Here is a 123,495-nt window from a genome sequence, read left to right as displayed (position 1 = left end):
TCAGCCTGAGGCTTCGGTATTGAGCAAGGAGTAAATAGGAACGTGCAGTCAGTCAACCCATTACTTTACTCCTGCCACAAAAGAGCTGTTCAGTTTCATTTTGAATCACCTCACTCATGCTGTGGCCTTGATAGTGACAGGATACTGCAGGGAGCAATATTTAAAAATTATCTGCATTACTCATCAAGGCTTCTTCTAAAAACTTTCTACAGCACTCACCAAGGCTTCATCCAAAATCCCACCACCCCTTCTAACTAGGTAGCTAAGGGTAGTGGATACGTTGACGAATTATCACATGCAAAATCCCTCCAACTCGCTCATTATCCTGACTTGGAAGTATATCATTGTTCCTTCACTAAAGTTTGGATACATATTCTGGAACTCTATCCAACTGCTTTGTGGGAGCACCTTTATTAAAATGAATTCTAACATATTAAGAATGGGCAGCACAATGAGCACCATTAATCCAGGTACAGTCCTGACGTTTGGTGCAGTTTGTGTGGAGTGCATATTGTTCTCCTTGTGATCAGTTTCGTCCCACTTTCCAAAGTCAAGCTGATTGTTAAGCAATTTGTCATGGTAAATAGTCCATCTTCTCTAGATGAGTGGGGTGGGGGTTGAAGGAAATCTGGGAAGAATATGTTCCAAGGAAAATTAGTTAGGGTTATGAAACTGCACTGCGAGCCAGCATAGACTGAAGTGGCCTCCTTCCATGTCATATAGAAATTTGGAAGGTAACAACTTACAACTTCTTAAGAACAGTTAGGAATAGGCAATCAAAGCTGGTTCTGTCAACGCTGCTCTCATCCTACAATTGAGGAATAATGAGGAAAAACGTTTTCAGTCAGAGAGTTGTAAATCTGTGGAATTCTCTGCCTCAGAAGGCAGTGGAGGCCAATTCTCTGAATGCATTCAAGAGAGAGCTAGATAGAGCTCGATAGAGCTCTTAAGGATAGCGGAGTCAGGGGGTGTGGGGAGAAGGCAGGAACGGGGTACTGATTGAGAATGATCAGCCATGATCACATTGAATGGTGGTGCTGCCTCGAAGGGCTGAATGGCCTACTCCTGCACCTATTGTTTATTGTCTATTGACAAACAAGTGATGCAATTTCTTTAAAATTCCAAGGATTGGATAACGAGTAGAGATTATACACACAAGTACATTTTCTGCAATTTATGAAGATAGGAGGTTGAGGATTGATTTGATGGATTTTTGAGGCTTGTTAAGACTTTGATGGGTTCTTTAGAGAGAAACATTGTGGGGAGGGGGGTTGGAGGGGCTACTCAGGTGGACACCATCTTTCAACCACTGTTTGGTTATTTAGCAAATACTTTTCCAGAGGATGGTAGACATGTAGAACATTCACCCACAAAAAGCAGAAGCAAGCTCCCAAATGATATTAAAATTGGGAGACCATCATTAACTGAGGGCATTAAATCAGAAGGAGCAGAAGTGAATTTGTGATCTTTCCCCAATAATTCATTGAAACTGGTCCACACTGGAGAGCATTAATACATTGCTCATTCTATACAGCGTTACTCTTGGTCACAGGGCATCACTCTGAGATCTCTTGGTTAGTTGGGGGAGGGGGGGGGGGGGGGGGTTAGAGAGGAATAAACGCACACCACCATATTCAGGGACAGTTTCTTCCCAGCTGTTATCAGGCAACTGAATCATCCTACCACAACCAGAGAGCAGTGCTGAACTACGATCTACCTCGTTGGTGACTCTCAGTCTATCCTTGATCGGACTTTGCTGGCTTTACCTTGCACTAAAAGTTATTCCCTTATCATGTATCTGTACACTGTAAATGGCTCGATTGTAATCATGTATTATCTTTCTGTTGACTGGTGAGCACGCAACAAAAGCTTTTCATTGTACCTCTACACGTGACAATAAACTAAACTAAAACTGAACAAAAAATCATCTAGGTTTCCAACCTTCCAATCCCCAACCTATGGCTGTTTGTTAACCGAGGGGATTAACCTTCCTCGCCAAGCGATCATTCTCTGATGCCCTAAGACTTTAACCATCCTCAGCCCCAACTACCTGCCCCAATATTCCAACAGGTGGCAATCCACTGACCCTCTCAGCCATATACATAATCACTAACCCCCATACTCAGAAATAGCGGTCTTGTGGAAGCTTGCAAAAACGTTGCCACCTAGGCCTTGAACATGACTGAGATTTGCTGCAGTGAAGAGCGTGACCGAAACGATCATGCCATGTGGCCCACTGCACTGACCAGATGTATGGCCATTAAAACTTGGTAAAGGTGCAGTTGGGTGGAGCATGAGAATTTTTAGCCCACTGTAATTGTCCACAGATCAACTGTTTGCTCACTTACTGCCCGCTTGAAATAATAAAAGCCCCACAAACAATATTATTAAAAACCAATAGTATTATTTCAAATATCTTGATTTTAAATACATTACACATACTTACAAAAAAGAAAAATGTCCCTTGTTTCACAAATTTTACAATCTATATACATATTGTTTAAACAAAAAATAAGCTCCATTGGAGATTGATGAAAAGCTCATCTTATGTTTATCTCTCGAGATGCTCTTAGTTATATTTACATGCAACCCGATATTACAAATGTCAGATATTTACAGGGATGTTTCAAAGTCAAATATAAATGTTGCACAAGGCTTTTTGAGGGGGGAAATTAACACTTGCTATATAATACACTAAGAAAAATACATTAATGAAAGAAGTGCTCATGTAACAACAGTGCAAACAAAAAAATACCTTGGGCGTAGAGACAATATATATATATGTATATATACACACCCATGTACAAGTCCCTTATCTAGAGACCATAACTTTACCAAATGCACAAAATGTGGTGCTTTCTGTGTAAAGTGGGGAACATCTACAAAAATAATCTTTGGAATGCAATAAAATTCACCCTTACACTATCAGCCATTTATTTTGATTCATGGAATAACTTTATGTTCTGAAGGCCAGTCATACTGGTGACAAGTCATTACACTGCAGGCCAATAAAACTGCTTGCAGTAAGTAGCCAGGCAGATGGTACTTAAAAAGTTCTCTGGAGATACGACAGTTCTGCGAGAGCCCATGAAATGGTCAGCTGATGAGGATGTGCCGCCTGGCTTCCCATTGTGCAATATTCTGAAGGAACGATCAGGCCAATTTAATTCAGCACTACTCCTGACACCACTGTAATAAGTGTTCCCTGAACAGCTGGAATGAAGTAAGGAAGTTCCATCGTGATTAATCTTCAAAATGGGGTAGTCAATACATAATGTTGCATTTTCCTGAACTTGTAGATCATTTACTTTTGCTTCAGAATTATATTGAGCATGGCATGCTGGCAAGACAGATTTTGAGCTCCTCAATATGTTAGCTCTTTAGCTTCAGGTCAGTAGCTTGCATTAAATCTTTACTTGTACTTTGACTAACCCGGCAATACTTCATCTTTTTTGATGACTCAGGTTGGTGGTCAAACTCTCAGTACCTGCCAACAGTTAAAAGAAATATATCCACATATAGATCCATTGCTTGAGAGTATCAAAATCTCTAACTTTTGGACTCACGTGGAGCGGGAGTGGAAAAGTACAGATTAGCGGAATACATTTGCTATCCTACAGTGCCATTCATTGGAGGATTCTGGTACAACTTCAACGAGATCAAGACCACGACTGGCATCTTCTCCCTCTTGCTCTTGGCTGCTTCCAGTGTCCTGACCACTGCCTAAAGGAGTAAAAGAACAAAAATCTTTCAAAGAATTGTTAGATATTAGCTAATTCAACAGACCCAAGATATGGAAGGGGTGTATGACCTGGGCACAATGAAGCAGGTAGACGGCATCAAGCAATTTAAGACACAAGTAGAATCAGTAAACTAAAAGGCATCTCAAACCTTCTCCACTGCTCACCGTTGCTATCCCTGTATCTCAAGTCTGGGACTATCCTTGGCTCCTCTCCCTAGTTCTCCCTCCCTCCAGCCCACCTCTGGGTATCCCAGCCACATCATTCACTTTAATACTCTGACAGAGTGTTTAGACCAAATTTGGAACTTAAAATCAGTCAACTTTCAAGAGCATCACTTCTGAGCAATTTAACTTATAATCCTTATACGGATATGCACGGGTATGCACTTTACTTTGGGTATTGGAGCAACATGGTTGAGTCATTAAGCTAGTATCCAATGACCTGGACCATTGCTCCACAGAAGCGCAGCGGTAGAGTTTCTGCCTTATAGTGCCTGAGACCTACGTGCGATCCTCACTATGGCTGCTGTCTGCACAGAGTTCATACATTCTTCCCTTGACCACATGGGTTTTCCCTGGGTTCTCTGGTTTCCTCCCACACTCTAAAGGCGTACAAGTTTCTAAGTTAATTGGCTTGGGGAAAGATTGTAAATTGTTCCTAGTGTGTAGGATAGTGCTAGTGTATAGAGATTGCTGATCGGCGCTGACTTGATAAGCCAAAGGGCCTGTTTCTGCACTGTATCTCTAAATTGAACTAAATCTCATCCCGGCTGCTGCAGATTTAAGAAACAAAAAATGAAATCAGAAATTGTGACAATGAAAAGGTTGGATTACTAGAAAAATTCAACTGGTTCACTACTGTATTACAGGGAAGGAAATCTGCCTCCCTACACTGTCTGTCCTCTACATTACACTAGACCCAACAATGTTGTTGGGTAGACTGATGGGACTGAAGGCTGATAAATCCCCAGGGCCTGATGGTCTGCATCGCAGGGTACTTAAGGAGGTGGCTCTAGAAATCATGGACGCATTGGTGATCATTTTCCAATGTTCTATAGACTCGGGATCAGTTCCTGTGGATGGGACGGTAGCTAATGTTATCCCACATTTTAAGAAAGGAGGGTGAGAGAAAACAGGAAATTATAGACCAGTTAGTCTGACATCAGTGGTGGGGAAGATGCTGGAGTCAATTATAAAAGATGAAATTGCGGAGCATTTGGATAGCAGTAACAGGATCGTTCCGAGTCAGCATGGGTTTACGAAGGGGAAATCATGCTTGACTAATCTTCTGGAATTTTTTGAGGATGTAACTAGGAAAATGGACAGGGGAGAACCGGTGGATGTATTGTACCTTGACTTTCAGAAAGCCTTCGACAAGGTCCCACATAGGAGATTAGTGGGCAAAATTAGGACACATGGTATTGGAGGTAGGATACTGACAATGGATAGAAAATTGGTTGGCAGACAGAAAGCAAAGAGTGGGGATAAATGGGTCCTTTCAGAATGGCAGGCAGTGACTAGTGGGGTACCGCAAGGCTCAGTGCTGGGACCGCAGCTATTTACAATATACATTAATGACTTGGATGAAGGGATTAAAAGTACCATTAGCAAGTTTGCAGATGACACGAAGCTGGGTGGCAGTGTGAACTGTGAGGAAGATGCTATGAGGTTGCAGGGTGACTTGGACAGGTTGTGTGAGTGGGCAGATGCATGGCAGATGCAGTTTAATGTGGATAAGTGTGAGGTTATCCACTTTAGTGGTAAGAATAGGAAGGCAGATTATTATCTGAATGGTGTCAAGTTAGGAAATGGGGACGTACGACGAGATCTGGGTGCCCTAGTGCACCAGTCACTGACAGGAAGCATGCAGGTACAGCAGGCAGTGAAGAAAGCCAATGGAATGTTGGCCTTCATAACAAGAGGAGTTGAGTATAGGAGCAAAGAGGTCCTTCTGCAGTTGTACAGGGCCCTAGTGAGACCGCACCTGGAGTACTGTGTGAAGTTTTGTTTTCCAAATTTGAGGAAGGATATTCTTGCTATTGAGGGCGTGCAGCGTAGGCTCACTAGGTTAATTCCCGGAATGGCGGGACTGTCATATGTTGAAAGACTGGAGCGACTAGGCTTGTATACACTGGAATTTAGAAGGATGAGAGGGGATTATTGAAACATAAGATTATTAAGGGGTTAGACACATTAGAGGCAGGAAGAAGGGTCTCGACCCGAAACGTCACCCATTCCTTCTCTCCCGAGATGCTGCCTGACCTGCTGAGTTACTCCAGCATTTTGTGAATAAAAACCTTCGATTTGTACCAGCATCTGCAGTTATCTTCTTATACTACTTAGAGGCAGGAAACATGTTCCCAATGTTGGGGGTGTCAGGAACCAGGGGCCACAGTTTAAGAATAACGGGTAGGCCATTTAGAACGGAGATGACGAAAAACTTTTTCCGTCAGAGAGTTGTAAATCTGTGGAATTCTCTTCCTCAGAAGGCAGTGGAGGCCAATTCTCTGAATGCTTTCAAGAGAGAGCTAGATAGAGCTCTTAAGGATAGCGGAGTCAGGGGGTTTGGGGAGAAGGCAAGAACGGGGTACTGATTGAGAATGATCAGCCATGACACATTGAATGGTGGTGCTGGCTCAAAAGGCTGAATGGCCTACTCCTGCACCTATTGTCTAATGTGGTTGTTACTCTGCAGTCAAGGATAACAAATACTGATTTGGATAGTGACACCCAGATCCTGTGAGGCAATAGGTAAAAGCAATCCAACTACTATATCTTCACCCCTCATAAGAGCAGCACATACACCTTTATACCTAATAATAATGCAATCATGATCACTAACCTGGAAAGCCGTGCGCCCTCTTCATATGTATCTTCATATTGCCTTTTTGAGTGAAGGAAATCCCGCAATATTCACATTTGTATGGTCTCTCACCAGTATGTTTCTTCATATGAACTTGTAGTGCATTTTTTTGGTTGAAAGCTTTCTCACAAAGGTTGCACTGAAATGGCCTCTCACCTACAAAACAGTGCAAATACTTTCAGTCATGATTAGCACTCAAATTTTAGCAAAACTTTTAGCTTCTGATTAATACAGAAATTGACCATTTTCCATGTTGAAATTAAATCTATGTTGATGGGAAACAAGGTCTTCCAACATTATCAATGGGGAACTTAACTCAACTTTGTCGTTGTTGATGTACCAGGTCTATTCACCATTAAAAGTTCTTCAAAGCGCGTAATTGGAGAAAGAATCCAAGGAGATGGTCTATAAAATAACAACTTCCCTACATTACTATTTTATCATGGGCAATTTCTTTTATTCAAGGGAACTAGAGAGAATACAGGGAATTACAGGTCAGTGAGCCTCTCATCAGTGATTGGGAAGATATTGGAGAGGATTCATCAATAGGATTTATTCCCATTTGGAATGGCTTAATTAGGAACAGTTAGAATCCTTTTCTACACGGCAGGTCGTGTTTTACTAAATATCTTGAGGTGGTGGTGAAGTTAATTGATAAGCATAGGGTGATGGATGTTGTCCACATAAATTTTGGAAAGGCATTTGATCATGTCCCCCATTGTAGGCTGATCCAGAAGATTAAGATGAATGGGATTAACAGAGACTTGATCGAATGGATTCAGATCTGACTTACTGCTAGAGGACAATGTTGTGGTAGATGGGGAATATTCAGGCTGGAGGCATATGGTATGCCTACCTTCATAGGTCAGGGCATTGTGTATAAGTGTCAGGATGTCATAATGCAGGTTAATAAGAATTTGGTACGGCCACATTTGGAGTATTACATGCATTTCTGGATGCTCCAGGATGGATGTGGAAAGTGTGCAGAGGTTTGTCAGAATGATGCCTGGATTAGGGGGGTATTTAGCTACAAGGAGCAGTTGAACAGTCTTGGATTGTTTTCTCTGGAGCGCAAGAGAGCTCGAGGAGACCTGATAGAAGTATATAAAATAATGAGAGGCATAGATATGATAAGACAGACAGAATCTTTTCCCAGGATGGATATTAGATAAATACTGGAGGGCATAACTTTAAGGTGAGTGGAGCAACATTTAAAGGAAGTAGACATACCTTGAGGAGTGTGTGGGGTGGGTTTTAAAACAGAGGGTATTACATGCCTGAAATGCACTGGTGATGGTTGAGACAGATATGTCAATGGCATTTAAGAGACTTTTGGATAAGCATATGGATGTACAGGGAATGGAGGGATATTCATTATGTGCAGTCAGGCAAGAGTTGATCTTGGCATCATGTTTGGCACAGACAATGTGGACCACAGGACCTGTTCTTGCGCTGTAATCATCTCTGTTCTAAATATTTGGTTAAAAACTGCAAACTTCCCACTGAAAGATGAATATTGCATTAAGCAAAAAAAATATTTAAAGGAAAAGCACTTTGTTACACTGATGGTTCTTCAAATAAAGGTAGATTCCATAGCGTTAAGAACTCACTGAACTAGGAACATTGTTTAAAATTGACATCTAGCAAATAAATGCAAAACTGTGGCCGATGTGAATCTTGATTGATATATGCAATAAAGTCTGCTGTAATTTAGGAATCAATGATATATTTTTAAATACTGTCAATTATAGAATACACAGAAATAATGTTGTATAGTTATAATTTGACAGGATTACAGGGGAAATGGTCCGGAAAATACAACTCATTTCATTGTGCTCCAGTTAATCTAAATGATTACTGCACTGAGCACAGGATATGATCGGAGAGATTAGATGATACGCTTTTAAAAAGACCAAAGCAACCAAAATAAAACTACAAATTATTCACACAGATGCATTTTCACCCTGCTTTACTAATTATGCGACATTACAATAGACTTTTTTTTAAACCAAAGAACCATTTTTTATTTTTTATTTTTACTGCTAACAATCTCAGTAGTTATACACAATGTCTAGACAGATGCAATTGTCCTTAATTCTACATCTAGTAAATATCAATTCAGATGAAGCAATTAAGATGTGCAAAGTTTACATTCACTTTCCCGTTGAAAGTTGTTACTCAAATCTGCTTCCAGTGCCACTGGCATCAGCATGAGTGGCGCTGTCAGTTATGGCAGCCTCGCCAACTGTCTGTCTGTCTGTCTTTTCGTCTTTCTTGGTATTTTTAGTGTTTTTTAAAAAGTATGTGTTAATGTTCTCTGGTTTGTTTTATGTGGGTGGTGGGAGTGGGGGTCAGGGTAAATTTATTTTTCCAATCTCTTACCTTGCTGGAGGTGCGATTGTTTTCCGGATCGTATCGCCAGTCACTCTGTGGCCTAACATCATGGAGCTGGCGGCCTTGCTCGAGACTGACTTTGAGCCCCACAGCGAAGCTGTGGACTTATTATCGGAGCCGATACCTTGCCTGGGATCGATGCTCCAACTGTGGCCTGCGGATTTCAACATTGAGGAGTATGCAGTCTCACTTAGAGACTGATGTCGGGAGCTCCAAGTCGCAGAAGGTTTGACCAGCCCCGACCCGGCGCAGGGGAGCTGAGATCCACCGGCTACGGGAGCCAAGATCGTCCTGACAATGGAAAGCTCTAGGCCCATGACCGCAGGAGGACTAAGAAGGGAAGAGATTGAACTTTTTTTTTGCCTTCCATCACAGTGAGGAATGTGGAAGAGTCACTGTGATGGATACATGTTAAAATGTATTTTGTGTGTTTTGTTGCTTTTTATTGGTATGATTGTATGGCAAATCAAATTCCTCATATGCTGCAAAACATACTTGGCTAATAAAGTATGATTATGATTATTATGATAATCTGCTAACTATTAAAACTGTCATTTCCATTTTCGCTCTTAAATCTGGTTATTGGCACTCCAGTCAGTGAGAACAGTTTTATCTCCTGCTTTCCATCAAAACCACTCATAATCAATATCACTAAATCTCCCTCAACAATTTTTTTAAATAAACTAAAATGTTCGATATTGTCTTAGAGATTTCCCATCTTAGCATTATGTACATTGTTCAAAGCCCCAGATGTTAATCCAAATACCTGTGTGGATCCGATTGTGCCTCTCCAGTTGACTTGGCTTGGCAAAGGCCTTGTCACATGATTCACATTTATATAACTTAGGCTTCTGACTGCTGGGAGAAGGTCCAGGCTGGTGCGTTTGAAGATGGTCCTATGATGAAAAGAAAACACATTTCTGTTTTTGTGTATCCAAATTTCACATAAATAAATACATTTCATGAATCTGTAATGTGTAATGCTAATATTTTATTTGCATACCAGAAAAATTTAATAGAAATCACTGGCAGCTTACCAAGGAAACAATTCTCTTCACCACCTTTCTGATTATTGTGTTAGTAATTTTAAATCCTGACTTTTGAATATTGACTCACTTGCCAATGGGGAAAGATTTTCTTCATGTACTGTTACGTAAACCTTTTATCTTCAAACTTTCTGCAAGGTTACATTTAATCTTCTGTCATAATCATAGAGTCATTCAGTCTACATGTGCAAGCTGACTACCAGGATCACATCTATACAAATCCTATTTACTAACATATGGACCAGAACCTTCTATGGCTTGATGATTCAAGTAGTTGCTTAGATACTTGTCAATTATTGTGTGAGTAGCCCTTCAAACACTCATGCAGGCTGTGCGTTGCAGATTTAAATTACCCTCCACGTTAAAAAATTCTTCCTCAGATCCCTTCCAAACCTCTTCCACCTTAATCGGAATTCTACATCCTCTCATTTTTGTCACCTCTGGTATTGGAGAAAGGTTTCCTACTTCATCCCAAATTAGTAAAGTCTTCTTCTAACTGACATTGCTCATCCTTGGTAACAGTCGTGTGAATCGCTTGTGTACCCTTTCTAAAGCTTTTTCTCATTTCCAGAAACTGTGGCCATAACTCTACGCAGATCTGGGGCCCGACCAGTTTTATAAAGTTAAGCGGATCAGACTCTCACATCAATAAAATGCATATACAAAATTCATCTCACTGGCAGGTTTGGCTTGGAAGGTTGTAGAAAATTCTATAATTATTCATTTCTGGCTAAGTGAAACATTGCCCTCAATGAAACAACACAAATTAAGAATACTGCCTGCACTTTTCCAAGATCCGCCAATTTTCCTAAATATCTCATGTTGGGTTTAATCTTCTACTTAACACCAGCTTATTGGAGAGATACAGAAAAATCAGGCAATTGTGCTGTTGATAAGGGGAGAAGACTCTATGTAAGCTCCAGACAAGGCTAATGTATTTATCAACCATTGAAGAGGAGCAGGGAAAAAGCAGAGTGCTAAACTTGTGCAAAAATGGAACAGAATTATATGGGCAAATGAAGATTGAACATTGATTTGATGCTTGCTGCCGCGGCAAGAATTGTACAGCCTCTTTCTAAAGAGGCAGTGTGTTGGTTACACGGTACTGGTGGGCTCGTGAGTTGGCACGATATCTGTCATGTTGGAATGACATTGAGTTAGTATTGAAAGTTGCACATTTAGGACGAATATCATTTATCAGGGCAGCAATCCAAGACTCCGCAACAGACTCTTATGTATACTCATTCAACCGAGTTCCCATCTGTTCTGTTTTAAAGATACAGCATGGAAATAAGCCCTTCGGCCCTCTGAGTCCATGCTGACCATTAATCACCTGTTCACAATAGTTCTGTAATCCCACTTTTACACGCACTCCCAAACACTAAGGGCAATTTGCAGCGGCCAATTAACCAAGAAACATGCATGTCTTCGGAACGTGGGAGAAAACTGGAGCACCTAGAGGAAACGCACGCGGAAGAATATGTAAAATCCACACAAACAACATCCGAGGTCAGAATGAGACCCAAGTGCAGCAGCGGCTCTCCCAGATATGTCACTGTGCAGTTTTTAAACTGAGATATTGCTGGTCCTGGAACAAAAATTTGGTCAATAACAGCAACTACAGGGTAATGGAGGGGGCATGCTCAACAGAGAAAGAAAAAACACAGATGATACAAAAAATAATTCGTTACATTAGTGACATGGACAAACTGGTGCTGATGCCTTGGGGAGAGGTGGAGGAGCAGAATTTCAGGGCTGACAGGATGATTTTCAGATTTTCAATGCAACATTGCACGGCACTTGTGACTGTACTTGGATAGACAGTGGGCCAGGAAGTCAGCTGCTGTATAATCCAGAAAAACACAATAATTGCTGGGCAGTTTGCTTCTCCAAACTTTGCCCATAACTTGGGCAACATTACTTTTTAACAACTCAAACCACCCATCTAAGACAGACTTTGCCCAGAGAATAAAATAGCACAGGACAGGAACAGGACGTTCAACTCATCATGGCAGTGCCGATCACAGAAGCTCAACAACAACCCCCAGAAGGGAACGAACACTGCACTCTAACGTTACAGCAGATCAGGTTGCTCACCAGCTGCTTCTGAACAGCAAACCACCACACAAGAATGGCACCAGGGTGATAAAGAGTCAACCTGGTACTTTTACAGCAAGGAACTCCACACAGCAATCGATTCCCTCAAGAATGGCAAGACAGCTGGCCTTGATGACATTCGCACAGAACAGATCAAACATTTTGGGCAGATTACACGAGAGTGGTTCCTCTTGCTGTTCAACAATTGTGTAACCCTCTCCCAGCTACGTAAAATATGGTGGAAAGCCCGTGTGATCGCTACCATTAAGACAGGGAAAGACCCTAAAGAAGCAAAAAGCTACAGACCGTTATCCCTACTATGCCATCGCTTCAAGCTCTTTGAGCGCCTCATCCTGAACAGACTAGGCCCAATCACCGAAACAACACCTTATACCAGAGCAAGCTGGCTTCCGGCCTGGGAGATCGTGTACGTGTATCAGCCAAGTGCTCAATCTAACTCAGCACATTGAGGACAGCTTTGAGAGGAATGAACCAACTGGCGTTGTCTTTGTTGATCTGACAGCTGCCCACGACACTGTGAACCACTTGCTGCTCATCAACAAGCTCCATGACATGACAGAGGACTTCCACTTGACCAAACTGATTCAACTGTTACTGGAAAACAGACGCTTCTATGTTGAGCTAAATGGTAAACGCAGCAGATAGAGGAAACAAAAGAATGGCCTACCTCAGGGCAGTTTCCTTGCTCCAGTGCTGTTCAATGTGTACACTAATAATCATCCAGTGTTCCCAGGGACAAGGAGCTTAATTTACACTGACGACCTTGGAATAGCAGCCCAGAGCACTCACACAGATGAGGTAGAAGCTACCCTCTCATCATCCTTAGACATCTTGACAACCTACTACCAGGACAATAAACTGAAGGCAAACCCTGCTAAGACCCAAGTTAGCCTGTTCCACCTTTGTAATCGCGAATCTGGGAAGAAGATGTCCTTAATATGGAATGCATCTATTGCATCTGCTGCTCTAGATGTCAACTTATTTACATCGGCGAACCCAAGCGCAGGCTCGCCGATCGCTTCGCTCAACACCTGCGCTCGGTCCGCATTGACCAAGCTGATCTCCCGGTGGCCGAGCACTTCAACTCCCCCTCCCATTCCCAGTCTGACCTTTCTGTCATGGACCTCCTCCAGTGCCATAGTGAAGCCCACCGGAAATTCGAGGAACAGCACCTCATATTTCGCCTGGGCAGCTTGCAGCCTAGTGGTATGAACATCGACTTCTCCAACTTTAGATAGTTCCTCTGTCCCTCTCTTCCCCTCCTCCTTCCCAAATCTCCCTCTATCTTCCTGTCTCCACCTATATCCTTCCTTTGTCCCGCCCCCCTGACATCAGTCTGAAGAAGGGTCTCGACCCGAAACGTCACCCATTCCTTCTCTCCCGAGATGCTGCCTGACCTGCTGAGTTACTCCAGCATTTTGTGAATAAATACCTTCGATTCGTACCAGCATCTGCATTTATTTTCTTATATTAACATGGAATGGTGTCCCTTTGAGACACTGTGACTACCCTGTTTATCTGGGGTCACTCTGGACCAAACCCTTTCCTTCAAGCAACACATCGAAAAGGTGATGGGCAAAGTGAGGACGAGGGACAGCCTCCTGTGCAAGCTGGCAAACCAGTCATGGGAACCAATGCATCCACACTGTGGTCAACTGCTCGCGCTGTGCTACTCTGCTGCAGAGGACTCTTGTCCTGTCTGGGAGATCATCGCATGTGAAGAAAGTTGATGCCGCCCTTAATGATAGCTGCAGATGCATTACTGGCTGCCTAAAACCAACGGATGTGGATAGCTTGCATGTCTTGGCCGGTATTGCTCCACTGGGAATCCGCAGATCAGTTGCCAGTAGAAGTGAACGTAATAGGCAAGTTGGGGACACCCGCCATTCCTGTCACTCCAACCACCCAGCCCCAAACTGCCTGAAATTAAGGAAGATCTTCCTTCACACAATCCAGCCACTGTCACAGTCTCCTCAAGCAACCAGACTAGCCTTGTGGGAAAAGAAAAGCAGTGAAAACCACCACCACAAAAAGCTGCCAATCCCAACCAGGGAACAGCTACTACCTGGTCACAGGTGTGACTGGAAGACCTGGAAGTCCTTCAATAGGTTTCATACAGGGATGGGCCGATGCAAGACCAATATGAGCAAATGGGGCTATGCAGATGCGGCAGACGCAGAATGTGTATGTGGAACATCTGAACAACCCTTGCCACACCTACTAAGATGCCCACTTCTTGGTGAACAATGCTGCCTAGAAGATCTAGCAGTGGCAAACGAGAAGGCTGTCCACTATGCACAAGCCTGGCCAAACATTTGAAACATAGATGATGGACATGAAAGAAGAAGTGCAGACCACAATGCCAAATTAAACTAATCTCATCTGTCAGAATGTGATTCATATCCCTTCATTCCCTGCATGTTTCATATGTCTGTTGAAATGCCTCTTAAACATCACATATTGCATCTGCTTCTACCATCACCCAGTAGCACTTTTTAGGCCCTGCCACCTTGTTAAAAAAACAACATGCATTGTAAATCACCTTAAAACTTTTCCACTCTCACCCATAAAGTTATGCCCTCTAGAACTTTACCTTTCCAACCTTGACAAAAAAGATTCCGACTATCTCCCCTAACTATGCCTCTCAATTTTATAGAAACATAGAAAATAGGTGCAGGAGGAGGCCATTCGCCCACAATCAATTTTCAACTTTTATGAACTTCTTTCAGGTCACCCTTCCAATGAGCCAGAGAAAATTATCTAAGTTTGCGGAAACCCACATATTTTGATTTCTGTGGTAAAACAATGAGAGGATGCCTTGAAATATCAGAGGGCAGAGTGGTGCAGCAGATAGCACTTCATGCCCCCAGCAACTTTGCTCAATCCTGACCTCTAGTGCTGTCTGTGTGAAGTTGCACATTCTCTGGGTGCTCTTGTTTCCTCAGACATCCTAAAGAGGTGAAGGTTGGCATTTTATTTGGCCGCTATAAATTGCCCCTAGTATGTAGGCAGGTGGGGAATCTGGGGTGAGTTGATGGGAATGCGAGGTGATAAACTGGGTTAGAGTAAGATTTGTATAAAATTGAGTAGGTGAATTGGCTATTATAAATTACCTTTTGTGTGGGGGCTGATATTAGAATCAGGGGGGTATCCTTGAGCTGGTGAGATAATAGGTTATAGGGAAATAAGTGGGGAATCAGAATTTGCCTAGAGCTGCCACAGACTTGATCGGTTGCCTGGCCTCCTTCTATGCTGTAATGAAATGTGAAAATATCATTGAACTGTTTAAGAAAATGAAGTTGATATTCTGGTGCTATAATTTTCTGGAAATCCAACCACAAGCATGGGGCAATGCCCAAACAAAGACAATAAAACAAGAGCAGCAACATGAATAGTCATCAATCATTTCATCAACCTACCTTGAGATGTGCAGCTCGTTTAAAGGCTTTATTGCAGATATTGCATACGTGGACTCTTTCTTCCCCGTGAGCTTCTCGGCAATGTCGACGGAGCATGGAGCCAGAAGAGAAGCCCTGGCTACAATTGGGACAGTGATTTATCTGCCCTTCATCATCTGTCTGACTGTCCTCCGTAAGACTTATTGCTGTATCAGGTACCTATACCAAAAATGGCACAAAAAAAAGTTTTTGATGGATACTGTTCTGACAAGGGTCACAACAGGGCACAAATGACATGCAATTTAGAGTCATACAGTCATATAGCATGGAAAAGGCTGTTCGGCCCAATTTTCCCATAGCGACTAACATGTTCCATCTACGTTAGTTCCACCGGCCTGCGTTGGGCTCATATCACTCGAAACCTGTCCTATTCAGGTACCTGTCCAAATGTTTAAATGTTGCAATAGTACCTGCCTCAACTACCTCAGCTCGTTCCATACACCCACCACCTTTGGGTGAAAATGTTACCCCTCAGCTTCCTATTAAATATTGCCCCCCTCACCTTAAACCTATGTCAGGTTCAGGTTCTACACCTTCAGGTTTCTCTGCTGGCACAGTTATTAATATCTCCAATTATTTGACACAGGAGAATATCCCAAAGACAGTACAGATGCTTCCCGCCTTACTATGCTTCGACTTACGATATTTCGACTTTGTGATGGCGCAAACGGCAGCAACCCGTAGTGAGCTGCAGCTCGCTTCCGGCCACGTGATCACGTGTATTCAATGCATTTCAACTTACGATATTTTCAGTTTCCGATGGGTTTCTCGGAACGTAACCCCATCGTAAGTTGAGGAGCACCTGTATCAGAAGGAATTGAATAACAGAGGGGAGAGACTGGCCGCTCTTCCTTGGTCTACCACTAAATAGCATTGCTTCACCTTTGTTCCTAACCCCTGCTTTTTAAATGTCTGTTGCCATCTCACACTACAGAGGGAGGTGTTTGAAATGATTGTGGGATATTAAAAGGTTCCTGGTCATGCTGTTCCTAGTCATGCTGGAATTATCCCTCCTGAAACAGTGAGGGCAACAGGAACTTTAATTGAAGGGTTCACTTTTTCAGCAATTGATTGGTGCTAACTGGTAGTGTTTTTCCAGAGGCCCATATAGACCTACTGGTCTATGCTATGATCTTATTCTTTGATGTGTGATAATGTCACTGTCTGTACCTGGTATGAAGCAGCCTCCTCTTGTGCATCAGTTGTGTCCTCTGGAGCCTGACTCACAAGCAGGACTTGTGGATGTGCTGATGCTGTTTGACTTGGCAAAGCTGAATCAGGAACCACTGTCGGAAATTGTTGCCCCTGTTTCTCGAGGGAAGGGGATAATGTTATCAGACATAATTGCAAAAATTAAAATATTAGATATTTCTCCAGAGCTTAAAAATGTGTATTTAATCTTTTGTTAACTATCCAGTGGGCAAATGACATTTATAAGGTAGCAAAATTAAGGAATCACAAATAAAATATTTTAAAGATAGTTCACTGGTAACCTAAAATGCCCATAACAAATAAATCACACACTAAATCTCTCTGTTGGAGTTGTCGCTTCAATGAATGAATATTACTTAATCGTGTCATATTTTTGTAAGTCATTATGTTATCCCCAATGTTCTCATAATTAGATATTTTTACTTCCTAGCTTTTAATGTGGTAATTTTCTTCCGTTCATCTCTATTCTTTTACATGCTTCACAAGGTCAGTTTATTAACGCACATTAAGCCACAACTTAATTTTTAAATTCTCATTCTTCTGTAAAGTTCTCTTTCAACTCTCTCAATCTCTGTAACCTTCTCCAGACTAAACACTGCAAGATCTTGGCCTTCCTGCAATTTTGAATTTTAGGTATCGTTGACACTAGCTGCCCCATTCCCAAGCTTCATATTTCCTAATGACATAGGAGCTGATCATTTGGCTGTTGAGCCAATTCTGGCTCTCATCCCATCAATTCCATTCCGCCCCCCCCCCCTCCCCCCTCATTTTCCTGTAATCTATTCTCTCACACATGACCATTAATTGCACCATTCTCCCACCAGTCACATTTTCTAAGAGCAATTTAGCAATCTCTCTCCTTAGTCTTCTCTGCCTCTCTGAGGACTCTCCTGAAATCCTACCCCATGCCAAGATTTATATAATCTCCTTGTGATTCAGAATCCAATTTTGTTTGATAATTTCAAATCCGTAAAATGCTTCGGAACCAGTGCACTTGTGCAATGATTTCATTGCAGTTCTCACTTAGGCAGTCCCTCCAAATCAAAAGTGGCTTGTTCCCATTCTGATTTCGTGAGATAACTTTTGAGGCTAATGAGGGGCTTGCAGTCTCTCCTACAATTGGGACAGAAAGTGCCCAATGGAATGGGTGAGTAGGCATTCCAGTAGGCATTCTGTGTGCTTTAGCACATGGATTTAAGATCCTATATCATCCCGAATGGTCCTTCTCCACTCTGTACAGTCACGGGCCAAGGATTCTCAGGAGTGAGTGGGAGTACCGCATGTTTTCCAAAAAGGCTTTGAAAATTATCTTGAATCTTTTCCTTGGATCATCTGGTGATCTTCCATAAATAAAGTGCCTGTTTCAATAGTGTGATCTTGGCACAAAATAAGGAGCTTGCTAAACGTAACTAGGCCTCAATGCTGGGAATGTTTAGACATAGTGGATGCAAACTTTTCTTTGCTTATCCTGCCAGTGAACTGGGAAGCTTTTGTGGAGATAGCATTGGTGATATCTCTCCAGAGGTTCTTCCCATCGTCTATGACTTGGATGCCTTATGAATCACTGCACTGCTGCATAATTTTTGTGCTAAGTTCAAAGTCTTGATCATTAACCATCCCGTTTTACAATCAACCAAAAGTGGTGCTCGCATACTGGAGGTAAATTTCATAATTGATGTCCATTTTCACAAAGCGGTGGTTTCCCAGATGAGAAGAGGTTCAGAGTCTTGCCTGAAACCTTTATGTTCAGAGGTCAGAGCTGCACATCAGGGACCAGTTGATGGAGAGCTGTAGTTTTCTTTGCTTCCTATTTTATGAGGGCCACATGCAAATAGACCTCTGAGATGTCATAATCATTACCATCTTCAACAAAAGGTGGCAAATTCAATTTAAGTAACTTCCTGCTGTCAGAAAGAATGTCATTGCTAGGATCTACTCCCTTCTCCCAGCAGCAGGAAAGATGCTCCCCAAATCAGTGTGGATTTTGTCCAACTGGAGGCACAGTGGGCAAGATCATCATCACTTGTCAACTTCAAAAAAAACCACTAACTATTGCCAAGGGGCTTTTTCCAACCTTACTAAAGACATCAACTCCATCAATCAGGAGAGGCAGCAGAGCACTCACCTTACATTTAGTTGCCCACAGAAATTTGATTCCATCTCGCGTCTGCTAAATGAAGGCACGAAAGCCACGAAATCTTATCCACAGAACCAAATACATGAAACCACTGTTTATATATTAGAGGCGAAAGCTGTCACTGAAACGGAAATTATGCCACTTCCACCCATCAATGCAAAGCAAGCCCTCTCCATTAATACTTGCACTTAATTCTGATGTTTATCTGCATGGCTTTTGGCCAGTCAGTTTTAGGGCACATAATGTAGATGTTGGAAACATCAAAAACTGCAAAAATCTGGAAACACTTTGTAGGGTGTCATCAGTCTGCACATGGGGAGCCTAAAACCAGTAATGTTTCAGATTAATGATCTTTTCTTGACTATAAAGCTCTATTACTTAGTTGATCATCCAACTCTGCTGCTCCTTCCTGATATTACATTTAGTGTTTTTTTTAGTTTTAGAGATACAGCATGGAAATAAGCCCTTTGGCCCAGGCCAATCCATTGATCACCCATTCACACTGGTTTTATGTTTTAGGGAGAAGGTACAAACTCCACAGATAGCACCTGAGGTCAAGATCAAACCCTGGTGCTGTGAGGCAGCAGCTCTACCAGCTGCTCCACTGTGCCGCCCTTATTATAGTTATATTCCATATAAGGCAAGCTGTGCAGTAAAGTATACAGATCACAGCCCAGTAAAACCTGTCATAAATGCCAATGTATTCAAAAGTCAGACCCCAAATGTTAATGGCAAACATTAGAGTGCATAGCTGTGAATGTTTTATTGTACAGAGATATCCTATTGTTTCAGCCTTACCTGAGCAGCTATGTTGAGCGTGACTGTGTCTAAACCACCAGACAACATGCTCTGGGTGTCAGTTAGCGTAAGAGTAACATTGCCTTCCCTGCCCACATTAGCAGAAGACATAGCGAGATTCTGGGTAGAGAGAGTGGTTTGAGAAGGGGACATGGTGAGTGAAGAGGGGGTCAAACTACTTGCAGTTGAACTCAGTCCTGTGAGGGATGCAAAACCAAATTTTGAATCAGTTTCAGTGCTTGTCAAGCAAAGTAAATATAGCAAGTGACATAACTTCATTCATTTTCTTGTGTACTTTGTCAAAAACATTTTCCTTCAAAGGGGAGATCAGATTTACAGTAAGAGGTACAATGACAGGCAAAAGATGTCCAACAGATTGGTGTTGCTCACAGTTAGTGCTAACCAGATTCCTCAAAGGATCTGCATATTAAAAGAGGCCAAAAACTGGCTGTAGGTTTTGAGAAATGGCAATAAGACACAGGCTTTCCTTGCTAATTTGTAAATGTAATCTAATTTTGGATTAAAAGGTGTGGCACAGCTGTGGAAAATGAATCAGCAGATCTTGGACAGATCTGTAATAGTTATGTCAAAAGAGTAATTACTCATTTCTCAGTGAATAACAAAATAAAAAAAAATTGACAGAACATTTAGACTGCGGGCCGAACATCAAAAATGTGTCCAGATTTTAACTTTCGTGACCCATCTCTGAAATTTAGAAACCCATCTACTTGAAATTTGGCACAGATTTAGATTTAAAAAATAATTGAGAAGGAATTCATAACTCGTCAGTGTAAAAAGGTGCGCACGAATTAATTAAGCTAATTAGAAAATGTCACAGCTATTTGACATTTAGCCGATGGGCTAGCCGCGGGCTCCGTCGACCCAGGCTCCAGCTGCGGGCACCGTCAACCCAGGCTCCGTCAACCGCGGGCACTGTCGATCCGCGAGACCCCGCTCTGGCCTGCTCCGGTCCCAGCTTCCCCGCGGATTTCCGGGAGCTCAGAGAGAGAATTCTGAACACGCATGACCAAAATATTTCAAACATTGTTTTAATTCCAGATAGACAGCTGTTACTAATTGTTTACTGTGTCGAGGAAACTAAAACTTGCCAGGTTAGTTGGTCAGGCACATCACAAAGCAGACATTTCTTCATCCAACCAGATTTCTACCTCATCATAGATTCTCGATCAGTGAATATATTCAAGGACAAGATTAGATTGATATCACCTAGAATTTAGGAACTGAAAGAGATTTCAAATACAGCATGAGGCACGGTACTAGTGAATGGCAGAGCAGACTGAGAGAACAATATAGACACTTCAGTTTATTTGTGACAGTATCCCCGATGTTTACACTCTAAAGTTATCTCTAAAGTAAACTTAAATTAGAAACGTAAACACTATAAGAAATCATTACATCAGCATATAACTCTTAAGGATGTATTTATTCAGTGGCTCTTAAAAGAGGTTTGTTGATATCATTTCTCCGCGGCTTTCCAGGAGCTCAGAAGAGAATTCTGAACACGCACTGCAGGGTTTTGCCAGGATTTACTCCAGGACTTTGACCCATCAACAGTGAAGGAACAGCGACACGTGGGCCTCCTGCTTAGCTAGCCTGAAACAAAGCGTGTGATTGGTCACTTGGCGTCTGACTCAATGACAATGACTCGATGCTTTCAAGAGAGAGTTAGATAAAGCTCTTAATGATAGCGGAGTCAGGGGGTATGGGGAGAAGGCAGGAACGGGGTGCTGATTGAGAATGATCAGCCATGATCACATTGAATGGCGGTGCTGGCTGGAAGGGCCGAATGGCCTACACCTTCACCTATTGTCTATGGTCAAACGTGCTTTGATTGGACAATTACTACTCGGAAAATTGGCAAGATTTGGGAGTTTTTTTCCATATTTAAAAAATATGTGCAGGGTTAGTTCTTGACGAGTTTCAGATATAACATCTATAATATTTTTACACAATATGTTATAAATACAAGTAGATAAGGGAAGTGGGTCACGACATGAACAAAAATGCACCTCGGCCCACGGTCTAAATCTAATCTTGTCCTTGAATATATTCACTGATCGAGAATCTATGATGAGGTAGAAATCTGTTTGGATGAAATGTCTGCTTTGTGATGTGCCTGACCAACTAACCTGGCAAGTTTTAGTTTTCGCGACACAGTAAACAATTAGTAACCGCTGTCTATCTGGAATGAAAATAATGCTTAAAATATTTTCGTCATGTGTGTTCAGAATTTTCTCTCTGAGCTCCTGGAAAGCCATAGAGAAGCTGCGACTGGAGCAGGCCAGAGCGGGGTCTCGCGGATCGACAGAGCCCGTGATGATGGAGCCTGGGTCGATGGAGCCCGTGGCTGGAGCCTGGGTCGACGGAGCCCGTGGCTGACGGAGCCTGGATCGACGGAGCCCGCGGCTGGAGCCTGGGTCGATGGAGCCCGCACGCGGCTGGAGTGCTGTGACTTTTTTCTAATTAGCTTAATTAATTAGTGTGCAACTTTTTGCACTGACGAGTTATAAATTCCTTGTCAATTATTTTTTAAATCTAAATCTGTGCCAAATTTCAAGTAGATACCAGAGATGGGTCACGAAAGTTAAAATCTAGACACATTGTCGATAGTCGACACGGTCTAATTGATAGCACCTAGGGTTTAGGAACTGAAAGAGATTTCAAATACAGCATGAGGCACGGTACTAGTGAATGGCAGAGCAGACTGTGGGAGCAATGTAGACACTTCAGTTTATTTGTGACAGTATCCCTGATGTTCACACTCAAAAGTTATCTCTAAAGTAAACTTAAATTAGAAACGTAAACACCATAAGAAAACATTACAACAGCATATAACTCTTAAGGATGTATTTATTCAGTGGCTCTTAAAAGAAGTTTGTTGATATCATTTCTCCGCGGCTTTCCGGGAGCTCAGAGAGGGAATTCTGAACACGCACTGCAGGGTTTTGCCAGGATTTACTCCAGGACTTTGACCCATCAACAGTGAAGGAACAGCGACACGTGGGCCTCCTGCTTAGCTAGCCTGAACCAAAGCGTGTAGTGGTCAATTGGCATCCGACTCATTGACAAACGTGCTTTGATTGGACAATTGCTACTCGGAAAATTGACAAGATGTGAGTTTTTTTCCATATTTTAAAAATTTGTGCAGGTTTTGTTCTTGATGAGTTTCAGATATAATTTCTATAATTTTTTACACCATATGTTATAAATACAGGTAGATATGGGATGTGAGTCACGACAGGAAATGAAAAGCCACCTCGGCCCACGGTCTAATTGAATTTACAGCAATTGAAATTGTTTAAACTTCAGTACAAGGGTTAGGACTGAAAGTCTCCCCCAGATACAATTCAAATATGTAATGCAAACCACTGTATAACAGCATGTTGAGAAGCAAGCATTTGCAGATGCTGGTTTACAAAAAAGGAAGAGAGTTACTTCATCACGGTGCCTCTTTTTTGATAACAATATGTATCCATTTAAATATTAAAACCTGTTAAGGAGGTATTATAACATACATCAGTGGCAAAAAGATTAATGAAAAACCCTGCCTCTTCTCTGGATGCCCTCTTCAGGCATAAGATACAGAAGCTACAAATTGCACACCTCCAGACTCAGGAACAGCTTCTTCCCCTCTGTTATCAGGCTTCTGAACGGTCCTTCCATAAGCTGGGTACTATCCGATTCTTTTCTATCCCATTGCGGACATTGAACTTTCCTCTGGGACTAATGCGCCACAGTGCTGAGAACAATATTCTGCACTCTATTTTTTTCTTTGCTCTACCTATTGTACTGGAGTTTGGCTTGATTTTATTTACTTATAGTATTATCCAATTTGGTTGGGGAGCATGCAAAACAATTATTTTCACTGTACTTCAGTACACACGACAATAAAATAAACAAAAGTTTTATCTCACCTGGTAAGCCGGCACTACTTGCGTTAAGATTGGCAGCCTGACTAAGGAGCTGGTCATTGCCGATGGTCAACGTAGCAGCATTAGGTTGGTTGTTTATTGATGTTCCTAGTCGGATACCTCCATTTATTTCACCACTATCAGTATTGCTATGCTGCTGAATTATATCTTGACCTGTTATGCACAAGAGAAAAAAATGGTTTGAACTTATGTTAAATCGTTTATTTAAAGTTACACAGCAGCTGTTACCTAAACCTCCATAAATCAAGAGTGTTTCATTGTCATATGTCCCAAAATAGAACAATGAAATAAGAGTTTAATTGTAGTCCTTGGTAAAATATAAACAAAGGTACAGTAGTAGTGCAAAGACAAAATTAATCCCCGCAAGCCTATGCAGTTCACAGCTTATTTGAAGGTTGTAGTGTTTAATAGCCAGATGGTTGTATGGAAGAAGCTATTCCTGAACCTGGACGTTAAGTTTTCAGGCCCCTATACCTTCTTTCCGATGGCAGGAGTGAAATGAGAGTATGGCCAGGGTGGTGTGGGTCTGTGATGATGTTGGTGGTCTTTTTGAGGCTGCGACTCTTGTAATTCCTTAGATGCTGGGGAGGTCAATACCTGTCATGGACTGGGCAGTGTTTACCACTTTTTGCGATCATCTTCATTCTTGGGCGTTCAAGTTGCCAAACAAGGCTGTGATGAAATCAGTCAAACCAGTCTACTCTACACCTACAGAAGTTCAACAGAGTATCCGTTGACATACAGAATCTCCTCAATCTTCCTGGAAGTAGAGGCATTGATGGGTTTTCCTTGTGATTGCGTCAATGTGCTGGGTCCAGGACAATCTTCAGAGATATGCACATCCAGGAATTTGAAGCTTTTGACTCTCGCTTGTGGATCCTCGTCCTTCCCCCATCCAAAGTCTACAAACAGTCCATGGTCTCACTAACGTTGAGAGCTAGGTTGTTATTCTAGTACATTTGGTCATTTGATCGATCTCCCTCCCATACTTAGGCTCATCGTCATCTGTAATTTGTCCAACAGCGGTGGTGTCATTGGCAAATTTGAAAATTGAGTTTGAATTATGTCAGCCCACATAGTCGTGAGTAGAGTACAGGGCTGAGCACATTGCCTTAAGGGGCTCTGTGTTTATGATTATCGAGGAGGAAGTGTTGCTGCGTAAGTCACAGTTATCTCCACTAACCACTCAAAGCAATTTTAGTGGAAGGAAAACAGAATAAATGCATTAAAGACTGTTTACCCAAGGGTCACATTTCATTTTGGGCTTTTGCGGCATTTTCTCCATGACTAAGTGAATTGCAAATTGATTGCAATGAATATATTTTATATAAAATGAAAGCATTTGTATCAAGAATGAGAAAACTCAAGATTTCACATAATAAATATGGAACAACTTTGAAAGTACTTACTTTTAATGACTTGGGTAATTGCAGCTGATTTATTTGATTTATTCTATCTTTCACAATTTATGCATGACATAGATAATAGGTGCAGGAGTAGGCCATTCGGCCCTTCAAGCCAGCACCATCATTAAATGTGATTATGGCTGATCATTCTCAATCAGTACCCCGTTCCTGCCTTCTCCCCATACCCCCTGACTCCGCTATCCTTAAGAGCTCTATCTAGCTCTCTCATGAATGCATTCAGAGAATTGGCCCCCATTGCCTTCTGAGGCAGAGAATTCCACAGATTTACAACTCTCTGACTGAAAAAGTTTTTCCTCATCTCCGTTCTAAATGGCCTACCCCTTATTCTTAAACTGTGGCCCCTGGTTCTGGACTCCCCCAACATTGGGAACATGTTTCCTGCCTCTAACGTGTCCAACCCCTTAATAATCTTATATGTTTCGATAAGATCCCCTCTCATCCTTCTAAATTCCAGTGTATACAAGCCTAGTCGCTCCAGTCTTTCAATTCCGAGAATTAACCTAGTAAACCTAAGCTGCATGCCCTCAATAGCAAGAATATCCTTCCTCAAATTTGGAGACCAAAACTGCACACAGTACTCCAGGTGCGGTCTCACTAGGGCCCTGTACAACTGCAGAAGGACCTCTTTGCTCCTGTACTCAACTCCTCTTGTTATGAAGGCCAACATTCCATTGGCTTTTTTCACTGCCTGCTGTACCTGCATGCTTCCTTTCAGTGACTGATGCACGAGAACACCCAGATCTCGTTGTATGTTCCCTTTTCCTAACTTGACACCATTAGATAATAATCTGCCTTCCTATTCTTACCACCAAAGTGGATAACCTCACACTTATCCACATTAAACTCATAGCATCTTCCTCACAGTTCACACTGCCACCCAGCTGCAAATTTGCTAATGGTACTTTTAATCCCTTCATCCAAGTCATTAATGTATATTGTAAATAGCTGCGGTCCCAGCACCGAGCCTTGCGGTACCCCACTAGTCACTGCCTGCCATTCTGAAAGGGACCCATTTATCCCCACTCTTTGTTTTCTGTCTGCCAACAAATTTTCTATCCATGTCAGTACCCTATCCCCAATACCATGTGCTCTAATTTTGCCCACTAACCTCTTATGTGGGACCTTGTCGAAGGCTTTCTGAAAGTCAAGGTACACTACATCCACCGGCTCTCCCCTGTCAATTTTCCTAGTTACATCCTCAAAAAATTCCGGAAGATTAGTCAAGCATGATTTCCCCTTCCCCATGCTCTGCTCCCAAATTGTGCACTTGTGTTTTTTGGCATATATTCCTAACATCATAAAATCATATCAATCTACCAGTACTCCATGGGGTCCACACCATCATTTAAACTTCACACGTCTCCTCCCACCCCTTTTCACCCCTAATCACCCCTCTCTTACATATATCTAGATGAACCATGCAACAAATTAATATATGGTCCCAAATTACCAATCGCAGATTCCAAAGTTTATTAGACCACATAATTTAGTTTTGTTTCATAAATCCATCTATTTTATATGAAAAGACATGGATTTGTGGCTGATGCCTTTTGTGCCAGTTACTGATGACAAAATGAGACAATAGCTCGTGTAAAAATGACACTTCTACTGAATGGTTCTCTCACAGATGGCAGGTTGCGGGGGACGGCACGTGATGACGTAGGCACAGGTCGTGGTCTTCCAACTCCTCCGAACTAAACTTAGAAAAGTACCGATTAAAATTGATCAAAGTTTCTTAGAAAGTCTATAATTCTCTATAAAGACTGGGGGAATATTTAGACATGTCTCCTAAACAAAAACTGAAGAAACCCACCGGGTTAAAGAGATCGGGTGAGAAGAGAGAAGGAGGCCCCTGTTGAGTTGGAGAATCCTCGGGCTCAAGCTGAGAGGACTGGTCCTGAAGAAAGGCAAGCAGGAGCGGCGGCACCCGGGAGGAAGAAGCATGCCTCGCGTGAATACGGGGAACCGCGCATGCGCGAACAAGGGGAACCGCGCATGCGCGAAATGTCACAAGGCAAGTTAAGGGAACTACAATCCCAGGAGGCCTCTGCCACAGATAGTGACACCGACCAGGACCAGGACCAAGAACATACAGACGATCAAGAAGATTTATCAGAAGGTGAACCTTCCCTTCCAGATAGACCTAAAGGTAGAATTGAAAGTAAAAAATATAGGGGAAGTATAGAAGAGATCTTAAAAGATGTATGTGAACAATTAAAAAATATTACCATTGCTATCAACAAATGTTTAAAAAGAATGGATAAAGTGGATAAAAAAGTTAAAAAACTGGAAGTTAAGACTGTAGATACTACTGAAAGAGTGAATAAGATCGAAGACAACGTAAATGCATGGATAACAGAAAGGAAACAGATATTTGAGAAACTGGACTTGTTGGAGAATACTAGTAGACGAAACAATATAAAGATTGTTGGTCTTGAAGAAGGCGAAGCGGGAGAAGACCCAATAGGATTCTTTCAAAACTGGATTCCGAATATTTTGGAAATGGAAAAAGGTGAAATTGAAATTGAAAGGGCACATAGGGCATTAAGACCAATTCCAAAACAGGGTCAGTATCCGAGATCAATTCTCATAAAATTATTGAGATATCAGGATAAAGAAAGAATTTTGAAGGCGGCTGTACAACGCAAAAAGAATTCTACTCCTCTGAAAAGTGGAGAGAATAATCTTTTTTTCTATCCGGATATAAGTTATGAGCTTCTAAATAGAAGGAAGGAATTTAACCCTGCGAAAAAAGCCCTGTGGCAAAAAGGTTATCGATTTTACCTGCGATACCCTGCAACATTGAAAATTTTTATGGAAAAAGAAGGAAACAAATTTTTTACTGATCACAAGGAAGCTGAGGAATTTGCTTTTAAACTTCCAAAGGCTCAACAGATACAAGAAGATTGACAAGGAGACATGGACTGAAATGGATATGAACGGAGAGAAGATAAAAGATATGAAACGTAAAGAGTTAATGAAAAATGATTGCGAGAAAAGGTTATGCTAGTTCGGGGGGGGGTGGAGAACCACTAATTGATGACTGCGGGATTCATGTGTGTATTCATGGCGTGTGTCATGACCCGTAAAATGGAGGGAGGTAATGCTGTTTTCTTTTTTATAAACAGCATTAGTAGGGGGTTAGTTTGGGTTTCTTTAACTATTCCTTTTTCTTTTTCTTTTTCTTTTTCTTTTTCTTCTTTTGACCTGGATGTTGGGGGGGGGGATGTATTTTGTTAAGAATAATGGTTAAATTACTTAACTTTTTGAGTTTTAATGTTAATGGGTTAAATGGACCGATAAAAAGGAAGAGAATTTTAACACATATGAAAAAATTGGAAGTGGATATAGCTTTCTTACAAGAAACACATCTAACGGAAAAAGAACATCAAAAGTTAAAGAGAGATTGGGTAGGAAGTATGGTAGCATCTTCTTTTAATTCAAAAGCAAGAGGGGTTGCGATCCTATTTAAGAAAACGCTACCAATTAAGATACAAAATATTGTAAGTGACCCAGTAGGTAGATTTATAATTGTACATTGTCAAATTTTCTCAGAATTGTGGACTTTAATGAATATATATGCACCGAATACAGATGATGAGAAGTTTGTGCAGGATACTTTTCTAAATCTAGCGGAAGCACATGAAAATATATTGATAGGGGGAGATTTCAATTTTTGTTTAGATCCAGTAATGGATAGATCATCAAGGATAACGACAAGGACAAGAGCAGCGAAGACAACCTTGAATTTAATGGAAAGTTTAAATTTAATAGATGTTTGGAGGAAAAGCCATCCCAAGGAAAGAGATTACTCTTTTTATTCCAATAGACATGATACATACTCTAGAATAGATCTATTTTTGATTTCAGCTCAATTAAGCGGTAGAATAATACAAATAGATTACAAGGCTAGATTGTTATCGGATCACTCACCATTATTAATGAAAATTACGATGCCAGATAAAGAACAGTCAGTGTATAGATGGAGACTCAACTCTTTACTATTGAAAAGGCAAGACTTTTGTGATTTTATTCGAGGACAAATTGAATTATATTTGGAAACAAATTTAAATTCAATGGATGATAAATTTATTGTATGGGATGCAATGAAGGCCTATTTGAGAGGCCAAATTATAAGCTACTCATCTAAGATAAAGAAAGACTATATGAAGGAATCTGAAAGATTAGAAAAAGAAATCACCGTATTAGAAAAAGAATTACAGAGAACTTCTTCAGATACAAAAAAAACACAACTTGCAAATAAAAAATTTCAATACAATACTTTACATACTCACAGAACAGAAAAACTAATATTACGAACTAACCAAAGATATTATGAATTAGGAGAAAGAGCGCACAAGGTATTGGCATGGCAATTGAAAGAAGAACAAATATCAAGAACAATAAATTCAATTAGAACAGATCAGAACATTATTACTTATAAACCGAGAGAAATCAATGATGTATTTAAGCAATTCTACACTAATCTGTACCATTCTGAATCTGAAAAGGATGAAATTAAGATAGATGAATTTTTATCCAAGATACAATTACCAACAATCTCTAATGAGGAGCAGATGGGACTAAATGCCTCCTTTACTTTGAGAGAGGTGGAGGAAGTATTATATTCTTTACCAAGTAATAAATCTCCAGGGGAAGATGGTTTCCCGCCTGAGTTCTATAAAAAATTTAAAGATTTGTTGTTACCACTATTTATGGAAGTGATACATCAAGCGGAAAAAACTTCTACATTACCAGACTCCTTCTCACTGGCAATTATAACCGTAATTAAAAAAAAAGGGAAAGACCCATTAAATGCATCTTCTTATAGACCAATATCATTGTTGAATGCAGATTATAAAATAGTGGCTAAACTTTTAGCAAGGAGATTGGCAGAATATTTACCGAAGCTGGTTAAAGAGGACCAAACTGGATTTGTCAAAAAAAGGAAAATATCTGATAATGTAGCAAGATTTATAAGTATTTTACATTTAGCACAGAAAAGAAAGGAACGGAGCGTAGCAGTTGCTTTAGATGCGGAAAAGGCGTTTGACAGGTTAGAATGGGATTTTTTATTTAAAGTATTAGAGAAGTACGGATTAGGAAAGGGTTTTATTAACTGGGTAAAAGCTCTTTATAAACAACCTAAAGCCAAAGTGGTGACAAATGGCCAATCCTCTCAATCATTTAATTTGGAAAGATCTAGTAGACAGGGATGTCCCTTGTCACCGGCTTTATTTGTATTGGCCATTGAACCTCTGGCAGAGCTAATAAGATCAGATTTAGATATTGAAGGATTTAAAGTTAATCAGGAAGATCACAAAATTACTTTATTTGCAGATGATGTCTTAATTTGTCTCACTAGACCATTGGAATCCTTAAGAAAATTATATTTCAGACTGGAAGAATATGGGAAAGTATCAGGATATAAAATTAATAAAGATAAAACTGAAATAATGCCTCTTGTTGAAGGTAATTATGATCAATGTAAAAGAGAAAGTCAGTTTAAATGGCAAAAAGATGGCATTAAGTTTTTAGGAGTTAAAGTAGATAATAAGTTAAATAATTTGTATAAATTAAATTATAAACCACTAATAAAAAAAATAGATGAGGATATGAAGAAATGGATGAATCTTCCAATTACATTGATAGGGAGAGTGAATTGTATTAAGATGAATATTTTTCCGAGGATACAGTATTTATTTTCAACACTGCCTATACCTTTGCCAAATAATTTTTTTCAAGAATTGAACAAAATTGTGAGGAATTTTCTTTGGAAACGTAAAATGCCAAGAGTGTCTCTGGAAAAGTTAACATGGAAATTTGAATTAGGTGGATTGCAATTACCAAATTTTAAAAATTATTATATGGCAGCACAAATGAGTTTTATTTCATCCTTTTATCAAGAGGGTGGAAAAACAGCATGGGTTAAAATTGAAATGGATAAAATAAAAGAGTCTTGTCCAGAAGAATTTATATATAAATGGGAAGCGAAGCTATTAGTTAAGGATCAAGAGTCACCTTTGCTAAAACATTTAGTTAATACATTGTTGAAAACAGTTAAAGTTAAGGATAAAAGATTTTTTTTAACAGATAAAACTCCATTAGGAAAAAATGGATTATTGCCGTTTGCTTGGAACAATCAAATACTACAATTCTGGGAACAGAAGGGTATTAAAAATATAGGAGATTGTTATGAAGGGAACATCTTTTTGACATTTTCTCAATTGAGAAATAAATATCAAATTCCAGGGAATAGTATCTTTTTCTATTACCAATTACAATCCTTTTTAAGGGAAAAGTTAGGTAATTCAATGTCTCTATTTCAGATTAAAGGAATCGAATCCTTGATTCAGGGCAAGGGAAATAAAAAATTTATATCATCAATGTATAAACTACTACAGATATCTAGTTCAAAGATAGGAATGCATAAAGCAAGACAAAGATGGGAAACAGATCTTAATATTACTATTGATGAACCAAGCTGGGAAAGACTGTGCCTAGATAGTATGAAAAATACTATTAATGTGAGATACAGCTTAGTACAGTATAATTTCTTGCAGCAATTATATTTAACCCCGGAAAAATTAAATAAATTTAAACTAAACTCATCTGAAAGGTGTTTTAAATGCAACCAAGACGTGGGCACTTTTATACACTCTACATGGGCATGTCAGAAGGTAACTCCTTTCTGGCAAGACCTAAAAAAGTTTTTAGACCAATTGCTGAATAAGATCATACCAATGGATTCAAGGTTGTTTTTGCTAGGGGATACAAAAGGAATAACACCAAAACTAAATTTGGATAAACACCAGGAAAGATTTCTTAAAATATCGATAGCGATAGCAAAAAAATGTGTTGCGGTTACCTGGAAAGAACCAAACGAAATAAGATTTGAAAGATGGCATGCAGAAATGCGGAGTTGTATCCCATTAGAAAAAGCAACGTACAATTTGAGAAATAGATACGACTTCTTTTTGAAGGTGTGGAACCCATTCATGGCAAAGCTGGGATTAAGAATAGGAAGTATTTAAATTTAGGATTGATTTGTTAATTAATAAGAATTTAAAAAGAAATTACTCGGAAGTGACTCCCGCGGGACTCCAGGTTTCTTTCTTTCTTTCTTTCTTTCTCTCTTTCTTCTGCCTATTCTCTTACTTTCCTTTTAACTGGGGGGGGGGTGGGGGGGTGAGGGGAGGGGAGAAAACACAGAACAATACGGGTATACTCGTAGTTATAAGTCAGTGAATATTGATTACTATATAATGTATAATGTATGAGTTCTGTAAAAACTTAAATAAAATATTTTTTTAAAAAAATAAAAAAAAAGATGGCAGGTTGCACCACATGCATGTGATTTTACTTTAGAAATATGTAAAATAAAAGACCTATATACATTTGCATCAAACATTCCCCATCGGTATTACTTATTAGTTGCATATTAAACTGAAGATAATTTATTGCAGTCTTGTTATATTGTTTTCTTTCCCAGGTTAGCACAAAGCAAAGAACTTGTCACTAACAAAACAGATAAAAAATGTTATAATGCATTTATTAAGTAGACATGCAATTAACATAATCATAAAACAAAGACTACCTTTGAAACTGGAATATCTTTCTGTGTAAGTGAAGCTTGCCATGTTATCAAAAGCTCCCAGTCCATCAAGAGACATTCAACAAATTAAATTCCTGTTGAATTTATATTTGGGTGGAGTGTCCAACTATATGTATAGAAGGCAGAAGTCATTCTTTGGTCCTCATTTTCTGTCCTGGTATCTGAACCTGAACCAGACTTGTCACAACCCTGCTATCCTTTCCAAACAAGAAATGAATGTGCTGAATCACCCAACTGTACTATCACCAAAATCACTTTTTTCCAGTAACATAAGTGAACTGTGCAGAAAATTGCCTCGGCTCACCTAATACTGGAACACGTAATGGAGTTTAATGCAGATAAATGTAAGGCGTTGCATTTTGGGAGGTCTAACCAGGACAGGACCTTCCCAGTAAATGGCAGGGCTCTGGAGAATGTTGTAGAGCAGAGAGATCTAGGAGTGTAGGTACATCGTTCCTTGAAAGTGGCATCACAGATAGATGAGGTGGTCAAGAAGCTTCCAGCACATCGGCCTTCATCAGTCAGTGTTTTGAGTACAGGAGTGGGATGTTATGTTACAGTTGTACAAGGCGCTGATGAAGCCACGGTATTGTGTTGTTTTGATCACCCGGTTATAGGAAAGATGTTGTTAAGTTGGAAAGAATGCAGAAAAGATTTATGAGGAAGTTGCCAGGACTTGAGTGCCTGAGCTATTATGGAGAGGTAGGGCAGGCTAGGTCTATATTCCTTGGAGCCTAGGAGAATGTGTCATATGGAAGTGTATAAGATCATGAGGGGAAACGATAGGGTGGATGCACAGAGTCTTCTAGCCAGAGTAGGGAAAATCAATAACCAGAGAACAAAGGGGAAGATTTAATAGGAATCGGAGGGGGAACCTTCTTTTTTTTTACACACAGAGGGTGGTGGGTATATGGAATGAGCTGCCAGAGGAGGTATTTGAGGCAGAGACTGTAACAACTTTTGAAAAGACATTTGGACAGGTACATGGATAGGAAAGATTTTGATTTAAACCAGCACCTGTAGTTCCTTCCTACACAAGATTTATAGGGATATGGGCCAATGCGGGCTGATGGGACTAGCGTAGATGGGGCACCTTGGACAGCATGGGCAAGATGGGCCAAAGGGCCTTTTTTCCCATGCTGTATGACTCTGACTTAAATGTGCCTTTGATACTTCTGGTCTAGCTGTTCCAATGTATACCCCATGTTATACCTGTGACTCTGAGGGTTTACTCCAGGTGCTCTGGTTTCTTCCCCAATGACAATGACCTATGGACTGGCATGTTAATTGGCTGGTGTAAATTATCTCCAACATGTAGGTAAATGGGAAGAGCTGATAGTGAAATGGTGTGGGAAAACTAAATGGGTTAGGATAGGATTAGTGTAAAAAAGATTGCTTGATGGTCAGCACAAACTAGATGGGCTATGATTACGAACTTGTCCTCTCTATCTCTATGACTGTAATTCAAGCCAATTTGTGAATTCTAGGTATAATTTGGTACATGAGTATTAGAACATAGGACAGTAGCCCACAATCTCTACAGAAAATGATGCCGTAAATTAATCTCCTCTGCCTGCACGTGATCCATATCCCTCCATTCCCTGCATGAGCCTATCAAAAAGCTTCAGATTGAACATTAACTTGCAAATTTTGTTTGCAGGTCATCCACATAAAAACTACAATGCAGAAAGCCATTTGTTCAACTGGACTGTCCTGATGAATACACTTCAGGTAACCTCATAGTAGCAGTGCCCTCACTTCCCTTCTCCACATTCCTCACCTGGTCTCTCCTGCAGTGCTCGCAAGTCACTATCACAGGAGAGTATTGAGGTATTGCACATGACAACTAGTGAAGTCATGTAGATATATAAAGCAATATTAATGAAAACCTATTGATTTAAATTTGTAACACGCTATTTCTTAGGTAATACAAACCTGATATTGTGAGGGTTATCTCCTGTGGTGCTCCTGTCACATTGGGACATGTGACATTGGTAGCCTGTGCCAGAACCTGGCTGAGATTGGAGTTATTAATCGTCAGTGCCATTTCCTGTTTTCCATTGGAACTTGGAGCAAGACCAGCAGATGTCAACGACTGTGAGACATCCTGTGCTCCTAAGAGATGTACAGGAAAAGAACACATCTCAGTGCAGAACTTTAGACACTGATTAGTACCAAATATTCTTTAAAAAGATGAAACTTTTATTAAATTTTATAAGATTAAAAGATAGCCAAGAGGACAAGATACGCATGTTACCCAAACAGATAAAATGCTTCCATATTCAAAATGAACAGATTATATATCTAGATAATATTTATGAGTTCTTTAAACAGAATAAATTGATTTCATAAAATTGTAACGTTGACAACTATGGCAAATAATGATGCCGTAAATTAGCAAAGGGGGGGGTCACTCAACGAGATGAATAATTGGTTAATCTGTTTTACAGTTGATTGATGAAGGATAGGACAATGATAGAATTCTATCTCTCATCTTGAAACAGAGCTGGGAATCTTGTGTCCTCTCTCCCTCGGCTTCAATTTAAACTCCCGTGCAAAATGCAGAAAGTTCCACTGAGTGTGCAGCACTGAATACTGGACATGTTGAAGTCTTGTGAAATCAAAATCAATCTTCAGACAAGAGACATTGCTGACAATTTTGAATGGCCAGCGGCCAATTTGAGAGGTGGAGCATATCAACAACTTTGCTTAGCCAGGAGGACCTGCAAAGTTGCCAGAACAGCCGGCTTTTATGGCCAAGTCGAGAACTCTCCATTTGTAACAACGTTCAGGCTTGAATCTTGAAAAATGGCTCCAAAACATGGTGACATGTACTGACAGTGATCTATTCCTATACACTTGTACTTAAGTAAGATCACGTACAGTAATACTTTTACTGAACTGTATGCAAAAAAGGAATACCACAGTATCTCAGTATCTGTGACAATAAACTACCAGTTGCTGCTTGACCTATTGAGTATTTCCACCTTTATCTGTCATATTTCTGTTTAAGATTTAGTCAGATGAATCATGGGACTCCACTGGATCAAGGCAAAATTAGGGTTACCATTGATAAAGGTGACAATAAGAGTCTCAAAAACTGCACACCAACATGAAATGCTGGAAAGATGAATATTTCTCACCAGAACTGCTGGCAAGCACAGTCTCCTGCTCGGTCAGACTGCCTATCACCATGGCAGCCGATGATGTCACTGCAGGTTGCATTGACAAGCTGGTGAGTGGCTGGATGACCACATTGGCAGGAACTGTGCTATCTGTTGATTGGAGAGTCCCGGCTTGCTGTGGTAGGTTCGGGTCTGAAGGCAGTTGTTGAGTAAGCACATTACTCTGTTGTAATGTCTGCTGCAAAATGCTCGAATCGATCTGCAGAAAGGAACATGGGAGTAAGAAGGGGGAAGATTGAAGGAAAGTCCAGTCAAATAATATCAGATATGGGTCAAACTAGAAGTCAGCTTGCAGAATGATGTCAACGCTGAGCAACTAACAGGCACTTAGTCCATTTATCAGTAGGTTTATCAATAATGGAACCTTTAAACAATCTGAACTTTAAAAAAATGAAGTCCATTTAAATGCATGAATGGTGCATGGAGTCGGTTTATCAAAGAATTATTCAGCTTGGTATGTGGGTCATTCTGCCCATGATATCAAGTTCTGTCTCTCTCCCTCTGCTCTTTCCTCTCTAATCAACAAATATCTCCTATTCAAGTATTTACCTAATTCCTTTTTATAGGGATGATTCACTGCATCACAGTATTTCTTATCTCGCCTCAGACTCTTTTATCCAATACCTTATAATGTGCGTCCTCTAATAGATAAAACAAGTTTCTCCTCAGTTACCCTATTAATAGAGGTTACTAAAACTCATTGGTGATACTTCATTCACTCACTCAAAAAGACTGATTTCACAGATCCACCCAACTGCTAATGGTGTGTTAACAGTTCCTGATAGGTGTAGTTAGTAAGCAAGCCTCCCTATTGATAACATATTCATGAAAATTAATTCTCTGCCAGCTGGCAGTTTTAACCCTGTTCACTGTAAGCAAGGCAGAAAATCATGAGCAATTCGGCACAAATTTCACCCAGGCACAAGCTGTTGATATGGAAAAGGAAAATTTCACACAGGGTGCATCTGGGGCTTTATTTCATATCTTAGCTACTCCAACTCTGATGGACACACACCAGGACTGCTGGCATACATTGTGTCTTATTATAGGCAGATGGCAGTCTGACAACAAATGCCGTGTGCACCCGATTTGGTCTTAAATTGTCTAGTTTCAGGCGAAACATCATGAATAAACAATGGTTACTCCATGACTAATCAACGGCTATGATTTTGAAACATGTTGCAAGATGAAAAACGGGCTTTGCACTATTGCTGATGTAACTGGAATGATTTTCATGCCAGAATCACAATTCCTGCAATAACAAAAATCACAATGCAAAGTCAGGGGGCTTGATTCCCCTCATGACATGGGGGACTCTTTTGCTCTACTCTAGGTTAAATCCATCTTTAACTGCACAGCACTGCTTCTTTGCAATGTTATTGATACAAATTGAGGCCAGAAGCATTAAACTCTAAATTTGAAGAAGCTTTTCAGAGTGATGGAGAGGTTCATGGAAGGAATTCAACTGCTGGGGGTCCAGGCAACTGAAGGCATTAAACTCCATCAGCAATTATTCAGCCCACTTGCCCAACTGATCAAGATCCTGCAATAATTTTGAATAACCATCTTCACTGACTATGACAAGACCTACTTTAGTGTCATCTGCAATTGACTAATAACGCCTTGTACATTCTCATCCAAATCGTTGATAAGCTTCCAACGACTCTTTGCAAGAGAACATGCCAAAGCTTGGCAAGGACATTTATATCATAGGCATCTAATGTACTACCATGATTCATAAGCTTTTTTTAGCAAACTCCATACCTGTAGTGTGATGTTATTTATATTGGTGGGATCAAGGCCAGAGATCTGGACATTCTGTCCAACTAAGTTAGTAGAAACAAGCTGCAACTGTATTCCTTCAAGAATGGCAAAGCTGGCATCTGTTAGTGATAATGTCAAATCACCACCTGCTGCCAAAAAAAAAAATCAAGAACATAAATTAGTTAAGTGGTTTGGTTTAATGGGTGCATTAAATATGATCAGATGCTTGCTGCAATTGACATTTGCATTCTCCTGATCTTGTGCTTGGTATGTGAAATGTTAATATAACCATTAAATGATAAAAAATATTGCTCCGGGTTATAATTAGTCCATTAATTGAAACAAATCAGGATTACCGCATTTTCCACTTACGTGTCTGCTATTATTGAATTAATTGTAAAATCTAAATCCTCTAGTACTAATGTGATGGGATAAATGGTCATTCCTTTGTATGGTTTAATGTTAGGACTCAATTACAACGAACATTCAAAAGTATTATGAATTGCATCGAGATTAAAATGATTAGTGTTTACCTGACATTGAGGCTGGAAGTGTGGCTTGTCCGACTAATCCTTGCTGGAGAAGGTTCTGGTCAAACTGATTAGCCAGGACACCATTATTAGTGATGCAGACATTTGTATCGGCACTAGTCAGCAAGTTAACAGGCTGCAAACTCTCTGTTGTTTGACGAGTTACAGGCTTCCGAATTTTCTTCGGCAGTGACGTGGGCTTAAAGTGAGATTGTATGTGGCTCTTCCTATGCCCTGAAGTCCGGAAACGAACGTCACAATGTGGACATTTGAAAGGCTTTGCTCCAGTGTGTAGACGCATGTGAACTTTTAAGCTACCTTTAGTCGAAAAGGGAGAACTGCAAACGTGGCATTTGAAGTGCTTCTGACCTGAAGTTCAAATCCAAAAATACATTTTATATATCGAGCAAATGGAAGGGGGAAAAAAAAAATGCAAACATGAAACTCAACAAATATTAGAACTGGAATGTCACCACATATACACTGATGGATTGTAACTTTCCCATTAAGTAACAACATAGCATTGTCATGAAGTACTCTCAAATTTATACATGTTCTCAAAATATCTAAGAAATCGGTAGAATTTTTTAGCTAATTTCTCCAACTTTGTTGTCCTCCATGCCAATCATTTTAATGAATGCTTTGCATAGTCAAAGTTAATTATCGTGCTCTATGCATTTTTCTTGCCTCACTGAGCCTTGTATGGTCCTAAGGGACCACGGGAAACAGAGAATATTTTGCTGAGGCTGTTTTTTGTCTGACAGTATTTTAGAACTGGGACTACATGTGCACTTCACAGCATTATTACTAAGTATCTTGCAGTTGACCAAGTTTGTTTAAAAAGAACTGCAATGCAAATGGTTTGATTTATTATTGACACATGTAGAACATAGAACAGTTCAACACAGGAACTGGGGCAGGCAAATAAAAAATAAAACCTTGTATTTGTAACGGGATCTTAAACTAGTAGATTATTTCAAAACGTACATTTCATGAATCTACTTTGGGTTAGGAAAGATAAGCATTTTTCCCAATCAGATCAACCAATATGAATGACATGCTGTTTAACTGTATCGTAAGCAACTCAGTTTAGGCAACGTTAAGGGATGGACAGTAGTTTGCCTGCAAAGTTCAGACCCCATGAATGTTTATTGATCCCACAATCTCCTCCGGTATTCGTAAATCTTCTTACGCAGCCCCCTTGTGATCAAATATGACTGGCTTCCCTCTGGTGTTTTGGGTGCCAAAGTGCCTGACGAGGTCAATGACAACTTTGTTGGATTGAGGAGGGGGGTTCTCCCAGTGCAAGAGACTCGCAAATACTACTCCTCCATTTTGAGCGGTCATGGGCCTAGGATTCCCAGGCATCAGTGAGGATATTACTTTTTCCAATCAGATCACAGGTAATCTGCTATACATTTCCAAATCCCTTAAACTTTGCTCCAAAAAAACTTAGCATTGAAACATCCTTAGTGTAAAGTAATAACTGGCTCAACTCTAATTTTAAGGCATTTTAAACAGGACAGGCCCAACATAAGACAACTTCTGTCTATCATTGGTCCACATTTCAGCTAATAAATTGCAGACCAAAATATAATTTTGATGGAATTGAAACATGAATTCTGTTACTATAAATAAAAAAATAATTGCAACACATTGTGATGTTTTGATTAAAGTTCATAAACTTATTTTTTCCAAGTACTCTTCCAGTTCTAGTAAAGCCAAATGTTTGCCATTGATCCAAAAATTATCTCCATTATTTTGTCCAAAGTTAAATTTAATTGTACAATCCAATGACTGTATAGGCAAAGCCTGGCAAGTAATAGGTGGATACAGGTGACCGGGGGTGGGGTGTGTGCTGAATGGCAAATGTACGGAGTGAGTGAGAAAGTCTGGAGGTAAAAAGGAGACAAAAGGGTGTCGGATAAGGAAAGAAGAGAAATGAAATGTAAAGCCAAATGGAGGGGTGTGGGTGGACAGGGACGGAGAAATATAGAGAACATTCGAATGGGAGGGCAGGAGATAAGCAAAGGAAGCTCAGCTCAAGAAGCACTGAAGATAAAAATATCCCTTTACTCACAAGAAATTATTAATGCACAAAGTGAAATTGCCCAATCCTACTTTTTACAAACATTTTGTCCTGTTTTTGTGCAATTTGCAAATAGCGTTTTGCATATTTACAGTTTATGTAGAATATCTCTAGAACTAAGTGCCTAAACAGTAACAGATGCCATCAAATGCCAATCTTTTCTGTGGATTCAAGTATCTGTTAGTTTCTGATGCAACAACAATGACTTTATTCCTTTTTGAAACAGATATGTAACAATATATGTATGCATTTGCTACAACGGATCTCTCAGAAGCAAGACGGAGTGGCTCGAGTATAAAATGGAATGTGTCCAGCCAGTGAAGTGGATGGCCGTGTCTCAGCCACATTGTTGAGAGGAACAATACTGGGCATCTATGTTTACTGCACTTGCTTAGGTTTGTCTTTTTAAATAAAACAAAATCAATGCAATCTGCATGTGTAACGACTGCAAAAACACCTTAAGTAGGAAGACAAGAATGTAAGGAATGAGTGATTAAATGCAAGTTTTCCAGTCAGCTGACCAAGTCTGTTATTGCTTCCATCAACCGCAGCAACTTTCTTTCTATCTCTGTGAATGGTTTAATGAAAAAAACAGCACTAACCTGTGTGAGTTTTTAAATGACAATCAAGAGTAGACTTCACTGTAAAACTCTTCCCACATTCATCGCACTTAAAAGGCTTTTCTCCAGTGTGGATCCTTATATGCCTAAAAAGGTTGAAAGAACACATTTTAGTATTATCATTTCGATAGATTTCAAATTCTCACTTTTGGAAACTATCTAACTTTATAAAAATTATCAGAAATATTATTGTATTATTTTCTATTAAAAGTACCAGAAATCATTCAATTTCATTTGAGTCGGCTAGATATTTTCTAGATGAAATGCAGTTTGAAAAATGTTTCTTTAGAAAATTGCCCTTTCAGAGAATTGGAAAATTATTAGAAAAGGCATAGAAGTATAAAATTAAACAGCTTCTGACACTCCCTCAACACCTAATCACAGGTTGCCCTTAAAATAGCTGTGGGGCAAAGAATCCAGCAAGTCTCTGTTCAAAAATCTGCAACAAATTTTGTTTAACGAGTTAGTGACATGGGGAAAGAGTAAAGAAGGGGTCAGCAAGGAAATGAACAACCCTTTGAGAGCTGGCCGAGGGATAAAAAGGCAGGTGTCCTGCCATTGCGTTGAATGGTTCCACACTTAAGGTTGCTTGCCTGCAGAGAAGATCTTGGATAATCCAGTTTGTGTTTTTTTTCAAAATGGCTTTAAGACAAGCACGTAAGATAAGAGAGTGCACAGAATAATTCCTTCAACAAGTATTGGAATAACTCTAATTCTTGATCTAAGTTGAAGTTTGCAATGTCAGCAGTGCAACAGGTAGTGATCAGTAAGTAAATGGGACCCAAGACAATTAAGTACTGATATTTCTCAACAGTCAAAATGTTACAGTATACCCTGCTTAAAAAGCAAGCACAAATTTAGTACCCTCTCAAAATATGGGTGACTGAAGTATGATAGAGGATCACAGAAGTCATTTTATTTGCAGATGATTATATTTCCTTGGTGTGTTGCAGCTCATTTTAATTGCTTTAAATTAGAGATGCTCGTCATTAAAATCACTTTATTGGGGCAGAAAAATAACGATAATGTGGTACTGGAATAATAATTACAGATCAACTTGTTCATTATGATGACATATGGACAATTGATGCTTAGATATTGAATTATCCAAGGCAACAATAAAAATTAATGAACCATGCAAGCTTTAAATCCTAAATACATATTTTAATCTACATTTTACTTTACAAGCCAATTAAGCAAGATAGCTGCTACCAATTAAACAGGGTAATTAACATGTTCTCAGCTCTATTTAACATTCTGTCACCCGTTTTTGACTTTTCAATATTTCCCCTTGATACCAGATGTATAAAATAGATTTACAGCAGTATACTCTATTTCAATACATATAGATAACAGTGTTTCCAAAACGTGAACTTTGGCCATCAGTAACATTTTTTTTTTAAACATGCCCTCAACTCTGAACAGGAAACAAAAAAAAGAGTACAACGAGTTAGAGGGAATGAACGGTAAAAGGGGATTTAAAAAAGAGGCTGTGGACAAAGCAGCGGCCAACAGGAAGTAGCGGCAGTTGGTGAAAGGGGAGGGCGATCTACAGTGACCAAGCGCGTCCTATCTGGGGCTACAACGTGAGCCACAACAAAAGCTGCGTCAACCGGACAATGTGAGCAGCTGGTGAGGAAAAGCTCGTTGGTGCACTTTGTCAGCCTCTTCCCCCCCTCCACCCCCTCCACTGCTGCCGCCTCCTCCGTCTTCCCCAAAGTCCCCGACATACTCCACCGTGGAAGATGTCAGCGATGTCGGGGAGAAGGAGACGGCGGCAGCAGCAGCACAGTGGACAAAGCAACGAGAGGAGGAGGAGGAGGAGGTGGCGGCAGTGGAGGGGGGAGCGAACAAAGTGATGGTCAACAGAACAAAGCAGCAGCTGGTGAGAGGGGAGGCAGCCCCACGGTAACTAAGGGTGTCCTATTGGTGGAAAAGCAAATGTTTGTTGGTAGACTACTGGAACTACACTTGGCAACTGGCTTCCTAACTTCCATCTGCCCAAACCAGGCTATCAAACTGGGTATGTCACTGACTTGTCAGCCTTGATCATATGTCTGAACCTTGGAGCGCTTCAGGTAACCCCTCGCTTAATAAAACTAGAACCAAAACAGATATGGAGCCATGTCACAACATTTAATTTGTATACCAATGTCAATGAAGAGAGAATAATCTTTAGACAGAGCAACAAACAGAATTGAAAGGCATTAATCCTTACCTAACTAAGTCACTGGGCTTTTTGAAACTCTTCGTACAAAACGAGCACTGGTTTGCATGCTTAGGCTCCTCTTCTATCTCTATATTCTTATCCTTGATTTCACTGACACGATCCTTCTCTGCTGCCGACTGGACTAATACTTTTTCAGAAACTGTTGCATCTAATCGCGTTTCTGTTTTTGCCAGTTCTGCCGTCTCTTCTTCGGTAAATGTGATTATCCCAATCCGTGGCCTTCGTACAACAGGTCTCTCTAGGTTTTCATCCTCATCTATATAATTACAGGGTGAAAAAGAGAAAATATCATAATCAAAGTAAGACACCACCCGAAAAAAAGATTTAAAAATATTTGTATATCTCTGTCTCTCTATATCTATATCACCAGCACATTAACCTAGTAGTTTGTAAATTCTACTAATGAAAACAGAAATGCTCAGTGCATCTGGCAGCATCTGTAGAGAGTGTATTAGTTAGCATTTCAGGTTGGCGATTCAGCATCAGAAATGGATCTTGAGCAATGGCCTTTCTGACAAAAGATCATCAACCTGAAATATTATTTTTCTCTCCACCGATACTGCTTGAATATTGAGCACTTTCTGCATTTTACCGTTTTTATTTCACATTTCCAGCATTGTCAGCATTTCTGCTTCTTGAAACAACACGAGTTGTTTAGTTTGGAGTTAAAGAACTATCATGCTGAAACTTCAATGTTACAATATAGAAACTTTTGGAAAAAAAACTTTACTGCTGCAGTATAAGCCGAACCATAAATCTATTGAAAACGCTTTTGATTAAAATTAATTCTGTTAACTTCCATTGTCTCAATCTTCATTATCTTCTTGCGTGTTGCTTTCTTCATTTTAAAGTCAATTTTTAAAGTTAAAAATTACAATAGCATGCTAGTTATGAATGAAGTGGTTGAAGATAGTGCACTTAGGACACTGCCTTGAGAAGGTGCACTTAAGACACTGCCCACCGGCAGTGATGTGCTGGGGCAAGTTGATTGACTACCAACAACTTTACGCATTAAATTCCTTTATGCATAGTATCTCTATCTAGCAGAGTATTTTCTCCCTGACTCTCAATGACTACAAATTTATCATGGCTCCTTGGTGCACACCCATGGGCAGACACTCTCACCTCTCTTCTAGAATTCAGCTCTTTGGTCCATTATTTAGCCAAGGCAGAAACGATGCCTGAGGCAGAGTGGCAAGGGATGGTGGTGATGCAAATTCCACCTGTGATTTCTTCCCATTGATAAAAGTTCATGGCAACATTAAGACAAAACCTCCATACCTCCAACTCCTGTGGTAGTTTGATGAGCTTTCATGTGTCTCTTGCAGTGAAGTGATGTTCGGAAAGTATCATCGCAGAATGGGCACTTGAATGGTCTCATACTGGTATGAATTACCATGTGCCTTGTAAGGCTCCCATTGGTAGTAAAAGTGGCATCGCAAACATTGCATCTGTAGGCTTTAATACCTTAAAAATACACAGATATAATTCTATACACCCAAAAATGTTAAGCTGTCACTGATTCAAAAATATCGATATAAGTACAATTGGCACCTTTATTGTGTTACAAATACACAGGAGTTAAAAAACAAAATATCAATATAACACAGGAGGCTATTCAGCACATCATGTCCATTCATACTCATTGAAATAATTATTATTCTACTTCCTTGTTCTACTCCAGCCCTGCAATGTTCTGTTCTAGATATCCATCAAAGTCCCTTTCTAACGTTCTTATTAAGTTACACCTAAGTTACTGGGTAGGGTAGATATCCTAGAGGTTAATTACTTTGTCTCATGCTGAATTCCAAGTGAAAGACAAGTGGGTCTTTTCATGAGCAATGCTATTCAGAATCATAGGTGATTTATTGTTATTTTTGCGAGGCTCTGCACTTTATTTATCGAGGTGCCAATTTTGCTTTAAAAATTGTATAGACAAACATGGAGCATTTCAACCTAAAGTAAAAAGGCGAGGAAGATTAATCCAATTACGAGGCAATTCCAATTTTCAGATGCACCACAAATTAACTGGTCAGGCTCCCACCAGAAACCAGGAAGGGCCTTGTTTCTTTGTGCAAATTAGGGTCAGTTAAACATTAAGATTCCATTGCTACTCATGCTTTGAGAACCAGATTGCCCACAAACCATGGCTGGTACAAATGGCTCTCATTTATCACATAGATGTTGGTGAGAACTAACCACCTTTCACATTTGGTTTAGTTTCGTATAGAGATACAGCGCGGAAACAGCCCACTGAGTCCGCGCTGACCAGCGATCCCCGCACATTAACACTATCCTACACACACTAGGGACAATTTATATGCCAAGCGAATTAACCTACAAACCTGTACGTCTTTGGAGCGTGGGAGGAAACCTAAGATCTCGGAGAAAACCCACACAGTCACGGGGAGAACGTACAAACTCCGCACAGACAGCACCCATAGTCGGGATCAAACCCGGGTCTCCGGCGCTGCAAGTGCTGTAAGGCAGCAACTCTACCGCTAAGCCACCATTTCATTGGCTATAAACCAAAATGTGCTGTTCTGATGATATAAAAGGCATTGTACAAATACAAGCTCTTTTTTTCTCATTCAACATCAGTCTGCCCAAGTCATTACCTGTATGTGTTCGCTGATGTGCTTTCAAAACACCTGAGGATACAAAACATCGATTGCACTGAAGACATTTGAAGGGCTTTTCACCTGTGTGCGAACGTACATGTTGCTTTAGATGGCTTGATTTCTTGAAACCTTTGGTACAGAACTCACACCTAGGTAATGCAAGAGTGGGGCATGAGTAAAATAAGGCACCTGCCTTTTAAATATCTTCAGAAGTAGAGACTAATCAAAGAGAAACATGGGGAAATAAAAATTAAAGTGTAAAATAAAGATTAAACACATGAAAACTACAAATAGGAACATGTCCATTCAACCCCTCAAGCCTATTCTGCCATTGATATCATGACTAATCTAACTGTCCCATTCTATCCCCACAACCCTTCTTTCTCTTACTAATTAAATATATATCTCAGCTTTGAATATATTCAAGGATTTAGCCTCCAAAGAATCGTAACCCTTTACAGCCAAAAAATCTCTTATCTCGGTCTTAAACATACATCCTACTATTTTGATATTATGTCCATTCCCTTTCACAAAGTCATGCTGACCCTGCTTGTGACTTGGATTCTGACATTGCAAATGTTTTACTGAAGCCTCCTTCATAACTGATTCATTTTCCCAATAATAAACATTGGGTTAACCAGCCTACAGTTACCATTTTTGCCTCCCAACCTTTTTGGGTAAGGGTACCACATTGGCAGTTTTGCAATTGTTCAGTTTGTAAGAATTTTTTGAAGTAAAGATCCAAAGCATCCACTAATGCTGCAGCCACTTCTTTTAAAATACGATCATGCAATTTATCTCCCTTATACCTCGTTTGCATGGCTACTACTAACTCCCCAGTGACAGGTAAAGACTTCCATTATTTCTTGGTTTGCACTCTTTCCTACAGCTTGGCTCAGGTGCTAATATCACTGCTAGCAGCATATTTTTCCTGCCATCTTTACCTCCATCCAAACCAACTCTACATTTTACAAGCCTGGATTATCTTCTACAATTGTTCTTTTATCATCATCTGAAACCACTCCATCACATTCCCGTCTGTCCCTCCCAAACGTTAAATATCCTTGAATATTAAATTTCCAACCTTGATATCCTTCTACCCATCGACTCCGTAATAGCCATCAGATCACACCCGTTTATTACTACTTGTGCTACGATGATGGCAGTAGGTTAAAAACAGGTACATATTGGAAACCTGGTTAAAGCGGTGTTTATGGCATCTGAGCCAAGCTGTAGGAAAGAGTGCAAACCAAGAAATAATGGAAGTCTTTACCTGTCACTGGGGAGTTAGTAGTAGCCATGCAAATGAGGTATAAGGGAGATAAATTGCATGATCGTATTTTAAAAGAAGTGGCTGCAGCATTAGTGGATGCTTTGGATCTTTACTTCAAAAAATTCTTACAAACTGAACAATTGCAAAACTGCCAATGTGGTACCCTTGAGGCCTGGACAAACGATCCACCGATTTTTCAAATCGCTCAACAGCAGCTGGGAAATTCAATTTCTCGTAGACACAAAATGCTGGAGTAACTCAGCGGGTCAGGCAGCATCTCGGGAGAGAAGGAATGGGTGACGTTTCCAGTCGAGACCCTTCTTCACTGAAAAAGGTTCTTGACAGGAAACGTCACCCATTCCCTCTCTCCTGAGATGCTGCCTGATCCGCTGAGTTACTCCAGCAGTTTGTGTCAACCTTCGATTTAAACCGGCATCTGCAGTAGGTTAATTGGCTTCAGTAAAATTGTAAATCATCCCTAGTGTGTAGGATAGTGTTGGTATACAGGGTGATCGCTGGTTGGCGCGAACTCAGTAGGCCGAAGGGTGTGTTCCCATACTGTGTCTCCAAGTCTAAGTCTAAATGAACCATGGTTTGATGACATCAAACAGCATAGTACTGTCTCGGTAGGAATTACGTGGTCATATCCTATCTTAAATACAGGAGATTCTGGCAGAAAACAAAAGTGGTATCATGAAGACAAGTCTGACACTCATGGTAATAATCTTACGGCGATAAGACCAGCATCTTTGCTCTAAACTGGCAAATAATGACTAGCATCTCCTCTGGTCAGTAAAAGGGCCTTTTTGAGATAATGGATATTTTTAGACAGAATATAAATGCCGTAGATGCCTGTGAGGAAGTGTCCAGCATACTGGAACACAAACGATCCATTGTAACTGACCTGTATGTTCGTCTGACTTGGTCCTCATTATCAGAATGGAATGCTGAGCGATGGCTTTGAAGATGCAAGGCCCCTGGTGATGGCTCATGTAATAGTCGCGGGGCCTACCGAATGCACAGAAAAGCAAGACGTTAAAAAATATCAGAAATTAAAATTTGCCATATCATTCAATTGTAACATGTTGGATTGCATCCATTACAGCGTTATATGATGCAAAATTACAGTACAAGGGAGATTCAGCCATTGCACAAAAGTTAGAATTCTCTCACTTATTTCGCTGTAATCTCTTCTCTCTCACATGATCATCAAATCCTTCCAGGGGTGGCACAGTGCAGCACAATGGCACAGCAGTAGAGTTGCTGCCTTACAGCACCACAGCCCTGGGTTTGATCCTGACTACGGGTACTGTTTGTACAGAGTTTGCACGCTCTCCCTATGACCGCTTGGGTTTTCTCCGGGTGCTCCAGTTTCCTCCCACACTCCAATGACATACATGTTTGTAGTTTTATTGGCTTCTGTAAATTGCCCCTAGTGTGTAGGATAGATCTAGCGTGTGGGTGAGGGCTGGTCGGGGCAGACGCGGTGGGCCAAAAGGCCCGTTTCCACACACTCTCTCTCTAAACTAAACTAAACGTATGCTTGGGAGTAATTTACTGCAGTGTATTACCACATCTTCAGTATGCTGGAGGAAGTCAAGCGCATCCAGGAAAAACCCATGCCATCACAAGTTACAATACAGACACTCCACACAGAGAGCATCGGTTAAGATTGAAGCAGAGTCACTGGAGCTGTGCGGCAGCAGCATTGCCTGTGTATCACTGTGCCGCCTTACTATTATTTCACAATTATGGGTTGGAAGATTTATGTAGAAAAAAACTAATAGGAGCATACAAAGTGATGATGTTTTGCAGTTAACTAATAAAGATTTGGATGGTTCACATTACTGAGTACATCACACTGTTCATACCCAAATACAGAAACAATAAGTGATGCAGCTCAACTCAAACAGAAGTTCAGTCATTAATGCTCAAAGTACCTCAGATTTGGGAATGGGAACCATGGGTGACTTTAATCGACATATAGATTGGGCCACCCAATTTGGTGGCAGCACTGAGGAGGATTTCCTAGAATGAATACGGGATGGTTTTTTAAACCAATATGTAGAGGAACCGACTGGAGGACAGGCCATCCTAGATTGGGTATTGTGTAATGAGGAAGGATTAGTTAGCGATCTTGTTGTGCCGTCCCTTGGGCAACTATGACCACAATATGGTGGAATTCTGCATTAGTGACATGGTTAATTCAGGGACTAGGGTCCAAAACATAAAGAAATTAGATGTTGAAGGAATGAGACAGGAATTGGCTAGGATAGACCGGCAAATTATACTTAAAGGGTTGACGGCGGAGATGCAATGGAAAAGATTTAAAGACCGCATGGATGAACTCCAAAAATTGTTCATCCCTGTCTGGTGAAAAAAATAAAACGGGGAAGGCGGCTCAACCGTGGCTAACGAGGGAAATCAAGGATAGTGTTAAATCCAAGGAAAAGGTATATAAATAGGCCAGAGGAAGCATCAAACCGGAGTCTGGGAGAAATTTAGAACTCAGAGGACAAAGGGGTTAATTAAGAGGGGGGGAAAGAGCACAAAAGAAAGTTTGCAGGGAATATAAAAACTGACTCTAAAAGCTTCTTTAGATATGTAAAAAGGAAAAGATTAGTGAACGCAAATGTAGGTCCCTTACAATTAGAGACAGGTGAATTTATAATGGGAAACAAAGAAATGGCAGAACAGTTAAACGAGTACTTTGGTTCTGTTTTCACTAAGGAAGACACAAACAATCTCCCAGAAATACTAGGGGACCGAGGATCTAGTGGGAGGGAGGAACTGAAGGGAATCCACATTAGTCAGGAAATGGTGTTAGGTAAACTGTTGGGACTGAAGGCAAATACATTTCCCAGGGCCTGGTGGTCTGCATCCCAGGGTACTCAAGGAGGTGGCCCTATAAATCGTGGATGCATTGATGATCTATTTCCAATGTTATCTCGACTCTGGATCAGTTCCTGTGGACTAGAGGGTAACCAATGTAACCCCACTTTTTAAGAAAGGAGGGAGAGAGGAAACGGGGAATTATAGACCAGTTAGCCTTGCATCGGTAGTGGGGAAGATGCTTGAGTCGATTGTTAAAGATGTTATAGCGGCGCATTTGGAAAGCAGTGACAGGTCCGGTTAAAGTCAGCATGAATTTATGAGGGGGAAATCATGCTTGACTAATCTTGTTATTTTTTGAGCATGTAACAAGCAATGGATAAGGGAGAGTCAGTGGATGTGCTGTATCTGGACTTTCAAAAAGCCTTTGACAAGGTCCCACACAAGAGATTAGTATGCAAAATTAGAGCACATGGTATTGGGGTAGAGTATTGACATGGATAGAGAACTGGTTGGCAGACAGGAAGCAAAGAGTAGGAATTAATTCTTACTCTTTGAATGGCAAGCAGTGACTAGTGGGGTGCCGCAAGAATCAGTGCAGGGACTCCAGTTATTTACAGTTATTTACAGTTATTTACAACATATCTTAATGATTTAGACGAGGGAATTAAATGTGACAGCTTCAAGTTTGTGGATGACGGAAAGCTGGGTGGCAGTGTGAGCTGCGATGAGGATGCTATGCGGCTGCAGGGTGACTTGGATAGGTTGGGTGAGTTGGCAAATGCATGGCAGATGCAGTATAATGTGGATAAATGTGAGGTTATCCCCTTTGGTGGCATGAACAGGAAGGCAGATTATTATCTGCATGGTGTCCGATTAGGAAAAGGGGAGGTGCAACATGACCTGGGTGTGCTTGTACATCAGTCATTGAAAATAAGCATGCAGGTACAGCGGGCAGTGAAGAAAACTAATGGCATGTTGGCCTTCATTCGTCGACTGGGCTTGTATTCATTGGAATTTAGAAGGATGAGAGGGGATCTTATAGAAACATATAAAATTCTTAAAGGATTGAACAGGTGAGATGCAGGAAAAATGTTCCCAATGTTGTGAGAGTCCAGAACCAGGGGTCACAGTTTAAGAATAAGGGGTAGGCCATTTAGGACTGTGATGAGGAAAAACCTCTTCACCCAGAGTTGTGAATCTGTGGAATTCTCTGCCACAGAAGGCAGTGGAGGCCAATTCACCGGATGTTTTCAAGAGAGAGTTAGATTTAGCTCTTAGATCTAAGGGAATCGAGGGATATGGGCAAAAAGCAGGAACAATAGACAATAGACAATAGGTGCAGCAGTAGGCCATTCAGCCCTTCGAGCCAGCACCACCATTCAATGTGATCATGGCTGATCATTCTCAATCAGTACCCCGTTCCTGTCTTCTCCCCATACCCCCTGACTCTGCTATCCTTAAGAGCTCTATCTAGCTCACTCTTGAATGCATTCAGAGAATTGGCCTCCACTGCCTTCTGAGGCAGAGAATTCCACAGATTTACAACTCTCTGACTGAAAAAGTTTTTCCTCATCTCCGTTCTAAATGGCCTACCCCTTATTCTTAAACTGTGGCCTCTGGTTCTGAACTCCCCCAACATTGGGAACATGTTTCCTGCCTGTAACGTGTCCAACCCCTTAATAATCTTAAATGTTTCGGGGTATAGATACAGGGCAGATTTTAGATGATCAGCCATGATCATATTGAATGGCGGTGCTGGCTCGAAGGGCCGAATGGCCTACTCCTGCACCTATTTTTCTATGTTTCTAATTTCCAAATTTGCAAAACCTCTGTGTGTAGAAAAATTGCTTCCGCAATTCTCCACTAAACAATCAAAATTCCCCCATTCAGAATTCCCTGCCACTGAAAATTGTTTCTCAGTGCCTGATTATTAAATCCTTTTAACATTTTGGTCAGATCATTCATATCTTCTGATGTCAAGATAAAACTAATTAAAATCTGAACATAATTTTACCCTTCAAACAAGAAACTTCCACCTGTTAAGGAGAAGATACTTCACTGGCCTGTTCAACTTAATTATGTTAAGACAATTATATCAGGGCACACAAAAAGCATTCAATCCAATCCAATATCAATCAAACACAGATTAATTTGGTTTGGCAGAGCTGCTCCTTCACATCTTTCATAGGGCAACAGAAGTTTAAATGTTTTTAGGGGTCAGTTTATATGTTCTTTCAGTTATTTTACCTTTTGGAAATTAACATGATTTCAAACCTTCATATGGGCTTTAACCTGCAGACAAGATTAAACAAGAGCAGTTCAAGGAATATAGGTTAAAATGTAATACTCACCACATTAATACTGTCTGCAGTCGGGACCTGAAGCAGACTCTGCTGGTGGTAACTGGGGTTGAGTGCTTGTGACTCTAAACTACTGGAATCTTGCAATTGTTGCACTGCAGTAAATTGACTCTGCTGGCCAAAGCTGTCTGTGATGGTGAAACCTAACACAACAGTAATAAATTCATTAGCTTGTGATCTTGCAAATTTATACTTGAAGTTGGAACTGTCAAATTACTGTTCAAATGTAAATCGATTTCTAAATCCTGTTATATTAAATGCAGGTTGTTAACAATTGGATTGACTGCCAGGAAGCAACTGAATCGAGACTTAGAGGTCACAAGTCACAAAAAAAACACACTGTTTAGAACTATAATCCAAGCCTCAAAATCTAGAGTTTATAGCCTTGAAATGATCCCTGCTTTTGATTTTAGTTTACAAATCTAATTTTCCTGTTTTCTGAATCGCCAATTTATTTCTATTCACCATGCCTGGAATTTCTTCCCGAAACCTCTTGGACCTTTTTTGCAACCTTCATTGACACTGGCTCCTTTAGACAAGCTTTCAGTTGTGCCCGAAGGTCACTTTTTATGGCTCTATGCCGCTTTTTATTTGAATAACGTCCTATTACGTTTGTTGGGGCATTTTAGGTCTCCAAATAAATGCAAATTGTGACCCACAAATTAATTTTCTAGACTTTATTTAAGGAGTGGCAGCCTCTTTTGAAAGTATGTCCCTTAGATAAGGATTAAAAACTTTCCAGCTCAATATACCGAAGTCTGTAGAGGCAACATGATAGGCAGCAGGTAGAAAAAAATAATTATAGAATGCAGATTACTGGTCGCTGAATGCTCTGGGCACAGAGTAGAAAAATGAATCAGGCAGCACACTTTATGTGCCTTTATTGGCCAACAGTAGCTGGGCAGCCCATGCTAGTACTATGTAAGGCATTAGTCGGGCCACAGCAACAGTGCAGCGTGTAGTTCTGGTCAGTACACTATGAGAAGGATGCAACATCATTAGAGAGGGTGCAAAAGAAATTTAGGAATTGGACAGGGATAAAGAATTGCGGCTTTTAAGAGAGATTGATAAAGTTTAGGGTGAGAATAAAGTATGGCAGCACAGTGGCGCAGTGATAGAGTTGCTGCCCTACAGCACTTAGAGACCCTGGTTCAATCCTGACTGCGGGTGCTGTCTGTGCGGAGTTCATATGTTCTCCCTGTGACCTGTGTGAGTTTTCACTGGGAGCTCCGGTTTCCTCCCACACTCCAAAGACATACAGGTTTGTGGGCCAATTGGCATGGTAAAATTATAAATTGTCCCTAGTGTTTGTAGGATACCGCTTGTGTGCAGGGACCGCTGGGTCGGCACAGACTCGGTGCACTGAAGGCCTCGTTTCCACGCTGTACTTCTCAAACTAAACTAAAAACTTCCCTCGTTAATGGAGTCAATCATTTTTTTGGGGGAGGTGTAAGATTTAAATTAATAGGTGCAAAACGTAGTAGGAAATTAAGGAAAATAAGCTCAATTTTTGACTGGCCTCGTGTCAATGGCCACCTACTATCGTACAAAATTGTATGATTGATCACATAAGCAGTTCTGTACTTCCTATGAATGAAAATGTCCTTCATACATAAAACACATGCAACCCCAACAAGGAGCTAAAACCTCAAAGAATGTGATAACTCCATTAGCCACGAACTGGTGAGCACATTACTCTCCACTGGTTCCAAATGAAAAATCTGCTTTTAATTTTAACAATGCTCAGATTATGCTTACACTATCCCAAGGCAGGTTTCAATAGCAGCATGAGGATAGCAATTCAAGTTTAAGTTGAAAGAACATTAGATTTGTCTGGAAGTGTTAATATCACTAACTAAACATCTACTTAGCGATGGAATTCTTAATTGGTAACTGTATGTTTGTGTTGTCATTTGTGAGCAGAACACCAAGGCACATTCCTTGTATATGCATACTTGGCCAATAAACTTATTTATTCATTCATTACGATAATAAGTCATGCTGTTTAGCCTAAATGTGCACCAGGGAAAGCTTTATGAGTCAGTGCATTGATAGACCTGTGAGTAAGGGAGTAATACAGACCTATTCTTAGAGAACATCGCAAGGTAAGTGGTCAGGTTGAAGTGTCAATGGGAGCACATTTTAGAGATAGTGACCAGAGGACTGTAAATTCAAGATATTTATGGAAAGGGATGTTACTTTGGAAATTAAGGTCCTGAACTGGGGAACGGCCAATTTCATGGCGTGCGACTGGATCTGGCAAAAGTAGAATGGGAACTAGGTCTATTGATAAGTGGGAGTCATTCAAAAATGAAATAATGAGAGCTCAGGATCCAAAAAGCTCCAATTAGAGTGAAATATTTAGCTAGCAAGTGCAAGGAACCGTGAATGTCAAGGAACTGGATAAAGAATGTATGCGGCAGATGTAGAGAACTGAAAGAGGGTTACACCTCAGGACTAAATAAAGTGTAGGAGGGAGTACATATAATTTTAAAAGCAAGAAGATTACCAGTAGGGTTCATTAGGGGAAACAAACTGGCAATGGGGAAGCCAAGGGGTTGAGCGGCTGTGGAATTTCACACTCACAATAACAAAGTTACTTTTCTCCACTGAATTTTCAAAAATAAAGTAGTTTACAGCTGCAATAAGTTTACTTTGGTTACTGCAAGCTGAAAATACTGAAGGCTGTATATTGCGCCTTTTAACAGAGTATCATTGCACAAGTGTCAAGAGAAGCAATTGTTTGTCAATTTCAATGCCCAGTGATTCCAGCCAAAGGTATTCTTAAAAGACAATGGTGTCTGATTATTGAGGGGAAGTTACGTTGAATTAGGTTCTCCCTTTCACCCCCCCGTGCACATTAGTTTTATATTATCCCACTTTCTCATCCACTTCCTACACACTAGGGGCAATTTACAGAGGTCAATTAACCTACTGCACATCTTTGGGACATGAGAGGTAACTGGAGGATACAGGGAGATCATGCAAACTACACACAGACAGCAACCAAGATCAGGATCAAACCCAGGTTTCTAGCGGTGTGAGGAAGCAGCTCTCCCAGCTGTGCTATTGCACCGCCCAGACTATCCCCATTTTCTACTAGGCAATTTCCAAAGTAAGTTTCCAGTAGTTCTCCAGTCCTCAATGAAAATGGCACTGTAACTAATTGGCTTGTGTAATACAAATCATGCTCCCTAATTCATCATGTGCACTGTGTCCAATTCATGTTATGGAAATGCACATTTTGAAGAACTACTGGCACTTGATTTCATCAGCTGGAATACTAGAACAGGGAGGTTCTGGCACAACTTTATAAAACATTGATTAGGCTACAGTTGGAGTAGTGTTCACCACACAAGTGGAAGGATGTAACTTCCTGGCGAGGATGCAATGATAATTCATCAGGATGGTGCCTAAGATGCAGCATTTCAGTTATGAAGGGAGAACAGATAAGCTGGGTTAGTTTCCTTTGGAATTCAGTTGGTCAAGGAGGAGGACATAAGGTCTATAGACAAGATAGATAGTAGGACATTTTTGGCCAGAGCAGGCAAAGGTGTATGGTAAGAGCAAGATATTTAAAGGGCTCCAAGGAAGAATTTTGTTCACCTTCACGGTGACTAGAATCTGGAACATACTGCCTCAGTGGGTGGTGAAGACGGGTACTCTCACAACATTTAATAAATACCTAGAGAGACACTTGAATCACCAAGGTATAGAAGGCTATTGACCAAGTGATGGTAAATGGGATCAGTTTCAATGAGTGCTTAATGGACATGGTGGGCCAAAGGGCCCACTTCTGTGCTGTACATGTCTACGATCCCAAATAAAATCATCCAAAAGTAATTACTTAAAAGAAGCAAAGAAACTCATAAAAATCAGTTATGACAAATAGTTATTGTTATTTTTCAAAAAATGTACTACCTTGGGTTAGACTCTGTTGGTCAAAGGCCTGCTGCGTAATAGCTTGCTGATCAAATTGGCTGATATTCTGCTGCAAGGCGTGATGAGTTGTCACAAAAGAATCTGAAGTAGGAAAAGGAAGAAAACAAGCAAATTAAGAGTAGTTATGAGAACAGATTAAAATAGAAAACATATTTCACCGAATCCGATGCAAAGAAACAAGCCATCTGATTCAATTTGTTCGTTCTCCTCACAAGCTTTCTCACATCTCTCTGCATATGCACATCGACCTATTCTCTGTGCGTTTATTGAACTCTCGCTTAATAAAAGCTATCTACATAATTGGCCACAACTATTCCACACTTTGGATAAAAGGAAAAAATATTAGGCATTTAGATAGCAACATAGAAATGAACACAGCTAAAGAATATAAGGCACCTAATGTCCTTCAAATACTTCCAACAAAACATATCTTGTCGCATTTATCCTGTAAAATAATTTCAATGTTCCAGCCACAAAGGATTGACATTTGAACCAAATCACACCACTTAGAAAAGAAGGTTTCAGGGTAAACAGACCATAGCACTTGACAAATGGTCTTCAAAACGCTGTTTAATGATAGTCTTTGAGTACACTGTCAGTAGATTTGTTTTCATCAGTGTCAGGATATAATCAAAAAACAGTTCCAATGTGAATCCTGTAATGCACTGCAGTTAACTAAATTTGATATGATACAAAGTTTAGGATCATTATTTCAATATCTATTGTAAATAAATATTAATAAAAATATACATAAGAGGGATATACATAACTAGGGAAAAAAACCTAAAGTTACAGCTGGTAACTGTAGAAGGACATAAACCTTGTACCCGAATTCTTAATATATATTCATTCCATTATAAATTATGCCCAACACCAAATTTTGTAAAATCTACCCATTGTTTAACTTCTTTGTTAATGGGTTAATTTTCAGTTGTACAAGGGTAAATACTTCAGAGGTCCGCTGCTTTGCTGCAGAGGATAGTAGAGTCTGAAAGTTTAGTTTAGTTTAGAGAAACAGGCCCTTCGATCCACTGAGTCTGTGCCGACCAGCGATTCCCGCACATTAACACTATCTTACCTACACACACTAGGGACAATTTATACTTATACCAAGCCAATTAACCTACAAACCTGTACCTCTTTGGAGTGTGGGAGGAAATGGAGGATCTCAGAGAAAACCTACGCGGTCACGGGGCGAACGTACAAACTCCGTAGACAGCACCGTGGTCAGGATCGAAGCCAGGTCTCTGGCACTGCAAGGGCTGTAAGGCAGCTACTCTACCGCTGTGCCACCGTGCCGCTGCACCACTGAAAGGCTGCAAAGCACCAAGACAGAAGACGAGTTGCTGCTCCTCAAGTATACAGTGAGCATTGTTAGAACTGTGCAGGCGGCCACAGGTAGATAGGTCAGTGAGAATCCTTAAGAAGGCAAGTCCAGCGGATCCCCTACCAAACTGGGGAAAATCTGAGTCAATGTGCCCCTTCCAACTGAAAGGGGTAAAAATGTGTTATTTCTATCTTTCTAACCATCAATGTTGTTCAAAAAATGTACACCAAGTTTGCGGTGTGCCGTGTAGCTTTCCCAACGTACCTTCATCCTGTACAAGCTGCTGGTCTGTAAGCTGTTGGCTAAGCCCAGTTTGCTGAGGTCCCGCAACCTGCTCTTGACTCAGGCCTAGCATGGACTGGTGGTCAGCACTGATTGTTGAAGGCTGCTGTAGTTCATTTGGCTGAATCTGAACTTGTGCCTGTCCAGTAGTTGGGTCATTTTGCTGCTCCATAGATGCGACCAAGCCATCATCATCCAGGGGTGATGCCTGCTGTTGTTGCTGCTGTATCTGTTGAGCAAGCTCATACCTGAACAGATTTTAAAAAAATCATGTAGGTGCTACAGGATTGAAAAGAAATGTTTGATATTTGTACATTTGCATTTCTTTCTCAACTATGCCTGGTAGTTATGGTACTAGATTATACAGGATTATGACCCCACAGATTACTTACCGACTCAGACAATAGTTCTAAAACCCTAACTGGTGTACCATAGTTCAGCAAGGAAGGGAATCAGCTTTTCCTAATAAATCTGACCAGCGGGTAACTTTGGACTTGTGCCATGTATAGCTCTGAGGGCAATATCAAATGGGGTATAACTATTGGCTTGCTAATGTTGAGCACATTTCAAGCAACAATTAAAACAACCTTTTATTATACATTTCCTTCTTTGCCATAGCTTTAACTATATCAAATCTTTCCTGTCCATCAAAGCCAAACAGTAAAGGACTTTCATTCACTTGACTGTGACTGCTACATCAAGATAGGATAGGCAGTCTCACCCATTTAATGTACCTCAAATTGTGCAATAAAATAATTGCCTGGGCCACATTGTTCAGTAAATATCATTATCACCCAAATCGGCAGATAAGGGATCCATGTAGCCATTCCAATGCAGCAAGGAAGAAATGCTGTAATGTTGGGCGTGCTGTTTAAAGTGGGATATTGCTTCCAAGCCTCTGACTGGATTCTCAGGTGAACATATAGGACCCACAGACTGCAGATGCCTTTGAGTAAAAAAAAATGTTTGACGGACTTGGCAGCTGTGGAGGGCCTCGACCCGAAGCGGCATCTGCCCATTTTTCTCGACAGATGTTGCCTGACCCACTCAGTTCCTCTAGCAGTTTGTTTTTTGAACATGTATCTGTTTCATCATGAATTCAAAGTAGAACAACAACGTCTTCCTTTGTCTCTCAGCCAACATTAATACCTCCCTTAACACATAATTTGCTCATCGTCTCATTGTTGGTTTGGGACCTTTATGTGTGCATATTAGCCCCAATAGTTGTGATATTGTGAGCTCACAAATGTATTTTATTTTGTTACGTCAACTGAAGGCAGCAAAACATAATTGGTCTCTAACTATCTGAATGTTTCTTGTTGGATAGCTAGATAACTATAGAGACTTTAGATCATGATGCGTAAATACATCTAAGTTTAGACTGATGGAACTTACACTTAAGATTAGACTTATTCATTGCTATGTGTAATACCCAAGTAATACCACCTTGGCTAGGTCTTACACAAGTAATACATTGCTTTAAAGTCAAGATAATTGACTAAGATTTAATGCAAGATGCGGTTTGATTGTCAAGAGGAATTCATTCTGCACTTTACACCAGAGCTGGAAATGCTCAATTCCAATACTAGAACTTGATTACATGTAATCATGTAATTGAGTTAGAGAGCCTGAAGTATAATTCCACTTCCTCCACAAATCAAGTGAAGGGATGGAGGTGGAAGGATGGTGGCACAAAAGTGGATGGACAATACATCAATTCTAATCCTTCTCAGTTGCCTTTCTAAGATAGATGCTTTCTTCAGGTGGGACCTCACGCATTAATGCAAATCAGTGGCATACCGTATTCATGGAAACTCAGCTTCAATGGCACTGGAGTTAAGCAGGATGCTTGGCAGCAGTACCATGATAGATGAATCTTGAACTGAACAAGTCATTTCAAGTAAGGTTTTCAAATCTTTGTGGGGCCAGAAGATTCAACAGTGTTCCTCCAGGACCATGTAAGATATAGATATCTTTGGCCCAAACTCCTTGTAAAGTGCTGTATATCTCAGAACCCCCATCTTGGACTTGATGGAAGAACTACTAAAAAACAATCCTTCCCTCCTCTCTTCACGTTCAACTCTTCCATTATCATTAGGACCTCTTTGGGCCCCGAGAAGTAAACACAGAAGCAGAACTCTTCAAAACACTGCCCTGAGGCAAGGATGTAAATTAAAATTTCAGGTCTGCATGCTCCACCATTAAAATTAATGCTGAACTTCTATATCAAATTCACTTTCTTGCCAGATCCCCTTACTGCTGGATTTTCTTTTAAGCATCAACCCCAGTAATGAACATCTTTAGTAACTGATCACACAAACCACTCTAGAATTCGAAATATTCACGATTCACCTCAGTCTTGAATGGTCTCCTGATGCTAGTCTCCAACCAGTGGAAATAGCCTCCCAGCACCTAACCCATCACAACTAAAATCAGCTCTTTCTCCTTCCTTGTACTTCAATTGAACTGAATGAGCAGAAAAACTCTTTAAAGTTAGAGGAGGACTACTATGCAGAAAGAGTGAAGCTTCAACTGAATGCATGACAAGTGACTTAAAAAGCTCTTACCTATGCGTCTTCATATGCTTTTTACAATTCATGGAGGTCTTGAACGTTTTCTGACAATAGGGGCACATGAAGGGACGCACCTCACTGTGCGTGGACATGTGCCTTTTCAGGCTGCCGTTCGTGGTGAAAGTCCCATCACAAATCAAACATTTGTAGGCCTTGAGGCCAGAATGCGTCCGGATGTGTGACTTAAGGACCCCTGACGAAACAAAGGCTCTGCCACATTGTGAACATTTGAATGGTTTCTCTCCTGTATGTGATCTAAAACAAGAACAAACTAGTCAACACCATCTTACCACAGAAATCAATATCAACAGATGTTACTTTTGACCCTTTCATTTTAGCTTCTGCGATAATAAATACTAAATATAAGATAGTCACCAATTGACTCCAACTGGGAATTCAGGAGAAACTTATTTACCCAGATGGTTGGAATGTGGAATTTGTTACCATGAGCAGTAGTTGAGAATACAACCTTGATGGATTTAAGTGAAATCGAGATAAGCACATGTGTGAGAAAGAAACAGAAGGACAACTGATAGGGTTATATAGCAGTAAAATGGAAAGGGGCTCATGTGGAATATAAACCCATTGGGTAGAATGACACATTTTAGAGGTGCAAGTCTAATACAAGTTCATAATACAAAGGAGATATGCACTCTGACTCTGCATCACAAGCACTTGCTATAACCAATTCAAATTAACAATGTTTTTCTCAGATCTTTGAAGTGCATGGTTGTTCAGAAGTATGTTTCAACAAGAAAGCCTGGCCAAGTGGATCTGTTTTGGGTGTGATTGGCAATTGGAGGGCAAACTGAAAAGTCAATTGCAATAATTTTCCAAGGTAAGTTTGGCATTTTCCTGCACCAACAAATTTACATATTCAAGACAAGAGGAGTTGGGCAGTGTTTTAAATTATAATTTTTTTTGGTTCTGTATTTAAAAAATCCTCACTAATCTATTGCAATTTCATTCATACAACTAAAATGTGTTACAAATAGCATATTTATTCAATGTTTCATCCATTCCAAGTAAAACAAATCAAAAAAATAGCTTACATTAAAATTTATATAAAATCGCCTGATATCTCTGGTGGCCGTGAGTATTCAAAGTTAGTAAAAATAAATGAAAGCATCCAAGAATGGGAGGACAATAAAAGTAAAAAGAGAAATCTGAATTCACAGATCAATACAATGTAGGAGGCCATTCAAACCATTAAGTAGTCATGGCTGTGGAGTTAAACTTCCATAACATCTCCTTTCAAAAGTTATTCATTATTTTGTTTAGTACTGGCCAGAGTTTATACTTTTTTTACTTGAAACATTGGAAACAAAATCTGAGAAATATATTGATTTGCATTATTATGAAAAATATGTGCAGCATGCCATGTGTTAAGTGCAAATGCATTTGTATTTCTATCCTCATCAAGGCAAGCAGATTTAAGAACGGCTTTTAATAGACAGAAAAATTGGGGAAGAGCAGAATAGGTTTAATTGAACAACTTTAGGAGCGGCACAGTGGCCTCAGAGCCAGAGGCCCGGGATCAAACCTGATCTCGGGTGCTGTCTGTGTGGAGTTTGAACGTTCTCCCTGCGACCAGGTGGGTTTCCTCAGGGTGCTCCAGTTTCCTCCTGCATCCCAAAGACTAGGTTAATTGGCATCTGTAAAATTGCCCTTTGCGTGTAGGGAGTGGATCGCAAAGTGGGGTAACATAGAACTAGAATGAACAGGTGATCGATGATCTGCATGTACAGGGTAGGCCAAAGGGTCTGTTTCCATGGTTTATCACTAAATTAAACCCTAAACTCTTCCATAAAACCAGTACAGTTAATCTGGGTTGAATGCCCTCTTGCACTGAATGAATCAATATTGGTGTCAGCTATACAGATTGTAAGCAAACCATCCACATCAACTTCAAGAAGCTTTAAACCACTTCAAACAAATAATATTATTATTCATACCTGATATGTTGCTTAAGATGACTGGATTTTTTAAATCCCTTGTTGCAATATGCACATTTGTATGGCCTATCCCCACCCAGTCCGTCAGTAATGATGCCATTCGCCAGATAATGACTGTACAACTGGCTATTCCGTGGTGTTTGCTGGATGAGGCCTGCAGTAAGGAAAAACATGAAGCTTTGAAATGAACTTAATTTTCATACATTTTGAAAGCTCCGATTACATTCATGGTTTTATTTTGGGCTCAAAGCATAAACCTGCAGAGAAAATTATGAAAGGAATGATGTCACTAAGTCAGACAACAGGTGCTCAACCTGCCACACGACTGGCATTCAGCCATTGTATTAATTTCCCATATTAATTCTTTGGTTGATCCCACAGTATAGCATTATGCAGTTATTACCAGTGAACTACCACCTAATTTCATACTTAAATTGCAGCAAAACAAAATTCTGTAGTAGCATTAAAACAAGAGGTGGTACAAGATCACCAAATGCAGTACCAGGCAATTTCTACTTAAATATTGCAAACAATCTTATATTCCAACAGGATGTTTTTTTGTGCAACTCAACATCAAAATACTATGTTAATATCTTTGCAGAAGTGCAAGTGATCTTCAAACCTAAAACAGCACCCCCTACTGTGATATTTCAACTTACATCAGCTGCACACAGCACATTCAGATTTTGCACCTGTTTGTTAACATTCCAGATTCTGCCTTATTTGAAATTAAAAAATAGAATATACCGGAGGTACCTAGTAGGTTACTGAAAAGGACCAATTGTCGTTGGAAAAGGAACAGCAATGAAAGTCCATTATCAAGCTGAATTTCAAAATGCAAAGCCACATCCTTTCTTTCACTGAGAGGAAAATTTCCCCGAAAATATTATCTTATTTTCTGGGCATCAATAAATTGTAAACAAAAACTGATAGAACTGTACAATTAAGATTTTATGCATTTTAGTTATCTAAATTCATCTCATCGACTAGACAGAAGTTCGGAGTCCTTTAAATCTGGTCTGTCCAGACACCAGAAGTAAAATGGTATCATTCTGAAGCCACGGGTTACCTACATCTACGTCAAGCAGGTGGTCAGCTCGTATTCATTTGTTATATTACAATAGACAACTTCTATCATGCCGATGCTTTAAATGTCTCTCAGTAAGAAGTGCATTGAGGAAAGACTGGGAAAAGAAATGCTCAGAACAGGTTAAAAAACAGGGTTAAGCAGTTTTGAAAGCATCAAAGTAAGTCACAGATTTAAAAAAAAGGTTGTTTTAAATGAAGCAAATAGCAAAGTAAAGGAGCAAGGATTGTGAAGAACAAGGAAGATCACAAGGGATTGTGAAGCCAGCCAGGCAAATATGACCCTCTAGTGTGTAATATATATATATATATATATATATATATATATATATATATATATATATCATAAAAATCAAAAAGACTGCACACCTTTAAGTGTTCCAGATCAACCTTTGTGTAACCCGATGAAATCTGAAGTTCTAAGAACTATCACAAACATACAATAGAGTTTAGCTCTCCTAACACGTTGAGTCAGATTACTCTAGCTGTGGCTGGCAGCTTCAAAAGGAACTGCCTGCATTTTGCCTGATCTGAGATAAGTTCTGTTGTTAAGACCAGGACATGCTGCGTGGCAGATGCTAGTGCATCTCTCATACTCTGCTCCATTGCAAAACCCGATCTGGAGAGCAACATCAGAGCCTGTTGTGCTGAGAGTCCAACACGCTCATCCCAGGCAAACATATCTGGCATATGATCAGATCCGGATGGAGATTACTTGTGTAGAGGTGAGGAGCAAGGTTATTTATTTTTCCATTTAAGTTGTTTCAATGATTTCAATTATTTCTTTGTTTAAAGTTTATAAAACTAAATTAAATCTAAATTTAAAAACAAACAAATAGATTTTGTTTCTTTTACAAAAATTAAAAATTAATGTGCAGCAAACGTAATAATTTCTGGATGTCTTCGAATACCAGAGATGTTTCGCAACTGTTACAAGGGAGAGCTCTGCCCCTAAATTTGTCTTATCTCAGTGTATCTCAGCAGCATCTCAGCAACTTGCTTCCTCACGACCAAGGATACCTCTAGAACACAGTCAATTCAAACTGCTTTATTGCCAGTCCAAAAGCAACCATGGGTCTTAGGTAATTAAATTTAGCTCAGTTTTGCATAGTAATATTCATCCTGTCCGTATCCATCTATCCCTACATCTACGCTATTCACATATGGAACACATTCTCCTGAATATCCTCTCTTTTTAAATGACTATCTTGCAGTGTTCTTTTCTTAAAATTTGAATGTTTTCTCTACATCTACCTTATCAAACTCTTTCAGAATTCTAATTCCATAATCTCCAACAAGTTTTCCCTTGGGTAAGAAGGAACTGCAGATGCGGGTTTAAAACGAAGATAGACAAAAAAAAAGTTGGAGTAACTCAGCGCGACAGGCAGCATCTCTGAAGAAGGGTCTCGACCCGAAACGTCCACCCATTCCTTCTCTCCAGAGATACTGCCTGTCCCGCTGAGTTACTCCAGCTTTTTGTGTCTGTCTTAAATTTTCCTTTGGGCGTCCCTTGTTGGAGAGACCTACAACCTGTTTAACTTCTTCTCAAATTCCTGTTTATTTACGACATTCACCAAAGATTCATTAGTTTTCCGTGCAATAGGGAATAAGAAACATTTAAAATTAACACCATGCTTTAACTGATGATTTGAATTAAGATGATTTATCTTAAGAAAACTGCAACTTTTTTCACTGTTTAATATTTTTCTCAGAAGTGTCAAGATGAAACAACATAAACACCATTGGATGTTACTTTTTGTTTTGTGTACACCAATTAAACCATTTGTTTATTGTTTTACGAACTCTTAAGGGTCTGTCCCAGTTCGGCGATTTTTAAGGCGTCTACAGGCGACTAGGCTTTCGCTGCATGGTCATGAGTAGTCTCCAAAAAGACGTAGTGTTTTTCTGGTCGTCGCTGAAGTTTGTCAAGGCATGACATTTTTCGGCGACTGCTGGCTTGACGCCAAAGAGCGTAGCTTGTCGTCTCCTGACGTAGGCACTGTCATAGGTTGTCGCCAGGTGACTTAGGTTTTCGCCGGGGCTGACGACGGTTATCCACCTTTTATAAGAATTTTGTTTATTTGAACAAAGTAAATTATGGACATATTGACAAAAGATTGATGTTTGAAATTATTGTATTTCAGAGTAGTTTCTCATGGCATCTCAAATATTTTAATTTCATTTATTTTGACCAATAAAACAAACACAAACACAAGCATTGCACTGCATTGAAAAGTGAACTATTTTCATTTATTTTGACCTTGCACTGCATTGGGACTCTTCAGGGACAAGGGCTTCAACCACACAGACCTCTTCTTGGGCTTCTTCTTCCCCATTCTTCTTGTCCTTCTGTCTTGCAGAATTGTAAGCACGAGGGCCGCTGCAAGCAGCAGGCCTTGTTCTTCTTGTAAGAGCAATGCCATCATATGTTGCTCCGTGGCAGTCATGATGCAGAATGATTGGAAACCCTACCCACACCCCTTTGGCGCCAAAATTCCGTGAAATAGCTACAGTTGTCATCAGTTGTGACCGACAGGGTCGCAGCTTGTCGAGGGTGGAGGTAGGTTGACCTCGGTTGTCGTAGCTTGTCGTAGGTGCTGTCGTAGGTGGACGTCCTAAGTCGTGACGACTGGGTCGCCGCTTGTTGGTAGCTTGCCGTCGACTAGGTGGAAGGTTGTGGTAGCTTGTCGTAGACATTGTCGTAGGGGGAGTCCATTTGCCGGTTTTTCGACGGCCTGCTACGACTATGGCAGTCGCCTTAAAAATCTAATTTGCTATTGTACACTATGTATTCATTATGTTGTATTTGCAACATGTTTATGTTACATTGTATGCATTATGTTGCATTTGCTGCCCATTCTCATCAAGTCACAAATAATAAAAAGCTTTACCTGAATCGGTGATGAGGATAGGCTCCTGGAGTGGGATATCAGTTAAAGTGACACTGTTCTTTAAAATCCGCATCTTGGCTGGTTTGCGTGGAAATCGTTTCTTAAGCTGCAAGTTTTTGAAATGTGAAGCAATGTGACTTTTGCGATGCCCTGAGGTCCTGAATTTTTTGTCACAGTGTGGACAGTCAAAAGGTCTGGCTCCTGATCGCAAGAACAGAAGAGCAATAGAAAAATAGAATTGAACGACCTTACAAAATGCAGTATTTGTACAAATAAGGGTGGAGTAAACAAAGTACATTCCCTTTCTAGATACATATTTTATTCTAATAACCTTGTGCATTTTGTGCATTCCAAAATAATTCAATTAAAAAAAAAATCATGATTCTTTGGCTCATTCCAATGGCAGAGGTGGTGAAGATATTGCACAATGTGGAACAAAAATATTCAATTTTTGATCCTCACCGAGTCAGACGTTCTTATCCACCACAAAGCTTCAAAATGGGTGCTTATGCGGGAGATAACTGATATCCCTTCAAGATTCAAAGAGTCTTCCCAAGGCCCAATAATGCCATACTGGAATCATACGTGTTTTTTCAGCCAGATTGACTTCTCCACACTGCACTAAGGAAGGATAAACAAACAGCACCTTCTACCCTCGTTCCTTTGCACATGCATACAGTCCCTGCTGCAAACCAAATTTACTCTGAGAAACTATAGCAACAAAACATAAGGAATTTACAAAACAACTCCAAATTATTTTTTATAAAGCACAAGAGCATGGCTGACCACCCCATCCCAACTTCTTGTAAAGTTTTGTAAATGTTGGTCTGAACATATTAAATGAATACACCGAGCCTATGTTGAGGATTCCTGGGGCTTTCCTGCTTTTTCTCGAAAGGCCTATGCTTGAAGCCAGAGTTAAATGGCTGAAATGAGATTGGAGGTATCAGGCATAGTCCTAAGCACATTTTGCTTGAACTTGTCTTTAAAGGACATCATTGCAATATTTCAAATTGGTGCATGAATCATAAAGATACCTGTGTGTAGCCGAAGGTGCACTTTTAGACTCCCTTGAGTAGAAAACATCTTTGCACACATGGGACATCGGAATTCCTTGATGCCAGTATGAGTCTTCATGTGTGCAGTGAGGGTACTTTTTACAGCAAAAGCTCGGAAGCACTGAGTGCACTTGTAGGGCTTCTCATGAGTATGGATGCGAATATGTCGCACTAGATCGCTGGGCTTTTTGAATTCTTTAGTGCAATATGTACACATGTGCCACCTAATTCCATTCACACGACGGACAGAACCTGAGAATATAAAATAGGAACAGTTAAAGCTAGAATTATTCACAATAAATCTCTCATTGAATATACAAATGCAATATGTACTTCCTCCTCATTGCATCATAGTTTTAAAATCAGAAATTTCATAATTTCCCAAGACAAATCCCATCCCTCATGTTACTGCAATATTTAATATTTTTAATCTAAAGGTTTGCAATTAGTGCACAGTATATTTGTGTGAAACATCGTCTATAACCCCAAAATGCACATCTTCCTCTGATGCAATTAGTGTGGAGAGAAAGATAAGTGTAATTTACTTCAAATAATTAACCTCACACAGAGAAACCACCACATAGCATGGTGGGAATGAAGAAAAACGTCACTATTAGTCATTACTTATTAATATTTTTTAAAACAAGAATCGTTTATTTTTAAATGATACATCAAACCATTTGCTGGTTACATTCCTGCAAGTTTTTTAATTCCATTGTTCGGTACCATGATCCTCAATGTAATATCTACCAAACATCTAAGATTTATAAAGAAGACTTTGATAGAAACATTTGAGGATTATGTAACTGAATATTGGAATCAGAATGCAGTGGAAGAAACTGAACTGCCATTGTTAAAAACACCAAAGAACTATCTATCCTTTTCCCTTTATCCATTCAGCTGACTTTACAAAACCAACCACTGACAAATAACTTCCTGGAATCTGCTGAGAAGTGATTTGCCAAGTAGTAGATCTCCTACATAACATGGACTCCCTCCTAATGTTATCAGTACAAACGGACAGTGCCAAATAATCAGCCCAACTCTACAATCACGCAATTGCTCCATTCTAGAACAACCTAGTCAAGTTATTTCACTATGCTGGATAATTATTTAATGTTTAACAAAAAATTAAATACACACCTTTAAATGCAGGCTTCTACTATCTACCATAACCCATTCAACAGCATTAAAGAAAATAAGGAGTAACACAACTCACACAAAGATAATGTAGCTCTTGGCTCAGTTGTCACTGCAATAGACAATAGGTGCAGGAGGAGGCCATTCGGCCCTTCGAGCCAGCACCGCCATTCAATGTGATCATGGCTGATCATTCTCAATCAGTAAAATGCATTTAACGAATCACACACAAATAGATGATATTTGACTTAATTCAAGATTTAAACTTAGAGTCACAGAGCATGGTAATAGGACCATAGATGCCCATCTTTCTAAATTCCATGTGCCACATTTGGCCCAAATATCCATCTAAACCTATCCTATCCATGTACCTGGCAAAATGTATTTTAAATATTATTATAGTACCTGCCTCAACGATCTCCTCTGGCAGCCCGTTCCATGAACCTACCACCCTGTATGAAACTTGTCTTTGTCAATCATGACATTTTATTCCAAATATGATTTTTGATTCACACATAATCAAGGTTTTTAAAATGACAAAAAGATTTGTGCATAATTCTCCATATCCTAAAATCACACACCACAGGAGATTGTCCTTCAGTCCATTTGTGTTTGTGCCAGTTTGCAGGCAAACCCTACTTTTCCCCAATTGCTCTACAATTATTTTGCACTTCAAGCCTTTACCCAATCACCTTTTGAAAATGGACACAAAAAGCTGGAGTAACTGAGCAGGACAGGCAGCAACTCTGGAGAGAAGGAATGGGTGACGTTTCGGGTCGAGACCCTTCTTCAGTCTGAAGAAGGGTCTTGATCCGAAACGTCACCCATCGAGTCTGAAGAAGGGTCTCGACCCGAAATGTCACTCATTCCTTCTCTCCAGAGATGCTGCCAGTTCTGCTCAGTTACTCCAGCGTTGTGTCTGTCTTCCGCTGAAGCCAGCATCTGCAATTACTTCCTACACATCCTTCGAAAATTATTACTTAATCTTCCTCCACCATTTTAGACAGGACATTCCAAGTCAAAACACAAAGTGACTTTATGCTTTATTTGGTGCTTTCTCAATGGTTATCAACTTATGTCACTGTCAATAGTCATACTTACTCCAGAAAAATTCCATGAACATAATTAGGCATCTCTTACGTACCAAAGGGCTAAAGAGATAGTCCCCCCCCCCCCCCCCATCTTATTCTTACCGGGATACAACATCATTTTTTTCACCACATCCACATTCTCCTTGCCAGACAACTTTTCCAAACGCTGTTGGTGTGGCTGTGGAGCAGAAGGCTGGGTCTGTTGAAGGGGTGTACCCTGTGCATCCTGCGACTGACTTCGGGATAACAAAGCCCTCGGCTGGCCAGACTCCGACTGATGAGCTTGAATGGGAATGGTAGTTAGCCCACTGTTTTCTAAGGCTTGCTGTAATTGAATTTAAAATTTTCTTTTAATAAAATCTATATATTACTAAACCTCTGTTTGTTTGTTTATTTATTTGTTTGATCATGCCTGTGATGGTGCCTTATTTTTGTGCCCCTGTCACACAATAGCGTGACAATTTTAGGACCATCTTACTCACCTTTGGCCTGGGGACACCTTAATCCAGATTTCATTCAAATTGGTCTTATATTTTTAAAGTTAGAGATTTTAAAGTTTAAAAATTACCTTATTAAACTGAAGCTGGCCATGTTCAGCGTATGATGTCACAAATGGACCCGCTGGAGTGACGGCCAATGAGGGACGGGGGGACCACGATGACTGCCGGGGGCGGGACCCGCCAGAGTGACGGCCAATGGAGGGGGGGAGGGGGGCTGTGGGTCAACGAGCTGCCGCTAACTCACCCACTCCATCCCCCTTCAACCGCCTTCCTCCATCCCCCTTCAACCGCCTTCAACCCCCCCTTATCCCTGATCCCCCCCCACCACCCACTCACCTGCTCTTCCCAGCCCCCGCCAGGAGACCTACGATATTTCAACTTTGCAATGGTGCAAATGGCAGCGACCCGTAGCTAGCCGCTGCTCGCTTCCGGCCACGTGAGGAGGGATGGAGTGGTTGAGTGGGGGGGGGGGGGGGAGTGGGGGATGTGGAGTTGAGATGGAGTGGGTGAGGAAGGAGGCGGGGAAGTGGGGGTGGGGAGGGTGCTTGACCAATGCAGGAGAGGTTTGGGGGGTGAGGGGAGAGGGGGGTTGAAGGGGGATCGAGAACGCGAGTGAGGGGGAGGGGAGGAGGGGGGGGATAAGGCGGGATCGAGTGGGTGAGTGGGGGGGGGGTGGGGAGGAGGAGGGGTTGAGGGGGGATGGATTGGGTGAGTGGGGGAGGGGGAGTGGGGGGGAGGAGAGGGTGCTGGACCAATGCAGGAGAGGTTTGGGGCCAATGAGGGGAGGGGGCGGATGACCTACGAGCTGCCGCTAACTTTAATAGATGCACTCCTCCCCCCCACCCCAAGGATCGGCGCCTGTCCCGGCGTGCCCCACGCCTGACCTTCCTCCCATGGTGAAGCGCGGTGGCAGAGGGTCCAACAAGATGGCCGTCGCCGCCGTTCTGCAGGAGAGGCTTTGGGTCCACGGCTCGCTCTGGCTGCAGCGCTGGCGACACGGGGCCGAGATGAGTGGCTCCCTCTCCCCTTCCCTGTCCCCCCCTCGCCCGCCCACGGCCCCGGGGGACACTCGCCACCTGGCAACGGTCTTCGTCAGTTGGAGAGGGTTGCCGGGCCCGCAGGATCGTCAGTTGGGGGAGGGTTGCCCCACGAGAGGCCCGCAGGAGAGATTTGGACCCAATGGGTCCACCTCAGTCTAGTCTTATTTAAAAAAGCAAGTAAAGATTAAATCTATCTCATACAATTACATTAAAGAGAAAAGGCTGGTTGATCTGGTTCAAAATATGCGATAAGGATAACTTTAACAGCAATGCAATCAAAACATTTTTTTTTAAATTGCAGCTTATTAAGAATTTCAAGGGGACCAAAAGTTATAGCAAAAAGGGGAATATTAAGTAGATATGGTCTACATTCAGCCATGAGAGATTTGATACTTAAAAAAAATAAAACTAGATAATTTTTCTGTTATTTTCAATACAATATAATCCAGGAGACCAACATGCTCGTGTCACCAGTTCACTTGTATCTCCAGGATATTTTAGAAAAGAAAATAGAGATGGTGCTTTTTTAATTGTTACTTGCCTGTCAGTTCAAAGAATTGTAAGCTAGTTTGGCATTGCAAAACTATTTCTACAGTTGGTGAAGTGGAGATGGAGAACTCACTTGCAAGATGTCCTGATTAATACTGCCCTCTATGGTGATCTGTTGCACTGGCTGCTGAGACTGAGACCCCTCTCCAGTCACTTGCTCGGACAGCTCCAGAAGCTGCTGAATAACATCAGTCACTGCTTGTGCTCCTTGATGACCTCCGACCGATGTTACAGGTGATGATCCAATCGCCTGCCATTGTAATTTTAAAGAATAAGTAAATTAAACCCAATCTGCAATTCATACATGGTTACTCTCATTCATTGCTTTAATAAAACAGTGGTCCAGCCTCAGATGGAATACGATGTTCAATTCAATTCCTCAATAGGGAGGATGTGATGGCATAAGAGAAAAAAGTTAAGATCATGATTACTGGTATGAGGGATGACATTTACAAGGATGGATTTGAGAGATTGGGATTGTTTCCTTTAAAGGCAGCAACTTATGATAACTACAGACTGAGCCAACATTTTGACTTAACAGCCAACTTATTTTTTAAGATATCTCAGAGGCTCTTGAGCACAAAGTTTGTAATGAAAACTATCTTGCAGCCAAAATTAGAAGAAACATTTTCTTTAAAAAAAAATGAAAGGCTGAAGGGAGATCTGGTGTTGATGAGGACCACCATGAATTTTTATTTATCGTCTTCTCCTGCCAAGTTACAATGGTACAGAATCAGGATGGCCGCATTAACAGGCTGGTTTCATTGGCCTTTAAATATTTACACCTTATATTATTTAATGCTGCAAATATCAACGGAAGAAATATCCAAAGCAACTCTCTTAAGTGGTCTTCGCAGGAAGCCTGGCTTAAAAGGTACTAATATTGAAGAATACATGCAGTTTTTCTTTCAAGACCGGTCTTGTTGAAATTTAAAAATATTTGTGGGATGTATGGGATATTCATAAATCGTCTGAAGTATACTAATGTCACTTTCAGCACTCATCCTGTAGCTTTCATTTCAAATGCTAACCTAAATATTTCCTGAATGTTGGGACAATATCTGCCCATGCCACCTCATGTTCTTCTTCTCATCACCTCAAAAATATCCTATGTGTTGCCATAAATGTATGTCCTCTGGATATAGGCCCCTTTCACACTACCTACACCATGTCTCTCATTGTATTGTATATGTATATCTCAATCAGGTCTTTCCTTCAGTCTCCTCTGGTCCCAGGAAAACAAACCCACATATTTAGTTTCTCCAGAAAAACAGAAATTCTTCATTCCAGACATCTGTCCCCTCCCCAGTGCAATCACATCTTTCCTATAGGAAAAGAGACCAGAGGTGCACAAAATATTCCAGCTGTGGTCTAATTAAACCAGAAAGGGTCCCCATCCAAAATGACATCTATCCATGTTCTCCAGCAATGCTGCCTGACCCACCGAGTTACTCCAGCACTTCTTTAAAGTATAAATTAATTGAAAGAGAATGAATTGTGCTGCGAGGACAAACTATTTTAGTGTAGTATGTGTTTTGAATTTGAAAATGCAATGCCTGTAGACATGATGAAGGCAGGCTCAATCTTGTCTTTCATGAGGAAATTAGATAAATATGAGGAGGGGAAAAAAAATAATTGCAGGAGTCTGTGGGTGGAATAAGTGAGTTGCACTAGTAAAAAGTTGGCACAGACATCACAAGCCAAATGGGAATACAAGATTCCCTGCATAAATGCAGGAATATTCTAGCAAGCTGAAAGACCCAGGCATACGGTATACTTGCCTTCAGTGGTGGGGGGGTTTGGAGTATAAAAGTCAGAAAGTCATGTTGCAGCTGTATAAAACATTGGGTCGGCCACACTTGAAACATTAGGGAAATATAGAATCAAAGAACTGCCGATGCTGGTTAATACATAAAATGACACAAAGTGCTGGAGTACCTCAGCGGGTCAGGCAGCATCTCGGGAGAACATGGATAGGTGAGACCCGAACGTCACCTATTCATGTTCTCCAGAGATATTGCTTGACACGCTGAGTTACTCTAGCAGTTTGTGTCCTTTGGAATATTGGGTGTAGTTCTGGTTACCACATTATAGGAAGGATGAGGAGATTTTGGAGAGGGTTCAGAAGAGGTTCCCTTGGATGTCTGGATAGAAAAATATCAGCGATAGGAAGAAATTGGACAAACCTGGACTATTTTCTTTGGAGCATGGAGGACGAGGGGCACCATGATAGAAGTAAACAAAATGAGAGGCAGAGACATGGTAGATAGTAAAGAGCCTTTTGTCCCCCCCCCACCGCCCCAAGGTGAAATGTCAAATACTAGAGAGTAAAAGTTTAAAATGAGAGGGAGAAAGTTTAAAGGAGATTTACAAGGCAAGTGTTTTTCTTTACAGAGGTGCCTGTACCATCTCCCCCATGTCTGGGGAAGTGGTAGAAGTGGATAGCAGTGTTTAGGCAACATTTAGACAGACATACAAAACAGACACAGAATTTATGGATATGGATTACGTGCAGGTAGTTGCGCAGTTTAAATTGGCATCCTGGTCTGCACAGACATTGTGGGCCAAAGGGCCTGCTCCTGTGCTGTACTGTACTGCTCTACGTCCTAGGCTAACTCTATGTCCTGAAAGGAGCCATTACTGTAGTCCGAGTTTGGAGAGCAATGCCAGCGACTGTTGTAGTCATTCCTTGCACAAATGCTGTGAAAGAGGAAAAGCAGTGCTTAAAGGCAACACTTTGCAATGATTGAGAGAGTAGAACTTTGATCGCAGAGCACCTTATGATGGAATTTGACTTTGTCGCTATATATCAATGACCAGGAAGATTTATTGTGTGTCACATACCTATTTTTTTTATACCTGCAATGTGAAAAATGAGGACACATTATAAATATTATTACCCTCAATCTCAATACATTTAAGTTATATATAACAGTTTTGTCCACGGTGATAAATTGCAGGTGCCTGCAGTTTGCATGCATGCACAAATACCAGAACTAAATGTACTGACATAATCTCCTTTCAATAATACTGAAGACCATTTGTCAAATTATAGGGAATTCTGACTACCCAAAAAGAGAATAATTTATAATGTAGGTCAATCTATATTACTGTCTACACATTTGTGTAGGTGAACATAGAATGATTGGGCAATTATTCTACATAATGGAATTCATGTCAGAGACAAAGACACAATTCTAGATAATGGAAATGTGGCAGATAATGTAGGTATTTCAGATGCTATTTAATGTAAGAAGTTAAATCACACAAGATTACATACAACTACTTGGACAGATGTCCCTCGGGGTCAGAAAGTAAGTGAAAATCTTATCTTACACTCAATAAAAGAGAAGCAGGCCATTTAGCTCCAGGGAGCAATTCCACCTGCCCCATTTCCTCTCTTCTTATTCCCCAATTTTACTGCACCTTCTCCCTCACTTATGCCAATCAATTCCCTGTTGATTCTTTCTATCATTAATCTACACCATCATTTATTTTTATGGTGCAAGTAGAAAACAGAGCAACTGGAGAAGCTACAGAGCAGGTACGATGAGAATGTAACAACTCTGTATCCAGGACCCGGATTGAAGCAAGGTCCTGGGAACTGTGAGACATCTTTAACTGCTGCCCCTGGGGTTTTGCAATGATGGAATAGTGTAGTTTTCTGTCTTGGAAGCAGTTTTGATTTCCACTGCAGTTAATGTTTTGGGCAAAAGCACAAAATAAATTATACTGAAGTTGAATCGCCATCTCAAATTAGAGTTTGTGGCAAAGTGAGGGAGTTGGAAGGGCTGGTGGTCATACAAGAGGATAGACAGAGAAGAGATGGATAACTATTGCAGAGAAGAGGATGGTGCCCAATAGTGAAACGTTCACAAGAGATGAGAAGTCACATTGATCTGCTGTAATATTTTGGACAGTTATGTGGTACAGAATAACCATGGCAGTGGAAATACTTTTATAAATGGAATATGGAATTCTGGCCTAACTTGAAAAATATATCTAGTTTTGTTTAGTTTAGTTTAGAGATGTAGTGCGGAAACAGGCCATTCGGCCCTCAGTCTATGCCAACCAACGTTCCATGTACACTAGCACTATCCTACACACAATTTACAATTGTTACTGAAGCCAATTAACCTTTAAACCAGTGTTTGGAGTGTGGGGAGAAACTGGAGCTTCCAGAGAAAACCCATGAGGCCACAGGGAGAACAGACAGCACCCTTCGTCAGGATCAAACCCGGACCACTGGCACTGTCAGGCAGCAACTCTATCATTGCGCCATCATGCCATACTATTTTTCTTCACTAAAAAGGTAATTAATGAATCAGAAATAAAACAAATCCAATTACCGGTACATTGTGCGCAGTGTCACTTGTTACTCGCAAAGATTCTGATCCATCGGAGTGCATCCTGCTGATATGTGCATTAAGGCTGCCTAGTTTTCGAAACACACAGCTACATTCCTCACACTGATAAGCTGGCTGATCCCCATCCTTCACCTGTGCACAAATAAAAAAGAAAGCAATTTCAGCAAGTTCGGACATTTCAACTAAACAAGTACAGTAATTAACTCCCAATGACGACGGAATAAAAGATATGAAACTCGAACAACCTTCTGCATTTCTTCTCATTATAATCTTCGTTACGAGAAAAACAACAAGAGGAAAGATGCTGCACGTGAATATCCTGCTAATTACAGACAGCGTTCTACTAAAACTCCTGCAAGAACACTTACTGGGTATTGCTATCTAAAAAATGGGCCAGATCATGCTGATGTCTGGCCAGCGGATTTTGTAACAGCCAGCTGTCATCAATGTATGTGCAAGTACCTTCCTTTGCAGCACACTGGACTAGAAGCACTTCTATATGTTAGTGAACTTCATTGGGGGGTGGGGATACAATTTACACCTGGCCCTTCAACCCTAATGTCAGCTCGAGCTACTGTTTCTGGTGCAACTTCATTCACTGTCAAGCTGATCAACACCAGGAAGACATTTGGCCGGGCAGTACCTCATTAGGACCATCTCCTTCTAAGCCTTGCCCATTCAAGTATCACAAAAGCAAAAGCAAATGTGCAGTTTCTATAGTTAGTTTACTATCACGGGATGCCTGTTGCGGGTTTCAATGAATGCTGGGTGAATTCTAATACAAATAGATAGAAACTGTTGCAGGTACAAGCGAAGGGGAAATCTCTGAAAGATTTTAGCAGATTTAGCTGTCATCCTAATCTGATTTTAATGAACAACAGTTGGATTTTATTCCAGAGCTAAGAAAATACTTGTTTTGAAATTTATTGTTACTCGGCTTCGTGGGAAATAATGGAAGGTTAAAGTGCGATTAGCTGGCAAAATAAAGAAATAACTAACAGACAAAATAGCTGAGCAAAGGGTTCCAGAAAGCTTACGTTGCTGTATAGGTTTAATAGCAAAGATGGGGATGTTTAGACGTTCATAAGGCACAGCATTCCACAGTTCAGCTAAATTTTAAATATTTCAAAGCTGAGTAAAAAAAAGAGATCAAGGTACTAAGCATGAAGAGTATACCATTACCTCAGTGTGAACCCTTTGTATGTGTGCTCGTAGATTGCCTCTCTGCGAAAATGAAGCTGGACAGAATACACAAAAATGTGGTTTTTCACCAGTATGCTTGATCATATGTATCTGCAGTGCTCCTTTCTGGTTGAAAGCCTTTCCACAATCACCACATTTAAATGGCCTTTCACCTATAATACCAAATAAAAGTTTGTTAAGCATAAACTAAATAAAACAACACCAATCTGCAGACAATGACTAGGCAGCATATGGCATATTTAATGATTAGCTCAATTTTATTGCAACAGATCCCAAATAAAACAGGCTCAGGAACATGTGAAATATCTTCCTTAAAGAATTTAAAGTATTTCTGAGCAAAAAGTATAGCAATACAATGAATACATGATAGGTGGCAGCACAGTGCTAATTCCAACATAACCTTCAGGTTTTGAAATAAATTCCTTAGTCTTCACAATGCAAATTAACATGTATAACTTCTCCTCAAACTCCACAAATAATTTTGCAGATCAAGCTGTGCTCTGCCACCAATGTTTCCGATTATATCCACTTACTGCCAATACAGCAGATTATTCACGTATATGTTTGTATCTCAATGACCAGATTGTGGAATTACATCATGAAGAGTCAGCTGGAGTCTGGAAAGTGTGGCCAAATCATGCTCAGGTTTTTCTTTCACTCAGGAAAATCAGTTTCTAATCATGTAAAATTGGGAAAACATTTTATGTAATTGAATTGCAAGACACACTTCTTTTGAATAATGTAGCAATGCGCAGGTCAGGTGATTAAAGATTAATAATTGCTCCAAAATAATTTAAAAATTTAAAAATAACATTCATTATTTTCCATAGTCAGAGTCATACAGCACAAAACTAGGCCAACTCATCCATGCCAACCAAATGAGTTAGTCCCATTTGCCGCACCTATTTAAGTGTTCTTTGGATGTCATAAGAATTCTGTGTATAAATTTTGGTTGCCATGCTAGAGTAAGGATGTGGTAGTAATAGAGAAAATACAGAGTAGATTCACCAGGGTGTTTCCTGGGCAGCTGTAACTATAAAAAGAGATTGAATAGGCTGGGTTTATTCTGGAAAGAAGAGTCCCAACCCAAAATGCCACCCATCCATGCTCTCCGGTGATGTTGCATGACCCACTGAGTTACTCCAGCACTTTGTGACTTTTTCTGCGTTTAATCTCACTGAAACATTGGAGCCTATAGAGCGGCACTGTGGCGCAGCCACAGAGTTGTTGCCTTATAGCGCCAGCGACGCTGGTGAGATCCTGACAACGGGTGCCGTCTTACGGGGTTTGTACGTTCTCCCCGTGTTTCAGTTTCCTCCCATATTCCAATGACATACAGGTTTGTAGGTTAATTGGCTTCGGTAAAAATTGTAAAAGATCCCCAGTGTGTAGGATGGTGCTAGTCTACGGGGTTATCGCAGGTCGGTACAGACTTGGTGGGCCAAAGTGCCTGTTTCTGCGCTAAACTGGATGGCCTTTGAGGGAAGGGGTTTTTAAAGTTATGAGGGGTATGTTCAGGATAGATATTTGGCAGCTTTTCCCCTGGGCAAGGGAGTCCAGAACTAGAGGGCACAAGTTTAAAGTGAGAGAACAGAAATTCAAAGATCTGAGAGGTAAATTTTCCCACATGGGATGGTGCATATCTGAAACAAGCTGTCAGTGGTGAAAGTGGGGGCAGATACTTGGTAATGTTTAAAACGCATTGGGGAAGATACTTGGATAATAAAAGGCCTGGGGGCAAATGGGATTACTCCAGATAGGCATCAAAGGTGGAATGGATGAAAAGGTCCTGTTTCAAGGCTGTACATTTGTGATTTTATGTCAATCACCTGTACAAATGCAAAGTGAAACATCTTCTAAATTAATTTCGTTAAAGATATTTGATAAAAAATCCCATATTAGCTTTACAGCATACGTCACCTGTATGTATTCTGATGTGTCGAATTAACTGGCTAGGCTTCTGGAATGTCTTCCCACAATGTTCACAACGATGGGAGAACCCTGACCTGTCTACATGCCGTTTGTACTGCTTGGTACACAAGGATGACCTGGGGATTAAGGGATGCAAAAACTTATGAATATTACATTGAGGTTCTTGCAACATCTTATTGTAAAATATTAGTGTGAAACAATATCCAGAGTCAATGGACTGTTTAAATTACAAAAAGAGACCAACATAGATGGCAACTGTAAAATGCATTTCAAGGTACTGAAATGTGAAGTCAGCCACTTGAGATTTAATATTATCATCTAAATGCTGAAAAGCAAGAGGTTCACAGTACCTTTGAGGTCCAAGTATATTGATCCATTGTAATGCCATGCAATGGTGTAGAAAACATTCATGACAGAATACAGGCTTTTCTATCCGGATGACTGGACTACCAGGAGTGGAGCAATGCTACTTCTTTCAAAATCCTTAGCAACAAAAACTGGAGCAATGAAAGTTCTGGCTAGAATATCTTTGGGAGAATATATTGACCAGAATGTTCAATGTAAATTTACCAAAATGGTACGAGGACTCGGAATGAAACAATCTGTCAGCGGCCCTGCCGTCAACCCCCTTACGAGCTTCATAAATTTCAATATCACCAGTTCATCCTATAAATAATATATTCCTTTATTCGTCCCACACCGGGGAAATTTATTGAAAATGTCAATAAGCATACGCTTAGCCTGCTCAGGCTCTCTTTATATGTCAAACTCTTCTTTAGTAGTTCAATTCTGGAAATAAAACCTGAATGTTTAGACTAGGTACACAGAATGCAGCACCCATCATTCCAAACCCACAACCTGCACCCTAGACCAACCAAACCCATGCCAAAGTCTTGGTGCTGAGAATTTGCAGGTTATGTTCAATCCAGCAGGATTGAATTCACATTCACAATTATGTTCAATTATGTTCAATTCACAATTAGGTTGGCAGAAGATTTAACAATCACCAGCTATGTAAAGGACCATCACTGAGCTAACTGGGAAACAAACATCTTATCCCAGCAGAACACTAATAAACATCCCAATCCAAAAGGCAATTAAGCGCATATACTTTGGAAACCGATTCAACTTCTTGAAATAGAAACACACTGCAAATTTCCTCTTGACTCCTCCCTGGATATGTTCAGCAAATGAAGCTTCTGCCGACACTGTAGCATTGAAAAGGAGAACGTCCCTCATCCACATAACTCCTTCCTACCACCAGGAAATTCCCAAACACTACAAGACCATCGCAGCTCCGAACACCTCAAAAGGGTTCTCTCAAATAGGTCAGATCCCCCTACAAGTGGAAACCTGAACCTACAGACTAGGTACACTGAATATACCATTTGATAATATGTAGGGGATCTAAGAAAAGTACTACAACATAAACAGAAAATGGGTTAAGAGCCTTTTCCCTAATCTCCATTCTCAAAACAGTTCTGAAATGGTATAAAATAAAAGGAAAATAATGCAAATGCTAGAAATCTGAAGGAACAACAGAAAATGCTGAAAATAGTCAGCTTTAGTGAAGAAACAGAATCAAACATTCAGATCTATGTTCTCTCTTCATAGATACTGCCTGACCAGCTGATATTTCAACAAGGTGTATGATTACTACCAGTGGAATACTTAATTTCTTACTATACAGCTGCTGTAGGTAAAATAATATTTATAGCTTTAAACTTATTGATTGTTGATTTTGCAATAGCTCAGCAGGTCAGGCACATCCCTGGAGAACATGCATAGGTGACATGGATACGTTTTGGGTCGGGACCCTTATTCAGACTGATTGTAGGTGGGGGAGAAAGAAAGCTAGAAAGGAGGTGCAAGACAAAGTAATAAGGCAAGTAATAGACTGTCACAGGTGAGGAGAGTTTTTTGATAGGCAGTTGGTTGGTCAAAGGACAGAGATGAAAAGACAGGAGCTGCGAGACAAAAGGATTGAAGAGTTTTAAATTGTGTAGCTAAAGGAAGGAATTAGGTGGAAGGAGAGGGGGATATTAGAAATAGATGGGGCACAGAGGAGGGGGGGACTGTAATCAAATGAATGGAAGATTTGGGTAATTTTCAAATGTGCTGTACGTCTATATCACCTATATAGTATAGTCAAATTTCATACAAGAATAAGTGTAAATGTTAGAGTTTTAATATGCACATTGTAGGATGATAAGACAACCAACAGGATCTTCCATCTTAGTCCCACATCAGAGGTTATGAAGCAGATGGAAGTGCATAATGCCATGACCTAAATTAGGCCCACGATCTAAATGCTGTGGACCACATTTATTTCATAAACGATTACACGATGTGCAAGATTGTTTGGTATTTACATCATAAAGATACTGTTACACTTATGCCTCAAATCACACACCTAACTCTATAGTGAGATTTCATGTGATCACGTAGCTGGGAAGGCCTTTCAAATTCTTTTGTGCAGATCTTGCAAACATGTACTTGGCTTCCATTTAGTTCCTGCCGGTGTTCCTCCAGATGTCTAGTAAGTTGGCTCTGTAACGTAAATTCATCACCACATTCTGTACATATCAGGTTCTACAGAAGAAAAAAATAATGTAAAAAAAGTCAGTCCAATTGAAGTTTACAATAGTTTGTAAAGATTGAGAGTCAATATTCAATTCTTTTCACAGGCTAATCGGTAAAATTTATGATACTAAAAATATGAGCAAGTGATTTTAATTTAATAAGTACTGTAGAATGTATCCTGCCAGGTTGCATCTTGGTCTGGTATGGCAATTCTAACATACAAGAGGCTGCAGAGATTAGTGGACTTAGCCCAGTCCATTCCAGGCATAGCCTTCCCCTCCATTGAAAGCATCTACGAGGCGCTCTTCAAGAATGCAGCATCTAACATCAAAGATTCCACCTTCTGGGTCACGCTCTATTCTCACTGCTCCCATCAGGCAGGAGGTACAGATGCCAGAGATCCCACACCACCAGGTTCAGGAAAAGCTGCTTTTCTACAACTATCAACTTCTTGAACCAATCCTACCTTCACAAAGGAACTCAACAGTACTTTTCTTTCATTATATTTTACACTTATGTCTTGCTTTTTCACATTGTTTTCTTTCTTTTAGAAATGTTATGTGCAATTATGTATAATTTGTCTTTGTGTGTTTGACTGAGTCTATGAGCCTACAATGCTGTTGCAAGCAAGATTTTTCATTATACTTTTATCTCACTGTATTTGTGCACATCACCATAAACTTGAATTGACTTGACTCGATATAGTTATTCATCCGCTCCCCCATTTCCACCCAAAGACCCCTTCACCCTTCTAAGTACACTGATAAGGCAGGACCAATTTAGTTCTATCATCAAAATCACTCAGCCACCATTTCTATCACTGTAAATAATTCAATATTGAAAGCAAACCCTATGAGAGGCCTAACCTAACCTTTAACAGTAAAATGAAAATTGAAATAGATATTTGATGACAGGTATCTAAAATACATAAGCTCAGTTTATTACCATCTATTTGAAATAATAAATTCTAAATCAAAAGTCCAAATTTGGAAAAGAAATACGAGCATTTCACATAATAATTGGCATTTACCTGTGTAAATGCAAATACATTTTGGATTTCCACATATTATGTACAAATTCCAAACCCGACTGCTTTTGTCAGCATTTCTGTGACTTTCTTCCAGCATTGGATTAATCATGGAGATCAGCAAAGGAGCGCAAAATCCCCAAGATTACTCAACACTTAGAATCCGGGAACATCTTGCACAACCCTGACCCTATTCATTTCAATGAATGGGGGTGGTTACAAGTAACTACAGTGAGCATTTTTTCCTTTTCATATTTTTTGAATTTCTCAAAAGCAACTTTTATTTACACATACACTTAGATTAAATTTAGAATAATTTTGAATAGCTTTTTAATAAATTACACTTAGATGTCTTATAATAGTTTTGAATATCTAGGACACTGAGTGGAGTTTAAGTTGTTGGTTTGACAGCTATCCAAACCAGGCTCCAACTGTATGATGGAATGGTTTCACAGCACAAGTCTTTGCTCCTGTGGATGGGGTGCAAGTTCCCAGTGGGAGACCAATGCAAGATAACCTTCTGCATGATCTTGGTCAATGAATTTTATACACAAAGATTACAGATGCAAAATAATCTTAAAATACTAGATTTTTTTGGTGTATCTTGAGATGAGCAAACACTTTTCAATTATCAGAGCTTCCTGACTAAAGCTCCTTTTCTGATTTTATAGCAAAGCACTTCTAACACTGCCAAGTTAAAATTATCAAATTTACCGCCAGCAACTGAAGATCCACCACAACTTAAAAGATTTGCAACTCTGCAAAAGATAGTGATTTCGTTTTCTTTGAAAGATTAAACATTTGCCAACTGGCAGATTTCAATTATGCATTAGGTAAATTTAAGTTCATACTTTTTCTGTGATTGGCACTATTGGTGTAAAGTGTTGTCATAAAGCAATTTTAACTTAGGCTACCATTTTTTTTTAAACTTAATATATAACAGGAAGTACTTTAGATGGGATTTGGTGCAAAAGTGAATTAGATTATAAGCAGTGAAAACTCACCTCCTCTTTCTCATGCAGCATAATGTGAGCTTTAAGGCTGGCCACGCGGGAAAACTTCTTGCCACAAACAGGACAAGATGGCTCATTTGCATTGTGAGTGGCTTTGTGCAATATAAGATTAAATTCCACGTTAAAGGTTGTTGGGCATTGATCACATCGGTAAGGCTGTTGAAACAGACAAAGCGAAAAAGTTTTAATTTAAGTATTAGGAAAATGCATTTAACAACTCTACCTTTAGCTTAAACAGAGCCATGCGTCACTTATCAGCTACCAACAATATAACGTCAAACATTGCAAACATTCAGTTTTTAAACATATTTCACCTGGGGTTTATTTTTTTGAAAATTTTGCTTATCGACAGCTGTTGGAAGACTTTCTTTCACTGTGTGTAATAATTGTTATAGGGAAATAGAACTGCAAATGTGCCATACAACCCTTCAAACCTGTTCTGGTACCAACACCTTCAATATGGTGGACCATGGCATAATACTTTGCAGAAACAGCAATAAAAATAAACTCGACATTAAGTCACAAAAGATACTTTCTATCCCACTTATTCACAAAACTCTAATTGCATATATAATTTAAAAGCATCAAATTCCAAAAATTAAAGCCATTTCACTATTTTTATAATGTTGAAAGTCACTTAACTATACAGTCATTTTAAATTATTCCCAGATATTTGCTTAAAATGGTCACAAATTTAAAAAAAATCCGTGAATATGTTCTTGTTATTGTTAGTCTTTGTTGATAAAACAATGACAGACATGATTAAGTGTGAACAAACATAAAACAAAAATAACACAGTCATGTTAATTATAATCATTGTAACAACAAAGCTGATAGATAACAAGTCATGTGAAACGCATACATATGATGGCTGATTACAGACAATATATTAGTTCACAAATCAGTTAATCATATTTCATAAAGTAAAAACAAAAGTGGCAGATTGTGAATAAAAGCTCAATTCCCATGCAATGACGTTTCAATTAATTCTTCATAAAAAGTATTTTATACAATAAAAGTTTATTAATACATAAATTTATAAATGGTTTGAACTAGATTTGTTATTGTCGTGTGGCCAAATTTCTACCTCCCCATCTCTACCTCCCCATCTCTACCTTCCCACACCCCACCCCAACTATTCCTTAACACTTCAGCGACGATTGATTTATTGCACTTCCTGCATAATTGCATATTTTATCTGAGCAAATTGGTTCTGCAAATAAACAAGGTAGACTATATTGGCTCAAAAGGCCAAAAGCCTGGTAAAATAGAATATTTAAAAGCAGAGAGGGAACTCCATCTGGCAATGGGAGTGTATGAAAATCACATAGGTTTGTAAGGCTGGAGCCAAAGAAGAATTTAACGTGTGTAGGAAAGATCTGCAGATGCTGGTTTAAATTGAAGATAGACACAAAATGCTGGAGAAACTCAGCGGGACAGGCAGCATCTCTGGAGAGAAGGAATGGGTGACATTTTGGGTCAAGACCCTTCTTCAGACTGATGTCAGGGAAGTGGGCAGGACAAAGATAGAATGTAGTCGGAGACAGTAAGACTGGTTGGAGAACTGGGAAGGGGATGGAGGGAGAGGGAAAGCCAGGGCTATTTGAAGTTAGAGAAGTCAATGTTCATATCACTGAGGTGCAAGTTACCCAAGCGAAATACGAGGTGCTGTTCCTCCAATTTGCACTGGGCCTCACTCTGACAATGGAGGAGTCCCAGGACAGAAAGGTCAGATTGGGAATGGGAGGGGGAGTTAAAGTGCTGAGCAACCACAAGATTAAGTTCGTTAACGCGGACTGAGCGGAGGTGTTCAGCGAAACGATCACCGAGCCTACACTTGGTCTCGCCGATGTACAGAAGTTGACATCAGGAACAGCGGATACAGTAGATGAGGTTGGAAGAGGTGCAAGTGAACCTCTGCCTCACCTGAAAAGACTGTCGCGGTCCTTGGATGGAGTCGAGGGGGGAGGTAAAGGAACAGTTGTTGCATCTCCTGCGGTTGCTGTGGAAAGTACCTGGGGAGGGGGTGGTTTGGGTGGGAAGGGATGAGTTGACCAGGGAGTTGCGGAGGGAACGGTCTCTGCGGGAAGCAGAAAGGGGTGGAGATGGGAAGATGTGGCCAGTAGTGAGATGCCGTTGGAGGTGGCAAAAATGTTGGAGGATCATATGCTGTATGCGACGGCTAATGGGGTGGAAGGTGAGGACAAGGGGGACTCTATCCTTGTTGCGAATGGGGAGGAGGGGGGGCAAGAGCAGAGATGTGGGATATCGCGAAGACCCTAGTGAGAGCCTCATCTATAATGGAAGAGGATAAGAATTTAACATGGTATCAAATTTTAAAGACCATTAGATCTGGTCGATCTGCATCCCAAATCCACGCACCCTATTCATGATGTCCGAACCTACAAAAAACATATTTTGCTACTGCATTTGGGAAATTTGTAATTTAAATTCAAATTCAAATTTAACCAAGTCATAGAAATAATTTTAACTTATTTACAAAAAAGACAATGTTACAATCTGATTGGTGAGTGCGCAGGTGCAGCAAACTGTGGCGATTTGCCAACCACTACTCCCACATTGAAGATGGTGTACTGAAACATAATACCATAATACTGGAAGGCGAGGTGAGGAACAGATGGTATTGTGGGAGCAGATGCTAGACCCCTGATCTCTATATGCTTGCTTCAGGTCTGGAACGGCAGAGACAATACATTGTTTGCCCTCATCAAATTTTGTAGGGGGACGTAACTCCATCTGTCTGAGCACCTTGGTCTCTGAGTAAAGTGAATTTTCAACTGGGTGACAATATGAAAAAGCATAGTGCAATGTACTTGGATTTCTCAGCCATTCGATTCCGAACTTAGTAAATGGATGCAGGTTACGTCCTGGCCATGGATCATCAGCCATCTACCACTGCATTAGTCTGATTTTACTACAAGAGGCATTAACACCAAGGTCATCCCAAAATATGGCCGGTCTACAGAAACACTCATTTCAATTGAGAGTCAGGGGAGATGATTCTAGTCAATGTTCTTCCATCGCTAGTTTACAAGAGCATGCTGCTGTGGCAATCTAGACCAGCATACCTCACTGAAAAATCTGTCCCGAGAACATTCTTAGCCTGTTTGATGCAAAGCATACTGCCTCCATAGGTAAATCACAGAGAAGGAAATGTGTGAAAAGTAACTTTGCACTTTAAATACAAGTAGTTCTGCTATAATGCAATAGTTATGTTCTTAAGAAACCTCACATTATAGAAAATCACATTATAAAAACAAGTGTGTCAATGGGGGTAAAGGGTTAGGCCCAGAGTTTCAGACTCGCAATAGCAAAGTTATTTTCCCTACAGGATTTTCAAAACTAAAAGGTATTTTTAAGAGCTAAAACTTTATTTTTGGCTGTTTCAGGTCATAAGTGATAGGAGCAGAATTAGGCCATTCGGCCCATCAAGTTAACTCCACCATTCAATCATGACAGGTCTATCTCTCCCTCCTAACTCCATTTTCCTGCCTTCTCCCCATAATTTCTGATACCCGTACTAATCAAGAATCTATCTATCTTTGTCTTAAAAATATCCATTGATTAATGGAATCTGGTTGTGCAAGTGTCAATAGAAGCAATTGTTTGTCAATTTCAATGGCCATCTACGGTGAAACTAGTAAATGTGTCCTTAACAGACAGTGTCATTTCTCCTGGACTGATTTTTTTTAAAAAACAGCTTTTTTTTCTGCTCGTCAATTTCCAAAACAACTTTCAAGCGGTTTTATAGCACCCGATCAAAATGGTGTTATAAAGCAAATTGTGTTCTAAATTCATCATTTGCATTATATCCAATTTGTGTCATGGAAATGCATTATCACAGAACTACCTGTATTAGATATTGATGTGATTACTTTAATATTATTTTAATTAGCACTCAACTATATTTTAATTAGGAGGCCCTCAATTGTTCAAACTTGTGAAGGTTCAGAAAGAAGTGAGCTTACCTTGTCATTTTCCTCATGTTCCCGTAAGTGGCGCTGTAATTGATTGTACTTGGAAAACGTTTGGAAACAGACATCACATTTATGAGTATCTCGGTACTGAGTGTCTTGGGACTCGAGAAACCCATTTGCATTGTCTGCACTCAGTTCCAGTAAGTTATCTATAAAAGGAAAGGAAAAAAAGATTAGCAAGACAAAGCTCAAGCATTGGTGCTCATTCAGCATTATTCATAACATTAACCTAGTTTTACTTTCTCAAAGGCATTTCGAACATTTCTCAGTTCTTTCAGCAGTTTGTCTTGCTCCAGATTCGAGCATCTGCAACTCTTTGGAGTCACCAATTTTCCCCTTTTGGCTTCAATTCTCAGCAACAGCTCTGATCTGCATTTCACATCAATTACATATTCCTTTGTTTTCTCTCACCACCCTTATTAATTTATTGACCAGCTGGATTTACAAACATATTATATCGAGTCATAGTCACACAGCACAGAAATAGGCCCTTCAGCCCAACTTGTCCATGCCGACCAAGATGTCCCATCAAAGCTAATCCCAATAGCCTGCATTTGGCTCATATCCATCTAAACCTTTCCTATTCATGTACCTGCCCAGGTATCTTTCAACTACTCCTCCAGTACAGTAATATTGTACAGTATATTGACAAGGCCACACTGAATATTTTGCTGAGTTTTGGTCCTGTAATAAGGGATATACAGAAATAAAGGAAGTACAGGGGCTCCATGGGTTACAAGTGACCTGACTTACAAAAATCCAACTTTTCACAAATCCTCCCTTAAAGCATTTAAGCTAGTGTTAAAATGCTACATAGCATTCATTAATGACTAGATACAGTATACTTTCCATTATCTTAATTATAGTTAGTGCTATGGTAATTATTCAATGAAAATTATAGAAAGTGGACAAAGTCATTAGATATTGGCAACTATAGAAAACAAACATTTTTGTCTTATGGAAAAATCAGCTAACAGAGCCATTATGGAACCCAGACACTGCTTTTGTTCAACTACGCTAATTACTGCAATGAGAGAATTGTCCTGTTGCAAGTAGTTAAATAAGCTAGATCTGTATTCTTTGAAATACTCTGAATGAGGGTTTTTGGAGGATAGATCATTGAAGGAATTTAAAGAAGAGGTAGATACATTTATGACAAAACAAAAATCAAAGGATTTAGGACATATTGGTAGAGAAGAAACAAGGCCCATGGCAGATCAACCATGATCATTTTGGAGATCCGGGAACACTCGAGGGCCAGGCAGCATGTCTGGAGAAACATTTCGGGTCAGAACCCTGCTTCAGACGAAACGTCACTATTCTTTTTCTCAAGAGATGCTGCCTGACCTGCTGAGTTACTCCATCATTTTGTGTCTATTTTCGGTATACACCAGCATCTGCACACTTGAGTGCCAAGTGGCCTACTGCTCTTGTATTGTTTGATCTTACGAGTGAAGTTCAGGCCCTATATAAAAAAGATCTTGCATTAAGCTCATGGAGCCAGTGAAGTGAAAGAGCATTAATGTCCTGCAATTTTCTTGCAGTTATGCTGAGGATGCTTTGGTGGCAATCGGCACCAGGAATAGAAGGTGGAGAAAGTCAGGCCCTGTTTCAGACACCTTATGATGTATACATTGGTTGAGCTGTGCAATACATTTAATTCAGTTGGTAACATTTAAATTAAAAGCTTTCTCGACGAGGTGTTTTAATCACTAATTCAATTTTTAAACAAAATACTTTGATTCTTCTTTTAATGATATTAATATTTGTAATTGTCAGAGACATTTGGCGTTTCAAGTGTTTACAGCTTTGGCAGCCTGTGGACAGTGGCGTAACTAACTGACAAAGCAGTTAAGTTTTGAGATATTGAAGTATATAAAATTAGAAGGGACATAGCTGGACAGTCAGAACCTTTTTCCCTAGGGCGGAAATGTAAAAAACTAGAGGGTATAGCTTTAAGATGAAGAGGACAAAATTTAAAGGGGATGTGCAGGGCATTTAAAATTTTTTTTTATTTTTTTACAGAGAGTGATAGGTGCTTGCAACACATTGCCAGGTGGTGGAAGCATAAATGATAGTGCTGTTTAAGAGGCTTTTAGATAAGCACATGGATAGGCTGAGAATGTAAGGGTATAGATCATGTGTCGGCAGATGAGATTAGTTTATCTTGACATGATAGGCACAAGCATCGTAGACTTAGAACATGTTCCCGTGCGGTACTTTTCTATGTTGAATTCAGTCAGACCAAATGGAACCATTTACCAAGATGGATGTTGCCCAAGAGCCATCCATTGTACATCACTACCCCATATCAACAGCTTTGCTCAATAATTCTGTAACTAAAGAAAGCAACGATCGCACTGTCCCTTTCTTCAGTACGACAAGAATTAAACAGCGTAACCGGACCTGTCAATCAATGGATTCTTTATTGTGATATTTTCATTAATGTAACACTGACAAACATAATTAACTAAGATTCACTCTTAACCCAACAGAGGTTGGATTACAGATTTAAATGAATAGAAAAGAAAAACTTCACAGCATGAAAATACGTTTTTTTGGTTACTGCTTTTATATCTTCAAAAGCCCTCCACACTGGACAGAAATCTGTGTTCCAAAAGATAGTTCTTACAACCCTTAACTAGCCACAGTTCCTTCTTTGCACAGTCTTCATCCCCAGTTGAAGTCATTTACATTCAATATAGATTGCCTTTATGTTCAACACCTACTCTATGGCGTCCCTTCACCCTAGCTCTATTTCTTCCAGCCCTCAATCCCATCTTCCATGCATTTCCTTTCACGGCAGAAAGATTTGAATTACTACAATCCCTTTCTCAACCTTAGACAACTGAATTTTTTAAGTTAAACCATTTGTAATGTGTGCACAAGCAGCAATGAAATTATCTCCTTTAGACATTTCCCAAGAATGAACTACTTGCCCAGGTTACCAGCGCAACTTCCCCTCTCTTGTTAAACAGCAATAACTGAATCCTTGATTTATCCAAGGGAGCACCCAAATTCTCACAACAGATTTAGATTTTTGAAGACGTGACCAAAAAGGTCGACGAGGGCAGAGCTGTAGATGTTGTGTAGATGGACTTCAGTAAGGCATTCGACGAGGTTCCACATAAACTTAGCACAAAAAGTAAGGAAATTTGTGTTTGGTAGATTATTTCATTGTTGTAACAATGCTTCTTGGCAATAAATCTTATACCATTGGAAAGCCTGTTTATTTCCCTTTTAAATGGTGCCACATTTGTAAGGAACATGCATTTGTGGGATGAGCAGCAGAGCTGAGTATGTGGGTTGCGCCCATGAAAAATCTGCCAAATCTTCTCTGCCAATGCCAAACAGCTTATTCTGCCATTGACTCTTGTTCGGTGTTGTTTGATGGATTGGATGATTGAAGTCTGAAGAAACAAGACATATTGGCGATTTAACAATTTATTCATTTAATAAACAGGAGCCTCAGTAGCGTGTGGAAGAACCATACACAGCCACAACAGCCTGGCACCTCCTCCTCATGCTGGTCACCAGCCTGGTCACACACTGTTGTGGGATGGCATCCCATTCTTCAACCAGCATTTGTCGCAAGTCAGCCAACGTGGTTGTGTTGGTCATTCTGGCACGAACAGCACGCCCAAGCTGATCCCACAAGTGTTCAATGGGGCTGAGGTCAGGACTGCTGGCAGGCCATTCCATCCTCTCCACTCCCAAATTCTGGAGGTAGTCTCTGAGAAACCCTGCTCTGTGGGGGCGAGCATTGTCATCTTGGAGGATAGAGTTCGGTCCCAGACTGTGGAGATATGGGATTGCCACTGGTTGCAGAATCTCATCTCGATATCTCGCTGCATTGAGATTGCCTCCAATGATGACAAGCCTCGTTTTTCCAGTGAGGGAGATGCCGCCCCACACCATCACACTGCCTCCACCAAAAGATGTTACTCTATCGGTGCAGCAATCAGCATAGCGTTCTCCGCGTCTTCTCCACACTTTGACCCTATGATCCAACTGCCGTAGGCAGAATCTGGACTCATCGCTGAACATAACGTTCCTCCACATGTTCAGGTTCCAGTGCACGTGTTGCCGACACCAGCGCAAACGGGCCTGACGGTGAAGGGCAGTCATGGCAGGCCTCCTGGCAGCCCTATGAGACCGGAGATCAGCTGCGTGCAGTCTGTTCCGAATTGTCTGGGCAGAGAGCCGTCGGCCATATCGTCCTGCAAACCTTGACTGCAAATCTGTAGAAGACAGCCTACGGTTCCCAAGTGCTGACAGGGTGAGGAAACGGTCTTCTTTGGGTGTCGTCTTCTTGGGACGCCCACTTCGCGGCCTGTCTCTGACATCCCCCGTTATATGGAACTTGGCCTTCACTTTGGAGATGGTACTAGGGCTCACTCCAAATAATGCCGCAACTTGGTTTTGCGGAACACCAGCTTCAAGTTGCCCTACCGCACGGGCCCTATCCAGATCAGTCAAACGTGGCATGCCGATTCTTGGAGCAGACACCTACTGACCACTGTAGCAGGGCCCATGCTCACAGATGCTGCCAATCAGGTGCCAATCAGGCACCTGATTGTCAGCACCTGGGGGTACCAGAAGCTCAAAACAAGTGTCAATAGCAACAGCAGAATAAGCTGTTTGGCATTGGCAGAGAAGATTTGGCAAATTTTTCATGGGCGCAACCCATATACTCAGCTCTGCTGCTCATCCCACAAATGCATGTTCCTTACAAATGTGGCACCATTTAAAAGGGAAATAAACAGGCTTTCCAACGGTATAAGATTTATTGCCAAGAAGCATTGTTACAACAAAGAAATAATCTACCAAACACAAATTTCCTTACTTTTTGTGCTATGTTTAGTAGGCTACACTGGAAGGTTAGAATGCATGGGATCCATGGACAGATAGCTTAATGGATAGCAAATTGGGTCCATGGAAGGAAGCAGAGGGTGATGGTGGAAGGTTGCTTCTCAGACTAGAGCCCTGTGACTAATGGTGCACCTCAGGGTTCGGTGTTGCGCCCGTTGCTTTTTGTCATCTACATCAATAATTTGGATGAAAACATACAGGGCAAGATCAGCAAGTTTGCTGATGATACAAAAGTTAGTGGTTTTGCAGATAGTGAAGATGATTGTGAAAGATTGCAGCAGAATCTGGCCAGGTGGGTAGAGGAATGGTTGATGGAATTTAATACAGAAAAGTGTGAGGTGTTGCATTTTGGGATGTCGAACAAGGGCAGGACCGACACAGTAAAATGGTCGGCCTCTGGGTAGTGTTGTAGAGCAGAGAGATCTAGGAGTACAGGTGCATGGTTCCTTAAAGGTCGAATCACAGTTAGACAAGGTGATCAAAAAGGCTTGTGGCACTTTGGCCTTCATCAGTCAGAGTATTGAGTATAGAAGTTGGAAGGTCATGTTGCAGTTGTACAAGACGTTGGTGAGACCGCATTTAGAATATTGTGTTCAGTTCTGGGCACCATGTTAGAGGAAAGATATTGTCAGGCTTGACGGGGTTCAGAAAAGATTTACGAGGATGTTGCCTGGACTAGAGGGTGTGAACTATAGGGAGAGGTTGAGCAGGCTGGGTCTCTATTCCATGGAGCGCAGGAGGATGAGGAGAGATCTTATAGAGGTATACAAAATCATGAGAGGAATAGATCGGGTAGATGCACAGAGTCTTTTGCCCAGAGTCGTCGTGGCTATCCCTCGAGGTCGAGGATGATGGTCTAATTTCCGAAGAACGAAGATGCCTGTGCGTGTGTTTAACATGTACTTGATGTTGCACTCCAAGATGCACACGGTCCTTCACAAGTCAATCAACTAATTCCAATGGCAAGGGAACCAAGACGATTGGAGCTGATAGATCTGTTGCAGCCTTCATCCGCCTTCATAGCCGTTGAGTTTAAGATAACTTCGTCTGCCTGGTCCGCCGTTGAGGTCTTGTAGGTTTGATCGTTCTTAGTCTGGACCCTCATCCTCGACCTTACTGCCATGGGTGGCCCTACCAGAAGCTAGTGCTTCCGACAGCATCGCTCTTGGAATCATGAGGGCAAGCAAGCCTCTTCACCACAAGGTGAACGATCCGAAGCAGGCCCAGAGTAGGGGGATCGAGGACCAGAGGACATAGGTTCAAGGTGAAGGGGAAAAGATTTAATAGGAATCCGAGGGATAACGTTTTCACACAAAGGGGTGGGTGTATGGAACAAGCTTCCAGAGGTAGTTGAGGCTGGGACTGTCCCATCGTTTAAGAAACAGTTAGACAGGTACATGGATAGGACAGGTTTGGAGAGATATGGACCAAGCGCAGGCAAGTGGGACTAGTGTTGCTGGGACATTGTTGGCGGTGTGGGCAAGTTGGGCCGAAGGGCCTGTTTCCACACTGTATCACTCTATGACTCAATGATTCAGTTTAGTTTATTGTCATATACACCAGAATATAATGAAATTCCTTGCTCACATAAACTCAAAGCAAACAGTATACATGGTAATAATCGATTGACTATAAATAACAATAATAAATGCAAAACAGCAGAATGATGCAAATCTGACCTAGTTCAATAAAAGGTTAAAATGCAATAATGAAATCCATGAATGAGCTAGAGTTAGGAATAATAGATGGCAGCACCTCACTGATGGAAATGACTGCTTCAGAAGTCTGATAACAGCAGGGAATAAACTGTTTTTAAGTCTGGACATCTAGGCTTTCAAGCTCCTTTATGTTCTCCCAGATGAGAAGGGGAATGACCAGGGTTGCAGGTATTCTTGATGATATTTCCTATCTTCCTGATGCAACACACCATGAAGATGGACTGGATGGATGGAAGGAAGGAACGAGCCTGTGGTGGACTTTTCGCATATCACCTCAGTGCTACACGGGCTCAGTACTGCAATGGATTGTCACCCTTCATTTTGGGGTTGTGTCTCAAATTTGGCTTGAACCTGCAATTACTGCTCCCCTACTAAACAGTTCAGAACCCTCATCAAACAGCTGGTCCAGGGTATCCAGCTGCCATGGTCCCATACGGAAAATCCCTCCTTCAACACAATTCTACTTTTTTCCCCTTCAACTATCTCACCTAATATTACCTTTTGATCACACAAACTAATCCATCCCTTCTTAGTCCATAATCTTAATTTCCTCATCATTCAATACTTACATCAAGGTACAAATTCAACATTAAGAGTAATGTATGAAGACAAGAGAAAAGGCTACTAAATAGAATTCAGTTACAATTGACTGAAGCTTTTAAACTTATTACCTCCATCAAAATTCAAATAAATTCAATTTCATTTCATAGTACAAAGTTAAATGCTGATACAAATTTCTCTTCAACTTTGTTGAAAATTCAATAATTTCACAAATTGAAATAAGATGGTATAAGGACAAATTGGTTATAGGAGTTCTTGCAGAAACATTTAAGGTTGAACAAGGTCCCAAGAGACAGTATCGGCTCCTGCTACAAACATGTTTAAATTAAGTGCAGCAAAAGGTCAATACTACAGCAGTGCTCTATTAACCAAGATCAATGGAGGCCAAGCATTTTGAATGAATGACTCACTTGTTCACACTTTGTACCATATGCACTCCAACCCATTGCAATAAAATGGTTGATAACATCATCATCCACTCCCCTTAAATTGAAGCTACCCCAAGGAATCCCCAGGACTGCTTGCAGCCTTCCAGTCAGGGTAACTAGTGCGCCGTGTAAGTTTTTATTAATTTATCTTTAGGATCTTTTGTGGACTTTCCAACTAAATCATCTTCCAATTACCTTACAATTATTAAAGCCTCATGTTCCCAACACAGCTGAGAAGGATTGGGGGTTAAGTAGCTGTCCACAGTTTCAAATGGACGATAAGTAAAGAAATAAGATCAAACAGGTTTAAAATACACTTTTTTTTAAAAAGGACAATATCATTGCGCTGCAACACGCAGTTCATCACATCTCTTCAATTTTATTTGTTTGTTCACTGTTAATTGAGTCAATGCTTTTGAGTTTCAAAAGATGAAATATTAATTTATGGTTATTCAGATGAAGTGGGTTTTGCCAGACCTCAATCCTCACATCATTTGGGGTATCATATCACAGTAGATTAAGAGCCAACAATGTAAGGAGCCATGAGCTCTTCAGAGGCAAGGCAAATCAGACACGCGTCATTTATTTCAAAATGATCACTCACTCACTGACTGCAATGACAGATTTTTATGATATATTGATGTATTGAACCTGTCACTTGAAAATGTTGGTCTAGCCAATTTATTCTAAAACAGTACAAAGACTATAATTGACAAATTTCCCCAATATAAAAATAGCCTTTCTTGAAAATTACTTCCCGTATTTCATTTCGTGGAACATATTTGAAATGGAGTTATTCTGTAAATACATTGAGAACCTCCGTGGGACAATTGGCAGCATATATTAATCATGTTTCATAAATCCAGTTGACAATTCAAAATAAATACGCTGCATCAATCTCAGCGGCAGTTCAATTAGTTATCCCCCATTCAAGTCAGATGACTGCGGATGCAAGCCCCATTCTCGATACAGTGCCTTCCATAATGTTTGGGACAAGGACCCGTCATTTGTTTATTTGTCTCTGTACTCCACAATTTGAGATTTGTAATAGGAAAAAAATCACATGTGGTTAAAGTGCACATCGTCAGATTTTAATGAAGGCCATTATTACACATTTTGGTTACACCATGTGGAAATTACAGCAGTGTTTATACATAGTCCCCCCATTTCAGAGCACCATAATGTTTGTGGACACAGCAATGTCATCTAAATGCAAGTAGTCATGTTTAGTATTTTGTTGCACATCCTTTGCATGCAATGACTGCTTGAAGTATGTGATTCATGGACATCACCAATTGCTGGGTGTCTTCTCTGGTGATGCTCTGCCAGGCTTGTATTGCAGCCCTCTTTAGCTTATGTGTGTTTTGGGGGCTAATCACCTTCAGTTTTCTCTTCAGCATATAAAAGGGATGCTCAATTGGGTTCAGATCGGGTGATTGACTTGGCCACTCTAGAGTTGACCATTTTTTAGCTTTGAATAACTCCTTTGTTGCTTTAGCAGTATGTTTGGGATCATTGTCGTAGGCTGTAGAATGAACCGCCGGCCAATGAGTTTTGAGGCATTTGTTTGAACTTGAGCAGATAGAATGTGTTTATACACTTCAGAATTCATTATGCTACTACCATCAGCAGTTGTATCATCAATGAAGATAGGTAAGCCAGTACTTTCAGCAGCCATACATGCCCAGGCCATAACACCCCCCCTCCACCATTTTTCACAGATGAGGTGGTATGCTTTGGACCTTGGGCAGTTCCTTCTCTCCTCCATTGCTCTTGCCATCTGCTACAAGTTAATCTTCGTCTCATCTGTCCACAAGACCTTTTTCCAGAACTGTGGTTGCTCTTTTAAGTATTTTTTGGAAAACTGTAACCTGACCATCCTATTTTTTGCGGCTAACCAGTGGTTTGCATCTTGTAGTGTAGCCTCTGTATTTCTGTTCATGAAGTCTTCTGCGGACAGTGGTCATTGACAAATTCACACCTGACTTCTGAAGAGTGTTTCTGATCTGTCGGACAGGTGTTTGGGGATTTTTCTTTATTGTAGAGAGAATTCTTCTGTTATCAGCTATGGAGGTCTTCCTTGGCCTGCCATTCCCTCTGAAATTAGTTAGCTCACCAGTGCTCTCTTTCTTCTTAATGATGTTCCAAACAGTTCATTTTGGTAAGCTTAGGGTTTGGCTGATGTCTCTAACAGTTTTATTCTTGTTTCTCAGTCTCATAATGGCTTCTTTGACTTTCATTGGCACAACTTTGGAAACGTTTATTGCTGTTTATCAACACGAGGACCAAAGGTGATGGAAAGACTGGAGGAAAGACTAGGTGCTGAGCGCTCTCTTATACCTGCATTAAGGAAGCAATTAAACACACCTGAGCAATTACAAACATCCGTGAAGCCGTGTCCCAAACATTATGTTGCCCTGAAATGGGGGGGGACTATGTATAAACACAGCTCTAATTTCTACATGGTGAAACCAAAATGTATAAAAATTGCCTTTATTAAAATCTGACAATGTGCACTTTAACCACATGTGATCTTTTTCTATTACAAATCTCAAATTGTGGAGTAGAGGCAAATATATAAATGATGGGTTTTGTCCCAAACATTATGGAGGACACTGTACTTCAGCACAAGTCTAGGTTGATTCTTTAGTGCAATACTGAGGGAGTGTTAACACTGTTTGAGGCTCAATTTATCAAAGTCGTCAAAATGAGGCATTGAATGCTCTTTCATAAATTCCACAATATTATTTAGCACGTCTACGATGTTATATTACAATTCAGCCATAGTCTTATCAAATGATAGAAACGATTCAAGTAGCTAACATCGTACTATTCCTATGGCTAATTAAAATTATCACCCAAAACAGTATTGTACAAGAAGGTGCATCACGGTGAATATTCCCGCAGAGCCCACAATCAACCAACAATCTACAGGATTCTTATAGCTATGCTGTCACTCAGGCCTAATGGAGCAAAGAAAATGTATATCAAGGTTGCTCTATTGATTTTCTTTCTCGCACATAAAGCAGCATATCAAAAAAATTTGCACAGTGCAGCACTCATAAAAAGTGACGCTGAAAAATATTACACGTATCCATCAACTTTGTACGTTATACTTGGCAAAGTGTAGTTTGGTCAAAAAACACTCATGCATCGTATCTTCTGTATTAGGATTTGCTTGGATCACAACTGCAGGTCATGTTACAATAGACAATAGGTGCAGGAGGAGGCCATTCGGCCCTTCGAGCCATCAATGTGATCATGGCTGATCATTCTCAATCAGTACCCTGTTCATGCCTTCTCCCCATACCCCCTGACTCCGCTATCCTTAAGAGCTCTATCTAGCTCTTTCTTGAATGCATTCAGAGAATTGGCCTCCACTGCCTTACCCTAGAGATTCCGGCAGAGTTGGTTGATTGGACACATGCCTGCCTTTTCTACTTGTGCCAGGATTTCATACCTTTTTAATCTTTAAATCGACCAGCTTGACACAAGTGACTATGCGCACAGACTATAAGCATTAAATTGCCAGAGATATGCCAAGGATTCTCGCACACAATTTGGATACAATAATTACAGATTAAATTGTAGTGTGAATAAAGCAAAATTAACCACACCACTCTGAACACCAGACCAGCTGAGAAGGGGTTGGGAAGGACAAATAGATTTGCGAATAATGAGAAAATCCATTCTATTGATGTTGAATAGAGGATAAATATTGACAGAACATCAGGATAACCCTCTGATCATCTCTGACGAAGTGGTGCAAAATCTTTAGCATCCATTTGCAGAGACTTGAAGCCCTGCTTGAGAAACAGCCGACAACTAAGCACAGCATTGAACTTGAGTTTCAGCTTTGATTATGAGCTCTAGTCTCCATTGTTATGTTCCCAACCCCTTCTCAGCTGGTCTCGTGTTCCAAGTGATGAGGTTAATTTTGCTTTATTCACACTACACTTTAATCTGTAATTAAAGTATCCAAATTGTGTGCGAGAATACTTGCTTATCTCTGGCAATTTAATGTACATCAGACAAAGCGAGGTAAACCTAGATTAGTTGTCATTCCACTAATTCCTTTGCTTCTAGGGCTTTCTGCAGTTGCTTACAATTTATGGCATGTTATTGGAATAATCTTCATGCATTTAATTGCTTGACATATTAGTCATAGTTATTGTGGCTATTGATACCGAGTTAACAACAAAAATTTGGTTAACTTGGTCTGTATCAATAACACTAAAGAATGGCTGGATTGTTGTCAGTGAAAATTTTACATCGAAGAATAGCATTGACACCAACCAATTCAATCGCTTGCTTCTCAATTCTTTGTGCTATTAATACAGATCAAGTTAACCAAATTTTTGTTGAAAACTCCATATCAATAGCCACAATAACCATGACTAATATGTCAAGCAATTAAATGCATGAGGTTTATTCCAATAACATGCCATAAATTGTAAGCAACTGCAGAAAGCCCTAGAAACAAAGGAATTAGTGGAATGACAACTAATCCAGGTTTACCTCGCTTTGTCTGATAAATTACTAGTTGTCCCATTTTTAATTAAAAGCTATTTCAACGTTTCTTTGTGTGATGAGGGGTGTAGAGATTTATGCTGCTGCATGGTTAGAAACAGCCAACTCAGATGAAATACAGTGTCTATCTGGTCCAAGGCTCTTCGTGCTTCCGTAAATAGTACAACTGGGATTAATTTTGACTCTGAGCAATAGTGAAAAGCAAGCAATATTAATTAAATTGTTCATCATCTTTTCTAGCTATCATTTTCAATTCAGACTGAAAAATAAACACTGATTTCTTTTCGTAATTTCACTAGTTTCTTAAAAAGATCTTAGACAAATAAATATTTTCTACATCTGACGTATAATTTTATTAAAGGCCATAACTGTTTCAAGTACTGTCGACAAATATAGCCCCTAATCTTGGCTTGCTTTGAAAGATATAATCAATTGCCAAAATGCTCTGTGTTCTTGCCAGGTTCTGTTCAAATCCACTACTGGACAAAACTAATTGGAGCTTAAAACACATCTGAAAAGTATGTAAGAGTTTTACGTAGAGACCTTTTGGTCAGCAAAGCAACTTTTGAAACCACAATAAATGAATGAATATAACTTTATTGTCATTCATACAGACGAGTGCATATTTGAACGAAATTCTGTTGCAACTGGCTCACAATGTAACACCAAATAATAAAAATTGATCAAAGAAAAATAAATAAATATAAGTAACTCGCACATAAAATAATGGCGGCAGATCATTGTGAATTCAAGAGTCTGATGGCTCGGGGGAAGAAGCTATTGCAGAACCTGGCTGTTCTGCTCCGTATGCTGCAGTACCTTTGACCAGAAGGCAGCAGGGTGAACAGTCCATGATGGAGATGGGTGGGATCTTTAATGATATTTTTGGCCTTGGACAAGCAGCGTTTATGTGCAATGTCCTGGATGGAAGAAAGTGAAGTCCGATGATTTTCTCAGCTGTCCTCACCGCTCTCTGCACAGACTTCCAGTCTGAGGCTTTGCAGTCCCCAGACCAGACAGAGATGCAGTTGGTCAGTATGCTCTCTATGGTGCCCCAGTTGAAAGTGGTGAGGATGGGACGGGGAGGTGAGCTCTTCTCATCCGGCACAGAAAGTGCAACCGCTGCTGGGCTCTCTTGAATAGAGATGCAGTGTTTAGGGACCAGGTCAGGCTGTCTGTGATCTGCACCCCTAGGAACTTAGTGCTACTGACTACCTCCACAGTGGTATCACTGATGTGGAGTGGTGTGTGCCTGCGCCTTTTTCTCCTGAAGTCAACGATGATCTCCTTTGTTTTGGCGACATTAAGGACCAGATTACTCGTGTTGCACAAGTCCACCAGTTGTTTCACCTCCTCCCTGTAAGCCAGTTCATTGTCGTCCCAGATAAGGCCCACCACTGTTGTGTCATCCGCGAACTTCATTATGTGGCTTATACTGAACCTGGCACAACAGTCGTGGGTCATCAGGGTAAACAGCAGTGGACTCAGGACACAGCCCTGAGGGGAACCAGTGCTCAGAGAGATGATGTTGGAGATGTTGTTTCCAACCCGCACAGACTGGGGTCTGTCAGTGAGGAAGTCCAGTAGCCAGTTACACAAGGGGGTGCCAAGGCCCAGTGGACCAAGGCCCAATTTACTTACCAAGTGCTGAGGGATGATCATGTTGAATGATCGTGTTGAAGTCCAAGAACAGCATTCGCACATACGTGTTCTTCTCCTCCAGATGTGCCAGGCTCAGGTGGAGTGCAGAGGATATGGCGTCCTCTGTGGAGCAGTTTGGCCGGTAAGCAAACTGGAACGGGTCAAGTGTGGGGGCGGAGTCTGGAGATGATATGGTCCTTGACCAGCCTCTCGAAGCACTTCATCATTATGGGAGTGAGCGCGACAGGGCGGTAATCGTTGAGACATGTGATTGTGGATTTTTTTGGCACTGGTAGCAGTCTTAAAGCACGATGGGACAATAGCCTGGTTCAGCGAGGTGTTGAAGATGTCAGTGAGGACATGTGCCAGCTGATCAGCACATTCCCTGAGCACCTGGCCTGGTATGTTATCAGGGCCTGCCGCCTTCCGTGCGTTGACTCTTCTTAGGGTCCTCTGGACATCTGCTGTGTTGAGACTGAGTGCCTTTTCATCATGGTGAGAGGAAAACAAATTGCCAGAGGAATTCAGCGAGTCAGGCAGTATTTGTGGAGGAAATTGGCAGACGATGTCTCATTGTCTGCACACTTCCCTCCAAAGATGCTGGCTGGCCAGCTGAATTGTTTTTATGCTCAACATTCCAGCATCTTGTGTCTCAATGTTTGAAAATCACCAAGTTTACCAGCTGTCAAGACTTAAAATTTCTACTATTAAAAGTCCAAAACATTAAAAAATGTAATCATGTTATTTTTAAAAATCATTAATAAAAAGCATTAAAATAGTTAATATTTAAAAGTACTCCAAGTAATTAAAAGCATACTTAAATACGTAGAAGGCAACAATTATTTACAAGCAGTTCTTCTATAAAGGTGTTTCCATAACACTATTTGGATGTAATGCAAATCATGAATGGAGAACACGATTTGTATTATATGGGTCAAATTGTTTATAATGCAATAAGGATCAGGAACTAGAGATCACTTAAAAGTTACTTTGAAAATTGACAAACAGATTAAAGGTCTTGGTTAAAATGAAGTCTAGGGAACAATTGTTGTTTCCATAAACACCAATGTCTCTTCAAAACACAGTTGCTGGTTTCAACACGGATACCGTAAAATTGACAACCATTCACTTCTATTGACACTTGCGCAATAATATGCTATTAAACAATGTGACATACAGCCTCTAGTAAGTTTTTAGCTTGGAGTACCAAAAATAAACTTACAACTATTAAAAACACCTTTATTTTTGAAAATCCTGTGGGAGACTTTGAATGATTGAAAGACTGCAATATACAGCATAGAAACAAGCCCTTCGGCCCATAGAATCCATGCCGACCGTCAATCACATTTTCACACTAGTTCAACATTATCCACTTTCTCATCCACGCCAAAGCACTAGGGGCAATTTACAGAGGCCAATTAACCTACAACCCCATATGACTTTTGGACGTGGGAGGAAACTAGAGCATCCAGATGAAACCCACAGTCACAGGGAGAATGTGCAAATTCCATAAAGGCATCACCCGAGGTCAGGATCAAACTCGGGTCTCTGACGCTGTGAGGCAGCAGCTCTACCAGCTGAGCCACTGTCCAATAATAACTTCTTCATTGCGAGTCCAAAATATCCAACTCCTAACCCCCTTTTCCCCATTGACATACTTGTTTTCATAACGCAATTTGCCATAACACGAGGTTGGTTAAGAACACAGCCATAACGTTGTAGCAGAACTAACTGAATATATTTAAATTTATTCAGTTCAAAAAAACATTTTACTTGAAACTGGCCCTCTCCTTTGCAACTGTTCATTGAAATGAATGGAGTTGCTGAACCTGCATCAGATCCAAGCTCACTGATTTTAGTGTGCAAGGTGAAACTATAATGGGCACTTACTAATTAGTGGTCAATGAAGAACTGCCAGTGGTGAGGATCTCTCAAGAATTATAGGGCTTCAGTCTTCAGCAAGTGGTCTTCAGGATTGAATTGATTTGTCAATCACCCTTCTTCAGTTTAAAAAAAAATCAATAATACAATACCAGCCTAGAGATTGTTTTAGTCAGTGCCAGGGAATATGCTTGGTCACCACCAGTCAATGCCTAAACATCTAGTATTCAACAGAAATAAAGCTATTGAATCCGGATGTACCACAATTTCATCATCATCGATCAATCCAATGTGGACCCATGACACACATCTTTAGAATAATAGTTTCTAAAAAATTAAATCAGAAGTTGTATGCTTTGCTAACATTTATTTCCCATTCCTGATTGGTCTTGAGTGATCTATTGGACTGATCCATATGCAAAAAAATGTATTTCATTGTACCTTTGGTACACGTGATAAAAAAAAACATTGAACCATTGAGCTACACAGCAAGCTCAGCCATTTCAGAAGACGGTTAAGAACCCACCATTTTGATGGATGGACACAGATTTCCTTCTGGGAAAGACACAAGTGACCCAGAAAAATGCCAACTTCATAATTCCATTGCCAACCTTAATGATCCCAAAATTATTTCACTTCCTCGTCAGCTACAGTAGCATTCATAGAACTCTAAAACAATGAATACAATTCTAATAACTTAACTGTTGTGATCATTTACATCTTGCACTGAATGACACAAAAATACTGATGTTCAAGGGTGCTGTTTGGGGATTTTGCGTATATTTTACAATTTACAGCACAAAAAGTGTATCTAATTGGAAAAGAACAAGAATATTATACTATCCGTTTGTGCCGATGATTGTGATGCACATATGTCAAAGGATCAAAACTCTGAGCGATGCATGTGCAGAGATAGTGGAAGGCTTTTAATTTTCAATAGAAGCTATAAGTGAAATCATATTACAGCCAGACGCACCTGTAAAAGTCCAATCTGTGCTCTAGTACTCCTAGGCAGACATCTCAAAGATGTTCTCATTTTTTAAAAACGTTTATTCTATATTGGACAGCTCCAATTTTTTTTGTGAAGATGGAAATGCAGAACACCGATGCCTCAGGCTTAGGAGAACTTACAAAAACTGAAAAGAAAACTCTGACAGACAACCAGACCACCTTCCAAAGGAAAGTATTTAAAATTCTATTGTGCATCTATGTAACTAGTGCTAATTGTGGGGGGAAAATGTACAAGAGCCAAAAAAGGACGAGGGAGATAGAACACAAAAAAATGGTTGTTATAGTAAAAATAAGAGAAAAATGCAAAGATTGCAGTTAAGAAATGATTTCTCAGGATGCTAAAGACCTTGTAGTTATCCTGAGTGTGATATTTCACAGACCATATTTAAAAATAAACCTAGACTAAATATCATTGCAGACGTACAAGACACGTACTGGCATGATACCCAATCAGGCCAACTGCAAAAGCACCAGTATTAATCTGCTGAGGTATTACAAACATTCCTCTGGTCAAGGATATCCAACTACTTGCTTGAGGAAACTTGATACAAGATTCCTTAATAATAAAACAAATTTCAAATGAATAAGACAGCAAAAACCGACAGGCACAGAGAGAATGTGCAAACATCAACAGACAGCATCTGAAATCAGGATTGATCCCATGATACGGAGCAGTGAGGCAGCAGCTCTACTAACTGCGTAACTGAGCTGCCCTCTGAGAACCTTCACTTAGTACTATTTACCTTGGATATCGATTAATGTTTTAGAAAAAAACAAAATGTGAATTAGTCGTAGTCGTACAGTGTGGAAACAGGCCCTTCGGCCCAACTTGCCCACATTGGCCAACATGTCCCATCTACACTAGTCCCACCTGCCTGGGTTTGGCCCAAATCCCTCTAAACCTGTCCTATCCATGTATCTGTCTCAATGGTTCTTAAAGGTTGCGTTAGTACCTGCCTCAACTACCTCCTCAGGCAGCTTGTTCCATACACGTACCACCCTTTGTGTGGAAAAGTTACGTTTCAGATTCCTATGAAATCTTTCCCTCCCTCACAATAAAACTATGTCCTCTGGTTCTTGATTCCCCTACTCTGGGCAAGAGACACTGGGTCTACCCGATCTATTCCTCTCATGATTTTGTACACCCCTATAAGATCACCCCTCATCCTCTTACACTCCAAGTAATAGAATCCTAGCCTGCTCAACCTCTCCTTATAGATCAGGCATACAAGTCCTGGCAACATCCTCGTATATCTTCTCTGTACACTTTCCAGCTTGACAACATCTTTCCTATGTGTGGGAAAGAACTGCAGATGCTGGTTTAAATCGAAGATAGACACAAAATGCTGGAGTAACTCAGCGGGACAGGCAGCATCTCTGGAGCGAAGGAATGGGTGACTTTTCGAGTCGAGACCCTTCTTCAGACATCTTTCCTATAACATGGTGCTCAAAACTGAATAATACTCTAAATGCAGCCTTATTTCATACAAATCGTATACCTCATCTTATACAACTGCAGCATGATCTCCCAATGTCTATACTCAATGCTCTGACTGATGATGGCCAATGTGTCAAAAGACCACCATATCTACCTGTGATGCCACTTTCAATAAACAATGTACCTGTACGCATTGATCGCTCTGCTCCACAGCATTCCCCAGAACTATATTGTTCAGTGTTGGTTCTGCCCATGTTAGTGCTCCCAAAATGCAACACCTCACATTTCTATGTATTAAATTCCATCAACCATTCCTCAGCCCACCAATCATGATCCTGCTGCAATTTCTGACAACCATCTTCACTGACTACAATACCACCCACTTTTGTGTCATCTGCAAACTTGCGTTCTCATCCAAATAATTGATATAGATGACATACAGCAATGGGCCCCAATACCGAACCCTGAGGTACACCAATCGCCACAGGCCTCCAGTCTGGAAAGCAACCTTCCACCATTTCCATGAAGCCAAATTTCTATCCATTCAGCTATCTATCCCTGAATCACATGGGATCCAAACTTCCAGAGCACCCTACCTTGTGGAATACATGCAGAACCTTGTCAAATGCCTTACTAAAATCCATGTAACATTTTCAGGTCTGCCTTCATCGCCCTTTTTGGCCACATCCTCAAAAAAATAAATCTGATTTATGAGGCACGACCTCTCATGTACAAAACCATGTTGACTATCCCTAATCAGCCCTTGTCCATCTAAGTGCATATATATCCTATCCATCAGAATACACGTTAGTAACTTAACAAACATAGATGTTAAGCTCACTGCCTGTAGTTCCCAGCCTTTTCCCTGCTGCCCTTCTTGAAAAATGGTACATTTTTCCTCCCCCCAGTCTTCCAGGACCTCGCCTGTATTTAACAATGACTCATAAATCTCAGCGAGTGCTCCTGCAATTTCCTCTCTAGCTTCTCAGTGTCCTTGGATATATCTGATCATGCCCGGGAGATTTGTCTATCTTCACAAGTGTCAGAACCTTCAGCACATCTCCAACCGTAATACTGACTGCTCTCAAGACACTTCCAGGTATTACCCCAATTCCCCCGCCTTCCTGTCTTTCTACACAGTAAAAACAGAGGAAAAATACTCGTTGAGGACCTTGCCCATCTCCTGTGGCTCCACACGGAGTTAACCGCTTCAATTCCTGAGGTGTCCCAGTCACTTTATGGTTACCCTTTATGGGCTTATAAAATCTCTTGGGATTATCCTTAATGTTATCTGCCAGAGCTATCTCCAGCCCCTTTTTGCTCTTCTGATTTCCCTTTTTTAGCTTATCTTTAGAAGCTTACACTGTGCCAAGCATTTCTTACAGCTTGTCACTAGGCTGCATTTTGTAAAGAAATCCTGGTGAGTACCTGCACTATGCTCAGCAAGTTTGTAATTGTCATCCAAGTGTGTGTGAAAACAGAATTCTTGAATATCTTGACAGTTATCCTGCAGATTCGACAATGATTCATCATGGTACCACCACGACCATTCTGTGGCAGATCAAGTCTTCACAACAATTGCAAAGAACCTTGTCAAACAATGAGATCTGGCATAGAGTGTTGTTTCCTTCCATGGAATATCAATGGTTACAAGGAATTAAATATATGTACATTGAGGAAACAATTTTACATGGAGCCAAGCTCCCTCAAGCATTGGAACAGATAACCTGATTAATCTGGAGCTATTCAAGATATATTGACATATTCTGATTCCAAGAAACAAGAGGCTTACTCTACACAAAACCACAGGAATAGAAAGCCTGAAGCAGTACTACGTTGTGAATAGTCAATTAATTGGTCGCTTTGCTAAAGAGCCTGCATAAACACAAGAGGCTGAATTCTCTGCTCTGTTAATCTATGAAAAAATTCACTATTCTGTTATTCATTTCTTTTGTGCAGAATGCTAAAACAAGCCAAGCTCTGAGCTTCACATTTTAAAATCTGACGTTTGATTGATTATTGTAGAAACATCAAAAGCAGCTTGTGTGGTCCTGTGAAAAATAAAACAAGACTGCAACTTATTCAGGACTGGTTTAGTTATTAAGAATTCAACAGAATCCTTTTGGCTTTTAAATTAACATTTGCCACGATTGGAATCTTAAAGTTGGCACATTTATGTGTATGTGACAAATAAATTGACTATTGACTATTGGCAGTATATTTTGTTAACCAGTTGTAAGTAAGCTCCAGAGAGAAGAGTGCAGCACATTGGTTAGATGCTGTCTTCAATTGGATCTATAATTTTTTTTTAATTCTGGCTCAGCCAAATGAGCCAGAAAATAAAAAATCAAAGGGGGGCAGTAATTGACCTCGATTTTGTGGTGACAGTGACAACAAATTAGTCAGCAGTTGCCACTATTATACCATAACACAGCAATCTCCAGATTCTTGGATTTATTCACAAAATGCTGGAGTAACTCAGCAGGTCAGGCAGCATCTCGGGAGAGAAGGAATGGGTGATGTTTCGGGTCGAGACCCTTCTTCAGACTGAAACATCACCCATTCCTTCTCTCCCGAGATGCTGCCTGACCTGCTGAGTTACTCCAGCATTTTGCGAATAAATCGATTTGTACCAGCATCTGCAGTTATTTTCTTATACTCCAGATTCTTGGACGTGTGTACTTTAATGTGGAAATTACCAAATGGGTGACGGTGAATCAGCATCTACTTCTGTAGGCTGCTGATTAACGTCTTCCTCATTGGAATCAAAAGAAATCAGTGCCAAAATTAGAAGTTTCTTCTCAGCTGCTATCAGGCAACTGAACAATCTTATCACTAACTAGAGTGGGGACCCGACCTACCATCTAGAGAGTTAGATATAGCTCTTGGGGCTAACGGAATCAAGGGACATGGGGAGAAAGCAGGAATGGGGTACTGTTTTGGATGATGAGCCATGATCATATTGCTGGCTCGAAGGGCCGAATGGCCTACTCCTGCACCTATTTTCTATGTTTCTATCTACATCATTGGAGACCCTCGGACTATCTTTAATCGGACATTAACATGCGCTAAACATGATTCCTTTTATCCAGTATCTGTACACGGTGGGCGGCTTCATTGTAATCATCAAAAGTCTTTTTGATGCCTGGAGAGCACAAAAGCCTAACAAATTCTCTGAAAATGGTGCTTCTTATTGCAAGAGATACAAGTGAGTTTCAAACACCTACCAAGTTGTAATTACCACTCTGTAAAAGCTAAACTTTATGTATGTGGATTATAATTCCCTCACATAAAGATTTCCAACAATGAGTTTCCACCTTAATTGACCCCTCGCCATGCCAGCCTTTTTCTGCCCAGTAGTTAACAGACCTTTAGTGGATGAAGGGGTGAAGGGGGGAGAGAAGAGAAGAGAAAGGGGAGCGTTTGTAGAAGTTATCTAAAATTAGTGAATTCAACGTTCCTACCGCTACCCAAGCAAAATAAGAGGTCGTATGAACATTGAATTCTCGAATTTTAGGTGACTTCGACAAACATTCCCCTCTGCCCCTCTCTTCCCCCTTTCTTCCATTAAAAGTGTATTAACCAGTTCGCAACAATGTACCCCTCTTGGGCTCACACCATCTCGAGCCAACTTTTAGCCTATCAGGGAACCTCCTTGCCCAAGGTCATCTGCTGTCGGCCTCGATTTGTTCTTGATTTTTCTTGCTTTCAGTTTCCATTCCCCCACCCGCAACAATCAGTCTGACGAAGGGTTGAGCCGAAAAGTCACCTATCCATTTTCTGCAGAAATGCTTCCTGACCTGCTAGGTTTTCTTCAGTATTTTGTTTCTATCTTTGGCATAAACCAGCATCTGCAGTTCTTTTTTTATTACATTATTATATTTGTTTTTGGTTTGGATTGTCATCTTTTTGTTCCAATTCCCAGATTAAGCTTTTACTCTTTTGCAAACAAAGACCCACAGAAAATATGCTTTTTGAAACCATTGTTATAGCTAGAAGCAGGAGAAACCAGCCACAGATCTTTGATGTTGACCATTACCTCGTGATCCTTGCTAAAAAGTGCACATTTTATCAAAAATCAGAATTTGCTGTAATACCCATAACTGAAAATTAACACCCAAGCCTACCTCTATCACATGGCACTGACCTTGGAAAGTGTCAGTGTCATTTGGAAAGAAGATTAGATTTGAGGAAGAGGGCAAAGGTAGCAGAAGAATAATCTACTGCAGGAGCTATATTTAAATAACTCACATTTGCTCAGAATTCTCAATGAATATTAGTAAAGTATATATATTCAACTCTCAAAACATCTTCAATATCTTTCTGTCGTAGGGATCATGATAACATCTAGCAAGAGTTCTAAGGTTTTCATAGCCTCTTCCCTATTGCTTGGACCTCCTCTATCAAGCATTAGTGTTTTCTGGAGTTTTGCCCAATTATTTTTTAAGCTGAAACCTGGTAGCTAAGAAATTCCAGCTGCTTAAAATACCCCAGTGATATTCTCAGAAAGATTGCCAGATGGTTTGAGAAACCAAACTGAACCCTCCAGGCCAAATTGTCAGGATTTCTGAAGATTGGATTGTTAGAATTTTACTGGACTGCTGCTTCCTCCACTTTTACATGTTCACAGGTCACCATTTTGATTACGTTTCTGAATACTCATTCTAATACGTTCCTTTGGCATGTTATTGACTGTTACTTCCCCCTACGTATCTGTGAAAACAGTCATATATATTTTCAACAGAATAGCGATACATGTGGAAATTAAGGATTTGTACATCATAAAAATCATTATACATTTTACAATTGAATGAAACACATACTGAAAAATAGTTCAACAACGCTCATCACCTTTCATATGTGCTTGCCAAGTAAATGACATTTTGAAGCAATCACATCAGTAAACCAGCACATGCAATATTCAAATACCTCATCCAAAAAGCAGAGTTGAATATGATAAGCATATGACAAACAAGATCAGCAGCCCTCATACCCTATGCCACCTACTGTGTGCCTTTATGTTTCATTATCAGATGCTGATTAAAACATTCCTTTATCATTATTTTACTACTCCCAAGTCATCAACTCCCAAACTTCAACAAAAGTATTTCCCTTCATTTCACTCAATTTAAATTCTTGTGCAGAGATTTAAAAACCACATGGAGAGCAAAACAGCCAAGGACTGCAGAGAAGCAGCCTAAAGGATTGAAATACAAGGGTAATGACATATATAATAATACACAATGAATTGCAATCTACCATTCAAGTAGATGCTTGCCAGGCAAGAAACACTGTCCAAACATCCTGATGCAAATTTTTTTAAAAATATATCCTGTGCAAGAATGACAATGGAAACACTCATTCCACAGGTATTGCATGTCACAAACCACATTGAAAGTTTATACCCTTAAAACTAACCCTAGTTCAGAAAGTATTTGGAGGGGAAATGGGATTGCCCCCCTGGGAACATGTATGGACCCTGATAGATCGAATGGCATCCTTTATTGTTATAAGTGTAAGAAAATGGCAAACTAGATATTTATATTAAAAATACATATGCCTAATATACAGCTATTTGTTTTATATTAGTTTTTAATACCTAATTTTTTAGTGTAAAAAAACATACATACTTGGATAAACAATCAGCAATTGATCTGAATAAAAGGAAGAAATACATTGAAACAATTTACCAAAAATCAAATCATTTTCACTACAATGAAACAAGTTATCTCTATTTCATGATGTGGAAGTTATATCAGATAAAGGCATTTTAATATTTATATTAAATATCTGTAAAAGGGATAAACAATAATGCATATCCCTGCTGTATCTGGTGACATTGGGATTTAAGGAAAATGAGAACAGAAACTGCTGAATATACTCAGCACATTCATCAACATATCAGAGAAGAGGCAGGTTTGCGCTTCAGGTTGGGGTCATTTTGCTGCAACTATTTTTCCCATTTTTGTTCCACACTTAGCCATGAAAGTTGTTTAATTGTCTATTTTGCACAATTTATTCAATAGAAGGGATTAAGTTCAAACGTACATTCCTATGATCAGTCTGAAGAAGGGTCTCGACCTGAAATGTCACCCATTCCTTCTCTCCAGAGAAGCTGCCTGCCCCGCTGAGTTACTCCAGCATTTTGTGTTTACCTTCTATTTAAACCAGCATCTGCAGTTCTTTCCTACACATTCCTATAACCATTTGGTTAAGTAAATAAATCTTGGCGGAATTTCCAGCTTTAAAATTCGTATAAATAGCACTGTTAAAATAGTGAGAAAATTATCCTGTCTATTAAATTAGAAACCAGTTTCAACCTGAACCCAATATTTGATTTTGTGCCGAATAATGGACCACAACATTTACAGCAAGCAACAACCGAAACATGTCTGTTTATATGACTTCCACGTGTTGACTTGAGCAGTGGATTCAGATGGAGGTCAGGTAAACAGATAAAAGCTAGCCCCAATTTCAGTAGAAAATGCCAGCACTCCTGCATGGTCAATATGCACATACCTTTCAATGTGCTCAATTTCAAAAATCCAATGATGGAACTAGATCTTGACAAGATTCCCCAACATTTATACTAGGAAAAGAGGTTTGTGGATCATGCACCAAGTTGTACGGGGCACAGGATCTATGTTTTCAGACATTCTGGTTTATATGATGCTTTAAATGACGTTTTTTGATGTTTACTGACTGAGTAACCAAGTATAATGCAACCCAATCTTTAAGTTTGCCAATGATTCCACATGCTGTCGGCTGAAACTACAACATAAGATGAAATCCAGAAAAGAGATTGAGAACCCAGTGTCATGGAGACAGGACAATAACCGAGCCCTTAACATCAGCAAGATGAAAGTTGGCTGTTAACCAAAGGAAGCTAAGAATGAACATTATCCTGTCATCATCGTGGAATGGCTGTAGAGATTATCAATAGCTTAGAGTTCCCTAACCTGGTCCCTTTAAACTAGTGAGGTGATCAAGAAAGTGCATCAGTGTATTTACTTTTTTAGGTATCCGAGAAGATGTGGCATGTTTGAGGATTTTAGCAAACCTCTACAGATGTGCTATAGAAAGTATTCTGTCAGGATGCATATTAGCCTAGTATGGCAACTGCTCTGCTCTTGACCATCTGAACATGCAGAGAGAGTGGTGAACACAGCCCAGCCCAGATTAACATTTCCTTCTCTCCAGTCCATTTTCACAAAGCATTGCATCAGGAAGGCTGGGAGAATCGTCAACCATGCTCGACAGCCTGGCCATTCCCTTTTGTACTTTCTAAGAGAAAAATACAGGAGCTTGAAAGCCCAGACATCGAGACTTTACAGCAGCTTCTTCCCCATTGATATCCGACTCCTAATCCAACCTCTACTTCTCATCCCATCCCCAGGGGTGCCACCATGTACTCCTACTCTTAACTCTAGATCATTCAGTTATTCTGTTATCTTACTTTAATATTATTTTGCATACAATAGACAATAGACCAGAGACAATAGGTGCAGGAGTAGGCCATTCAGCCCTTCGAGCCAGCACCGCCATTCAATGCGATCATGGCTGATCACTCTCAATCAGTACCCCGTTCCTGCCTTCTCCCCATACCCCCTCACTCCGCACTAGAATCTTGCAGCACACTCTGTTTTGCACTCGTATTTAGCATTTTTCTATGTATACTGTTTACAGTACGAGCTTCATGAGAAAAGGCAACTTCATTACACCCTGGAGTATATGACAAATTAATCTGAGCATTTTTTAAATCGATGTACTCTCTTCTGCTGTTTTACCAATTCATCTAATTTGGAAATATTGGATTTAAACTCAAAACTCTCCAACACTAATGTAAATTCAATCATATAATCCTCATGCTTGCCTAGGAGATAACATTGAGTTCATTAACCATTTTTTTATTACCCAACATTCAAAATAGTCATTTCTTACTGGTTCTTTGACATCTGTTCTTCCAAGCTGTGATCATTCCTCACTTCCGCTACTATGAATTCTTTCATCATATGTTCTGGCCACAAGCCTAAACACCCACCCAAAACTCCAGTCTTCTTTCCCTATTTCCATTCCAAACATTGAGCACTCTGGAAGAAATCTCCAGCATTGCTCACAGTGTGACCAGATTCCAGTTACAGCCAGTAAATCAGATCCATTATTTTATTAACTTAGATTTTAAATGTTTTGTACCATTTTTCCAACTTGAACTTCCTGATGTACTGTTACCATAAAATTCACTTTCCTTTCCTGAAACTACGTATTACCAAACTGCTTCTTTTTTTCATAAATGTTCACTCTACATTCCCCTTTTCCAACCTCCCTTATTGTTATTTTAGCTTCAAACATAAAGAAAACAAATAAAAGGCATCAATTCACCAGGAAACTGGTCCCATTGGTGATCAATTAAGTCTGTCCCAATATATTCTTATCATATATTTATACACTGTAAATGGCTCAATTGTAATCATGTATTGTCTTTCTGCTGACTGGATAACACACAATAAAAGCTTTTCACTGTACCTCGGTACACATGACAATAAACTAGACCGAAACGGGCTTCCCTATATAGGTGGCACTCACAGGCTTTGATATTATTGAACCACACTTTAAATCCTCTTGTATGTCATACATCAGACTTGTAAAAGGAGATATTCTAATAATTTCAAAGTTAATTCAACTATAAATGAAACAAAACTTTATGCTTAAGCTGCATTATCTGTCACTGGATCAGCACCCATCCTATACTTTATCTCCTTTTGTATACTGTATAGAAGGGACAAAAGAGCAGGGAAAACAAGGAAGTTCTGAACTTCTTTCATAATTTTTTGTCCAAATGTTGAAAAAGGCCTCGCTGTTTTCAGATCAACAGAATTGCAGTGCCAAATGTCAGTGGGGAAACAATTATCATACAAAAAAGATTTAGATTAATGTCTGAAAAGGTCAAAGAGCAATGTCAAAATTGCTTTGCCATAAATTGTAAATTCAGAGGGCTATGAAAGATCTGGAAAGGACACAAAGTGCTAGAGTAACTCAGCAGGTTTGGAAGTGGAACCAAACAGTGGGAAATAAAACAGCAGTGGAACAAACAGTGACCATTAAAATGAAAGGTTTCTGGTATAGGTCAAAAGGGAGATAAGATAAAAAGATCTAAAGGCCCAACTGTTTCAATGGCAGAAGAGACAGCAAATATGAGTTTAAAAAGAGAAACAAAAAAATGTATGATGCACTTCAGGTGATTAATTCAAGTGAGAACTTCAATGCACTTTTTTAACTTCGATCCAATAGTTTTATGCTCACCATTACTGAGACTATTTTTTAAAAATCCAAACTAACTGAATTTAAATTCAACAGCTGCTACAGTGGAACTTGAACCCATATCTCTGGATTGTCAGTGCAGGCTTTGAATTATGAATCGCTAATTCAATCACTAAGCCACGACTATTCTACAAATAAATATTACAATTAAAACCAGGTATCATCCCTAGTGCAATGACAAGCATAGAAAGGTAGTAAATTAAAATATTTTAAAATTCGACCCAAAAAATCACCCATTCCTTCTCTCCAGAGATGCTGTCTGACCTGCTGAGTTACTCCAGCATTTTGTGTCTATCTTTGGTTTAAACCAACATTCACAGTTCCTTCATACACATTGGATCAACCATGATCCTATTAACGATGGAACAGGCTTGATAGGCCAACTGGCTTTTTACTGTTTCTTATGTTCTTGTGCAAAGTACTGTAAAATTACCCCAAGTACTTACAAAGCTTTCTCTTTGTATAAATAGGGAAAACAGTTATGTGCACTCCTTTGAAGGACTTTTTTTGGAGAAAGACACTGACACATTTCACAACTGTCATTGAAATCCAGGAGAAATAGGCGACCCAAAAATGACAGTTACAATAGTTTTATTGTATAAAAAAAGTCTCCCAAAATTTGCAAGCTGTCATGAAAGAAATACATAAAGGATGTGATTGGGTCATTCAATCTTCAGGCTTCTGAGACAGGTCTCAGAGAATTTCAGTAATTTTACCACCAATTGGAACTAGTTCATTAAAATGTTGTTTGATTGTAAATATGACATGAGAAATAGTGGATAGGTAAACACAAAAAGCTGGGAGTAACTCAGCATGTCAGGCAGCATCTCTGGAGAAAAGGAATAGGTGACGTTTCGGTCAATACTTTCCTACCTCATAATTTTTTGCTACTCCCAAGACCAAAAACCCTTAATTACATTCAGCCTCTACAGCTCTCTGGGGTAAATATTTCTAAAGGTTCACAATTCTCAGAGAAGGGGATAAAGGGGCAACCCTTTTATTCTGAAATTTTGCTCCGATTTTCCAGTTTTTCTCGAGAGAAAATTTCTTGTCAAGACCCTTATCCATTTCAAACTAAGCACACTAATAAATACTCAAAATGCCAAAAGTCTGCAATATAAAAAACATCAAAGGAAGGTGAAAGACCTCACATTTTAGTTAATAATCCTGTGCCTGAATGGGAATTGTTCTATGGAAAGATAACGGTGATCTAACCAAATAAAAATCCTCATTTTGCACTTGAGCAAAGATTCCAAACTAAAAGAAATCAGCAATTCCGTTCAGCAAACATGATAGGTTAAACATAATCTTTGTTGACTTTAATTCACATGGCTCTAACTTGAGAAAGTCAAGTGCAGGAGAATTGCCAGATCCAATCCTTTATCCCATGTCCTTAAAGGTTATTTAATTATATATGAACCAGAAAACGGATGTTTCTAAAGCAAATACATAATTAAGGAAACCTATCCAGGTAGTGTTTGAGTTAACGAAATTCGTCATTACAGAATTCACAAATTACTACCCAAAATATTAGATACAGAATAAAAGTCGTTCAAGGAAATTTGTCAACAAAGTAAATAAATCAACATTTTTTTCATCATGCGTTTCTTGACATGTGGAGATGACACTGCTTCGCGTTATGGAAAATCATAGTAAGGCCCACTTACTAAAAATGTACCCTCACCCGTCACTCCACTAACAACACCGGGTTTGCCAATATAAGAGGAAAACCTTCACTTTCCCTTCACTATTGCTCCATATGTTCCTTCTTAACTGCTTACTTTTCCGTATCATTAACATACACAGAACCGCAATAGTCAAACAGATAAACAACAGATGAGAGCAATAAAATCTGCATCACACACATTCCCAAACACAACTTTTTTGGCTAGTTCACAAAAAAAGAGGGAAAGCTTCAGTATATAGGATGATTGTTTATGAACGATGCACTGAATCACAGTGCTCAATGATTGCAGCAGACAATGTGGCATCCTTTTTCCACATTTCAGTTTTTCTAAATATATAAAGCAGCTGAATTTTGGACAAGAAGTTAAATCATGGACCTGCTCAGTCAGGTGAACCTAAAATAATTCAAGATAAATTGAAAGCTGTAAAAAATATTTTAGAAATGCAAGCCTCTCCCTGAATAGAATCATTCAGTTGGCAATAAGTGACACAGGCACCAGAGACTCTCCGTATTCAGATAAAACAGAGTAAAAGTCATTACTGACACTTTTGGCGTGAAACCAGTTGGTAAGCAGCAAAAGTCACCACATTCTGCCAGTTAATCTAGTTTGTATACTGTGAAAGGCACTGCAATCTGTGAGAACCCAGTTTTTATACAATGACAAGCACAACTTGTAAACAGCAAAAAGCAGCAGTCTGAGTGAATCAAATTTGTTTAAAGAAAGGCAGTAGTCATAGAGTTATACAGCATGGAAACTCATCCATGCCCAACCGAGCGTTCTCCCTTGCCAATATCCCTCCAAACTTCTCCAATCCATGTACCTGTCCCAGTGTCCTTTAAATGTCATAATTATACCGACCTCTACAACTCCCTCTGTCAGTCTAGCTCCACATACACACACCTGTGTGAAAAAGTTGTCCTTCAGGTTTATTTTAAATCCTTCTCTTCACATCTTAAACCTATGCCTTCTAGCTTTAGACTTCCCTATCCTCAGGAAAAGACTGTGACTTTCATCTTATCTGTCTGTGCAGGTCATGATTTTATAAACCTCAAAAATGATCACCCCCTAAACTCCAAGGAAAAAATGCCTAGCCTCGCCAGCCTCTTCTAACTCAAACTCAGCAAAACATTCATACATCTTTTTTTCATCCTCTCCAGCTTAATATCAGTTGCCTGTGTTGGAATCCAACTAGTTGCCACTAAAGGACATCAACATTTGAGTGATTCCACGTTTGTGCACAGTTCAAAGTACCAATCTGTGAGCAGAACCGGTTTGTACCACTTCCCATACTGGTCACCCCACAGAAGATTAAGCATCTTCTAATTCCAAAACTGACACAAAAAGCTGGAGTAACACAGTGGGTCAGACAGCATCTCTGGAGAAAAGAAAAAGGTGATGTTTCGGGTCGAGACCCTTCTTCAGAAGATATTGTCTGACCCGCTGAGTTACTCCAGCTTCGGTTTAAATCAGCATCTGCAGTTCCTTCCTACACATCTCCTCATCCCTTGTGTCAGACTCTGCTTAACCCATGGACTTCATCAGCCATCTCAGAACCAGCACTCAGACTGAAACCAACTCATCCTCAATCGCACAAGTGCTTGCAAAGATAACAACAGTGACCAGACTACAAGACTAAAGTTCTTTTGAAATCACGGTAAATGATGTATATGCTACGAGTGTATCCAGTATGTCACCACCCTTTAGGCATTCTGTCAGGAAGTATTTTATCAGGAAGTATTTTATCAGAATGCATCACAGCCTGGTTTGGGAACAGCTCCATCTAGGACCGCAAGAAATTGCAACAAGAAACGCAGCCCAGACCCAGACCATCACACAAACCAACCTCCCTTTCATTGACTCCATTTATACCTCATGCTGCCTCGGCATGGCCAGCAGCTTAATCAAGGACGAGTCGTACCCTGGCAACTCCCTCTTCTCTCCTCTCCCATCAGGCAAAAGGGAAAGAAATGTGGAAATGCACACCTCCAGATTCAGGGACAATTTCTTCCCAGCTGATGACAGGCAACTGAATCATCCTACCACATCCAGAGCAGTCCTAAACTACTATCTACCTCATTGGTGACTCTCCGACTATCCTTGTTCAGACTTTGCTGGCTTTACCTCGCATTAAACATTATTCCCGGATCATGTAATACACTGTAATGGCTCGGCTGTAATCATGTATTGTTGTTCTGCTGACTGGATAGCACGCAACTATAGCTGTTCAGTGTACCTCAGTACACGTGATAATAAACGAAACCAAAACATTGTTTGAACTCTGGTTCTGAGGGTTCAGAGGTCAATGCAGGAACCACAGATTCTGCCACATGAGCATTGAAAATAGCAACCCCCTATATACCTATCGCACAAAGATCAGGTGATGGGCATATAGTAAAGGGCTTTGCTATTTCCACAGCTTGTGGTGGGGGGGGGGGGGGGGAAGAGGTGTATGTGTGCTCCTGACACACAGACCAGAGATTCTCAATACCGTTTGTAATGCTTCTTCTCTATTGAGCAGTCACAGGCCAGGGGCTCCCAGAATCAGTGATGATGTTGCATTTTATCCAAGGTTTTGAGCACATCCTTGAATCTTTTCCACTGCATTACAGAAGGCACTAGAAATTTACCACCACTAGTATCCCTTCAAAATCTTGGTTACAAACTATCAAATCCAAAGGGCAAGAAATGGGGGGACCCGACTCCCGAAACAATTAAGTATGTGTAGAGTGAAAGACATTATAAAATGATTTGTTTACAGACTAGAACTTGTCATGTTGGTGTAGTCAAAGACATTACAGCCTTTGAACGAATCCACCAGCGAAGGCACTCTGAATCATATGAGTGAATCAGTCTGGGAGAGAATCAAATAGTCTCCAGAGTGGATCCAGTATGAGGAGAAAATCTACAGTCCTGGAGTGGATCCAGTTTGAGAAGTCAATCCCTTACAGTCCAGGAGCAGATCCAGTTTGACAAATCAATCCCCTGTCGTCCGGGAGTGGGTCAAGTTTAAGGAGCGAATCCCTCACAGTCGGGGAGTGGATCCAGTTTGAGAAGTCGATCCCGTGTGTCCGGGAGCGGATCCAGTTGGAGGAGCGCACCGCAGGCGGAGAGCCGGCGCCTGCAGCCTCCCGGACCCGGGGACCCTCTCCCGCAGTGCGAGCTGCGGCCTACTGGCCGAGGCCCGGAGGTGGGTTGGGGGAAAGTGAGGATCCGCCGAGCTGCTTACCGGTGCGGGCCGGTCGGACGGGCAGACGGAGGGAGGGAGTGAAGGAGAGAGAGAGAGAGAGAGAGAGAGAGAGAGAGAGAGCGAGAGCGGCGGCGGCGGCGGGCGGGCCTGGGACTCGGCGGTATCCCTGCGCCCGCCGCCGCCCCGCCGCGTCGCCGATATCCGGGACTACATGCCGCGGCCCGCCGCCCCCAGCGCGGCCTAGGCCTCGCCCTCCCCCGGGTCCCCGCCCGCTACCCGCTCACCTGCCGCCTCCGGGTCCCTCGCCGCTGGTTTCGGGGGTCGGCCTCGCGGCATTATTATTTTTTTTTTTGGTTCTCGGATCTACTTTAGTAATGCGCGCGCGGGGCGGCGCCGGGAGCGCGCACGGCGGAGGGGGCGGGGCAGTGCAGGCTGGGCTGGGCTGGCGGCTCGGCCTGGTGGAGGCTCTGGGCAACGGGTGGAGGTGGAGTGGGTAAGGAGGTTACTGCATCCTTTATGGGGGTGCAGAAGGAGTTGACTGCATCCTTAATGGGGGTGTAGAAGGAGGTTACTGCATCCTTTATGGAGGTGCAGTAGGAGGTTACTGCATCCTTTATGGGGGTGCAGAAGGAGGTTACTGCATCCTTTATGGGGGTGCAGAAGGAGGTTACTGCATCCTTTATGGGGGTGCAGAAGGAGTTGACTGCAACCTTTATGGGGGTGCAGAAGGAGGTTACTGCATCCTTTATGGGGGTGCAGTAGGAGGTTACTGCATCCTTTATGGGGTGCAGAAGGAGGTTACTGCATCCTTTAGAGGGGTGCAGTAGGAGGTTACTGCATCCTTTATGGGGGTGCAGAAGGAGGTTACTGCATCCTTTATGTGATTGCACAAGAAGGTTATGCCATTCTTTTTGGGGGTGGTGGGATTCCGTGATCCAATGCTGGGCCCCAATCCCCGGGGTGGGGGCACTCAAATCCAAGCCTCCCTCTACATTGGGATGGGGGTGGACATTGGCAATAGTGGGAGCACTCAGATCAAAGGGGGTGACATTGTCACAAAGTGGGAAGCCAGTGATATTAAAGCCTGCTTTTAAAATGAGTGGTGGTAACATCATCAGGGAATGGGGGCACTCAGATCAGAGTCTCCCAGTACAACAGGGAGGTGTGGTAATATTGTCAGGCAGTGGGGGCACAGATCAAAGCCTCCTTGTGCAAAGGACACAAAGTGCTGGAGTAACTCAGTGGGCCAAGCAGCATCCCTGGAGAACATGGATAGGTCTCATTTTGGATCAGGACCCTTCTCCGGTCTGATTGTGGAATGGGGGAGGGGGGTGAATAAAGCTGGGAGAGAGAGCGTCCCTCTTTATGGACATCGTTGCCTTCTTCTGTTCAGATCCATGATTGTACCGCAGATTGATCATTGAGTTAACATTGGGAGCCAGAGTCAACAGCAAAAAGGGCGAAGCCATGTTCTTCAGAAACTGGCCCAACCAGTCCTTGGTCCTCTTCACCGTCGGCTCCCACTACCTGAAGGTACCTGGGATATGGTTCGGAGGGGCTGGGGCAGGCAAAAAAAATTGGTTGAATCGAACTGGTAAAACAAAACAAACATTGGGACTATGGGGGCAGCATTCCCTTCTAATAATTGGTAAGAATCTGCTCATCATGTGCGAGCTGCTCTCAGGGCTGCTGTATGTGGTGAATGATGGCTCATCCGCAGGTCCTCCACCCTGGCAATTATCAAGTTTATCTAGAAATCAATGATGGAGCAGGTCATGATGCACAAGTCCAGCAACAACATAGCCAAAAGCATACTGAACATCGCCCTCAAATTGATGGCCATCTTTGTGTGAGGCTGCAACAGCGGCACGGTAGCGCAACGGTAGAGTTGCTGCTTTACAGCGAATGCAGCGCTGGAGACTCAGGTTCGATCCTGACTACGGGTGCTGCACTGTAAGGAGTTTGTACGTTCTCCCCGTGACCTGCGTGGGTTTTCTCCGAGATCTTCGGTTTCCTCCCACACTCCAAAGACGTACAGGTATGTAGGTTAATTGGCTGGGTAAATGTAAAAATTGTCCCTAGTGGGTGTAGGATAGTGTTAATGTACGGGGATCGCTGGGCGGCACGGACTTGGTGGGCCGAAAAAGGCCTGTTTCCGGCTGTATATATATGATATGATATGATAACAGGCTGTACTTAGAACCAAAGTACATGGGTACCAAATGTGGCTGTATGCTGAATGCCGTGTCCCCCACTGCCACGTATGTCGCAGTCAGCTGGACATTGCCGCGCTGCCTATTCTTCGTGGAAAAGTTCATCCAGACCAACACTTTTCATCACAATAATTTAGGCTTTACTAATACTGTTTTTCCAATTTATAGATTTTTTGTTGTTTAATATGTTATCTAAATATACTATGTTTACAGACCTGTTATTCTGCTGCAAGTCAGCATTTCATTGTTCTGGTTTCGGTATTTATGACAATTAAACTTTCTTGACTCTTGAAGCCCATCAGGCAGTGGCCTGCACGGAACTGTTGGTTTTTCAGCACATTAAGATGTCCATAAGGGAATGTGTCAACTGATACATTCCAGACTGTAGGAGGACATGCTGAGAGTTGCATTGAGACGGCACAGCCAATGCAGCCAAGAGCTCTGTGGAAAAAGTGTTGATATATTTTAGAGTCTGAATTGTTTTGACAAGATCGGCTCCTGTAAGTTAACAGGAAACTGTGAGTTCACCATACACACACCATTACCTCTGCTCAAATTGACCAGCAAATTCAGGTATGGAGGAAGCACTTTAACCTGCAGTTCATTACACCACTCCACAATTAGCCTCACATTATCTGCCTTGCAAAGACTCTGGGGGAAGACCCATAGTCTATACCACATTGAGTGGCTGAGCCCTGTAGGGAAACTCCTCAAACAACAAAAGGGAATATTGCCCCAAGGGGTCGCATGAGTGGCAATGGAGTTATATACAAAACAGCTGTGCTAACACTGCTACATATAAACACTGAATAGACAAATAAATGTATGAAGAGTTTTCTACTGTTTGCTTTTGTACATGTATATATTTTGTATGAATAAAATGTATCTTTGAAATTAAAGAATTTGGTCCGAGCTGGGGAGGAGGAATGCCTGTCGATGGGGATTGGGCGGTAGTGGGTGGAAACAGGGTGGGGGAGGGGGGGAAAGAAGGGAAGAAAAGCGAGAGAGGAGGGAAGAGTGAGAAGGAGCAGGAGAAGGGGAGTGGAGAAAGAGGAGAAAATAAGAGGGAAGGGTAGAAGGAGAGCAAGGTGGAGGGGGGAGACAAGGGAAAAGAAGGAAGAGGGGGAGGTAAGAAGGAAAGGGGAGGGGAGTAAGAGGTGAGAAATGACAGTCATAGATGAT

The 123,495-nt window shown here is 40.5% G+C and overlaps 1 protein-coding gene across 6 annotated transcripts; it reads right to left on the bottom strand.

Moving 5' to 3' along the window:
* Nucleotides 1–2,451: 2,451 nt before the first annotated feature.
* Nucleotides 2,452–120,471, bottom strand: LOC144592745 (zinc finger protein 236). 6 transcript variants are annotated; one of them, XM_078397686.1, is made up of 32 exons: nt 120,385–120,471; nt 87,819–87,976; nt 83,821–83,985; nt 81,620–81,798; nt 79,195–79,322; nt 77,254–77,426; nt 76,054–76,203; nt 71,778–71,954; nt 69,718–69,940; nt 67,364–67,636; nt 66,327–66,527; nt 62,350–62,503; nt 60,389–60,649; nt 57,804–58,069; nt 56,192–56,293; nt 52,262–52,413; nt 47,980–48,083; nt 45,800–45,951; nt 44,463–44,648; nt 43,170–43,437; nt 40,934–41,037; nt 38,246–38,611; nt 37,713–37,861; nt 35,907–36,147; nt 34,699–34,878; nt 23,704–23,874; nt 19,769–19,965; nt 16,792–16,926; nt 15,583–15,780; nt 9,766–9,895; nt 6,585–6,761; nt 2,452–3,723 (listed from the first exon to the last, which is right to left on the bottom strand). In XM_078397686.1, the coding sequence occupies exons 1-32, from the start codon at nt 120,434–120,436 to the stop codon at nt 3,593–3,595; spliced, it is 5,703 nt and encodes a 1,900-aa protein (XP_078253812.1). In that variant the 5' UTR covers nt 120,437–120,471; the 3' UTR covers nt 2,452–3,592. The 6 variants fall into 6 exon arrangements, 5 of the variants coding, with proteins under 5 accessions (XP_078253812.1, XP_078253814.1, XP_078253815.1 ...); XM_078397688.1 differs by having other exon boundaries at nt 37,713–37,858; XM_078397689.1 differs by having other exon boundaries at nt 45,884–45,951.
* Between the last annotated feature and the right edge of the window lie 3,024 nt (nt 120,472–123,495).

The sequence above is a fragment of the Rhinoraja longicauda genome, chromosome 4, assembly GCF_053455715.1.
Source record: "Rhinoraja longicauda isolate Sanriku21f chromosome 4, sRhiLon1.1, whole genome shotgun sequence".
NCBI lineage: Eukaryota > Metazoa > Chordata > Chondrichthyes > Rajiformes > Arhynchobatidae > Rhinoraja > Rhinoraja longicauda.
Note: the sequence above shows the minus strand (reverse complement) of the source record. Positions and strands in the feature narration are given on the sequence as shown.

Bases quoted from the DNA above. Each gene is read 5' to 3' on its own strand.
- LOC144592745 (XM_078397686.1), bottom strand. From the start codon at position 120,436: ATGCCGCGAGGCCGACCCCCGAAACCAGCGGCGAGGGACCCGGAGGCG. The intron at 15,781-16,791 runs GTACAGACAGTG...TTTTTGGTATAG, and splicing joins AGGAGGCTGCTTCATACCAG to GTACCTGATACAGCAATAAG. The intron at 3,724-6,584 runs GTTAGTGATCAT...TTACTCCTTTAG, and splicing joins GAGGGCGCACGGCTTTCCAG to GCAGTGGTCAGGACACTGGA.